Here is a 121,896-nt window from a genome sequence, read left to right as displayed (position 1 = left end):
ACAAATGATAATGTATCATAGGCAATGTGTGTTTATGTCAGCAATGCAAGGGCAGTTCAACATTAGAAACTCATTTAGTGTATTTATCACAAGCACAAATACAAGAAAAAACATTGTATGACTATCCCAGTGAAGGGAGAAATGAGTCTGATGAAATTCCATCTGCCTCCAAAACAATTCTCATCAACTGAGGAATATACAAATCCAATTAGAAGAAAAAATCAGGCAATCCAATGGCAAAATTGAGCAATGACTTCAAAAGTGATTTTACAAGAAGAACATCCAATGAACTCCAATTGTATAAGAATTGACCTCTTTAGAGGTAGAAACCAATCAATATCATAGTGGATACCATTACAGGTTCATCAGATTGCTAAAAATGGAAAGTACTAAGAGTTGGCAAGGATGTGGGGTAACAGTAACTCTCGTATTTACACTTTTGGGATTGTAAGTTCATGCAATTATTTTGGAAAATCATTTAGCTTTATCTACTGAAGTAGGACATATATATACACACGCTCACAGACCATCCCTGACTGTGATGGTTCAACTTAGAGTTTTTCATCTTTATGACACTGCAAAAGCCATACACATTTAGAACTCAGTATACTGAGTACACACTCAATATAATCCAATCATACATGGAAAATATTGTTAAGTAAAACATTACTTTTGACTTATGATATTTTCAATTTATGGCAGATTTATCCAGATGAAACTCCACCATGAGTGAAGGAGCATCTGTACACAGACATACACGCATACATACAGAAATTCCACTAAGATGCATACTCTAAAGACAGGGTTCTAGGAGATCCCAAGATTCTTTCAGGGGGCATCTTCCAGGTCAAAACGATTTGAGTAATAATACAAAGATGTTATTTGCGTTTTTCCCTGTGCTGACATGACGTGGCTGCTGCAAAAGCAATGGCACATAGAAAGGCTGTGGCCTGAGCAGGAAGCACGGTAATGGCATTAAATTGTGCTAGAAGTTGTATTCTTGATCACTTCACACTCACAGTTAAGAACAGTTCCAGCTTATTTAAGATTGCACTTGATGAAAAAGTAAAAGCTATTAATTGTGTTAAATCTCAACCACTGAATATACTTTTAAAAAACTTTTAAGTTTGGGGTACATGTGCAGGTTTGTTGTATAGGTAAGCCTGTGTCCTGGGGGTTTGTTGTACGATCACTTCATCACCCAGGTATTAAGCCTAGTGTTCATTAGTTGTTTTTCCTGATCCTCTCCCTCCTCCCACCCTCCACCCTCCAATAGGCTCCAGTGTGTGTTGTTCCCCTCTATGTGTTCTCATCATTTAGCTCCCACTTTTAAGGCAGGTGATTCAATGAAGTGTGGTATATTCACATAGTGGAATACTATTCAGCAATGAAAAAGGTGAAAATGAAATACAGCTACCTGAGTACATGGAATACTCTCATCAATGTGACATTATAAAAATTTGCAAAATCATGCCAGGTGCAGTGGCTCACGCCTGTAATCCCAGCACTTTGGGAGGCCAAGGCAGGTGGATCACGAGGTCAAGAGATCGAGACCATCCTGGTCAAGAGATCGAGACCATCCTGGTCAACATGGTGAAACGCTGTCTCTACTAAAAATACAAAAATTAGCTGGGCACGGTGGCACGTGCCTGTCATCCCAGCTACTCAGGAGGCTGAGGCAGGAGAATTGCCTGAACCCGGGAGGCAGAGGTTGCGGTGAGCCGAGATCGTGCCATTGCACTCCAGCCTGAGTAACGAGCGAAACTCCGTCTCAAAAAAAAAAAAAAAAAAACTGCAATATCAAATGAACACAGAATCTTGTTCCATACATGTAAATATGTAATCTTAAAAACAGATAAAGGAAAACTATATAAAGAATAGCAATAAAAAGAAAAGTGAGGGAAAAATTTTTAAAAAGTTAGAACGCTGCTGACTTTGGAGGGAGGCATGGATTGTTACTGGGGAAGCCACGTGCAGGGGATTCTGAAATGTTGTGTATGTTTCATTTTTTGACCTATATGACTACTTTAAGATGAATCTTAACATCTACTTCTGAAACTATTCAGAAACTCGCTTTCTTTCTTCCTGTTCAGATGAGTAATGTGCCCATGTTGTAACAAGGAATGAGGGAGGCACATCTTACACATGAGCCTGAAAACCCAGTTCTCACGCTTACCAACAAAAGGATCTAGAAAGTAGCTTCTCAAGCAGTAAACGAATATTCAGCATGTGGTATTGTTTTAATTACATTGCATCATCAACTTTGACCAAAGCTTCTCAAAGAGGAAGTAATCTTTTCTTTGTGTTAGTTTCTATTAGTGAGGAAGGAAGCTTAATAACTTGGCAATATCACTAACACAGGACCTTTTGCTGGCAAAGTGAACATCTATTTAGTACCAGAACTATGCAGTAAGGTGAGAGGAGAAAAAAGCAACAGCTAAAAGCACCAAGAAATCATTGTTCTCATACTCTAATGTAAAATGTTAAAATCTGACTCCTGCATGTTTTTAACTGTTTATGCTGAGCTAATTTTAGTGTTGCGAAAAGTTGTGAGAACAGTACAGAGAATTCTTGCAAACCCTTCCCTAAACTCTCCTAATGTTACTCTCTTATATAACCACGGAATAATGTTCAAAGCCAGGAAATTAATATTGGTGCCATACTGCTAATTTCACCATACATTTTAAAAATAGTGATATATTCAGAATTCTTTTGTATAATTCATGGTCATTTGGATTTTCTTTTTGTGAAGTTTACTGCTATGAATGTGTGTGTCTCTCTCTACTCCTGTGTTGAGATGGAATCACCAGTGTGATGATATTCTGAGATAAGGCCTTTGGGAGGTGATGAGGTAGTGAGAGTGGGGCCCTCATGAGTGGGATTGGTGCCCTAATGAAAAAGGCCCCAGAGTTCCCCTTCAGCATGTGAGGACACAGCCAAAAGCCCTCATTTCTACAAAGCAGGAAGTGGGCCCTGACCAGACACCTAATCTGCCAGTGCCTTGATCTTGGACTTCCCACCCTCCAGAATTGTGAGAAATGAATCTCTCGAAGTGGTATTTTGTTTATTTGTGCTACTTTCTTGCCTGAATTGACTAAGATATCAACTCAGATCATTGGTGAATTTTTCTACTGAGTTGTCTAATTTTCTCCTAATTACATTTATAGTTCCCTTATAGTCTTTATTCAATGAGAATTATTTTCAAAATATCATTTATTTTAAATAACAATGATAAAGCCATATATATCTATTTTGAGACAGTCTCACCCTGTCGCCTAGGGTGGAGGACAGTGGCAAGATCTTGGCTCATTGCAAGCCCCACCTCCTGGGCTCGAGTGATTTTCCTAGCTCAGCCTCCCTAGTAGCTGGGACATCAGGTGTGTGCCATCATACCTGGCTACTTTTTTTTTTTTTTTACTTTTTATGGAGATGGGGTTTCACCCTGTTGCCCAGGTCAGTCTTCAACTCCCGAGCTCAAGCAATTTGCCCACCTCAGCCTCCCAAAGTGCTGGAATTACAGGCATGAACCACCACACCTGGCCCCGTGCATGCTATATGTTAATTGTTAACACAATTAATATATTTCATGAAAAATACCTACATTTTCAAAAACAAAAATCAACATTAAGACTGACGTTATTTTACATTTTTTGCAAATCCCTTTCATGTCTGGCTTAAGGGAAATTGATTTTGCCTAACTGCTTCTTTGTTCAATTTGTGTGATTTTTTTTTTTTTTTTTTTTTTTTTTTTGAGACGGAGTCTTACTCTGTCACCAGGCTGGAGTGCAGTGTCGCAATCTCGGCTCACTGCAACCTCCACCTGGGTTCAAGCGATTCTTCCGCCTCAGCCTCCTGAGTAGCTGGGACCACAGGCGCGTGCCACCACGCCCAGCTAATTTTTGTATTTTTAGTAGAGACAGGGTTTCACCATGGCCAGGATGGTCTCGATCTCTTGACCTCATGATCCCGCCCGCCTCGGCCTCCCAAAGTGCTGGGATTACAGGCGTGAGCCACCAGACCCGGCCAATGTGTGTGATTTTTAAACCTTTGTCCTGTACTCAGTGGTATTGGCAAAGCAGAGCTACTCAGCCATTGTCAGATCTGGGCATTAACTTTATTTCCAGTTTTGCCTCCATGAATAACGCAACAAGCTCCTGGTAGATTTACCTTCAGTACTTCTGCTTTTGTTTCAGTGCGGATTCTAGGAGGGGGATTTTGAGGTAAAGGGAATGTGTGTGAGTAGAGCTAATGGATGATGCCAGGTTGCTTCTGCATGTAAGGGTGCCCCTTTCCTCGCACTCATGCCAGTGTGAAGGTGGTCACATTTCCTCACATCCATGCCAGCTTAAGGGTGTTTCAGTTTTTCCAGTTCATAGGTGTAAGGTGACATTTTATTTTGACTCAGATAAGAACTTTTCAAACTGCTGGTTAATTTGAGCAGCGGTTTCATGTTTAGCTTTTTGGATTTGCTTTTCTGTGAATTCTCAATCACATTATTTGCTCATTTTCTGTTGGAATGTTTGTCTTTTTGAAAAAGTTCCATTTGTAAGACTTCTTGCTGCAATACGGAACTTGACTTTTATCTGCCACAAGTATTGAAGAATTTACCATCCCTGACACCTCGGTGCACTGATTTGTTTTTGGTCTATTTTACCATACAGGAGGTTTTTATATCCATATAGTCGTTTATGACCACTGTTTTTCTCCACAGCTTTTGCGTTTCTTGTCTTGGCTGAGAAAGTTATCATCACAGCTACATTGTCTGTTTTCCTTTTCTCTCTCTTTCCTTCCTTCCTTCCTTCCTTCCTTCCTTCCTTCCTTCCTTCCTTCCTTCCTTCCTTCCTTCCTTCCTTCCTTCTTTCTTTTGTTCCCTCTCTCCCCCCTCCCTTCCTCCTTCCCTCCCTCCTTCCCTCTTTCTGTTTCTTTCTTTCTCCTTCCTTCCTTCCTTGCTTCCTCCCTCCCTCCCTCCCTCCCTTCCTTGCCTTAATTCTTTTTCCCAGTTAATTTTCAATTCCCCAGATATATAATCATGCTAATTGCAGATAATTAAGATATATCCTTTCCAGCGTTGATACCGTTTTTATGGTTCTTTTTTGTAATTGCACTTGGCTAGCACTCTCGGAGCATTGTTTGCAGTGCGCAGCTGAATTACATTTCTCTATTAGAGCTCCATCATTGTATGAGTCATCATAGGAGGTTCTCCTTCCCACCACGAAGGACCTAAAAGCTAGATACACACTTTCCCGGAAACCTAGTGGCTGGTATGCAGGTATCTGACTCAACTGTCACTGAGACTTTATAAAGACATAAAGAAGGGTTCAGTGCTCATTTTGATGCCACTGAACTAGGCTGTCCCTAGGGAAACTTGGACATGGTTCTTCTTTCATTGATTCCTTGGGTTCTGACCCACTTTCTAGACTCGGTACTTCGGTCTTTTCATCCAGTCTGTCAGCTGTCCAAGGTCCTATGAATGAATTCCTTTTTGTTGCTTAAGTTAACCCAAATTGGTTTCCTTTGCAACCAGGAACCGCACTGTTAGAATGTTAAATGATCATGGTGATAGTTGGGTGCCATTGTCTCCATCCTGACATTGTTGGAAGTGGTCTCTCATTTGCATTCGTGTGTTAGTTCACTCATGAAACATTGAAATCCATGAATTCACTCCTTTGCCTCCAGTTGCAATCCAGTACGACGTGGGTCTTTGTAGTTTTCTGCCTTTTCATATGTGTAAATCCCTTCTCTGATGGGAAACATCCCATTTCCCATTAATCATAATATATTTACTCATTTGTTCAATCAATGCCCTGAGTGTACAAGTCCCTCATCTCAGCCACTGCTCCTCTCCAGCATGACTGGCTCCTCATCCTGCTTGGTCCTGCTTCCCACTGCTGGATGCCCTCTGGCAAAGATCTCCACTCACCCTATTCAGGCTCTTACACCTACGAGGGCCCATCCCTGTGTGCAAAAGTGCCCTCCTTCTTCGGGTTCTGACACTCCCCTCTGACATCCCTGGGTAGACGCCCTCCTCACTGTGCTTGGAGCTCCCCATTTCACATCACCTCTGCACAGCTCTCTGTCTTCTCTGCCATACCTGTTGGCTTCAGGGCTCTACTGATCAGAAAAGGAAAAGAAATTGTGAGGAAGACAAAGGAAGAGGAGGACAAAGAAGAAGAGGAGGAGGAGGATGAATTGAAGAAAGAGGAGAAGGAGAAGAAGGACAAGAAGAAGAAAGGGGAGGAGGAGAGTGGAGGAGGAGAAGAAGGAAAGAAGAACGTGGCCGGACACGGTGGCTCGTGCCTGTAATCCCAGCACTTTGAGAGGTTACAGTGGGTGGATCATGAAGTCAGGAGTTCAAGACTAGCCTGGCCAACATGGTGAAACCCTGTCTCTACTAAAAATACAAAATTAGCTTGGCGTGGTGACGCATGCCTGTAGTCCCAGCTACTCAGGAGGCTGAGACAGGAGAATTGCTTGAACCCGGGAGGCAGAGGTTGCAGTGAGCCGAGATCGTGTCACTGCATTCCAGCCTGGGCAACAGAACAAGATTCCATTTCAAAAAAAAAAAAGAAGAAGAAAGAAAAAAGAGAAAAGAAAAGAAGAACGAGGAGGCAGAAGAGGAGAAGAAGAGGAGGAGGAAGAGAAGTAGTTTTGAATATATATATATATATATATTTGGATTATATATATATATATATTTGGATTATATATATAAATATACGTGTGTGTATATATATATTTTTTGAGATGGAGTCTCACCATGTTGTTTAGGCTGGTCTCAAACTGCTGGCCTCAAGTGATCCACCTACTTTGGCTTCCCCAAATGCTGGTATTACAGGCATAAGCCACTGTGCCCATCCTCTGGATATATTCTGAATGTAGAACTGAGAGGATTTCTGACTGGATGTGGGGTGTAAGAGAAAGAAGGGTGATAAGGAAGACTCCAAGATCCTTGGCCTGAGCAGCTAGAAAATGGAGTTAACATTTACAAGATGAGGAAGAACGTGGGAAGAGCAGGCTTGGAGTGGGCGTCTAGAATAAGGTTTGGCCATGATAACTTCGAGACACAGAGGACATACCCAAACAGGCAATTAAATGTAGGCATCTGGAGCTCCAAACTGAAGACTAGCATGAGGATGTGTATTTGGTACTTATCAGTATTTGGTAGTATTTAGAGCCTTTGGACTGGATGAGATTGCTTTGGGAATGAGGGAAGATGGCAAGGAGACGTGATCCTAGGACTGTGTCCTTGGGTCGGGGGCAATGTGATGTTTTACATAGAAGCATTTAACTTGCTTTTGGCTTTATTGATTAGGTAGTCAGGTAGGTACATACAATCCTAGATTAAGCAAATAATCCTATATAAGGGAATTTTTTTGGGGAAAAGTTATCTATATTTTACGAGATGGCCTTTCAGCATCTGATAAAATAATATCATAGTCTCTTTTAATTTATATACCATTTATTTTAATAGATGTTCTAGAATGGAATCATATCATTATTCATAGATAACATCCATTTGGACATAGCTTCTTTCTTTCTTTCTTTTTAAAGACATATGGGTTTTGTGTGTGAGTGTGTGTGTGTGTGTGTGTGTGTGTTTCAGCCTCCAAGACCTCAGAAGGACATGTGGTCCTGCTGTGTCACCCAAGCTGGAGTGCAGTGGCCCCAGCAGCCTAGCACTGCTGGACTCGAGCGATCCTCTCGCCTTAGCCTCCTGAGTAGGTGGAACTATAGGTTGTGCCCTCACACTCGGTTTCTATCTCTAAATTCCAAATATTTGGAATTTTCCTGTCAATACTCATCGGGAGATTTGTCTATATACTTCTCCTTCTCTGTATTACCTTGCTAGGTTTTTATGTTATGTGATCCTGGCTCTGTACAAATAATTGTGAAACTATTTTTCTCTTTCATGTACATTGTATCAGAATTGTGTGTTGATAGTTTGAAATAATTTAATATGATTCTGTCTGCGTATATCGAAGTCGCCAGCCGATTTAGTATGTCTCTCCTTGAGAATAGTTTTGTAATTTACATGTTCCTGAAAAATCATCAATTTATCCCAAGTGTCCAAGTTATTAGCAGGAAGTTACATGAAGAATTCTGCTGATAACCTGCCTCCTTCGGAGAACTTTCCTCTTCGTTACTGCATTCTTTGGTGCTTTCCCCTTTGTCCCGTGTGGTTTTCCTGAACCTGGACTCTGAACCACTGACTTTTGTTTTCTGTGTGCCAAGTATTATATTTCACCCCTCGAATTCGATTTTATTTTTTTATTCTCATCGTTTTCTCCTTAATTATTTCTGCTAGATTTTTCTCTCTGTTTTTATTCTGTCCGCTTGGCATTGCTGATTATAATTTTATGAGAAAGTTCAATTTTCTTATAAGTGGGGAGCTGCCAATCTACCACCTTTTTTGTTTCATACAATTAATTAAAATACCTTTGTCGATTATTGTTATGCTATGTTGTTTTTCAACTTTATTACTTGTCAAAAAACTGTTGGCAGAGAGAGGTGGAGCATCTCCATTGGGACTCTCAATCGCTCCACGAGTTACCGCTGAACAAGCGAACCTTGTCCAGCAGGGGGCACAATTGGACAACAATTGGCTCCCGGACTCCGCTGGGGCGGGATCCACCGTGAGAAATGAAGTTAAGAGAAAACGCGTGGTTGGAGGAATCGTTTTTTTCTTGAGACAGGGGGTCTCACTATATTGCCAAGGCTGGTCTTGAATTCCTAGGCTCAAACGATCCTGCTGCCTCAGCCTCCCAAAGTCCTGGGATTACAAGCTTGAGCCACAGCATGCAGTCTCAATATACATATATATTTTTTGAGACAGGGTCTCGCTCTGTGGCCCAGGCTGGAGTGCAGTGGCGCGATCTCGGCTCACTGCAACCTCGGCCTCCCAGGTTCAAGCGATTTCAGCGAGAGGAATTTTTCTTTAATGGCTCAGTCAGTGCATCTGTTTTCCCAGTAGTTACACAATCAAGTCTCCACAAGAGAAGGGCAGTTACAGTAAATCAGTAGGCCTGGGGTAAACAATGGGGGTGGGTTTACCCTGTAATGGTTTGGGGCTCACACCTGTTATTCTGTAATGGATTACAGGATTGATTAATCCTGGCTCACGCTGTAATGATTATGGTGGCTCACACCGGTAAATCCCAGGGCTTTAAGAGGCTGAGGGAGGAGGATCACTTGAGCCCAGGAGTTTGAGAGCCACCTGGGCAATACAGCAAGACCCCACTTCTACAGAAAAAAAAAATTTAGCTGGGCATGGTGGTACAGACCAGTGTTCCTTACTATTCAAGAGGCTGAGGGAGGAGGATCGCTTGAACCCAGGAGTGGGAGGCTACAGTGAGCTATGATCGTGCCATCGCACTCCAGCCTGGGGGGACAGAGCAAGACCTCATCTCAAATGACAAAAACAACAACAAATAGATAAACAATGGGGTAAGATGTTGGCAAAGCTTTGTCAGCAACCTTGTTTTGGCCTCAGCACAGGGGAGACCATCGCACTTGGTGGGGAATGCAGCATAGTTAGGAGGCGCAGCTCCTGCTTCCTCGGGCTGATTGCTGTCAGGTGGGCACGCAAGATAGTTATGACAAGAGAAGTCAGGCATTCAGATTACTGGGAGAGGGCTCCAAATTTTAAACTGTGACCCATGAATTAAAGGTATTTTTTAAATGGCTGAGCGCCATGGCAGCTTGCACCCATAATTCCACACTTTGGGAAGCTCAGGCGGGAGGATCGCTTGAGTTCAGGCTGCAGAGAGCTGTGATCATGCCACTGCACTGCAGCCTGGGCAACAGAGCGAGACTGTTTCTTAAAAAAAAAAAAAAGATTAAAACACCGTATATACATTTCATGAATACCGCTATGAACTAGCGTGTTATCGGTAAATGGCACTGGAGCTACTGTATTTCTGTTGCATGGACTTCCAGTTATGCTGAATAGTGGAAACTAGACACTTTTCCCCTAAGGTCCACGAAAACAAGGATGTCTATTATTACCGCTTTCACGCAGCATTGTAATAAAAGTCCTGGAAGGTGCAATGAAGCAGGAAGAATAAGGCACAGTGATGGGGAAGGAAGAAATAAAACATCATGGTTTCCAATGACAGGTAACATACCTGGAAAATCCAGCCTATCCTCTAATTTGATATTACTATGAGAATTTAGCAGAGCAGCTGCATCCAAAGTCAGCACACAGAAATCATTTCTGTATGTCTGGTAGCAACTATCAGAAAATTTAAGATACAGTATCTTTAATGGTTCCAAGACCTCTGCACTGAAAGCTGGAGAATGTTGTTGAGGGGAATTAAAGTCCCAAATAAAGGTGACCTATACCATCCTGATGAATTAGGACATTTGATAATCTTCTAAAATTTTTATTTTATTTTTTGAAATGGAGTCTCACTCTGTCGCCAGGCTGGAGTGCAGTGGCGTGATCTCGGCTGACTGCAACCTGCACCTCCCAGGTTCAAGCGGTCATCCTGCCTCAGCCTCCAGGTGTAGCTGGGACTCCAGGCATGTGCCACCACGCCTGGCTAATTTTTGTATTTTTAGTAGAGGCAGGGTTTCACCATGTTGGTCAGACTGGTCTCAAACTCCCAACCTCAAGTGATCCACCCGCCTCGGCCTCCAAAGTGCTGGAATTACAGGCATGAGCCACCGCGCCTAGCCAGAACATTTGATAATTTAAAGAAATCAATTCTTTCCCAGTTCAGGTGCTGAGGCCTGGGAGTGCTCAGGGCTTTTCCTTCCTAGACCCATCTTATTATTGCGGGTCCTGGTTACTCTAGAAAGGGGACTGTCTCCTGTTCCGAGTCATGAAGCCAATATTCGAAACTGACAGTGAGTATGAAGCAGTGCAGGCTGCATTCCACAGCTACAGGACTGGGGAATCGGGAGCTGGGCTTACAAACCGACTTCTCAGGTGCCGAGAACTGGGAAGTTACAGATACAGGGCATCTTTCATGAACGGGCTGGACGTTAAGAGCAAGGGGAAGAATATTCGTGTGTTGTCTTGGGAAGGGATGAAGATTTTCTCGGAATCAAGGAGCCACCTCTTTTTTGGTCTCTTTAGGTCGTTGTCATGGTGATGGTCAACTGTCATGGCACCAGTGGGCGTGCCATTTAGCGTAAAACTGGAACATAATGAAGCTAGAGTTTCTTCAGATCAGACCACGGACATCCTGTTTCCTAAAAATAAGCAGAGTTAAAGCTGAGTGAAGATTTGGCTATGGGCTAGGCATGGTGGCTCATACCTAAAATCCCAGCATTTTGGGAAGCCAAGGTGGGAAGATTGCTTGAGGCCAGGAGTTTGGATCAGCCTGGGCAACATGGCAAGACTCCGTCTCTACAAAAAATTTAAATAAATTAGCCGAGTGTGGTGGCATGCACCTGTGGTCCCAGCTGCTTGGGAGGCCGGGGTGGAAGAATCACTTTGGCCCAGGAGGTCGAGGCTATAGTGAGCTGTATTTGCACCATTGCACTCCAGCCTGGGCAAGTGAGTGAGACCCTGTCTCAAAACAAAAACAACAAAACAAAATAAAGAAATTCAGCTGTGTCACATAGGCATTGCCTTGGGCAACAAAAGCAAGATGGGGGTTCAGCTAAGTCACACAGGCACTGCAATGGTAACAATCTTGTTATGGCAGGGTATGAAGAGCTGTTTGCTGTCAGTCACACAGACCAGAAATTCTTCATTTCTGTTAGTGTCTTTGATTTCTAGCACTTGCTCTTTTTTTTTTCCAGACAGGGTCTTGCTCTGTCTCCCAGGCTGGAGTGCACTCGGCTAACTGCAACCTCCGCCTCCCAGGTTTAAGCAATTCTCCTGCGGTAGCCTCCCGAGTAGCTGGGATTACAGGTGCCTGCCACCACGCTCAGCTGATTTTTTTTTTTTTTTTGAGACGGAGTTTCACTCTTGTTACCCAGGCTGGAGTGCAATGGCGTGATCTCAGCTCACCGCAACCTCCGCCTCCTGGGTTCAGGCAATTCTCCTGCCTCAGCCTCCTGAGTAGCTGGGATTACAGGCACGCGCCACCATGCCCAGCTAATTTTTTGTATTTTTAATAGAGACGGGGTTTCACCTTGTTGACCAGGATGGTCTCGATCTCTTGACCTCGTGATCCACCCGCCTCGACCTCCCAAAGTGCTGGGATTACAGGCGTGAGCCACCGCGCCCGGCCGATTTTTATATTTGTAATAGAGATGGGGTTTCACCGTGTTGGCCCAGCTAGTGGTGAATTCGTGAGCTCACGCAATCTGCCCACCTTTGCCTCCCAAAGTGCTGGGATTACGTGAGCCACCGCTTCTGGTTGCCTTGCGATTATTTTATTGAAATCTAGGTGTGATGCATGGAGGAAAAGGAGAGGGGGACAGGCCTTTAGTGTAAGGGTTTGTGTGAATCTGCTGAGGAGTTGGCCTTCTGATTATTTTCTGGGGCTGTAGGCGCCTGACTTCAGATCCCTCAGAATCTTTGCTTTTGCCTCTGTTGACTTTGGACGTCCCTAAGAATTATTCCTCAGATAAAATCTGCATCGTGCATCCCTTTCCATCTGCAATCCACTGTTATTTTATTAGAACCTTGCTGGTGTGGGCAAAGGAGAGAATTCTATAATCTTATGTATTTGTTTCCTATGGCATCGATAAATTACTACATAGTTAGTGGCTTCAAACCACACAAACGTGGCCAGGTGTGGTGGCTCATGCCTGTAATAAAAAACACAAATGTGGCTGGGCATGGTGGCTCACTTTGGGAGGCCAAGGAGAGCGAATCATTTGAGGTCAGCAGTTCAAGACTGGCCTGGCCAACATGGTGAAACCCCGCTTCTACTAAAAATACAAAAATTAGCCAGGCGTGGTGGCACGCACCTGTAGTCCTAGTTACTTAAGAGGCTGAGGCAAGAGAATCACTTGAACCTGGGAGGTGGGGGTTGCAGTGAGCCAAGATGGTGCCACTGCACTCCAGCCTGGGCAACAGAGTGAGACTCAGTCTCAAGAAAACCAACCAAGCAAACAAAACCCCACAGATGTATTTCATTCTGGAGGTCAAAAGTGCCAAAGCAGTTCTGCTGGGCTAATATTGAGGGGTCAGCTGGGCTGCTTCCTTCTGGAACCTTCAGGGGAGAATCATTTTCTTGCCCTTTTCAGCTTCTAGAGGCCTCGTGTACTCCGGCTGTGGCCCCTTCCTCTATCACTCTGATCTTTGCTTCCATCATCAGTGAGTCTTCTCTTTTGTATCAAATCTCCCTCTGCCTGTCTTTTAGGGACCCCAGCAGTTACATTCAAGTACCACTGAGGTAATTCAGATTGATCTCCGCATCTTGAGATCCTTAATTACGACATCAAAGTCTCTTTTGCCACGGAAGGTCACATTCACAGGTTCTAGGAATTAGGGTCTGTATAGCTTTGCAATGCTGTGATTAAATATCAGTCTTTTAGGCGACCTGTGTCTCTCTGGGTTATAGCCTTCACAAGTGATTCTCAGCTTCTCTCCATTCATTTCAGGTGAGACAGGAAGTCTAGAATGTGCTGTGCCTTTTTTTTTTTTTTGAGAATGAGATGATTCCAGGGCAGGGTCTTAGGTAGGGTCTCCTCCAGCCTAGAGGTGCTTCTGGCCTCTCCGCCATTGACTGGGGCAGCAGCCAGAGGGTGGGAGGGAGAGTGGGGTTGGCTGCACTTGAATTTCATTCCCCTGGGCAGAGCCTGGGGGTGTGCAGAAAGAGAGTGTGACCACGAACCCTGTACCTTCCCCTCTACCTGGTGGGTAGTCTGACTGTGATCCTCAGGTCTAGGAAACCCCACATTCAAAATTCCCGAAAGGCATGTGTGACTTTGGTGCTCTGGTTCCCTCTCTTGGTTCCTGCCATCTCTTACGGTTTTGACTGAAAATTCTTCTCTCTCATCAGCACTTCCATGGTTTTAAGGAGATTTGCATTAATTATCTTCCCTGTATTTTTAGTTATTTTCAGTGGGAAAGTGAGTTTGATATCCAGATCATAGAAGCCCTGGAGATGGTCTCTGTCCCTTTTTCACTTAAACTCATGCCCTGGCCAGGCATGGTGGCTCACACCCATAATACCAACACTTTGGGAGGGATTAGCTCACATCCATAATCCCAACACTTTGTATTAAGACGCTGTCTTAAATACATATGTACATGCATACACACAAGTACATACATACATGCGTACACACACACATACGTACGTATGTGCATACATATGCACGTACACATACAAGTACATACATATGTACGTGCATACAACGTACACACATACATGCATACACACGTGCATACATACATACTCTCATGTCCTTTGTGATGTCACTCAGGCTCACAGCTGCAGACACTCTTTGAACATGAATGACTTCACTTTTCTCTCCAGCTAGACCTTTTTCCCGAATTCCAGACCCACAGATCTAACCCTTTCCTTTCCCCTCCACTTGTATGTCTAATAAGCTCATCTAACCCAGCATGCCCCAAGCCGAGCTCCCGATTCTTCTCTTCAAGTCTTTTCCTCTTCTGGCAACGGCAGCTTCAAGCCTGCAACTGCTCGCGTGGAAAACACTGGCATTATCTGTGGCCCTTTTCCCTCTCTTCCCACGTGTATCTGATCCGTTGACAAATACCGTTAATTCCCCCTCTTCCCCCCCTCCCCCGCCGACACCTCCGCTGTGTCCTTGCGGACCTGAGCATCCTCCTCTCACATCCCAAGCATTGCAACAGCTCAGCAGTCTCGTCTGAGGAAAGCCAGCAGAGTGATCAGGTAAAAACAAACAAAACCCTGCCCCTTCTCTGTTCAACCCCTGTCATCACAGTTTGCTCAGTGCGATGGTTAATTTTACAGTCTCCACTTGACAGGGCCATAGAGTGCCCTGGCATTTGCTCAAATACTATTCTGAGTGTTCCTGTGAGGGTGCTTTGGGATGAGATTAACATTTAAATCAGTAGACTTGGCTGGGTGTGGTGTCTCACACCTGTAATGCACTTTGGGAGGCTGAGGCGGGCGGATCATGAGGTCAAGAGATCGAGACCATCCTGGCTAACACAGTGAAACCTCATCTCTACTAAAAATACAAAACATTAGCTGGGCATGGTGACATGTGCCTGTAGTCCCAGCTACTCAGGAGGCTGAGGCAGGGGAGTTGCTTGAACCCGGGAGGCAGAAGTTGCGGTGAGCCGAGACTGCGCCATTGCACTCCAGCCTGGGCAACAAGAGTGAAACTCCATCTCAAAAAAATTTTTTTTAAATAAACAAATCAGTAGACTTTGAGTAAAGCAGATTGTCCTCCTCAGGATGGGTGAGCCTTGACCAGTCAGTCGAAGGCCTGGCTGGAGCAAAGAGGCTGGCCCTCCTTGAGGAAGGGGAACTCCTTTTGCCTCAATACCTGCAAGCCTGGACCTGAGTTTCCTCCTGCCTTTGGACTTGAGCTGAAACTTTGGCTCTTCCTGGATCTCCAGCCTGGAAGCTAGCGGACTGGAGCTACACTGTCAGTTCTCCCAGGCCTCCATCTTGCTGATTGAGGATCTGGGGACTTGTCTGCTTCCGTAATTGTGTGAGCCAATTTCTTATAATAAATACACCCAGGCCGGGCGTGGTGGCTCACGCCTGTAATCCCAGCACTTTGGGAGGCTGAGGTTGGCAGGCCACAAGGTCTGGAGATCGAGACCATCCTGGTCAACATGGTGAAACCCCGTCTCTACTAAAAATACAAAACATTAGCTGGGCATGGTGACATGTGCCTGTAGTCCCAGCTACTCAGGAGGCTGAGGCAGGGGAGTTGCTTGAACCCGGGAGGCAGAAGTTGCGGTGAGCCGAGACTGCGCCATTGCACTCCAGCCTGGGCAACAAGAGTGAAACTCCATCTCAAAAAAATTTTTTTTAAATAAACAAATCAGTAGACTTTGAGTAAAGCAGATTGTCCTCCTCAGGATGGGTGAGCCTTGACCAGTCAGTCGAAGGCCTGGCTGGAGCAAAGAGGCTGGCCCTCCTTGAGGAAGGGGAACTCCTTTTGCCTCAATACCTGCAAGCCTGGACCTGAGTTTCCTCCTGCCTTTGGACTTGAGCTGAAACTTTGGCTCTTCCTGGATCTCCAGCCTGGAAGCTAGCGGACTGGAGCTACACTGTCAGTTCTCCCAGGCCTCCATCTTGCTGATTGAGGATCTGGGGACTTGTCTGCTTCCGTAATTGTGTGAGCCAATTTCTTATAATAAATACACCCAGGCCGGGCGTGGTGGCTCACGCCTGTAATCCCAGCACTTTGGGAGGCTGAGGTTGGCAGGCCACAAGGTCTGGAGATCGAGACCATCCTGGTCAACATGGTGAAACCCCGTCTCTACTAAAAATACAAAAAATTAGCTGGGCATGGTGGCACGTGCCTATAATCCCAGCTACTCGAGAGGCTGAGGCAGGAGGATTGCCTGAACCCAGGAGGCGGAGGTTGCGGTGAGCCGAGATCGCACCATTGCACTCCAGCCTGGGTAACATGCGTGAAACTCCGTCTCAAAAAAATAAAAATAAAAATACAAATAAATAAATACACCCACACCCACTCATCCCCACAACAGCACACACACCGCACTGGTTCTGTTTCTCTGGAGAACCCTGGCAGATACACTCAGCAGAAGTCAAGTCTTTGTTTTCAGTTTGAAAGCAGGTACTGTCGATTAACTGACCAGATTAGAAAAATAATCATGGTAGACACCTTAGTTTATTCTTCTAAGAAGCCTGTTGATCCGGTCCTCCCTGTTGCCAGCATCTCCACCTTCTACAAAAAGGGTTGTCTCTTTCCTCGTTCTTCCTTGTGGAGAGGGTAACCTGATGCTCTTCAAAGCATCGTCCAGCAGTCCAGATGTCATGAGTCAGACCCCCCACGCAGATGATGCTGTATCGACGTCTTTTTCAGACATTCAAAGCCTTATCTGTCAAAGCAGTTTGCTTCTTACTGATTTTGTCACAACCACACTTGGAGATTAGTTCATGTGCTGACTTCAGGTTGGACCCCCACGTGTTAGGTTCTGACTCCTCAGAGCATGTTAAGGGATCCTTTGTTGAGCTTCACAGAGGTTCTGTTGGAGATTTGACGAAGGAGAAGAAGCCGAAACACCTTTTGGACCTCTGGGCTCACACCATCGACCCTGTGACCCTGATGGCAAAGGCCAGTTTGGGTTCTGCAGCTGCCAGAAGCTGCCAGCTTTCCTCGCCATCCTCACATTCGGGTCTCAGTTCTGTGCATCTTCCCGTGTTCCTGTGACAGTGCTTCGCTTTTTCCCAGATAAGCTTCCTCCTTGCCTTTCGAAGCATCTTTTGGGCAAACTTCCTTCTCAGGTGCACAATCTTCAGCTCCGTGAAATTCCTTAACTTTTTCTTAGGGTTTCTGGCCCAGCAGGAACCTCCTCCTCCTCCTCCTCCTCCTCCTTCCTCCTCCTCCTCCTCCTTCCTCCTCCTCCTCCTCCTTCCTCCTCCTTCCTCCTCCTTCCTCCTCCTCCTCCTCCTCCTTCTTCTTCTTCCTCCTCCTTCCTCCTCCTCCTCCTTCTCCTCCTCCTTCCTCCTTTCTCCTCCTCCTTCTTCTTCCTCCTCCTTCCTCCTCCTCCTTCTCCTCCTCCTTCCTCCTTTCTCCTCCTCCTTCTTCTTCCTCCTCCTTCCTCCTCCTCCTCCTTCTCCTCCTTCTCCTCCTTCTCCTCATCCTCCTCCTTCTCCTCGTCCTCCTCCTCCTCCTTCTCCTCCTCCTCCTTCTCCTCGTCGTCGTCCTCCTCCTCCTCCTTCTCCTCATCCTCCTCCTCCTCCTTCTCCTCGTCCTCCCCCTTCTCCTCCTCCTCCTCCTCCTCCTCTTCCTCCTTCCTCCTCCTTCTTCTCCTGCTCCTCCTCTTCCTCCTTCTCCTCCTCCTTCTCCTTCTCCTCCTCCTTCTTCTTCTTTTTCTTCTTCCACACCCTCCTGGGTCTAGCTCGACAAGAGAAAAGTGATGTTCTTTTGACAGCTCCCAAATCTCTTCATGATCAGACCTCCCAGACCTTCCCTCCTCCCGCCTTCCCCGCTGATCATTCCTCCATGCTGCCATATGGCTGTTTTCCAAGCATACCACGTGTTTCTACCTTGGGACTTTTAAACGTACCGTTCCCTTGGAATGGACCCGCTTTTGCCCAGATCCCAGTGGACTCGTCCCCACACACCCTCCGCATCCTTCCTCCAATGTCATCTCTTCCAAGTGCCCCACAAGCCATGTTGTAAAAAATTGTATCGGGTCCAATGATTCCTCTTCTGTGTTCCTGTTTTTGTTTTTTTCTTAGAATATATCATTCTTCAGCAGACTGTGTATTTTAATTTCATATTAAATGTCTGTCTCCCCACTAGGATTTTTATTCTTTTCTTTCCCTTTTTCTTACTGCTCTTTGCGGAGCAGGGGTACCCTGGGCAGCGTGCCCAGAGGAGTCCCCACTGGGATTTTTGACTCGTCTTCTCAATTGCAGCATGTATCATTTGCTGTATCTCCAGCTCCGTAAACAGGGGGCCTGGTGCACCACAGGGGCATGAAGCATCCACTGCCCGGGTGAATTTTCAGGACCAGGCACCGTCCTAAGCGCTTTACACAGGAGACCTCGCTGAATCCCTACACAGCACTTCTAGTATGGTCTGTATTTTTCAGCTGAGCAAACTGAGGCACAGAGAGGGTAGGTACCTTTTGTAAAGTCTGGCAGCTGGCAGGTGAGGGGTCTGGGTTCACACTTGGCATTCCGTGTCCTCAACTTCTAAATTTCAAACGCCTGGCCGACATGCCTCACCTGGCTGTCGCACCAGGGCTGGAGTCTGACGCTGCCTGGGACAAGGACAATGATGAGATCAGGGACCCAAATCCAAGGGGTGGCAGGAACCACATCTCTCTTGATGGCTAAGCACCCAGTCATGTCCACCTGACGTGTTTGTCCCTGAGCACTTGGCTTCCCTCTGGAAAGAGGAAAGTCTTCCCCACCTGAAACCCCTAGCCTGTGCTTCCCTTACCACAGCACCTACCATGTCATGAAGAATTTGTTCTCCCATCTCTCTGAGGGTCCAGAGGCCCTGACTCCCACGGAGCTGGCCAGGTGGTGTTCTCCTTTCTGCCTAGACAATGGTGCACAAGGAAAGTGCACCAGCTATGGGACCTGGGGACCTCAGGAGTCTGGACTTACAAGTCCGGACAAGCCCCTCTGGGGCCCTCAGTATTTTCACCTTCGGTATCCAGTGGGGGTGGGAGGAGGATGGTTTCCCAGCCTCTGCCTCACCCGACAGCACGTGGTGCCCAAGTTCCCCTTCCAGGAATGGCCACAGCTCTCGCTCACCCACCGGCTTCCTGTTGGGGCTTTCTCAGCCCCACCCCACATTTGGACATTTGGGGCATTTCCTTCCCTGACAGAGGGGCCTGGGACCCATCTGGGGCCCTGGCGGAGGCAGTCATGCTGCCCCTGCTGCTGCTGCCCCTGCTGTGGGGGGGTGAGTAAGCTGAGGGAGGAGGAACAGGCACGGGGGTGGGAAGGAGGGCTGGAGCCGAAGCTGAGCCTCTGTGTCCCCCCAGGGTCCCTGCAGGAGAAGGCAGGGTATGAGCTGCGAGTGCAGAAGTCGGTGACGGTGCAGGAGGGCCTGTGCGTCCTTGTGCCCTGCTCCTTCTCTTACCCACGGCACTCCTGGTATTACCCTGATGAACTCTACGTCTACTGGTTCCGGGACAGGGAGAACATATACCATGGTGTTCCTGTGGCCACAAACAACCCACACAGAACTATGAAGCAAGAGACCCAGGGCCGATTCCACCTCCTTGGGGACGTCCGGAAGAATGTCTGCTCCCTGAGGATAGAAGATGCCAGAATGGAGGACACGGGAAGCTATTTCTTCCGCATGGAGAGAGGAAGTGTAAAATATAGCTATGAAGATAATAAGCTGCACTTGGAGGTGACAGGTATGGAGGGGCCCTAGGAGAGGACCCTGGGATGTGGAGACCCTGAATGAGAACAGGGAGGGGACTTGGGCAGGGGTAGTTGGAGGAGGTGCAGGACTTGAGGCAGCTTGGGGCCTGAGGCCTGGCCACTGTCAGGGTCACGCCGTGCGTCCCCGCCCCCTGGGGCCCAGGCATCTCCCTGTCTCCTCCTCAGCCCTGACAGAGAAACCCGACGTCCACTTTCTGGAGCCTCTGGAGTCCGGCCGCCCCGCAAGGCTGAACTGCAGCCTTCCAGGATCCTGTGAAGTGAGACGACCTCTCACATTCTCCTGGGTGGGCGGTGCCCTCAGCCCCCTGCACCCCGAGACCACCCGCTCCCCGGTGCTCACCTTCACTCCGAGGCCCGAGGACCATGGCACCAACCTCACCTGTCAGGTGAAGCTCCAAGGAGCTGAGGTGACCACGGAGAGAACTGTCCAGCTCAATGTCTCCTGTGAGTGGTGGTGGGAACACAGCTGGGTCCCCAAGGGCAGTGGGAGTGAGGTGTGTGTGTGTGTGTGTGTGTGTGTGTGTGTAGAAAGAGAGAAAGAGAAGGATAACCTGGGAAAACTGGTGTGTGGGCAGGAAGGACAGCTGTCCCCACCTGGTGGGTTTCTGCGGCCCTTCCTTGGGTACCTCCCAGGCCCACGCCCATCCCACTAGTCACCTCTGAAGCTGGGGCTGTATCTTTCTACCCAGATGCTCCACAGAACCTCACCATCCGCATCTTTTTCAGAAATGGCACAGGCACAGGTAGGTAAGACCCTCTTTCCTATGGGGCTGTGATGGGAGCCTTCTGTAAGCTCAGGGTTCAGCACTGGGAGAGGAGACCCTCCCTCACCCCTCTGCCCCAAGCCCTCCAATCCCAATCACCAAGATCTTACATGAGCAGACCTAGTATTGCTTTTGGCTCTCCCTTTTCTCCGCTCCCCTTTTCAAATATATTTTTTTCACTGTGATAAAATACCCGTAGCAGAGAATTTGTCATCTTAGCCATTTTAAAGAGTACAATTCCTCAGTGTTAAGTCTGTTCACATTGTTGCAAACCAAACTGCAGAGCTCCCTTTATCTTGCAAAACTGAAACTCTGCACCCATTAAACAGCAACTTCCCACTTCCCCCTCCTGCCACCAGGCACCCACCATTCTACTTTCTGTCTCTTTGAGTTCGAGTGCTGAGGACACACTGTTCCCTTTTCTTGAATTACTGACTGCCCGAAAGTCCTCTGATGCACGCCCGCTTCATCTCTATCTGATCATCCTTTGTGGGAGCCTTCAACGTTCTCACCTCCCAAAGCTCTGCCCCAGAGCCCTATTCTCCCTCCATATTCCTGCGTGAGGCAATCTCTCCTCGACGCTGTCCTGATGCCTCCCACGACTTTACATCCAGCGCTTTCTCTGAGGCACAGATCTGCACATTTACCCTCCTCCCGCGGATGCCTCTCAGCTACTCCTTTCCTCTAGATCCCTGGGCTGTTCTGGACATTGCTCTAGACAGTGCCCTTTCTCACCAGCTGCTCTGTGAATCAGCAAGTCTTGAGACCTTCACTCCACCAATCATCACTTCCCTCCTCTTCTCCTTGGTTCCAGGCCCAGCTCGAGTCTCATGCTCAACTTGGCCCATTGCCCCAGCCTCCTCCCAGCCTCCCTGCTTCCCATCCCACTTCCCTCCAGTTGGGGACGTACTTGGCTCCAGCAGGATTTTTCTAGATCCAGTGTTCACTCAGTTTCTCCTACTCACAGCCCCCTACTGCTTTCCAGGGTAAAGCCCAAGGCCCTCAACCTGGCACCCGAGGCTCCAAAAGATCCAAGCCTGCCTCCTCTACCACCATTACCGCGTCTCGGGAGCTCTGGGTCCTCCCTGCCAGGTTGCAGATAGGAGCCTCCTCCTTGTCTGCCAGGCTGTCTCAGTTCTCAGCACGTCTGCACCTGAGCTGCCCATCTGCTTCTCCTTAACGTGAGAACTCCTCACCTCTCTTTTCTCCGTTCAGCCCCTTCTTTCTGACAGTGCGACCCTGATCACCACGTCCTCACCCCTTCGCTGATGACGAGGCCATTCGCGGCACTCACCACTTGGTCTTGTTTTTTTTTTTAAACGGAGTTTGGCTCTTGTTACCCAGGCTGGAGTGCAATGGCGTGATCTCGGCTCACCGCAACCTCCACCTTCTGGGTTCAAGCAATTCTCCTGCCTCAGCCTCCCGAGTAGCTGGGACTACAGGCGCGCACCACTGTGCCCAGCTAATTTTTTTATATTTTGAGTAGAGACGTGGTTTCACCTTGTTGACCAGGATGGTCTTGATCTCTTGACCTCGTGATCCACCCGCCTTGGCCTTCCGAAGTGCTGGGATTATAGGTGTGGGCCACTGCTCTTGTGTTTTTTTAGATGGAGTTTCACTCTTGTTGCCCAGGCTGGAGTGCAATGGCACAATCTCAGCTCACTGTAACCTCTGCCTCCCTGGTTCAAGTGATTCTCCTGCCTCAGCCTCCTGAGCAGCTGGGATTACAGGCATGCACCAGCACATCCAGCTGATTTTGTATTTTTAGTAGAGACGGGGTTTCTCCATGTTGGTCAGGCTGGTCTCGAACTCCCGACCTCAGGTGATCTGCCCGCCTCGGCCTCCCAAAGTGCTGGAATTACAGGTGAGAGCCACCACGCCTGGCCGGTCTTGTCTTTCTCCTTGGGTTCTTCAAGCTCCTGGGTGCTGGGTGCGGCTGAGCTGTCCTGCAGATCAGTGGGAGCAGTCAGGGAGAATTGGGCCTCTCGGCTCCACTCAGCGGGCCGTGAACCTCTTTCCCAGCCCGGCAGATCCTGAGCACTGGCATGTCACTGCCCATCCTGGAAGGCCAGTCCCTGTTCCTCATCTGCACAGTTGACAGCAACCCCCATGCCTCGCTGAGCTGGTTCCGGGAAGGAAAAGCCCTGAATCCCTCCCAGACCTCAGTGTCTGGGACCCTGGAGCTACCTGACATAGGGGCTAGAGATGGCGGGGAATTCACCTGTCAGGCTCAGCACCCGCTGGGCACCCAGCACCTGTCCTTCATCCTTTCTGTGCAGAGTGAGTTGTAGGGCAGGTGCTGAGGGTGGAGAGCCTGGGCAGGTATTCAGGTCGGTGGGAGGGACTGAGGCCTGGGAACAGCATCTTATCTTCTTCTCCTTTCTTCCAGGAAGCCCCTCTTCCTGCATGTGTGTAACTGAGAAACAGGACGGCTCCTGGCCCCTCGTCCTCACCCTGATCCGGGGGGCTCTCATGGGGGCTGGCTTCCTCCTCACCTATGGCCTCACCTGGATCTACTACACCAGGTAAGCAGGCCCGCTTCTCTCCAGGAAGCTCCTGGGTGCTGGGTGTGGCTGAGCTGTCCTGCCCCGCCTGGAATGAGAACTGGAGTGGCTGGCGCTGATCCGAGGCCTGTGTTGGCTCTGCAGGTGCGGAGGCCCCAAGGAGAGCAGGGCAGAGAGGCCTGACTGAGCCCCTCCTGCTCAAGACAGAAGCGAGGTGTGAGCATCCAGCCCTGCAGGACAGACGCAGGACATCTGTCAGCTTCCCTCTGGAAGCTTGCATCCCACTGACTATCCCTGTTTTCCTGCCTGACCCGTACCCTGTCTACTTATCCCCCTCTGCCTGTGAGTCCTGCCCCACCACACCTGCATCCCCACCTGCACCCCATCCCCTCCCCACCTACCCTTCTCTTGCCTCTCCATCCCCAGTTCTGCGAAGGGAACGAACTTTCAGTCTTATACACCCATTACCCAAAAGTTACTTTTTTTTTTTTTTGAGACAGACTGTGTTGCTCTGTTGCTCAGGCTGGAGTGCAGTGGTGCAATCTCCATTCACTGCAACCTCCACCACCTACGTGCAAGCAATTCTCCTGCCTCAGCCTCCCTAGTAGCTGGAATTACAGGTGCCCATCACCGCACCTGGCTAAGTTTTTTTTTTTTTTTTGTATTTTAGTAAAGATGGAGTTTCACCATATTGGCCTGGCTGGTCTTGAACTCCTGACCTCAAGCATTCCACCGCCTCGGCCTCCTGAAGTACTGGGATTATAGGCAGGAGCCACGGTGCCCAACCACCAAAAGTTACCTTCTTAACACTTGAGTTTCTGGTCTCCTCAACTTCCCTATCCATGTAGGCACGGAAACATGGCATTTGGTTTCCACTTGAAATCCTACCTCGTTGTGATTGTTACATAATACAGTTATTATAAGATAAGTAAAACTTTTGTGAAACAATATGACATAATTGATTTTACTCTTTTTTTTATTTTGAGACGGAGTTTCGCTCTTTACCCAGGCTGGAGTGCAATGGCGCCATCTCGGCTCACCGCAACCTCCGCTTCCTGGGTTCAGGCAATTCTCCTGCCTCAGCCTCCTGAGTAGCTGGGATTACAGGCACGCGCCACCATGCCCAGCTTATTTTTTTGTGTTTTTAGTAGAAACGGGGTTTCACCATGTTGACCAGGATGGTCTCGATCTCTTGACCTCGTGATCCACCCGCCTCAGCCTCCCAAAGTGCTGGGATTACAGGCGTGAGCCACCGTGCCCGGCCGCGATTTTACTCTTTAATGCTTCTGTTTGTAGAGAAAAAATGTCTTAATCTATTCTTTTTGTCAGATGTGTTTCATCAAAGGCTGTCGTGTTTATTCATTTTTTGAGGATACATAATTTAAATAGAAGAAAACATGCAAATCTAAACAGTACAACTAGGCCAGGTGTGGTAGCCCACATTGGTAATTCCAGCTACTTGGGAGGTGGAGGGGAGAGAATCGCCTGATCCCAGGAGGTCCAGGCTGCAGTGAGCTGTGGTTGTGCCACTGCACTCCAGCCTGGGCAACAGAGCGAGACCCTCTCTCTTAAAACACATAAGCCAAGAAAGCGTGCAACTAGATTAAGTTTTACATATGTACACCCTCTTGCTTCCACCACCCAGCCTCCCCGCAAATGGGTCTCTGTGCCCTTTCCCGTACAAAGCCTCCATCGTGGGTCCCACCACTCTCTCTTCTGTCCGTATAGATTTGTATTGTCAGGTCCTGTGCATCGTGTAAGTGGAATCAAACATACATATGCTTTAGGGCCTGGTTTCATTTCTTCAGCATGTTTTTCCTGGCTTATCCGTGCTGTTACATGTGGCAATAGCTCATTTTTAGTTTTGGTTTTGTTTTTGCTTTTAATATCATCCAGTCAGCTTTCTCTATCCACCGGTTCTGCAGCTGCAGATTCAACCAACTACAGATGGAAAGTACGCTATTTCTGGGATATGCAGGATCAGCGACGACAGAGGATCAGTTTTTTGTATCTGCAGCTTCTGCAAGGCCAGCTTCAAGACCTGAGCATCCTCACTTGAGGTCAGGAGTTCAAGACCAGCCTGGCCGATATGGTGAAACCCTGTCTCTACTAAAAACAAACAAACAAATAGCAGGGTGTGGTGGCGCAGGCCTGTAATCCCAGCTACCTGAGAGGCCGAGGCAGGAGAATCAGTTGAACCCAGGAGGTGGAGGTTGCAGTGAGGCAAGATCGCACCACTGCGCTCCAGCCTGGGCAACAAAGCAAGACCCCATCTCAGAAAACAACAACAACAAAAAACTGACCCGAATATCCAATTTCCCTCGGACACCAAGGGATGACTAAATTCTGTGTGTGAATTTATCTCCTGTTGCTTTTTCAATTTTAATTATTGCAATCTGTTTGACATCTTCTTATATTTTTGTATTTTAATTTGCATTTCCCTAATAAGTAATGATGTTGAGCACGTTTTCCTATGTTTACTGGGAATTTGAATATCTTTCGTGAAATGCTTGTTCTGATCCCTTGCTCATTTAAAAATAAAAAATGGGCTTTTTCTTAATATTATTTTTTTTGGTTCCTTGTTCTGGATATGAGTCCTTTAAATTGTGCTGCTTTTCCTACTTGTCACTCTTTTTTTTGATAAGCAAGAGTATTTAATTGTTAGGAAATCCCATTTGTCCATCTTTGCATGGATATATAGTGCTTTTGCCATGCGAATTGTGAAACCTTTGCATGCACCAATATCTTAAAGATCTAATCAAATATTTTTCCCATTAATTTTAAAATTATGTTGTAAAATTTATTTTTTTGTACATTTCAATGAGATTTAATGGATACATATATTTATTTAACCACCATCACCCCCACAACAATCAAAATACAAAGTGGGCCAAGTGTGACAGCTCGCGCCTGTAATCCCAGCGCTTTGGGAAGCCGAGGCAGGCAGATCACTTGAGCTCAGGAGTCTGAGACCAGCCTGGCCAACATGGTGACACCCCATCTCTACTAAAAATACAAAAAGTTAGCCAGGCGTGGTAGTGGGCACCTGTAATCCCAGCTAGTCAGGAGGCTGAGGCAGGAGCATTGCTTGAACCTGGGAAGCAGAGGTTGCAGTGAGCCAAGATCGTGCCACTGCACTCCAGCCTGGGCAATGGAGTAAAACTCTGTCTCAAAAAAAAAAAAGAGAAAAAAACAAAACGATTTCATCATCCCCAATATTTCCTCGTGCTGTTCATTGACAGTCACGCTGTCCAGCTGGTCTTCACTCTGGCAACGCCCGATCTGTCCTGTATAACTATAATTTTGTCTTTCTGAGAATGGAGTCATAGAGTGGAACCTTTTGAGACTTGCTTATTTTCACTCAGCGTAATGCTTTTGAGAGTGATTATAATCCATTCCTTTTTGCTGCTGAATAGTATTTTATTTATGTGCAAGTTCTCTATTTATCTGTCCAGCCACTGAAAAACATTTGGGATGTTTCCAGCTTTTGATGATCATGAATAATGCTGCCACAAACATTCACGTACCAGTTTTCATTTGTCTTGCATAGATTCCTAGAAGGAGATTGCCAGACCTTAGGGTAAGTTTATATTTAATTTCATAGGGAGCTCTCAAACTGTTTTGCAAAGAGGTCCTCCTGTTTTGCATCATCACCAGCAATGTATGAGAGGTCCAGTGGCTCTGTGGCATCACGTCCAGTTGATATTGTCACTATTTCAGCCATACTGATAAGCGTGTCATGTTATCACCCTGTGGTTTTAATTCACATTTTCGTAACGGTGGTCAGCATCTTTCTTTTGAGATGGAGTCTCATTCTGTCACCACGCTGGAGTGCAATGGTGGAAACTTGGCTCACTGCAACCTCTGCATCTTGGGCTCAAACGATCCCCCTTCCTCAGCCTCCCAAGTAGCTGGGACTACAGGTGTGCGCCACCACAGCCAGCGAGTTTTTTGTATTTTAGCAGTTTCACTGCGAAAACAATGGGGTTTCATCATGTTGGCCAAGATGGTCTTGATCTCTTGACCTTGTGATTCACCCACCTCAGCCTCCCAAAGTGCTGGGATTACAGGTGTAAGCCACTGCGCCTGGCCCATCAGCATCTTTCTATGTGCTACTCTGTCATCCACATATTCTCTTGATTGTCTATTCAAATCTTTTGCTCACTTTTTTTTCACAATTTACAAGGAAATTTATTACCTCTGTGGCACACAATAACTTAACGATTGTAGTTATTACTCATAACATATACTGAGGCATGTCAGAATTATAGGAATCTTGTACAATTTTATAACATATACCAATAACATATTTATATGAATATAAACATCATTTTACATTTGACAGTGTTTCCTGCATGATTTTTAACACATCAAATAAGCCAAATATGCCTTTTTGGACTTAGGGGACCTAATATCTAAAACATTAATTAGGTCAGAAAGGCATACTTTATACTTTTATTTTGGAAAGTTTGTCAAATATCAAAGGTTTAAAACACTGGATATTACAAAATAGAATCCCGGGTCATCGTTAAGTCATGCATTCATTTAGCCAAGATGATAACTCAATGATTTTAAAAGGGTAAAACCTTTACTTCGATAGAGGGGACTTAGTTTTCCAAGCAACAAGACCCAATGAAAAAAGCATGAGGCCAACCAAGACTGTTTCTCTCTCTCCTCACCTTCTTTTACCTGCCATTTACCCAAAGGGACGCACGAAAACCCTTCATTATCTTTTAGTATTACATAAAAATCTTTTTCAAAAGAAAAAACCAAATCTCATGTTTGCATTAGGGCATCTTTAATATAAAAGCTAGCTTTTTAAAGTAAAATTTTATAAATCTACCTAGTTTTAATTAGTTTGACCATAAGGTAAGGTTTTTATAATTTTTCTTTTTTTTTGAGACAGTTTCACTGTTGTTACCCAGACTGGAGTGCAATGGCACGAACTTGGCTCACCGCAACCTCTGTCTCCTGGGTTCAAGCAATTCTCCTGCCTCAGCCTCCTGAGTAGCTGGGACTACAGGCATGCACCACCATGCCCAGCTAATTTTTGTATTTTTAGTAGAGACGGGGTTTCACATTGTTGACCAGGATGGTCTCGATCTCTTGACCTCGTGATCCATCTGCCTCAGTCTTCCAAAGTGCTGGGATTATAGGCGTAAGCCACCACGCCCAGCGGTTTTTATAAACTTTTAAAAGAATGCTTTATAATTTTTCATTAAACAGCAGATGAATTCTCTAAGAAAATCCTGTTATTTGGACACAGGGGCCCAGATTCTGGTCCTGCATTATTTTGCTCACTTTTTAATCGTTTTTTGTTTGTTTTCTAATCATTGTGTTCTGAAAGTATTTATATGTTCTGGATGCAAGTTCCATATCGATATGATTTACATATATTTCCTCTCGGTCTGTAGCTTGTCTTTTCATTATTTTACAGTGCATTTCATGGAGGGTTTTTAAAATGTTTGTGAAGTCTAATTTATATTTCCTTTTGTAGATTGTGTTTTTACTGTTACGTCTAATAACACTTTGTCCAACTCCTGGTCACAAAGATTTTCTTCTAAAGTTTTACCTTTTTATGTTTTACATTTAGATCTATGATCCATTTTGAGTTAATTTTTATATGATCTATGAGGTTTAGGTTGAGGTTTATTTAGGCATAGGAATGTCCAATTATTTGTATATCATTTGTTAAAAAGATTATTTTTTTCTCCATTGAATTGCTTTTGCACCTTCATCTAACATCAATTGGCAATATCGATGAAGGTCTATTGCTGAACTCTGTGGTCTGTTCATTGATCTATGTGTCTAGTTCTTTGCAAATACCACATTGTTTTGATTACAGTAGCTTTACAGTAAGCTTAGAATTGGACAGTATGATCCCTCCAACTTTCTTTTTCTTTGCAAAATTGCTTTAACTATTCTAATTCTTTTCCCTGTGTAAATAAAATTTAGAATCCACTTGTGTATATTTACAAAAAGACATGCTGAGATACTGGTTGGAATGACATTAAATCTATAAATCAATTTGGGTAGAAGTATTATCTATAAAATGTTGAGTCTTCCAATACATGAATGTGTCTCTGCATTTAGTCAGGTCTTCTTGATTTCTGTCATCTCTGTTCAGTGTATTTTTTTTAGCGCGTAGATTCTCTATGGACTTTATGCATTCTCTAATACTTTGTACTCTACATACTTTGGTTATCTGTCTATCTAGTTATCCACACAAATTTGTATATATCTATAACTACCTATAGGTATAATTATCCGTTTGTAGGTATGCATGCATTTCATTTTATTTTTGATCTATTGTATATATTGTTTTAAAATTTAAATTTTAATCATATTTTACTAATATATAAAAATGATTGATTGATTTTTTTTTGTACGTTGGTCATGTATCCTGTCACCTTGCTCAACTCAGTTACTAGTTCTAGGAAAATTTCTTGCAGTTTTCTGGGTTGTCTCTATAGGGATGGTTTTATTTCTTCTCTAGCAATCTTTATTTTCCTTGCCTTATTGCACTGATTAGGACATCCAATATGATGTTGAGTAAGAGTAGTGAAAGTAGGCATTCTTGTCTTGTTACAGATCTTTGCAGGGGCGAGGGGAGAAATGAACACTCAGTCTTCCACCATTAAATAAGATATTAGCTGCACATTCTCTTTAGCTGCCCATCTGCAAATTGAAGAAGTTCCCCTCCATTCCTAGTCTTATAAGAGTGTTTCCTTTATCATGAATGGATATGGAATCTTGTCTAATGCTTTTCTATGTGAGTTGATCTGATCTTGTAATTTTCTTCTTTCAACTCTTAGTATGGTTAATGACATTAATAGATTCAAATCAGACTTGCAAACCCAGGATAAACCCCAACTGGGTGGCAGTGTATCCCTCTTTTTAGGTATTGCTGCATTCTATTGATTAATTTTTAGAATATTTTGGTGTTTGTGTTTAAAGAGAAATTGGTTGGTAGGTGGGGGGTTTTGGAGTATTTTTATCTAGTTTTGGCATCAGGATGATGCTGGTTTCATAAAATGAGTTGGAAAGTGTTCCCTCCACTTTGATTTTCCAGAAGAGATTATGTAGAATTGGTGTTATTTCTTCTATAAATGTTTGGTAGTTCTCCTGAGTGAAAGCATCTGGGCATGGAGGTTTATTTTTTCAGAAGGGTTTAAGCTATGAATTCAAATTATTTAATAGCTATAAAACTTGTCATATGGTTTACTTCAACTTAAATTTTGGTAGTTTGTGATTTTTTCTGGAATTGGTCCATTTCATCTAAGTTGTGTTAAATTTATGTGCATAGAGGCACTTATACTAGTCCCTTATTATCTTTTCAATACCTGTGGGGTATGTAGTGATACGATATTAATGATTTGTAATTTTTTACCTTTTTTTAACTTTGTAAATCTTATTATCAAGTTCACTGCTTTTTTTATTTTTTTTTGAGACGGAGTTTCGTTCTTGTAACCCAGGCTGGAGTGCAATGGTGCGATCTCGGCTCACCACAACCTCTGCCTTCTGGCTTCAGGCAATTCTCCTGCCTCAGCCTCCTGAGTAGCTGGATTACAGGCATGCACCACCATGCCCAGCTAATTTTTGTATTTTTAGTAGAGACGGGATTTCACCATGTTGACCAGGATGGTCTCGATCTCTTGACCTCGTGATCCACCCACCTCAGCCTCCCAAAGTGCTGGGATTACAGGCTTGAGCCACCACTCCCAGCCCTCACTGCTTTTTTAAAGTACCAATATTTGCATTGCATTCATTTATTTTTTTAATTAAATAACAGAAATTTACTTTCTTACATACAGTTCTTTTTGTTTGCTTGTGTTTGTTTTGTTTTTGAGACAAATATCTCAGTCTTTCACCCAGGCTGGAGTGCAGTGTTGCCGTTTCGGCTCACTGCAACCTCCACCTCCTGAGTTCAAGCAATTACTGAGCCTCGCCCTTCCAGAGGGTTGGGATTCCAGGTGTGAGCCGTCCCTGCAGGCCACAGTTTCTCACAGTTCTGAGGCTGAAAGTCCAACAAGACCAAGGTGTTGGCAGGGATGGTTTCTTCTGAGATCTCTCCCTGGCTTGAAGATAGCTGCTTCCTCCCTGTGTCTTCACATGGTCTTCCCGCTCTTTTCCATTCATTGCTTCAAAAGTTATTTTCTGTTTTTAATTTTATTGATTTCTACTTTTTTTTTTTTTTTTTGAGACGGAGTTTCGCTCTTGTTACCCAGGCTGGAGTGCAATGGTGCGATCTTGGCTCACCGCAACCTCCGCCTCCTGGGTTCAGGCAATTCTCCTGCCTCAGCCTCCTGAGTAGCTGGGATTACAGGCATGTGCCACCGTGCCCAGCTAATTTTTTGTATCCTTAGTAGAGACGGGGTTTCACCATGTTGACCAGGAGGGTCTCGATCTCTTGACCTCGTGATCCACCTGCCTCGGCCTCCCAAAGTGCTGGGATTGATTTCTACTTTAACTTTATTATGTTTTCCTTCTGTTTGCTCAGGGTTTGTTTTGTTTTTCATTTTCAATGATGTAGAATCTTAATTATTGAATTGAGACCTTTCTTTTTCTTAAGTCCTGATTTCCAAGCATTGAACGCTGCACATTGAATGACCCTTAACCCAGAACCAGTTCCCCCCTCTCCCACAGACAGCCTGTTTGCCAAGCTGATCAGACCTCAGGTCCGATGAGCAGCTTGCACGTTCCTCATTGCACACGAATATCTTCAGTTTGTTAGATGCTGTTGGGAACAATTTAAGTCTTTCAGTGTTACACACTTTACCAGCACTGGACATCTTCAGATATCTAAAAGTTTTCCAATTTGGAGAGTGTGTAATAGTATTTGGCTAATGGTTTGAACTTAAGTTTACCCACTTGCTAATGAGATTGAGTACTTCTTCCATTTTGTTGGAGCTGGATATTATTTTTATGAGGGATTGCTTTAAGTCTTTGGTTCCCTTCATGTCTCTACCAAATTTAGGATGTTCTGGACATTTTATTCAAATATTTTTGTCTGTTCCATTCTATGTTTCCTTTTCCTTCAGGCCTCCAATTACAAATAGTTAGACTTATTTATATTGTCTCACAGGTCCCTCGGTCTCTCTTCCCTATTATTTTAAATATTTTTTCTCTGTTTTTTTTTTCAGGTTGGACAATTTTCATTATTTATCTTCGCATTAACTGAATCTTTCTTCGGTTATCCATTTCCTGCTATTAAGCTCAACCTGTTAACTTTAAAATTTTAGATGCTGTATTGCAGTTTTCAGTTTCAAAATTTTTATTTGCCCTTTTAAAATAAATATGTTGTATATCATGGCTCAGATTTCCTATTTCTTTATTCATTGTGACTATGTTTTCCTTTATCTCCTGAGCCGATAGTTATAGTAGCTGCTTTAAAGTCCTGGTCTGTTGTTTCCATCACCCTGGTCATCTCAGCACTGGCCCCTGCGTATTTACCTTTCACTTTTCCCCTTTACCGTGTGTTGTTACCTTCAGGTAGGTCCTATTTGCCTGTGTTTTCAACCTGTTGAGTAGCTTTGGATTGGATTCCCAAATGTTCTTGAGGTTATGTTGTGGAGACTCTGCAAAGAGTTACATGATTTTAGAGTATTTTTTAGCTTCATCCTACTTTCTGTATCTATGAATTTGACTACTCTAGGCATCTCATATAAGTATGCTCATATGACATTTTATGGCATAAACCAGTAGTTCCCAAATATTGCATCCTGTTCAGATTTTAATATCCCCAGAAAGTAACTGGATCTTCCATGCTTAATAATCACAGAGAACCCAAAGCTGCCAACTTACTACAATATATGGGAAAGTTTCTGAGGGTGATGGGTGACCGACATATGCAAGCTGGTATCCCTTCCCCAAACATGAGAACAAAGACTTCTTTCCTGCCTTCCCCAGCACTTTGTACAAGTATATTTTGGGTAGCACTCTTCATTCAAGGTTTGGGAGATAAGAAGTAGGTTAAATCAGATGCTAGACATCATGTTGCAAAAATTCCCCATTCACCCCCCGCCCCCATAGAAACTCTTTCACTGGATTTTCTCTCTCATAACCATGTGGAGTCCAGGAGATCATCCCCCAAATCCTCATGTCATTGCCACTCAATCTATAACTTTTAAAAATGCTTTCCCTATCCTCCACAAGGGGGAGCCTTGGTATTCATGTTTCTTTTTTAAGCCAGCATCACGTTAGCTTTCTCTTCACCTCATTCTGCAAAACTTGATACATCCAAAATTACCGCTAGTAATTTTATATCGTTTGAATTTCACCTCAGTCAAAAATATTATCACTAGTTGTTTGTTTGTTTTTTTTTTTTAGAGATGGAGTTTCGCTGTTGTTACCCAGGCTGGAGTGCAATGGCACGATCTCGGCTCACCATAACCTCCACCTTCTGGATTCAAGTAATTCTCCTGCCTCAGCCTCCCGAGTAGCTGGGACTACAGGCGCGCAGCACCATGCCCAGCTAATTTTTGTAATTTTTTTTTTTAGTAGAGATGGGGTTTCACCTTGTTGACCAGGATGGTCTCGATCTCTTGACCTTGTGATCCACCCGCCTCGGCCTCCCAAAGTGCTGGGATTATAGGCGTGAGCCCGGCCTATTATCACTAGTTTGATTCGAAAACAAAGTAGTGATAAAACAAACTATATACACACTCCTCTCTCGAGGCAAACTCTGTAGCCCTTCTTGAATGTGAAAATGGTTGTTTCTTTCCCCAAATTCTTTTTTTTCCCCTTCTTTCCCCCAATTCTCTATTTTGTGTTACTTTACTTTTATTAGGATGGGCATTGTGTCCCTGAGGTGGCCCAGCCTGGCATCTTCCTTGCCCTTGGGGCCCAGCTTTCCCGCTAGAGGTTGTGGGGAAATTTCCTTTTCTGACCTTCTGTCTATATCTTGTGGCTTCTGTTTGCAATTTCCTCTCCCCTCACCCCATCTGTTTTTAGCTTTTAATAGCACAGAGGATGGGGGTTGGGAGAATGAAGGTGTCCCTGGGCAAGCTCTGGAACCTCCAGCTTCGGAGGTACCTCGAGTGTTGAGAGGGACAAATGCCAGAAAGGACCAGGCAGGGCTTGGGGCTGGCACTAAAGGTATCTCTGTGTCTCACCCAAGGGAACAAGTGACCTAATGTTCTGTACGTTCTCACCTGGGATCCTGGAATGTTAAAACTCACTGTAGCCAGGCACATGGTAACTATGCTCTAGCGATCATAAAGGAAAGGGTGAGAGTAAAAAATATAATTCCCGAGATCAATGTCACCTCCTCAGTTGCCCCCAGGACAGTAACTCTTCTCTGAGTACTGGGGGACTCCAGATGGAGTCAGTGGGAGATGTATCTTAGAGGATGTGGTATAACATATACCTTTTACCTAAAGAGTCACTGTGAGAGTGAGGGGTGCAAATTCTCCAAGAGTGAGCAACTTTGGAGACCGGGATGGGACCACACATGAAGTTAGGATGAAATCCCCTGTTATTCACTGCTTGGAAGGGAACTTGGAGCCAAATGGAGAGGAACCACCGATTACTCTCTCTCAAAAAGGGGCTGCCTTCTCCTCTCAGGGACCCATGACCGCTGCCTCACTCTTTGTCTCGGTGGTCACCTTTACTTCTGGGCTTCAGGTGCTCTGCAGGTGCCCTTCAGCTTTCCCCTTTTGAAGCCAGAGAAACATGGAGAGAACCAGCCTCCTTCGCATGGCTGGAGGGAGTGGGGTAGGATGTCAACGTCCTGGGGAGACAAGACCTTTGGACGTGCAGGTTCTGTGGAGGCAAGACCTTTGAGAGGTAGAGCTCAGGTTCTGGACCAGGGGCCAAGTTTTCAATCTTTCTCTTTGTAAATAATGTTATTTATGTTTTGCTCAGAAATCCCTTCCTACCTCAAGTTCATGGTGGTTTCCTGCTATATTATCTTCTAACAGCTCTGTTGTTTTTTCTGTCATATTTAGGTCTTCAAGCTACTTGTACTTGGTTTTGATGCATGAGCTGGTGGTGAAATTTCATTGCAAACTTACTGCAAACTTGATTGCATTAAGTTTTACCATATATATTTTTGAAAAGTTGGCCAGACACAGTGGCTTACACCTGTAATCCCAGCATTTTTGGGAGGCTGAGGTGAGAGGATTGCTTGAGCCCGGGGGTTTGAGACCAGCCTGGGCAACATAATGAGACCCTGTTTCTACAAAACATTTAAAAGTTAGCCAAGCATGATGGTGCATCCCTGTAGTCTCAGCTACTTGCGAGGCTGAGATGGGAGGATCATCACCTGAGCCCAGAGAAATAGAGGCTGTGGTGAGCCCTGATCAAACCATTGTACTCAATCCAGGGTGACAGAGACACTGTACCAAAAAATTTAAATAAATAAAAACCAAAAATAAATAAAAAGAAAAATTTATCATTTGCCACTTCCTCTATCACACATGATGTTTCCTGCAGTTGGCGTCTATTTCTAGGTCCTCGATTTTTTGTTTTACTTGGTCAATGCATAATGGTCATTTTTTTTTTTTTTGAGACAAGGTCTCACTCAGTCACCCTGGATGGATAGCAGAGGAGCAATCTTGGCTCGTTGCAACCTCCACCTCCTGGGTTCAAATGAATCTCCCACCTCAGTCTCCTAAGTAGCTGAGACTACAAGCTACTTAAAAGAACTTGTTCTAACCCAATGTAAAGAAACTAAGAACTTTGAAAAAAGGTTTGACGAAATGCTGAAAAGAATAGACAATATAGAGAGGAATATAAATGAACTAACGGAGTTGAAAAATACAACACGAGAACTTAGTGAAATATGCACAAGTTTAAAAATGGAATATTGTAAAATATGCCATTGACAATAGCTTCAAAAATTATATAATTGATCGATATCAAAAATTATGCTATAATTACGATAAAATGTTTGAATATATTAAATATGCCTAACGATTAGAGATGTAGCCACCATGCCCAGCTAATTCTTGTGCTTTTTGTACAGATAGGGTTTCACCCTGTTGCCCAGGCTGGTCTTGAATTTCTAGGCTCAAGTAATCCTCCTGCCTTGGTCTCCCAAAGTGCTGATATTCGGGTGTAAACCACTGAAATGGGCATATTTTTTCAACATTTAAAAAAATTTGAGACAGTCTCGCTCTGTCACCCTAGATGAAATGCAGTGACACAATCTTAGCTCACTGCAACCTCCACCTCCTGGGTTCAAGCAATTCTCGTGCCTTAGCCTCACAAGCTGTTGGGATTATAGGCACGTGCCACCACGCCCAGCTAATTTCTTTTTTTTTTTTAGCAGAGACAGGGTTTCACCATGTTGGTCAGGTTGGTCTTGAACTCCTCACCTTAAGTGATCTGCCTGCCTTGGCCTCCTAAAGTGCTGGGATTACAGACATGAAACACTGTGCCAGCCTGATATGGTCATATTTTCTATGATGTTTTGATACATCTTGATATCTTGCAGAGCTGTTCATTTTTCTTCGTGGTTGCCTTGACCATGCTTGAACATTTCTACTTCAGTATGAATTTTACAATGGAGTTATCAAGTTGCACAAAAATCACCCAGAGGATTGTAGGGCCTGTTTCCCTGACACTGTAGATAGCTGGGAAAAACTGACATTTATACAATATTGTTCTCAAACTCATCAACATGTCCTCTTTTTTGATTAATTTACATCTTTAATGTCCTTCAGTGCAGATTTATAATTTCCTCCATAGAGGTGACATATGTATTTTTGTTAGCTACATCTCTAATAGTTAGGCATATTTAATATATTCAAACATTTTATCGTAATTATAGCATAATTTTTGATATCGATCAATTATATAATTTTTGAAGCTATTGTCAATGGCGTATTTTACAAAATTCCATTTTTAAACTTGTGCATATTTCACTAAGTTCTCGTGTTGTATTTTTCAACTCCGTTAGTTCATTTATATTCCTCTCTATATTGTCTATTCTTTTCAGCATTTCGTCAAACCTTTTTTCAAAGTTCTTAGTTTCTTTACATTGGGTTAGAACAACTTCTTTTAATTCCCAGAAGTTTCTTATCATCCACCTTCTGAAGCCTACTTCAGATAATGGAACACAGTCCTTTTCCATCAGGGCGTGTTCCGTTGCTGATGAGTCCTTTTCCATCAGGGCTTGTTCCGTTGCTGATGAGGAACTGCAATCCCCTGTAGAGGGAGAGGGGTTCTGATTTTGGGTATGCTCAGCCTTCTTAGGCTGGCTTTTTCCCTTTATTATAAATTTATCCATCTGTAATCTTTACAATTACTGCCTTTCTAATTAGGTTTCTGAGTCGACGTCCAATTTATTGATTCCCAGTGCTGGGATCCGAGCAACCCACTGCACTGGCCAAAATAGCAGCGATAAGACTGATGGTACTTTTCTGCCCGGGAATCTCTGGTCTGGCTTCCTTCTTGAGTCCGCAACAAGCGGCTCTACCTTCCCGGAGCTCCAAACTCTGGTCAGTAAGGGAACCAGTCCCGTTTACTCTGCATGAAGAGCTGCTGCGCCAACGCGCTGGCAAAACTGCTGCGCTGGCCACAAGAGTCGTGCTGGCGACCTGTTGGGCTCCTCTGCTACAAATCTGCTGGTCCGTGAGCGATGAAAATTTGTCTGAAAGTGTGGCGTCCTCTCGTTCTCTGAGCTTTCACTGGGAGCTACAATCCTGAGCTGTTAGTGATCAGCCATCTTGGATCACTTTTTGAAGTTTAAATAGCAGAATGGATCAAGCAGAAGAAAGGATATCAGAGGTCTAAGACCAACTTAATGAAATAAAACGACAAGACAAGAATAGAGAAAAAAGAATGAAAAGGAATGAGCAAAGTCTCCAAGAAATATGGGACTATGTGAAAAGACCCAATCTACGTTTGATTGGTGTACCTGAATGTGATGGAGAGAATGAATCCAAGCTGGAAAATACCCTTCAGGATATTATCCAGGAAAATCTTCCCAATCTAGCAAAGCAGGTCACTATTCAACCCCAGGTAATACAGAAAACACCACAAAGATATTCCTCAAGAAGAGCAACCCCAAGGCACATAATCGTTAGATTCACCAGGATCGAAATGAAGGAGAAAATACGAAGGGCAGCCAGAGAGAAAGGCCAGGTTACCCATAAAGGGAAGCCTATTAGACTTAGAGCAGATCTCGCAGCGGAAACCCTACAAGCCAGAAGAGAGTGGGGGCCAATATTCAACATCCTCAAAGAACAGAACCTTCAGCCTAGAATTTCATATCCAGCCAAACTAAGCTTCACAATTGAAGGAAAAATAAAATCTGTTATGAACAAGCAAGTACTTAGAGATTTTATTACCACCAGGCCTGCTTTACAAGAACTTCTGAAAGAAGCATTATACATAGAAAGGAACAACCAGTATGAGCCTTTCTAAAAATATACCAGAGAGTAAAGAGCATCAACATAAAGAAGAATTTACATCAACGAATGGATAAAATAGTCAGTTAACATCAAATGGCAGTAATCCTAAATTTAAATCGACTAAATCCCCCAATCAAAAGATAAAGCCCAAACCTAACGGTATATCCAAAGATACACAAAGACTCAAAACAAAGGGTTGGAGAAAAATTTACCAACCAAATGGAGAGCAAAAATAAATAAATAAACAAAAAGCAGGAGTTGCAATTCTCACATTTGATAAAATAGAGTTCAAAGCAACAAAGATACAGTGGTAAAAGAATCAATGCAACAATAAGAGATCTTAATACCCAGATACATAAGACCCATAACGAGATTTAGACTCAACGAGACAGAAAATTAATAAGGATACCCAGGACTTCAACTCAGATCTGGAACAAGTAAACTCAATAAATATTTATAGAGTTCTCCATTTTAAATACACAAAATATTGATCGGCCATTATTAATACCCATTTTTAGAATGAAGCAATGTTCCTGTTCTCTCTCCCTCTTTTTCTTCCTCTTTCTTCCTCTCCTTCTCTCCTTTTTTTACTTTTCAGCATCCCAGTTCCTCACCTCTACTCAATACAGTCCTCTGAACACCTGATTCCTTGTGATTCTCCCGTCCCACTGAAACCTCCAAAAAAAAAAAGAAAAGAAAAAAAATTCCATTTTTGCTTATTGCTATGATGTGGAAATACAGCTGATTTTGTAATTTGATTAATCTATGGCAGTCTTACAAATATTTTATTAAGGCTTGAAATATATCTGTATATACATTTGGATTTGTCTACATATGCAATCATGTCATTGATAAAGACCTCTCTTAAAATTTCATTGTAATTTCTGTACCTTTTACTTATTTTTATTGCCTTATTATTTTAGGAGCTGAAGCTATTTCATTAGGTATATGATGTTTGCTGAAGATACCCTTTATCTTGTTAGGGAAATTCTCTAAAGAGAATTTCTAGTTGATTATGAATTATATCATAAAGAGATTTGAAATCAGCCGATGCTCATTTATTCATTTCTTGAGATCTAATCAGTTAAGGGCTGATGTAAAAACAGAAGCCATATATGTATTTTAGCAGAGGGAATTTAATATAAAGATAAAAAAATGTTATATTCCTACATAATCGAGTCTTTATCTTTAGATCCTGCTAGCCAGTATGAGGTACCACTTTCACAGTTCAAATGAGAAATGAAATTCAGAATTTACAATTAAAAAAAAGAAAAAAGAAAAACTTATTCTGACCTCTGTTAACATGGACTATTCAGGATGATTGAGACAGGTAAGACTAGTACAGGCTGGGCACAGTGGCTCACACCTGTAATCCCAGCACTCTGGGAGGCAAGACAGGCAGCTCACCTGAGGTCAGGAGGTTGAGACCAGCCTAGCCAACATGGTGAAACCCCCAACTGTGCTAAAAATACAAAAATAAGCCGGGCATGGTGGCATGTGCCTGTAGTCCCAGCTACTTGGGAGGCTGAGACAGGAGAATCGATTTTTGGGAAGGGAAGGTGGCAGTGAGTCAAAGACACTGCACTCCAGCCTGGGCAACAGAGCGAGACCCTGTCTCAAAAAAAAAGAATTTTGTTTTTATGTATTTTTTTTTTTGAGACAGAGTTTTGCTCTTGTTGCCCAGGCTCGAGTGCAATGGCACGATCTCGGCTCACCTCAACCTCTGCCTCCTGGGTTCAAGCAATTTTCCTGCCTCAGCCTCCCAAGTAGCTGGGATTGCAGGCATGCACAACCAAACCCAACTAATTTTTTTTTTTTTGTAGTTTTAATAGAGACGGGGTTTCTCCATGTGATCAGGCTCGCCTGAAACTCCTGACCTCAGGTGATCCGCCTGCTTCGGCCTCCCAAAGTGCTGGGATTACAGGTGTGAGCCACTGTGCCCTGCCTTAGAAATCAATTAAAAAAAAAAAGACTAGTGCAATAGTGGAGAGAGATCAGGTTCAACTCGGAATACAGCAGACAAGGGGGGTTTACAGCCAAGAAGCATGGTGCAGCAGGTGTGGGAGGCTGGGTGTGCCTGTCAGTGGATGGAAAACTACTAAGAGGAGACACCCAAGATACTGGGATTCTTTCTAACTGACTTAACAGGATTCTTGCTGAAAGCAGGCACGCATGATCAGATATCAAGGGTGAGGGCTAGGGAATTTGATTAGATAGTGAATGTGATCAGATATCAAGAATCTTGCAACTGGACGAGGCAGTCCCAAGGACAAGCCTAGCCGAAAAAGGGCGCAGAGGAGCTTTCAAACGTCTGATTAAGAGGAGAGTCCTTGTGACTCTTTTGAAAAAAATACAAAATTTGGCACACATAGGATGATTTTTAGACTGAGAAATACATTAAATCACAAAATCTAAAGTGCCAAAATATGATTCAATTCAGAAAAATGGCATACTATTTTTACCAATAGTGTAGTCTACCTGTGTGGTACACTTGCATACTTTTGCCCTATATTTTTGACTGATATTTGATTGCCTTCATAATGGAGATAGTTTTTTTTTTGAGACAGAGTCTCGCTCGGTTGCCCCAGCTGTAGTGGAGGGCTGTGATCTCAGCTCACTGCAACGTCCTCCTTCTGGGTTCAAGTGATTCTTCTGCCTCAGCCTCTAGAGTAGCTGGGACTACAGGTGCCCACCACCATGCCTGGCTAATTTTTATATTTTTGGTAGAGATGGTGGTTTCACCATGCTGGCCAGGCTGGTCTCGAATTCCTGATCTCAGGTGATCCCCCGCCTAAGCCTCCCAAAGTGCTTGGGATTATAGGTGTGAGCCACTGCACCCGGCCAATATTGGAGAATAATTTTATGATATAATTTTTATAGATAGAATAGAAAGGGAAGTCGGCATTTCTTCTGGCATGATAGGTTGAAATTTGTTTTGGTCATTGATAGTTTAAGAAACTGTCTTTACTCTCACAACATGTTGGAAACAGATATTCGGCGCCGTAAAGAAAAATTAGCACTGAGACGAAGGATCTTTCAGCAACGCAATTTTTACTTCCTGGACTGCAGGAAGGGGACTCTCACTAGCCATCTTGCCACGAGAGTACAATCAACAAAGGACAAATCTATCCCTTGTGCATTTGGGGTTGTCCTTACCGCTGTGTCTGATCTCCATTGATTGGAGCCAGATTTCACAATCTAAACTAAAACCCAACTGGATAATAACTTAAAACTTTTCTAAACAGGTAAAGGCAAAGGAGAGCTGGGACATGCCTGTGAGCACGTCCAGCACAGATATCTTGGTTAAAGTACAAGGACATAGAAGGTACTATGTGCCTGTAAGCATGGCAGGTCTAACAGCTACATAGGATAGGGCTTCACAAAGAGTAATTAGCACACTTAATTTATTCTTTGACAAGAAAGGAAACTTAAAAGTGGAACTTTTTTACTTCCCACAAACATTAATCGAAATGTCTAATATTTTTTAAGATCATTGTTCATTTTTGGGAACTATCATGAAATTTCTTTTATAAAAGAGCAGTAACAATGAAGGTTATTTCCACACATTGCTTGGGCCCCTCCTGGGGATCTGAAAGGTGGACCCTGCAAGGGAGGGCACCGAAGACTGAGCTTCATCAGCCTCGTGGCGACAAATTTGCTTCTGGAGCTCCTTGATAGGGCAAGGCTTTAGAAGGGGTTTGTGTTTCATTGCCCCCCCACAAGGTCCATCAAGACGCAAACGGGACTGTGCTGTGTCCCAGAACTCCACTTAACATGAGAGAGCTTCAGCTCTCATGTTCTGACTCCCCACTAAAATTGGGTCCAAAAAAATTTGTTTTTCCAGCACTTTTGCACTTTATTTTTTAAAGCCAGGGTTTCACTCTGTTGCCCAGACTGGAATGATCATGGCTCACAGCAACGTCACACTCCTGGGCTCAGGGAATCTTCCTATTTCGGTGCCCTGAGGAGCATATAGGTGTGCCACCACACTGGCTAATAGTTTTTATTTTTTGTAGTCATGGGGTCTTGCTATGTTGCCTGGGCTGGTCTCAGACTCCTGGGCTCAAACAATCCTCCCACCTCAGCCTCCCAAAGTGCTGGGATTACAGGCATGAGCTACCATGCCTCGTCACTTTGAACATTTTAAAGCAAAGTAAAATTAGATATATCCAGAATGTTTCATGGTTTCAGCTGGAGGGTGGTTCTGACCTCTCACCTTGTCTCCAGGACCAGCCCTCGTCTCTCTTCTTTCTGCATTCACTCCCTTGGAGATCTCACTCTCCACTGAAACATCATTTGAGCGGTGATTACCTCCAGATCCCCTGGACAAGCCTCCCATCTCCTGCGGACCTCAGTATCTCCACCTGCAGTATCCAGTGGGGGTGGGAGCAGGATGGATTCCCAGCCCCCACCTCACCCTAACAGCACCCCAAGTTCCCCTTCTGGGCACGGCCACAGCTCTCACTCATACACTGGCTTCCTGTCCGGGCTTCCTCAGCCCCATGCCATATTTGGTGCATTTCCTTCCCTGACAGAGGGGCCTGGGACCCAGCTGTGGCCCTGGCGGAGGCAGTCATGCTGCCCCTGCTGCTGCTGCCCCTGCTGTGGGGGGGTGAGTGAGCTGAGGGAGGAGGAACAGGCACGGGGGTGGGAAGGAGGGCTGGAGCCGAAGCTGAGCCTCTGTGTCCCCCCAGGGTCCCTGCAGGAGAAGGCAGGGTATGAGCTGCGAGTGCAGAAGTCGGTGACGGTGCAGGAGGGCCTGTGCGTCCTTGTGCCCTGCTCCTTCTCTTACCCACGGCACTCCTGGTATTACCCTGATGAACTCTACGTCTACTGGTTCCGGGACAGGGAGAACATATACCATGGTGTTCCTGTGGCCACAAACAACCCACGCAGAACTATGAAGCAAGAGACCCAGGGCCGATTCCACCTCCTTGGGGACGTCTGGAAGAATGTCTGCTCCCTGAGGATAGAAGATGCCAGAATGGAGGACACGGGAAGCTATTTCTTCCGCATGGAGAGAGGAAGTGTAAAATATAGCTACGAAGAGAATAAGCTGCACTTGGAGGTGACAGGTATGGAGGGGCCCTAGGAGAGGACCCTAGGACGTGGAGACCCTGAATGAGAACAGGGAGGGGACTTGGGCAGTTGGAGGAGGTGCAGGACTTGAGGCAGCTCGGGGACTGAGGCCTGGCCAATGTCAGGGTCACGCCGTGCGTCCCCACCCCCTGGGGCCCAGGCATCTCCCTGTCTCCTCCTCAGCCCTGACAGAGAAACCCGACGTCCACTTTCTGGAGCCTCTGGAGTCCGGCCGCCCCGCAAGGCTGAACTGCAGCCTTCCAGGATCCTGTGAAGTGAGACGACGTCTCACATTCTCCTGGGTGGGCGGTGCCCTCAGCCCCCTGCGCCCTGAGACCACCCGCTCCCCGGTGCTCACCTTCACTCCGAGGCCCGAGGACCATGGCACCAACCTCACCTGTCAGGTGACGCTCCAAGGAGCTGAGGTGACCACGGAGAGAACTGTCCAGCTCAATGTCTCCTGTGAGTGGTGGTGGGAACACAGCTGGGTCCCCAAGGGCAGTGGGAGTGAGGGGTGTGTGTGTGTGTGTCTGTGGGTGTATGTAAGGGAGAGAGAGACAAAACAATAACCTATAAAACCTTGTGTGTGGCTCTGAGCCTTGGGATCTGGGGGGTGGGCAGGGAGTGAGCCGGGACAACCTTCCCCACTTGCTGGGTTTCTGTGGCCCCTCTCTGAGGGCCTCCGGGGCCCATGCCCATCTCACTCCTCAAGTTTATATCTTTTTATTTCAGATGCTCCACAGAACATCACCATCTTCAGGAATGGCACAGGTAGGAAAGACCCTCTGAAGCTGGGACCTGCCTCTGGGTACGTCTCTGAGCAGAGGTAGAGAATCATAGCTTGAATGGAATCTGATTTGGGAAGAGCTAGAATGAGAATTATCACTCTCTGGCTTCCAACTTCTGTGAGCCCCATGTGCAGGCACACACGCACACATGCTCATACACCACACACGCACACACATGCACATACACCACACACATGCACATACACCACACATGCACACACATACACATACACCACACAAATGCACATACACCACACATGCACATACACCACACACATGCACATACACCACACACACATATGCATACACTGCATGCACACATGCACATACACCACATACATGCACATACACCACACACGCACACATGCTCATACACCATACATGCACACACATACACCACACACATGCACATACACCACACACGCACACATGCTCATACACCATACATGCACACACATACACCACACACATGCACATACACCAGACATGCACACACATGCACATACACCACACACATGCACACACACCACACACACACTCATACGCTGCACGCACACATGCACATACACCACACACACGCACATACACCACACACTCACATATGCTCATACACCACACACACATGCACATACACCACACACACATGCACATACACCACACACACATACTCATACACTGCACACACACATGCACATACACCACATACACATGCACATGCACCACACACGCACATATGCTCATACTCCACACACACATGCTCATACACCACACTCACACACATACACCACACACACACATGCACATACATCACACACGCACATATGCTCATATACCACACACACATATGCTCATACACCACACACACACACATACACATACACCACACACATATGCTCATACACCACACATGCACAATGCTCACACACCACACATATATGCTCATACACCACAAACACACACGCACATACACCACACACACATATGCTCATACACCACACACATGCTCATACACCACACACACATGCACATACACCACACACATACATGCACATACACGTGCACATACACACACACACACGCACACACAGGTGCAGACTCATGCACTCTGCTCAAAGCAGTGAACGGACTTTAGACCCCTCCCATCTCCCATCCCTCCTGTGGTCTGGTTATTCCCACAGTCACCAAGGGTCAATCTATGCCCCTCTCATCCCAGTCAGCCCAGCTCTGTGGTTCTTTTCGTCTCACCCTTCAGGAAACTCCAGCATCCTTATTCTTAATTCCTGCTACATTAGCAGAATGTATTTCCCAATGCCACGGGGTGGGGGAGGGCGGGCCTGCCCACAGGCATGTACCAGTGAGATGTTGAGCCTCCTCTGGAGACATGAGACTCAGACACTTTCGATTCATTTCCTGAGTGTGCAAAGACCCAGCCTTTGAATCAGGATGGAACCAGCATGGACCAGGGGAGGAGAGGGAAGTCCTGGATCCTGGGAAGGAGGGAAGGATAGGGACTGTTGGCCTCCCTGGCCCCATCTCTCTTTCTCCCTCTCTCTCTCCCCAAAGCCCTAGAGATCCTGCAAAACACCTCGTTCCTTCCGGTCCTGGAGGGTCAGGCTCTGCGGCTGCTCTGTGATGCTGACAGCAACCCCCCTGCACACCTGAGCTGGTTCCAGGGCTCCCCTGCCCCAAACGCCACCCCCATCTCCAATACCGGGATCTTGGAGCTTCCTTGTGTAGGGTCTGCAGAGCAAGGAGGCTTCACCTGCCGCGCTCAGCACCTGCTGGGCTCCTTGGAAATTTTTCTGAATCTCTCAGTTTGCTGTGAGTGTGGGGACAGCTGGAGCAGGAACTGCATGGTGGTAGAGAAGTAAGAGGCTCCCTGCTGAGTCTTGTCCTCCCTCCCCACAGATTCCCCACAGCTACTGGGTCCCTCCTGCTCCTGGGAGGCTGAGGGTCTACACTGCAGCTGTTCCTTCCGAGCCCAGCCGGCTGCTTTCCTGCACTGGTGGCTCGGGGAGGAGCCGCTGGAGGGGAACAGCAGCCAGGCCTCCTTCAACGTCAGCTCCAGCTCGGCCAGGCCCTGGGCCAACAGCTCCCTGATCCTCCACGGGGGGTTTGACTCCAGCCTCAAAGTCAGTTGCAAGGCCTGGAACTTCTGTGGGTCCCAGAGTGGCTTCGTCCTGCTGCTGCCAGGTCAGGGGGTGTATTGCAGAGGGCAGGGGCTGAGGGGAGAGGCATGGGTCCCAGAGTGATGGAAGTGGGAGAGAGACGCTGAACTGGTGCTGGGAGGACAGGGTTCTTCATCTCCTGGCTGAGTAGGGGCCTGCCCAGAAGGCGGGAGGACAAGAGTCTGAGTCCAAGGAGCGAGTTATTGCGTGACCCTCTTTTCTGCAGGGAGATCGAACCTTGGGGCACAGGTGGTTCCTGCAGCCCTTGGAGGTGCTGGTGTCATGGCCCTGTTCTCTCTCTGTCTGTGCCTCCTCTTCTTTTTAATGTAAGTCTGGATCCCAGGTAAGGTACAGGGTGGTGTTGGTAGGGAGTAGGAGAGACCGAATCTCAGAAACGCAGAGCTGAGACCATAGGTGGTGATGTGTGCTTATAGTCCCAGATGCTCTGGAGGCTGAGGCAGGAGGATCGCTCGATCCTAGAGGTTGAGGCTATAGTGAGCTAGAAATGTGCCGCTGCACTCCAGCCTGGGCCACAGAGCAAGAGACCCTGTCTTGAAAGAAAAACAAAACAAAACAGAAAGCAGAACTGAGTAGATCCAGAGAGGTTTGTTTTCTTTCTTTCCTTCCTTCCTTCCTTCCTTCCTTCCTTCCTTCCTTCCTTCCTTCCTTCCTTCCTTCCTTCCTTCTTTTCTTTCTTTCTTCCCTCCTTCCTTCCTTCCTTCATTTCTTTCTTCCCTTCTTCCCTTTTCTTTCTTTCCTTCCTTCTTTCTTTCTTTCTCCTTCCTTCCTTCCTTTTCTTTTCTTCCCTCCTTCCTTCATTTCTTTCTTCCCTTCTTCCCTTTTCTTTCTCTTTCTTTCTTTCTTTCTTTCTTTTTCTTTCTTTCTCCTTCCTTCCTTCCTTCCTTCCTTCCTTCCTTCCTTCCTTCCTTCCTTCCTTCCTTCCTTCCTTCCTTTTCTTTCTTTCTTCCCTCCTTCCTTCCTTCCTTCATTTCTTTCTTCCCTTCTTCCCTTTTCTTTCTTTCTTTTTCTCTTTCTTTCTTTCCAGTAGCTTTATTGAGACACACGTTTTGTACAATTCATACACTTAGTGTACGAGTCAATGGCTTTAGGTATACTGACAGAGTTGTGCATCTGTCACCAAAATCAATTTTAGAACTTTTTCATTAGCCTAAAGTGAAATGCAAAGATATAAAGAAACCTTGCACCCCTTAGCTGTCGTTCCCCCAGCCCTAACCTATTCTCGGTCTCTGTGGATTTGGCTGTCCTGAAGTTGCAGTTGTATTTCATGTGAATGGAATCATACGATAGGGGGTCTTTTGTGGCTGGCTTCTTTCACTCAGCGTGGTGTTTTCAAGGTTCACCCATGTTGTAGCATGTATTGCTACTTTATTCCTTTTTGTTTCCAAATAATATTCCATTGTATAAATGGAATACATTTGATTTGTCCATTCAGCCACTGATGGGCATTTGGGTTGCCTTTCTTCTCGGCTACAATCAGAACACTGCTATGGCCATTCCTGCATATGTTTTCGTGTGTAAGGGGGGGTATTTATGATGGAAATTCAGTCCATGGCCACCCTGACCAAATCCCTGGGCATCTAAGAGGATGGAACCCTCACTCCCACGTGAAGAATGTCTCCAAGTTCAGTTCCAAGACCTGGATGCCTCTGTTATCCTTCCTTCCTTCCTTCCTTCCTTCCTTCCTTCCTTCCTTCCTTCCTTCCTTCCTTCCTTCCTTCCTTCCTTTCTTTCTTTCTTTCTTTCTTTCTTTCTTTCTTTCTTTCTTTATTATGCTTTAAGTTCTGGGGTACATGTGCAGATAGTGCAGGATTGTTACATAGGTATACACATGCCATGGTGGTTTGCTGCGTCCCTACCCCCATCATCTACATTAGGTATTTCTCCTAATGTTATAAATGGGATGTAATTAAACTTAAGAGCTTCTGCAAAGCAAAAGAAACTATCATTAGAGTGAACTGGCAACCAATGGAATGGGGAAAAAGTTTTGTGATCTACTCATCTGACAAAGGGCTAATATCCAGAATCTGCAAAGAACTTACACAAATTTACAAGAAAAAAACAAACAACTCCATCAAAAAGTGGGTGAAGGATATGAACAGACACTTTTCCATTGTCATTTTCACCATCTTAATGGGGGATGGGGCAGCCTGCTAACCCGTGCCTCAGTGGTCCCAGCTGCACTGTGTTGGTTTCTTTCCTTAGAGTGAAAGCCCGCAGGAAGCACGCAGCTGGGAGATCAGAGAGAATAAGTGACGAAGACCCCATTATGGGTACTGTTGCCTGGGTGAGTGGTTTGGGGATCCTCTCATGTTCATGTCCACTCAGAAAGTCTGGGCTGAGCTGCTCAGCATCCCACCAGACCCACTCCTCCCTCATCACCTGGGAGTTCTCTTCTCTCTTGTTCTCCCCTTTCATATTCTGGGGCCAGGAAATCATTATGTCCCGTCAAAGCTTCTTTCATTTTTTTCGAAATGGTGTTTCACTCTTGTTACCCAGGCTGGAGTACAGTGGTACGATCTTGGCTCACTACAACCTCCACCTCCCAGGTTCAGGAGATTCTTCTGCCTCAGCCTCCCAAGTAGCTGGAATTACAGGTGTGCACCACCATGCCTGACTAATTTTGTATTTTTAGTAGAGATGGGGTTTTGCCATGTTAGTCAGGCAGGTCTTGAACTCCTGACCTCAGGTGATCCACCTGCCTCAGCCTCCCAAAGTGCTGGGATTACAGGCATGAATTACCATGCCTGACCACCAACTTTGTTGCTAAAAGTAAAACTAACTTGTCCTCTGCTCATCTTCCCACCCCACCTCTACTGACCTCAGAACCTGCCTCGCCTCCTCCCTGCCTCCGTCTCTCATTCTAAACTTCAGGCTGCCAGAACCATCTCCCCAAAACTATTACTTCTCAGCCAGCCTGGAGCCTCAATGTTGTTTGTTCCCATTGCTTAGAGAGTCAGGGCCATGTTCCTTGTCCCACGGGGGCCACTTCAGCCTGTTTCCTGATCTCTGATTCTGCCCTTCGGCCTGGCCACGCTGGCCTCCTGTCTCCGTACAGACTTGCTGTCTTACAACTTTGAGCCCTTGCAAGTACAGTTTCTTCCACTCTTCCCCATTTCCACCAGGCTGCCTCATCCAATCCTTCCAGCTGAAATCTCAGTATCTGCCACTCTGGGAAAACCTACTCATTTCCATTCCCATCGACATCTGCCCCTTCTCTTCCGTGTTTACAGCCCTACACGAATCCCTGTCCCCATCACACATCACCACTGCCTTTACCTGTCTCCACCCCCTCATCATATCTGTGGAATTCTTGAAGGACAGGGGCTGGGGCTTCTTCAGCCCCAGCAGTTTTTTCTCACGCTGTTTCTGTCCAGCATGTCTCCTCTCCTCTTTTATAAAGTTGGTCTACCGTTGTCCCAAATGGAATTATCCAAAATTCTTAGTTCACGACCAAGCTGTTATCATTAGAACAAGCATCATTTACTTGTACTTCTTCATTTTTGTTCATAACATGACAAATAAATGCGAACCCACCATCCAACCTAAGACCTAACACGTTGATGCCAACTTACATCCACCTGTGCTCCTCCCTGATCCATTCCCAGTAACTGCTGTTGTGACCCTTGTCTTCCTGGTGTTGTCACATATATGTAGACTTAACATATAGCACTATTTAGTTTTAATTGCTTATGAATCCACGGAGGGTATCGTGTTCCCTGCACACTTATTGGACTTACCTTGTAGACTCAGTGTTGTATTATGATTCAGCCAATCGAAGTTGCCGTTGTACTGACTTTTTCTGCTTATAATATATATATAATTTTTGAGATGGAGTCTGGCTCCATCGCCCAGGCTGGAGTGCAGTGGTGCAATCTCAGCTCATTGCAACCTCTGCCTCCTGGGTTCGAGCAATTCTGCCCCAATCTCCTGAGTAGCTGGGATTAAGGCTTGTACCACCGTGCAAGGCTCATTTGTGTATTTTTGGTAGAGATGGGGTTTCTCCACGTTGACCAGGCTGCTCTCAAACTCCTGACCTGAAATGATCCACCTGCCTTGTCCTCCTAAAGTGCTGGGATTACAGGTGTGACCACTTATAATATTTTATTTGATGAGTGTACCTATTACCTAAGCACACACTGATGATGCACATTTGAGTTGTTTCCATTTGAGCCGTTCTGAACATTCTTAATCCTGTCTCATTGTATCAACACGCAAGAGCTTTTCTTTAGCACTACCTAAAGATTGAGCTGCCGAGTCACAGGGCATGTGAATGGGAATCTTTACAAGGTCATAAAAAATGGCTTTCCAAAGCCATTGTGTCCATTTATTTATGCTCTCCTCTATGCCTGGGAGATCTTGTTGATCTGCAGTCTCTCCAGCACTTGCTCTTCTCAGTTTTCTCAGTTTTGGGGGTGAGTTAAATATCTCCCTATGGCATTGATTTGCATTTCCTTGGTTAGCAATGAAGATGAAATCTCTCTCTCTGTTTTCATTGGCATAAGTGCACATGCTCTGTCAAATGCCTGGTCACACCTGGATTCCTATTGGGTGTTTGACTTTTGCTTATTGAATTTGTTGGAGGGCTTTATACATTTTTACACTATTTTTATCATTATGTGTGTTATAAATATCTTCTCCCAATGTGGAGCTTGTCTTCACTTCTTTTTTTTTTTTTTAGACAAAGTCTCACTCTGTCATCCAGGCTGGAGTGCAGTGGGGCGATCTCAGGCCACTGCAACCTCCACCTCCCAGGTTCAAGTGATTCTCCTGCCTCAGTCTCCCAAGTCACTGGGATTACAGGCACCCACCACCACGCCCAGCTAATTTTTGTGTTTTTAGTAGAGACGGGGTTTCACCATGTTTGCCAGGCTGGCCTCAAACTCCTGATCTCAGGTGATTCTCCTACCTCGGCCTGCCAAAGTTCTGACATTATAGGTGTGAACCACCATGCCTGGCCTTGTCTTCACTTCTTAAAGTGATCTTCGATGAACACAAGTTCTTAGTTGTAATATAATCATATTCACAATTCCTTCTTTTCTATTGAGTACCTTTTGGGTCTCATTAAAAAAAAAATTTCTCCCATCCTAAGATTAGAAAGATATTCAAATATAGTTTCTATTAAAAGTTTTATGCTTTTCTTTTTAATTTTTAAAAATTTTTAATGTTGCAGGTACATATTAGGTGTATATACTTATGGGGTACATGAGCTGTCTTAATACAGGCATGCAGTGTGAAATAAACACATGATGAAGAATGGGGTACCCAGCCCCTCAAGCATTGATCCGTTGAGTTGCAAACAATCCAGAAGCAACCTCAGTGTCCATCAATAGATGAATGGATAAAGAAAATGTGGTGCCTATACACCATGGAGTACTATTCAGCCATAAAAAGGAATGAGATTGGCTGGGCGCGATGCCTCAAGCCTGTAATCCCAGCACTTTGGGAGGTCGAGGTGGGTGGATCACAATGTCAAGAGATCGAGACCATCCTGGTCAACATGGTGAAATCCTGTCTCTACTAAAAATACAAAAAGATTAGCTGGGCATGGTGGCGCGTGCCTGTAGTCCCAGCTACTCAGGAGGCTGAGGCAGGAGAATTACCTGAACCCAGGAGGTGGAGGTTGTGGTGAGCTGAGATCGCGCCATTGCACTCCAGCCTGGGTAACAAGAGCGAAACTCCATCTCAAAAAAAAAAAAAAAAAAAAAAAAAAAAAGGAATGAGATCCAGTCATTTGCAACAACATGGGTAGAAGTGGTGATCATTATGTTAAGTGAAATAAGCCAGGCACAGAAAGAAAAACATTGCAAGTTTTCACGCATCTGTGGGATCTAAAAGTTTAAAAAAAATGGAACTGATGGACATAGAGAGTGTGCTTTTCTTTTGATGTCTAAGTACTCAGTCTACCTAGGGTTGATTTTAGTGCGTGGTGTGTAGTGTTGATCCATATATGTTTCTCCTTCATTCTGAACGGTCCTTCTCTCTTCTCCACTGAGCTCCATGCCAATTCTGCCATGTATTAAAATTCTATACGTGTTTGTGGGTCTCTTTCTGTGGCCTCTATTCTGTTCCAATAGTCAATTTTACTGTCTCTGAGTCATCACTGTCTATAAATTCAAAAATCAGCTCTGATATTGAGTACAGCAAAACCCCTTCCTTAATCTCCTTCGATAGTATCTTGACTATTCTTGACCCTTTTTTTCCCACTTAAATGTTAGAATCAGGTTGTCAAATTCCAAAAAATACATTGACTCTATAGCTCAATCTGGAAAGAATTTATTTGTTTACAAATTCATGCCTTCTTATCCACGACAGTAACACAGTAACAGTAGATCTCTCCCTTTAAATCTTAAGTGTAGATCTCTCCCTTTAAATCTTGTTTTTTTTTTTTTTTTTAAACACGAAGTCTTCCTCTGTCGCCAGGCTGGAGTGCAGTGGTACCATCTTGGCTTACTGCAACCTCCACCTCCCGGGTTCATGCAAGTCTCCTGCCTCAGCCTCCTGAGTATCTAGGATTACAGGTGCACAGCACCATGCCCGGCTAATATTTGTATTTTTAGTAGAGGCTGGGTTTCACCATGTTGGCCAGGCTGGATCTGCACACCTCAGTCTCCCAAAGTGCTGAGATTACAGGCATGAGCCACTGCGCCTAGCCCTTTAAAAGATATGTAAAGTTTCTTCACATAGGTCTTACACATCTTTTCTTCCTAAATACCAGTTTTTGTGGCTATTGTAAATGCTGTCTTTTTTAAAGTGCATTTTCTGATTCCCTATCAGAATGCACTTCATTTCAAAATAGATGGGGTCGATTTTTTTGTAATTAAAAAAAGTCACAAGTTGGTTTTGCATGTGTCCTTTAGAATCTTCTTGCTTCAGTAGCTGGAGAATTCTTAGATATTATTTATAAGCCTGCTGATCTCTTCTTTTTCAGAAACATAGATACCATCTGAAAAATTAGTGATAGTCCTATTTTTTTTTTTTTTTGAGACGGAGTTTCGCTCTTGTTACCCAGGCTGGACTGCAATGGCGCGATCTCGGCTCACCGCAACCTCCACCTCCTGGGTTCAGGCAATTCTCCTGCCTCAGCCTCCCGAGTAGCTGGGATTACAGGCACGAGCCACCATGCCCAGCTAATTTTTTTGCATTTTTAGTAGAGATGGGGTTTCACCATGTTGACCAGGATGGTCTCGATCTCTTGACCTCGTGATCCACCTGCCTTGGCCTCCCAGAGTGCTGGGATTACAGATATGCCTATTTTTAAGTGTCGTGGCTTTTGCTGCATCAAAGCAGCTGGATTTGATGCAAATGTAATGCTATTTTATTCAAGAATCAACTCATCCTTTTGGGCTTCAGGTACTGAGCAGGAAATACCTGTCCTCCTGTATACTCTGCAGATGCATTTTTCTTCTAAGAGATTTCAGATTTCAACAAACGACCCACTGTCCTGAATAATCAGTTTCATGAGGAAGTGAGAACATGCAAACCTAACCTCATCTGGCAGCGGAAGTCCATGTAACACCTCAGGCTTGGGGCAGTCTACAGAGGGTTTGAATAATCACCAGTTGCTTTTCATTTCCCCACCATTAGGCAACACAGAACTTCCTTTTCTTTCCTTCATTGACGGGGTTGAATTTATCCGCTGGGTTCACGCTTCACTGTAACTGTGCATCTCTTCTTAGTGACACCTACCTCCTCTGGGGCATCAGCTGTCTGGGTTTAGAGAATTATCTTAATTCTCTTGGCAAATGCAGCAAATGAAGCTCAATTACATTTTTAATTGATTTCATATCCTTCCAACTTGCTAAGCTCCCTTATTAGTTCAAATAACTCAAATAACTTGTGTATAAAAAAATAGACCACAATTAATATCTTGAAGATATTTCAACTTGTTTAAAAAAAAAAGAAAGAAAGAAATTGAAGTATTTTAAATACATTTCTTTTTCAATTAAAAACAAATCACAAATTAGGCCATGTTTGGTGGTACATGTCCATAATCCCAGAACTTTGGGAGGCTGAGGCAGGAGGATCTCTTGAGGCCAGGAGTTCGAGGCCAGGGGGTAACATCATGAGACTCCCCCCCTCCCATCTCTACAAAAAGGAAAAAAAATCACAAATTGGTCTTGGGTATTATTTAGAATCTTTTGGGATTTCAAATTAGATAATTGTATCATCTGCAAAATAATAGCCTATTTCTCCCCTTTGCCCCTGAGCACTTCCTTCCTTTTTCTTGTTTCAATATGCTGGGTGAGATCATAGTGAAAGTTGAATAGATATGGTGACCCTGGGCATCTTTTGCTACTGCTGATTTTGAAGGAAATGCACCCAATATCCTGCCACTTAACTTGTTTTTTGTTAATTTTCATCAGGTTAAAGAAGTTCCCTTCTATCACTAAATTAGTTTTTATCATAAATTTCTATTGTATTTTTTGAATGCATCTGCTGATAGGATCTTTTTCTCCTTAATCTGTAACTATGGAGAATGACAATTAAAGATTTTCTAATATGAAACTACTCTTGCGTTCCTGGGAGAAACCCATACTGTTCAAGGCATGTTTTTGTAATACCTCAATAGGTTCAATTTGATGATCTTTCGCTTAGCACTCTTGCATGGGTCAAATATACCTGCCATGGGCCGGGCGCAGTGGCTCAAGCCTGCAATCCCAGCACTTTGGGAGGCCGAGGTGGGTGGATCACGAGGTCAAGAGATCGAGACCATCCTGGTCAACACGGTGAAACCCCGTCTCTACTAAAAATACAAAAAATTAGCTGGGCATGGTGGCGCGTGCCTGTAATCCCAGCTACTCAGGAGGCTGAGGCAGGAGAATTGCCTGAAGCCAGGAGGCCGAGGTTGCGGTGAGCCGAGATTGCGCCATTGCACTCCAGCCTGGGTAACGAGAGCGAAACTCCGTTTCAAAAAAAAAAATACCTGCCATGTTCCTTTTTCTTCCTGTTTCTTTTGTTTGGGTATCAAGATAATATCAAGAAATTGGAGATTAGTCTCTTTTTCTATTATCTGGAAGAGTGTGTATAAAATTGAAATGACTTGTTTCCTGAATGACTGATAGATGTCACTTACCAAACTCCCTGGGCCTGGGGGTGTTGCTATGCGCAAGTTTCCTCGTTTAATCATCTTATGTATTCTTCAGCGAGCTTATTCTAGAGACGTGTTCATTTCACCTACGTTTTATATATGTTTTTGACAAAAGGAGATGGGTGGCATTCTCGTCTTTATATTGTTTGTTTTTTCCGAGGTTACTTCCCGTTTTAAAAATATTCCTGACATCAGTTATTTGTGACTTCTTTCTTTTTTTCTTTTCTTTTTTTTTTTAAATTTTTTATTGGATTTTAGGTTTTGGGGTACATGAGCAGAGCATGCGAGACAGTTGCGTAGGTACACACATGGCAGTGTGCTTTGCTTTTCTTCTCCCCTTCACCCACATTTGGCATTTCTCCCCAGGCTATCCCTCCCCACCTCCCCCTCCCACTGGCCCTCCCCTTTTCCCCCCAATAGACCCCAGTGTTTAGTACTCCCCTTTCTGTGTCCATGTGTTCTCATTTTTCATCACCCACCTATGAGTGAGAATATGCGGTGTTTCATTTTCTGTTCTTGTGTCAGTTTGCTGAGGATGATGTTTTCCAGATTCATCCATGTCCCTACAAACGACACAAACTCATCATTTCTGATTGCTGCATAATATTCCATGGTGTATATGTGCCACATTTTTCCAATCCAGTCTATTATCAATGGGCATTTGGGTTGATTCCAGGTCTTTGCTATTGTAAACAGTGCTGCAATGAACATTCGTGTACATGTGTCCTTATAGTAGAACGATTTATAGTCTTTTGGGTATCTTGTTAACTGCTTTCCCTATTTTATTATCAGTTTCAAGGAACCAACTTTTGGGATTGTAGAATTTTCTCACTGTATCTGTTTTCTCTTTTATTGATGTTTACTCTCACTTTCTCAGCACTTTCCCTGTACTTGTTTTGCTTTATTCTGATGATTTTGATAAATATTTAAGCTGGATGCCTTATTTGTTAGTGTATATCTTTTCATTCTCTATAAAAAGTAGGGATAAATTTCTTCAAGAACGTAATTTTCATTCTATTCCAAAAATTTTGATATTTATTATTTAAATAGCATTCAGTTATGGATATTGTTAAAAACACCATAGTGATTTCTTCTTTGAATCTTTAATTATTTGAAATTAAAAATTCCACAGCTATGAAGATTTTAAACATCCTTCACAATTAAATTCTAGGTAGATTCTTTCTGGTCAGAATACCTGGTTTTATGATATCTATTTTTAAAATTTGTTGAGACTTGATCTGTGGCCTGTACATAATGAATTTTCCTAAAAAAATACACACCTACACATTTTGCTGAGGTATTTTGACACCTTTCTATCCCACACGTATCACAGATTTCCTGTTTTTTTTCTCTTTGTCTCTTTTTATTTGAATTCTTCCTCCCAGTGGGTTTTCAATTTGGGTTCCTCAAGGCTTCTGAAGATTTAAATCCCTGAAAATGTATTTTATGCCTTTACATTTGAATTTTATTTGGCAGGATATAAATTCTAGAATTAAAGTGATTTTTCCCTTTGGTGCTTTAAACTCCACCCCGCTGTTTCTTTCATCTAGTATTGCTGTTAAGACGTCTTACGTCATTCTTAATCTCACGTATTTGTAGGTAATCCACTAGTTTTCCCTGGAAACTTTAATAATTTTCTCTTTGATTCTGATATTCTTAAGATTCACTATCCTGTATCTAGGCATGGAACTCCCTGCATCTTTTTTCTTGAACTTGTAGGGTCCTTTTAGCTGAGGTGTTTCATCTTTCTTTAACTCTGCAAATTGCATTTCCACTATTTTTTCAAATATTTACTTTCTATTTCTTTTTTATCTTACTTGAGAATTATTATTATCTAAATGTTAAAGTGGGTTTTTTTTTTTTTTCTGGACAGTCTCACTCTATTGCTTAGGATAGAATGCAGGAGCACAATCTCAACTCACTGCAACCTCTGCCTCCTGAGTTCAAGTGATTCTCATGCCTCAGCCTCCCAAGTAGCTGGGATTGCAGGCATATATCATCACGCCTCGCTAATTTTTTTTATTTTTTTAGAGCCAGGGTTTTGCCATGTTGGCCAAGCTGGTTTCGAATTCCTGACCTCAAGTGATCCGCCCACCTTGGCCTCCCAAAGTGCTGGGATTACAGGTGTGAGCCACCATGCTCAGCCAAAGTTTTCTATTTCTATCTTCCAAAAACAAATAATATATAGACAAGACCTTGGAGAAGCTAATGAACCTCCTAAGTTTTTTTGTTTGTTTGTTTGATTATCTCTTATGGAAATAGGGCAATTAATATGCTAGTATCTGTCTCAGATTGTTACAAGGAGTGTTTAGTAAAGTGACAAGCTCACAGGGAGCTCACTTATATTACTTTTTCTTCTGTCTAACAAGGAACTGCATGAAGGGAAGGCATTTGGGTGGTTTCGGTTCACTTTTTGTCCTCAGTGACAAGAACAGCATCTATCCCCAGCACTCGGCAATGAGTTATTGAGTGACAGGCTGAACGTACTGCATTATCCTATTTATTAATCTGAGCTGTGCCCTGTCTTTCAATTGTCAACGTAACCCTTTTTATTTCAACACCGCAAACTTACTGATAGACACATGTCTTTATTTCTTCCTTTGGCTGCATAATGCTGGTGTGCATAGCCACTTTTTCATTTTATTTCATCTTTCTTGCACCTAATATAGGCAGCTCTCTCCAGAAAGTCTATTTTTTTCTGACACAACGATGCCATTTTTTCCCCTGACTCTGGAGTCCTTTTAAAAAACTTTATGGCTGGGTATGGTGGCTCACGCCTGTAATCCCCGCACATTGGAAGGGCAAGGTGGGCCAGTCAGTTAGCCCAGGAGTTTGAGACAAACCTGGATAACATGTCGAAACCCCGTCTCTACAAAAATTGAAAGAAAACAAAACGAAACAAAAATTAGCTGGGAGTGGTGGTGTGCCTGTGGTCTCAGCTACTCAGGAAGTTGAGGCGAGAGGATTGCTTGAACCGGGGACGGGAGGTTGTGGTGGGACAGGATCAAACCAGCCTGGATGACAGAGTGAGACTCTGTCTCAAAAAGAAAATTCCTGAGTTCCTATTTGAAGCCTCATTGCTTTCAAGATGCTTTTCCATAGCATGTGAATGAAGGTGGGAGAGGGAAGAAATTACTTACCTGTGTCTGGGCGCCATCTTTATTGGGGGACTTAGGATCTGCTCCATTTTGTTTCTGTTTTGTGGGACCTGGGTCCAGGATCAGAATTGCTGTCTCTCTTCTGGTTTGCACGTAAGATGCCTTGTAATGTATGCTGCTGGTAGACATTTCCTTCACCTATAATCCACTCCTCCTAGCAGGCCATAGGCTGCCTAGGGCAGGGTCTGTGTCTGATTTCTTACACTGTACGTGCCCAGGACCTGAAACAGGGGAGATAGGGCTGGGTTGGAATCCTGGCCTCACCATGTGTTAGATGAATAACCCTGGGTAAGCTACTTAACCTCTCTCCACCTCAGTTTCTTTTTGTGTAAGGTAGGGATAATTAGAGTATCTTTCATACTGTTATGGTTTTTTGTGCTGATTCAATGTGGTAAGTCCTCAATAAGATCTAATCAATCACAGTTTTACAAAATTTTGAAAGAATGAGTGAATAGTTGAGTTCACAGGAAATGCATATGGACAGGTGGAGCCAGGATTTGAACCCAGTCCTGTGTGCCCTGTGCCAGGTCCTTGGCATGTACAGTGTGAGAAATTAGACACAGACCCTGACCTAGGCAGCTTGTGGCCTGCTAGGAGGAGTGGATTATAAAAGGGTGAATTGATAAATGTCACGTTAGCCCAACTTCCCCGTGGGAACCATTTGCTGTATTTTCCTCTAATTTGGTCTAATTGAGGTCTCTCTCTGGGAGTGATCATAAACTCTAGCCCTGGCTTGAATAGAAACCCCAGGGATTTGGCCATGATGTTCACAGTGTGACTTTCACAGAATACTCCTTTATCCCAGCACACGGCCTGCTGCCTAAGTGCCCAGCCTGTGACCAGGTGTCCCTTGCACAGGAATCTTGTTTATCCTGGCAGATGCCTGTAGGTAACCCCCCATCTGGGCACCGAGGAAAGAGAGCTAAGCAGATCCCCAGTTCTCCCTCCTTGGTGCCCAGATGGGGGGTTATGCACAGATGCCCTTGCAGCACTCATATGACCTGTGTCCATATTCCTACCAAGACGGTTATTCTCTAGGAGAGCCTTGACCAGAAGAGAAGTTAGGTTTAGGTATGTCAGTCAAGTGGGACACAGAAGCGACAACACAACAACACACATAAAATAACAGAAGAAGTTTATTACTCACAGGTCCCAGAGAGAAGATGGCATAGCAAGCCTTGAGGGGCAAATGGAAAGGAGGGAACTGACAAGGACACAAGTGCTCATCCAGTGGGTAGGGAGAGAGAGAGAGACAGAGAGAGACAGAGAAGTCAAAGCCTTAATTAGAGTCCAAGGGATTACCCAAGCAGGCTTCCCGCAGGTAGTTCTAACTGGGGGTTTAGAGCTGGCAGGCAGGAGTTCTGCAGAGCCACACTGTGACTGACAGGTGGTCACCACCAGATATATGTGCAGCCCATGAGGGACACAGGAGTCAGGACACCGGTGAGTCGAGTAGGTTGCATCTATATGCCCCACAGGGAGATGGTCATAGGAGGTGGTTGTATAAGGCAGACATATGGATTAACCACCTTGGGCAACTGGGAGGAGGAGGTAGAGACTGGAAATTGTGTCCATGTGACTAAGCCCTGCTTCTGGTATGAGAAAGTCCAGCTTATGGTCAAAATAAATCCCAAGGTAACATAAAAATACAAGCATGCATTATACTATGCCCGCCTCTTTATTCCTATGGTGACACTTTTCCTTCCCCTTTGCTCAGGGTTCCAGGAAGAAGCCTTGGCCAGACAGCACCAGAGACCAAGCGTCTCCTGCTGAGGATGCCCCTCGTTTGGGGGAACAACAGGAGCTCCATTATGCCTCCCTCAGCTTTTCCGAGATGAAGCTGAGGGAGCCTACGGACCAGGAAGCTCCCAGCACCACAGAGTACTCAGAGATCAAGACAAGCAAGTGAGGACTCACCCAGGGCTCAGTCCTGGCCGGGGGAACCAGAGCCTGTCTGGGAGAAAGGACAAGTCAGGGACCACTTGCTGAAGCACCAAGAGCCCTGGTGACAATGCTAACATGAACTGATGTGTACGTGCTCCAAGCAGAGCAGAAAGAAGACAGATGATGGAATTAGAGAGGTGGGCTCAAACCTGGGCCCTGGCACTGTCACCAAGCAATTCCCTGCATCCCTCCGTGCCTCAGTTTCCCACTCTGTAAATCAGAGATCATGCATCTTACCTCAAAGGTTGTTGTGACCATTAAAGAAATCAACACTGGAAATCAGTCAACACGGGTCCTGGCACTGGGTGGGGGGGCGGTCCTCAGTGCTTGCTGGTCTCTCTCTTCCTTAAACAGGAAGTTCTCTCAAGGCTGGGGATGACCAGGCACAGAAAACAGGGCAGCAATATGTTAGTGTCGATCCCCTTCCCAGAACTCTTCAAAGACTCCTTAGGAAAGGACACACACAGAAAATAAAATATAACATGGGATATTTATGTTAAATATAATCAGATAAATGCTTCAGTTAAAAGCAGAGTCCACTTGGATGGATTCCAAGTATATAATCTTTACAATACATGCATGCAAAGTACAAGAATAGAGAAGGTTAAAAGTGAAAGTATATTATGCCAATATTAATAAAAGGAAAGCTGCTGCAGTCCTATTTGGCCATATAAAATACACATTACTATATTGTTCCATTTGTATGAATGCTTAAAGCAATTATTCTTGCTTAAGAATATACACACAGGTATTGTGCTTATGGGCAAAGACAGGGAAAAAAGTAATCCCAAAGATCAGTAAGGTGGTAACTCATAAAGAAGGTCGGGGAGGGTGGGAAACAGAGGGGTTCCAAGGTTCCCGGGGTGCCCACATGTTCTGTTTCTCAGTATAAGAGATGATTACATAATGTGAATAGTAAGTGTATTTTTGGTAACACAAATATAGAAAAATATTGCAGGCTAGGAAATGTGTGATGTTCTGATAGTCATCTTCTCTTAAAGTTTTTGAAGAAAAAATAATTTTCTTTAGAAGATTATGACAAAAAGTTAAACTCATCCTTACCAAAAATCTTGATTGATTTGACAACATCAAAACTGAAACTATCACCAGGCTCGGTGGTTCATGCCTGTAATCCCAACACTTTGGGAAGTGACGCAGAAGGATCACCTGAGCCCAGGTGATTGAGACAAGCCTGGCAACATAGTGAGACCCTGTCTCTACAAAAAGAAAAAAAAGTTAGTGGGCATGGAGGCACATGCGTGTGGTCCTAGCTGATTGGAAGGCTGAGGTGGGAGGATCGCTTGAGCCCAGGAGTTAAGAACAGCCTGGGCAACATAGTAAGATCCCACCTCTATGAAAAATAAACAAAAATTAGTTGGGTATGGTGGCAGGTGCCTGTGCTCCCAGCTCTCAGGAGATCGGAGGATCCCTTGTGCCCTGGAGGTTGAGACTGCAGTGAGTGAGATCACAACACTGCACTACAGCATGGGCGATCAGCGTAATCTGGAACCTCAGAAAAATACCCTGTTCTTGTTTGTCCCTTAGCCAGGCCAGCACCATGATTCAAAGGAATGATCCTTAGGTCAACAAGAGGAGTGAGAGGAAAAGCACAGCAGTAAGTCTTTTTCCCTGACCTCTTTTTCCCAAAAAGGACCCAGCCTTTTCGAAGCCTCTCTGACTTAGGTACCCCACTGGCCTACAGCTCAGAACCTTGTGCCAGTGAACTTGTGTCTACGGCAGAGTTGGGAGTTTCCTGAACTCAGCACAGTTATATTGCAGAACCATGGACAGAGCCAAGCCCGGGCTAGTTGTTCCCCAAATCGTCCATGTGGATGGAGCGCCCCCTGGGGGTAGAACGCTGGCCTGTCTGAAATGCAGAGGTAAAGAGGTTGGAGAGTAGGGTTGGCGACATTCTGCTCTGCAGGACAGGGGTGCTGGTCAGAGGGCATCCAAGCTCCTCTGCAGTCTTCCTATGAAGACCCCCCCATTTTAGGGAAGAGAAGACTTAGCTTTAGAGAGAGAGTGCATTTCTCACAGGCCGCTGGGATCCTTGCCTCTCTGGACTGACTCTGCGCTCACTCCTTCCAGGAAACCTTCTCTGTGGCAGGCTCCATCTCTTCCTCCCTTCCTTTTCCAGCGGGTTGATAATTTGCTCTTGCTTTGAATCCCTTATTTGTGCTGCCATGGTATTCTGAACAACAGAACCTGATACGTGATCCTTTTTCATACCTGACTGTGCAAATCCTGAATCAGCTCGAAGTAATGAAGTACCTACCAGAAGCCTGGTTGTGAAGTTATATTTGGAGCTGAGGGGTCGCAGAAACGAATTCTAAGTTTTCCTTCATTCTACATGAATGGTCAGTATTTATACTGGGGAAAGGTTCCTGGGACCTCAGTAGACCACAGGATGGAGAAGGTGGTCATGAAGGGCAGAACAGACAAAGCAATGTCAGAGTTAAATGGATGTGTGTTAAGAAGGAAGAGATCTGATAAATACTGTGGCCATGGGAGGCCTATGGGGCTGAAGGGACTGTTGAAAAGTCAAAACTCACTCTGAAGGTGTGAGTTAAGGGCTTATCAGAAACCTGAGAATAAGCGGGGAGAGATACAAAAATTCAGTGACTTTCTAAACTCAAATCGACACCAGAAAACCACAGACATCACATCCAGGTCTGACGATGGAGCCAGGGCCTCAGTTCTGAGTCACAGTCTCTGACCTTGCAGGTGAGTTTCCGTTCAGCCATCCCTCCTTATGACTTCGTGTGTGATCAGGACTGGGGGGCGGAGGGGCAGAAGAAGATTCAGTTTCAGGGCTCCTGGACTCTTCTGCTCTGAGAGAGGTCTCCAAGAGTTCTAAGTGAACAGAGAAGAGTGGGGGCATGTCCCATTCATTTTCTGAGGAGGGGTAGGAATGGACGCCTTGAGGAGGCAACATCTGAGTGAGGAATGAGATGGCAGGGTCCACTGAACAGGTTGTCAGTAGGCCTGGGGTGAAAGGAGGTCAGCCTTCACTTCCCTGGTAGTTGTTTGAGAGAAGAGGACTCCTAACAGAGAGAGGAACTTGGAGCAACTCAATCCAGGAAAAGTCTCTAGCTGTCCTCCTTCTGTAGCTGCCTCGAGCTCCAGATAGAACAGACTTATCAGGATTCGTCCCAGACTCACCCCCCTCCAATCCCAAGATGCTGCTGTTGCCCCTGCTGTGCATGTGCAGGGGTAAGAGGACTGCAGGAAATGTGACTTCACAGAAGGTCCTTGGTCTTCTTTTTGTGGTACAGCTTGGAGAAATATGCAGGTTAGAATCTGTGGGTCTGAGATCTGAAGATGTGGTACAGGACAAAGCACCTCTGTATCCTCATGCTTTGACTTTCACATTGAAATGTTTGTGCTTACTCTAGAATAGCCTGTCTTTTGGTTTGTGGAAGGGGTCAAAATTTCCATGATCCTCCTATTTCCACAAACAGATTAGGTCAAAAGCTGCAGAAAATGCATTACAAACTATACGCTGATTCCATCTCCTTGGGGACCTCCAGACCAACTAACTCTTCACTAAGCAATAGAGATGCCAAGAATGAGGGGAGGAAGACATTTTTCCCTCATGAGGAGAAATGTGGCTTCTTGTGAGATAGTGCCACAAATAGAAAACATAACCTCTGAATGTGAAGGGTAGAGTAGGACCCTCATCCAAAGGGTTGGGTTGGGAAAGCATGAAGGACCCTGAGCAGAGGAGCCAGCTCAGGGGCTGATGCAGAGGCCACTGCTGGTACCATACCTTCCTCTGTGCTCCAGGTCCTTCCTCTTCCCCAGCCCAGTGCTGACCCAGATACCTGACATTCACATCCTAGGTATCCTAGAATCTGGGTGCAAGGAGGATCTGACTTCCCTGTGCCAGAGACTGCTGAGGATATAGGACACCCAACAACTGTTACTGGCAATGGGTCACCCTGAGACACACCTCCCACCACCCACCCGCCCACATTTATTGTGGTTGTGATGATCAGAAGAGCTTGCACCTTGCACCTTCCTCACTCCAGGATCCCCAGACAGAATCAGATTCAGTTCATGGCTGTTGGTTATGGAAAGGGGCCATCCTCACCTGGATGCTCCAGTACCAAACATAACAGAGTCTAAATTTTAAAGAAGAAGGCAATGGAAAATCTACCTTCTCAGAGACCTCCAAACTCACAACTGGCCCCTAAGCATGAGAAGTGCCCAGAGCAGGGACACAGGAACACCTAAGCTCTCTGTAAGTACAACAGGTATGGAGCTGGCTCTAGAAAAGGATATGGTGGATGGAGTTTGTGGGGCCCAGAGTAACAAGGGCATGGGGACTCCTGACTCACCTGTTGGGTAATATTCCCAGTGTTGCCGAGAACACAGAGAAAGCAATCTAGGGGCGTATCTCATGAGTTGGGGGCAGTTTTGCTGATCCAGGCAAAATAAGGCCCATGGGGGAGCTCCTCAGTGGATGTCATCCTAGAACTATAGAGGCAGTGGCACTAGAGGAAGAAGGCTCGGCAAATTCTCAGGTGGGATTAGTTTAGGTGACATGATTCTGATGGTGACTGGCCAGGTCATTTCAAATAAACTTTCCTTATGGAATTTTTTTTGAAGATCTAAAAAAGTTGGTAAAATTTGCAAAATGTTTTGTATCAATGGAGAAAAGATAAAAGGTTTGAAAGAAGCAGGAAGCCAAGACAGACGAGCCAATTACTTGGCGACACCATTTTCCCTGAAATAGGTTACTGATTCCAAGCAGACACTGAGAAGCTAAGCAGAACGTTTGAGTCTCATGGGGATAGAATGATAAATGTGATGGCTGAGGGCCTGCCAAGGAAAACGGGCCCTGGTAAACACGCAGTGCTGTGGTCGGGACCTTGTAGAGTAAGGATTAAAGCCAGACCAAATGTCCTCAGTATCCGATCAAACTGAAGTCGTGTGCTTACCACAAGCCAGAGTACATATGCCCTGAAAAAGATAACGTGACTCGGGGTTTAAAATGATCTCTGTAGGTTTTCACCACTGCAGCAGACAAGAGTGTGGCCAGGGAAACAGCCACCAAGAGTTTTATGAGAATAAGGGGCTCACTAGAGGACCTAGAACTTAACGCAAATGTGGTAGACCTGGAAAGTGACGCTTTGGAGAAGGCAGGATGGTCAGGAGAGCATCACTGAGCAGTTCATTTGAAGACAAGGTGTGGGTGGGCTTGCGGGGATGTACGAAAAGCCAAGCATGTGCACTGTTACCATGGGACCCCAAAGGGGGATGTCACAGAAAGTTCTGTGGAAAACTGTTGCCTCTGTAAGCACAAAGCCAAGCAGGTGGTGGTAGACTTGAAGCTGATGTTGGTCATCCCCAGGGCTGACAATTGGGAAGATGACCTGCATGTGGAGCAAAGCAGGGAAAACTGCCTAATACATGATGCTATTTTGTAGTTGTTTACAGGAGAAGGGTAAGTCTTTATTACTATTCACCACAGTCACGGTTTTAATGGTTCTTTTAAAAATGTAATCATCCGTCTTCACGCTACTAAGACATGCCTCAAAGAGATAATCTTAAAAAAGTAATCAAATACAATGGTGAAGTTCTCCATTTTAGCATCTATTTTCATATGATGACAAAGTCCATACCTAAAATTCATATCCAGGACACCTGCAATCACATCTGTGCTTTCGACGCCAGCCTCTTGGTATTCAACCATTTTGTCCTATCTCCTGGCATGCTTGTAAACTTTTTAATTTTTAATTGAGTTTCCAGGATTTTGTTTGAAAAACTGTAGAGATTTTCTGGAGCTCTGACTGAAACTTTCTTCCTCTGGATTCTAGTACAGTCTAGAATAGCACCGCACAGTGGAATTTTCTGATGATGAAAACATTCTTTCTGCATTGTTCAATATGGTGGTGTGGAGCACTTGAAAGGTATTTAAGGTGACTGAGGATTTAATCCTTAATTTTAATTAATTTAAAGGTAAATCAGCTCATGTGGCTAGGGCTACGCTATTTTTGCTTTCTGGCAAGTAGAATAGAGACAGATCCCTTAATCCAACCCCAGATTGAGTGAGTTTGAAAATGGGATTTGCTTTTGCTTTTTTTTTTTTTTTTGAGACGGAGTTTCGCTCTTGTTACCCAGGCTGGAGTGCAATGGCGCGATCTCGGCTCACCGCAACCTCCGCCTCCTGGGTTCAGGCAATTCTCCTGCCTCAGCCGCCTGAGTAGCTGGGATTACAGGCATGCGCCACCATGCCCAGCTAATTTTTTTTGTGTGTTTTTAGTAGAGACGGGGTCTCACCATGTTGACCAGGATGGTCTCGATCTCTTGACCTCGTGATCCACCCGCCTCGTCCTCCCAAAGGGCTGGGATCACAGGCGTGAGCCACCGCGCCCAGCCTATTATCATTTTTTTAGCGACAAGGTCTCGGTATGTTGCTCAGGCTGGCCTCAAACTCGTGGGCTCAAGTGATCCTCCCATGTTGGCCTCCCAAAGCGCTGGGATTATCCTGGTCACCATGACTTCTGTCTCTAGCTCCAGCCGTGACACTGTGAAAGCTCAGCTCAGGTTCTCATCGTCCTAGCTTCTGCTTTCTGCTTGCTTCCTTAGCCTTTTGAACCCTCAGGGAGAATGAGCTTCCCTTTTCTCTCGGATCCTGGCCAACTTGGTAGCCCTCCAAGGTCATCACATTGTTTTTGTCTCGGCTGGATCCCCTGGCGTCCCCAGCGTCGCCTCCTCGTCCAGCCTCCGGCGGCCCTTGCCGATGGCCAGGCGGGGCCGGCCGCGGTTCAGGCCGTCCAGGAGCGCGCAGGCCTGGCAGAGCGCGCGGCTGGCCAGAGCCCCGCAGCGGGAGCAGGAGCCGGGGCGCGGGGGGCGAGCGGACGCGGCCAGCGCCAGGCGCTCGGCGGAGTGCACGAGGTCCAGCACCGCCGACGGCCGCGCCGCCTCCAGGCGCTTGAGCAGGTCCCGGGCGTGGCCGCGGAAGGCCTCGGGCGCGTAGACGCACTCCTCGGAGAAGTAGTCCAGGCGGCGGAAGTGCGCGTACAGCACCACCTCCTTCTGCGAGGCGAACTGCAGCGGGCGGCAGCGCGGCAGGGCGCCCCCCTCGCCCGGAGAGCCCAGGCCCCCGCCCCGGGCCAGCCGCCCGGCGTCGCCCCGCAGGAAGTTCATGAGCACAGTCTCCGCCATGTCGTCTGCGTTGTGACCTGGTGGGGAGAGACGGGAGCGGGTGAGCTGGGGCGCAGAGGGCGCTGCTGGTCAGGGAGCCCCCCGGGGAACCAAGGGTCCACCAGGACCCAGAGGGAGACTGGGAGGGAGACCCATGGAGACCCAGGGCACAGTGGGACCGCCAGGACCCAGAGAGAGACCGGGAGAGGAGTGCGGACCGCGGAAACCCAGGGCACAGTGGGGCTCCAGGACCCAAGAGAGAGAGGGGGGCAGGGGGAGGGGAAGAGGTACGATGGGGGGAACCGTGCCATGGAGACTCCCGGGTACCATAGAGCAGCCAGATGGAGACTGGAGGTGGAAAGGAGACTTGAAGGGAACACAGATAAGCTCCTTTGAGCGCCCGCTCATTTGCCCTCCACCCACTGTATACCAGGCCCTTCACTAGCTGTCCTTCCACATAGGGAGCCAAAGTGCTTTCGCTGCAAACACCATTTCAGCCTCAGTGAAAACTGTATTTCAGACTACACAAGAGAAAAAAGGGGCCATTTAATGAGGATTCTCAAGAGAGCTGTTGACACAAGTGCCACTGGGAATGCAGAGCACTGGATTGAAGAAAGACCAGGAAGAAAGTTAGTGAATACATAACACACCCGTCACCATAAAATTTAAATGGAAACCATCCTAATTCTGCATCTTATCTTATACTTGAGTCTGTAATTATGTAATTACGACCTGACAAGTGCTACTAAGGAAAATTACACAGAATGTGTGAATTTCTATCAGGGGGTCCTAGTGACGGGGAAAAGGTGGGGAGTAAGGAAACCTTTACTGAGTGAACGGAGACCCAAAGGCTCAGTGAATAACCAGGTGAAGAATGAATTGGAGTCTGTATTTCAGACTGTCTTGGTCTCTTGTGCGTCATCATAACAGCAGCATTTACATAATGTTTACTGTTTTCAGCCTCTAGTTTAAGTGCTGTATATATAAAACTCATCTAATTCCCAACTTGAGGACCCAGATGTCATTAACATTCCCATTTTACAAAGGATGAAACGGAGCTTAGGTAATTTGCTCTAGGCTACACTGCTTGTATCTGGTAGTCAATGGACGATAATTACTTATTGAAGTAATCACTGGGAGAAAATAAGAGTTAATCAGAGAGAAACCTATAAAGAGGAGTTAAGAGAGACCGTAGCGTTTCAGACTGCATGGCTTATGATGGGAGACGCCTCTTCACATCTCTTCTCTTTGTGACGGGAGATAGAAAGAAAGTCATTTCCCTCTACTAAAAATACAAAAATTAGCCAGGCATGGTGGCAGGCACCTGTAATCCCAGCTACTCAGGAGAGGAGAGAATCGCTTGAACCTGGGGGACAGAGGCTGCAGTGAGTCGATTGCGCTACTGCACTCCAGCCTGGGCGGCAGAGACTCCGTCTCAAAATAATAATAATAATAGCAGATAATAAACCAGCTTTAATTCCTACAGGGCAGCCCCTCTATTTGCCAATGTGTGTACTAAGATGATGGCAGAGACCCAGAGGCCAAAAGTCTGCCGTGCTCCATCCTAGGGAGGAACACGTACTACCCACAGGAGCCTTCAGTGGGCTCCGGCCCCAAATGGGAGGATGCGCATTTATTTTCCCAGTTGCTTTCTGGGATCCTTCCGCTAAGCCACGTCCAGGGTCTCCTCTCCCGCTTCTGGAGCATGCTCCCCAGTCCCCTTTCGGGGCCCGCCCCTCGTCCGCGTTTGCTCCCCACTCCCTCCACCGCACCTATCTGCGGCCGCGCTTGTTCTCAGAGGTCTCGATGTTAGTGGCTCCCGCGCGCGGCGCGCCCCTTACTCCAGAGCCCTGCGCCGCAGCTCCCCACAGAAGGTGCGGCCGGAGCCTGCTGTGCTGCGTACCATGGCGTCCGTCAGGACCCTGAAGAGATCCTCGTAGACCAAGATGGTGAACGGCAGCTCCCAGCGCGCCGCCTGGTAGCCGCCGATGCCCTCGTCGACTGCCACAAGCCGCAGTGAGACGCCCAGGCGCAGCACCAGCTCGCGCAACACGTGCGCCAGCACCGTGGAGTCCTTGCCGCCCGAGGCGCCCACGGCCACCACCGCGCCGGGCGGCAGCAGGCAGCCCGCGAGCACTGTGTGCAGCACCTCGGCCTTGAAGGCGGCGCAGACGCAGGCACCGTACAGCGCTTGGCCCGAGCGCGGAAGGCGGCGCCTGCAGCGTGGCAGGAGGCACACTACGAGGTGGGCATGGCGGGAGGGGTCAGAGGAGGTGGGTTACATGTGGATGCCGGATTGCAGCGTCACTGCCTTTGAGGAGTTCCCTGGATAGCACCCCTGCGTGGAATAGACCAGGGGCAGCTGTGTACATCTGCTCCTAGCGCTGGGGACACTGCCTCCAGGAAGAAGTGCACTAGGCTGGTCCAGCCCGCTTCCCGTCTGCACCTGCGCAGGCACCAGCGCGGCGTGGGAGTTCTTTGCCTGTGGTGGTTCGCTGCTCTCAGTGTAAAGATGGGATGGACTTTTTCTATTTTTAATTTTTTCAGATTTTCTTTTGTTGTGGGAATATGGCAAGAGTTTAAGGGGGCGGAGAAAGGGATTAAGAGTGTGAAAAGGGAAGATCTGCGCTAAGCACATTCCTAGGATTGGGCCGAGTCTCAGGGATGCAGAGTGGGCTTTTGCACGTGCCCTGCAGCCGTGGGAGGAGATGCATGTCCAGGCGGAGGTCAGGACCATGCAGGGTGGGGTCTCTGTGCATGCTGAAAGGTAGCGGTTTCAGATAAACACGCGTGCCCAATTATCGGGACGTGGACACGGTGAACAGTTAGGCACGATCGTGCATAACCAAGGGATGGAGCAGTCTCCCCATTTGCTCCCCATATCCAAGCCCTCAACCTCCTGCCAATGCCCCACTTCCCAAAACTGCTCCTTCCTCTATAGTCTGAAATCTCGTCTCCACTCCTGTGAGGCCCTTGATAAGGAAGATTGAGAGTGAAGGGTGATGGTAGACACACCTCGAGCGTCTTGTGACCACCTCAAGCGTTGAACTTTGGTAAATAAGTTCATCCTTTACCTATGTGCCAGGCCCTTTGACTGGCTGGCCAGATGCACCGGGACACGGGTGTACCCAGCCTGGTCCAGAGATAAGGATGATAAATCTTAATGTGAAGGTATCAGATGTTAAGGCTGCGGGAGCCCAGAGGTTACAAGTGCTGCAAGCCAGGACATGTGAAAACAACAGCGATTAAGCCATTAGCTTGTGCCAGACGCTGTGCCCTGCACTTTCCACCCATCATCTCAGGTTCTTCATCTGTAAAATGGAGATAATAATAGTATCTGCCTCAAAGTCTGAAGATTAGTGGAAAGTGTTTAGAACAGTTATCTACTAAAGAATGACCACTTCTTATTTTCATCTCATTTAACCCTCATAATCAAGGGTGGCTTCCTTTACTGAGCCAGGCCTAATTTTTACGTTGAAAGCAAGCAAGGGTAAGAGCTTCAAAACCTCAGACATCCTAAAGGTAATGTTAGTCAGTGGTTCCCAGCGGGGGAGGGTAGGAGTGATGTGGTCTCCCAGGGAAGACAAATCACATCTGCAAAGATCCTATTTCCGAACATAAGGCCACATTTTAAAGTAGACAAGAATTTTGGGGGGACAGTATTCAACCCAGGACCACTGAGTTGTGGGGTAGGCAGGTCTCTGACCACTCGAGGCCTCTGCCCCTTCAGATGGCCTCTTGAAAGTGATCATCCCAGAGAACCTGACAGTGGAGAAGGTGGTAGAGAAGAACCCACTGGTGAAGCTGGGAGGCCAATACCAGCCACCTGACTGCTGGGCACAGCACCGCACAGCGGTAGTGGTGCCCTACTAGGGGCAAGCCCAGCACCTGAAGTACCTGTTCTTCCACCTGCACACCTTCCTGCAGAGCCAGCAACTGTACTACACCATCTACGTGGTGAACCAGGTGAGGCAGGACTGGGAGGGGCAGAGGTAAGAGGACAGAAGGGTCCCAGCATGGCAGGGCTGAAGTTGGCACTCTTTTTTTTTTTTTTTTGAGACAGAGTCTTGCTCAGTCACCCAGGCTGGGATGCAGTGGCAAGATCTCGGCTTATTGCAACCTCTGCCTCCTGGGTTCAAGTGATTCTTCTGCCTCAGACTCCCAAGTAGCTGGGGCTACAGGTGCATGCCACCACACCCAACTAATTTTTGTATTTTTAGTAGAGAGGGGGTTTCTACTGTTGGCCAAGCTGGTCTCGAATTCCTGACCTCATGATCCACCTGCCTTGGCCTCCCAAAGTGCTGGGATTACAGGCGTGAGCCACTGTGCCCGGCCTGAAGTTGGGACTCTTTAAGGTGATAGTGGTCTGGGTTAGATATTGTCTAGGGGGCTTAGTTTGTGAGTCAAGAAGAACTTGAATTAGAGGATGTTGGAGCCAAGGGCTGTAGGTTTGGTCTAGACTCGCCAACTCTGAGATTGGCTTAAAAGGCTGTCTGAGGCAAAGGCTCAGTCCTGCTGAGTGTGGGGCTCCTTGAGACCAGGGCTGCCCAGATTTCACTGTAAACCTAAGGGGCAAATTAAAGCACTGGATTTGGGGTCAGTTACAGGATTGTTTAAATCCTGGCCTTGCCTGTTACCAGCTGTGTTGTCTGAGTGTGGAATCATTCATTCCGTCATTCCGCACGCTGTTATTCAGTATGACTGTGTAAACTTGGAGAACTTCCGTTCTGTGCCAGTTTTCATTCACCATAGAGATGATAACACCACCTCCGTTGTTACATTATGGGAAGGAGTCATACCAAATGGAATGCCTTATGTTAACCAATGTAAGACAGGCCAATGCCGAGCACGTAGTAGGTGCCCAGTAAGTGATGGCAATGATGGTGATTATGAATGGTGATGATTCTGAGAATGATGGTGGTGGTGCTGCTGCTGACATGGTGACGGTAGTGATGTTGATGGGGATACTCAAGGTGGTAGTGGTGGTGGTGACATTAGTAATGATATCGTGATGTTAATGAAGGCGGTGGTGATAATGATTAGAGTGATGGTGATGATGGTGGTAACAGTAGTGGAGGTGAGGTGATTATGTTGACAGTGTGGAAGGTGATGAAGGCAGTGATGTGGTAATGCTGGCAATGTTGATTATAATGATGGCTAGTGATGATGGTGATGATGATGAAAAAAATAATGATAGACGAAGGGGAGGAGGAGATGCAAACCCCATGGGGATTCCTGGGCTTCTGAGCCAGTCTTTATCTAGTAGGAGCCGAAACAGAGACAGAGGTGGTCCCTTATCATCCCTAACCTCCGTCTGTCTTCGATGGCCCCTCAAAGGTGATGATCCTCGAGAACACTGCAGATGGCCAGAGAAGGGAAGCTGAGGTGCTGAAGTTACTGACTTTGACTTGGATGGGGGTGGGAAATACAAGAGAAGCTTCTCAGGGGAGTAACCTTTGCATTGCATCATCCTTGATAAGTCTGGGTTTTCCAACTACACAGTGGGAAAGAGAAGGCATTCGAGGTGGGGGAAAGGCACTTGAGAAGACAAAGGAAGATTGGCCTAGTAGGTGGGGGAACACTGCTGCCTGATGGTGAAGACAGCTCTGAGCATCTGTGTCCACCCCAGGTAAACAACACCACCTTTGACCAGGACAGGCTATGCAATGTGGGGTTCTGGGGGCTATGCAGGAGGAGGACTGGGACTGTGTCTTCTTCCATGACGTAAACCTACTCCTAGAAGACGACCACAACCTCTACACCTGTGACATCTTCCCTGCCCATGTGTCTGTGACTATTGACAAGTTCAACTACAAGTAGGTGGAGGGAGGGGACCTCCTGTGGGGGACTGTTGGCCAGGTCTTGCCTTTCCTTGCATCCCACCCTACCTGTCTCTGCAGTGAGGTTAAAGTCAAGCGTCCATCCCTTAGTCCCTAGGGCTAAGGTAGGAAGGGAGTGGGTGATGGGACATGGAGTAACCCTTATAGATGGTGAAGAAACTTCCTTTGAGACATGGGTATCAAGTGGGGATGGGGGTGGTTATTGACAGAAGAGTCAGAAGGTGTACTTAATAAAGTGGTGAACTGAGAGGTTGTTTTGGAGTTCAGAGGAGAGGAACATGGGCAAGGTCTGACTGGGGGTCAGGAAGGAGCTATTCTAGGGTTCTGGGGAGAAGGGGCCATCAACACAGTCACAAGATGGCCCTGCCAGATGACTTAGAAGAGGGGATGTCCTAAGAGTCAGGTGAGGGCCATCCCAAGGGTCAAAGGAAGGGTTACCCTGGGGTCAGAAAAGGGGACATCCCAGGGTAAAGATGGGATTATCACAGGGGTCAGGGGAGAGGTCATCACAGGGTGTGGAAAAGGGCCACCTAGAAACGGACCTTGTAGAACCTGGCTAGGAAAGGGCCGGGACCCTTCCCTACAAGGAAAGCTGTGCTTCCGACTTTCTGCCTCTGTAGTCTTCCCCATCCAGGCCACCTTGGAGGGGTGTTTGTCCTGCGCCCCATTCACTACCTGAAGATGAATGGATTTTCCAACAGGTACTGGGGCTGGGATGATGATGACGACAACATTGCTGCTAGGTGGGAGGCCCTGCTCCACGGAGCCCAGCAGAAGGGGCTGCAGGTCCTGACACGATGAGGCAGGTGTGGGCCACCCTGGACTGCAGAGAACATGGGCTACCCTGGACTGGAGGGCTGGCCTGTGGCATGGGGACCCTGTCAGAGACAGATGTTTGGCCTCCATGCCCTCCCATGTCCCTGGAAGGGTATAACTAAGCAGGATGCTCCTCTCCCGGCCCCACCTTCTCTTCTGATACTACCATATGCCAGAGGAGCTCCCAGAGTGGGGTCCCCAGGTGATGCTTAGGAATAGGGGAAGCCCAGAACTGAGAAGGGAGGCACCTCCCAAGGAGTCTTTGGAACCTCTAACCAGTGTATCTACACTGTAGGCTCAAGTTTTTACAACACCTGTCCTGGGGCCCTGCCACTTTCCTCCCTGAAACTGAATAGGGTGCCACTCCCAGGACCCAGGTGTACACTGTTTCCCCCACACCAAGTAATACCCCTCACCATCATGGAGAGGCCTCTGAGGCCTTTCCACCCTATACCAGTCACATCTATGGCCGGCCAGCCCTTGTGCCTGGACTCCCCAGGTGAGACTCTTCCACTTTTCTCAGGAGGTGGGACGTGGTGACTGATACTACACCCTTGGACAGGGAGAGGCCAGTTAGACACAGAATAGATTTGCTCTCCAGAGCCCAGCACAGGCTCAGGCCTGTGCCTGTTCCTGACTAGCTGTGCAGGCCCCTGTCAACACTGAAGGGATATGGAGACTAAAGCTGTGGGTGCCCATCTCTAACACTCTCCCACCTCTGGAGAGGAATCTCTCCAGCTGACTGGAATCTCCCACCGCAGTCCCACGCCCATCCCACGCCCAGCACAGGGGAACCCAGACAGTCTCAGGGATACAAGGTCTCACTAAGATTCATCAGCGCTTGGTCTGCCCGTGCAGTTCCAAGGGCTTAACACATATCCACTTCTCACATCAAATGCATGGGGGTTGGGTACTATCATAATCTCCCTTTTTGTAGATGGGACCCAGTACCTTGCTGAGCAGATGCAGAGGGTAGAGAGGAGCCAGGAATAAACGCAGAAGCCTGGCTCCTGAGGATGTGCCCTTAAAAGATTATGCTGGTCTGCTTCTCAGAAATATTTGTAACAGTCCCCTCCCCCCCCCCTTTTTTTTTTTAGGAAAAAAAGTATGTGTGTGTGGGTAAATAAGTAATCAAAACTGGGAATGGCTAAATAAATTACGGCAGGTCAACCTCATGGAATATGTGTGTGTGCAATCCATCATAGATTACAGAATGAAAAAACCATGCACACACATGTAAGAGATCTGAGTTTTAGAAATCAAGGAAAGAGTCCTTCCACAGGTATATAATTATGAGCACAGTAATATATGTGTGTGTGTGTGTGTTTGTATCAAGTGTTGGCAAACATTTTCTGTAAAGAGCCGGAGAGTAAATCTTGGGGGTCATCTGATCTCTACCAAAACTACTCAGTTCTGCCAGTGGAGCATGAAATCAGCCCAGAGAATACACGGCCAAATGAACATAGCTATATTCCAGTAAAATTTTATTAAAAAAAAAAAAAGTTGGTAGGCCATATTTGGCTAATGGCCCCGGTTTGTTGACTCCTGGTGTGTATGTTTAGGGGCCTGTGTAAAAATATGAACCAGACTAATGGCTGGCACTGATTATGCAGAGACTTGAAACAGACTAAAGGTTGGCAGTGGTTATTTAAGGAGAGGCTCACTATAGATGATGGAGATGGAGAGGGAGGGTCAGGCTGAGCTGATCCTAAAAGAAGAGAAAAGCTATAATACAAAGATCAGCAAACGTTATAGAATGTCGTTTATGCATTTACCAAAAAATGGACTTTCATGTGTATGCATCATAAAGGAGATAAGCATTATTGATACAATCTCATGATATAAATATTCAATAAGGAATAATTGTTTATAAAACAATTAGATTAGATTCTTTGAAAAAATAACTGTAATCTACCTACACGTGCTATGCAGTGCATTCTGCAGCAAACCCCACTGCACTGAGGGCACACATATATACATATGCATATACACATATGCTGACCTGACCATGTGCATATATATACACACAGACACATACGTATATGTACATATAGGTCGGGTTTCCCTAATCTGAAAACCCAAAATCTGAAACTTTTTGAGCTCTCACATGACACTCAAAGGAAGTGCTAATGGGAGCATTTCATCTTGGATTTTCGGATCGGGGATGCTCAACCAATAAATATAATGCAGATATTCCTAAATCTGTAAGTATCTGACACCCAGAATGCTTCTGATCCCAGGCATTTTGGAGAAGGGATACTAAACCTGTATATGATATATATGCTTATATACATAAGGCACATACACACATAATATTGTCCTGTTATTACTCTGTTGGCACTTTAGAAATATTGATATCCACAATAAACAGGGTTATCATTAATTTAATTTCCCACAAACTTTACTATAAAGTAATCTGGTAACAACTTGCTTGTACCATTCTTTACAGAAAGGCTTTTCTCAATGCATTAGTCTGGGTTTCTTCTCAGGATGAAAATTTATAACCCTTAATAAGGCCAGTACTAAGAAGGACATTTCTGCTCATTCTTTTTTCAGAAATTTCTCTCACATAAAGTAAAGTGTGACTTTGTCATGTGTTCACACATGCAGTGGATTCCTAGAGTTTTTCCAAAGCACGAATTCAATAACATACAATTAGACCTGATTCTGAGATTTTCTCTTCTTCAAGAAACTCGGGGAGTACATTCATGAATATGCTGATGAACTAGGAATTCATTTCTTGGTCAAGCCTTTCACAGAATAACTGCATTTGTAAGATTTGTCTCTGGTATGAGTTGTTTGGTGTTTATTGAAATTTGACCTGTTATTGAAGGCCTTTCCACATTCAGAACACACGTAAGGTCTTTCTCCTGTGTGAGTTCGCTGATGCACCTTGAGTTGTGGTTTCTTACTGAACAATTTCCCACAGTCAAGACATTCATACGGTTTCTCTCCAATGTGAGTTCTTTGATGGGCAATCAACTCTGATTTCTGGAGAACAACCTTCCCACACTTGTAGCAGACAAAAGGTCTCTCTCTAGTGTGAGTTATTTGATGTTTATGGAAATTTGACCTGCCATTGAAGGCCTTCCCACAATCAGTGCACACATAGGGTTTCTCTCCTGTGTGGATTCGCTGATGCTCTTTGAATTGTGACTTAGAAGTGAAGGCTTTCCCACATTCGCTGCATTTGTAAGGCTTCTCTCCGGTGTGAATTCTCTGATGCATGCTGAGTATTGACTTCTGGTTGAAGGCTTTCCCACATTCACCACATACATGGTGTCTTTCTCCAGTATGAATTTTCTGGTGTATATTCAGGTGTGACTTTTGGGTGAAGGTTTTTCCACAGTCACTGCATTCATAAGGTTTCTCTCCTGTATGAATTCGATGATGTATATCAAGCTGTGACTTGGAAATGAAGGATTTCCCGCAGCTGTGGCACTGATAAGGTTTTTCTCCTGTGTGGCTTCTTTGATGGACAGTCAGGTGTGCCTTCTGGATGAAGGCCTGCCCGCAATCAATACACACGTAGGACTTCTGCCCAGAGTGGATTCTCTGGTGCAAGCTGAGTGTTGACTTCTGGGTAAAGGCTTTCCCACAGTCACTGCATGCATACTGTCTCTCACCACTATGAATTTTCTGATGTATAGTGAGGGTTGAGTTTTGGGAGAAGCCTTTGCCACATTCACTGCATTCATAGAGTTTTTCTCTACTGTGAGTTCTCTGATGTCTGAAGAGAGATAACATCTGGAAAAAGGCTTTTCCACAGTCATGGCATTTATAGGGCTTCTTTCTGGTGTGAGTTTTCTGGTGCATAACCAGTTCTGATCTTTGCATAAAGACCTTCCCACATTCTTTGCATATATAGGGTATATCACCTGTATGATCTGTCAGATATACACTGAGTTTTACTTGTGGCGTGAAGGCTTTTCCACATTTGCCACATTCATGGAAGTTTCCTACACTATGAATTCTCTGCTGGGCAAAGGGGTGTGACTTCTGGGTAAAGTTCTTCCCACATTCAGAACATCCATCTGGTTTCTTCTGAGTATGAATTTGATGTTGCATGAGTGACTGTTTATAGCCACAGACTTTTCTACACTGATTACCTTTGCAAAATGTCTCTCCTGTATTGCAAGCATCAGAAGAGCTGTGGCTGAATAGCTGACCAGATCCAAAAACGTCATCAAGTTGTTTTGTGTCATTGTTTTCATTCTGACCATTCACTTCTAGGTTCAGCTTCAAACTTTTTGTAAATAAGCAACATTTCTGAGCTTGTTTTTGTGAAGAAACAAGGTGGGGCTTTGTGTGAACCATTTTCCCTTGGTCCTCATATTCACAAATGCTTTCTCTGTTTAATGTTTTGTTGAAGAAAGCACTGTGACTCGTGGGTTGAATCTGATTTTGCTCATCTCTCTTTCTATGGTCAGCACCCAGCCTCAGTTCTTCTAAAATGGAATACCACGAACCATTTGTTGTGGACTCACCTACCATATCCTTTTGAAATGATGCTTTCTTAGAAATCTCCTGTTGTGGGATTGCAAGCCCAAACTCCCCTTCTGAAAGGAGAAAGAGAAGATGAAATAGACACAATGAACAGGAAAGAGGAGACATTGTATAAGCTGATTGACAATGAACACAAGGAAATTGCTGAGCTGTGTAATAATGGTGCTAATGATGTTGACAATGAGCAGAAACATAGAGCCCTTATTATACGCTGAGCACTTATCTCCATAGCACTTAGCATGTGCCAGGCAGTGGCTACATGGCATACACATACTCATTTCATCTGCGTAATGACCTCAGGAGGTAGCAATGATGTGTGTTCCTGTTTACAAAGAAAAGGAAGCACATAATGGTTATGTAACTGGTCCAGATCACTTTGCTAATCTGTGGGGATTAGATTTGAACAACCTGGGGCCACTTACACAAGCAGTCTAGACACCCAGATCTAGTAGAATAAGTAGGGGATAAAACAGACAAGAACGTTAGAGAGCACCATCTCTGGACAGCCAAGGCTTGAAGGACGGGCCCAGCGTGTAGGTGTTCACGAACTTGCTGAGATAAATCCTCACCAATCTCCCTACTTTATCTTACTTGTAAGAAATGATGCCAAGCCCATCAGCCCTGTATATCCTCCTGGAAACGATTAAAGCTTCACCTGTCTTGACATGGTCAACCAGTGAAAGAATGACTATGCCCCAACTCTCCATGAAGTTACATTTTTTTTCCCATGAACTTAAGAATACACCCATATCCCCAGAAAGATATTCTGAAAAACTGGACAAGCAAGCTGTTCCTTGGAATTTGTTTCACTCTTCTTCCATAGAAATTAATTGTTCTTTGTTAGAACTTTTGGCTTTATGCTATCAAATATGCCTCTTTTAGTTTTTTTTCCCCCAGGAGTCCCTGATCATCTTGTGCATTTTATTAGTATAGTGTACAAAACACACTAGGTTCTCAACAAAAATAGTTAATAAATTTTACTATTACTTTTTCTACCAGATTTTAATACTAAGTATGACATCACATGTAGTTCCTTTTTTCTTTCAGTCACTTAAGCTGTATCCCAGACTCTTATCCCATCAGAAAACTCAATCATCTTTCATTCTTTAAAAAAAAAATTAGGACAATTTTAATCTTTACTGTTAACTTCTTATTGTGACAAAAACTGTGTACTATTAAATGGACCATCTCGCCCATTTTGTATTGTACAGTTCAGTGCTACCTGTATTCACCCTATTGTGCAACGGAACTCCAGAACTTTTACATCTTGCAAAACTGAAATGCTGTACCCATTAAACAATTCCCCCTTTCCCCCTGTCCCTCATCCCTGGGCAGCCACAATCTTATTCTGTCTCTGTGAATTGACTGCTCAAGTTACCTCATATAAATAGAATGACACATTTGGATTTTTTGTGTCTAGCTTATCTCACTTAGCATGATGGTAAGATTCGTCCACACTGCAGCATGTTTCATAGTTCCCTTCCTTTTTAAGGCTGAATAATATTTCACTGTATGTGTAGGCCTTGTTTTGTTTGCCAGTTCGTTGGTCAATTGACAGTGCTACTTTCTGGATATTGTGAATAGTGCTGCTATGAACAACAGTGTACAAACAGCTGTTTGGGTCCTTGCTTTCAGTTCTTTTGTGTATCTAACCAGAAGTGGAGTTCCCGGATCATATAGTAATTTTATGTTTAATTTCTGAGGAATCACCATACTATTTTCCATAGGATTACACCATTTTACATTCCCACTAGCAATGCACAAGGATTCCAGTATCTCTGTATCCTTGCCAACACTTGTGACTCTGTTTTTTTAATAGTCGTTCTAATGCCTGTAAAAGGATATCACACGGTGACTTTGATTTGCATCTCCCACATAATTAGTGATGCTGAGCCTTTTTTCCTATTATTGGCCCCTTGTATATCATCTTTGAAGAAATGTCTATTCACATCCTTTTCCCACTTATTAAAACAGGTTATTTGTTTTCTATTTCATTTTTCACTCTTGAATAGCAATTTTACCCACATAAGGGTAGTCATTTATTCTGGCAGTCTTCCACTGTGTCCCCAAGCAGAGATTTGAAAATTTTTTAACTTCTCACTTCATTCAGGTCATAAAAATCTTGCTGAACCTGATAACACTTAAATTACTGCCCAAAACGTTCAACGTAAACTATCAGAACTGTACTGAAAAGCTTTTCCATAACTCTTCAACACAGTCTAACAATGCTGACTGCAAACAAAAAAAGGTCCAGTTTATTCTCAAATCCAAGCACTCTCATGTCTTCTATTCCCATTAAACTTGCTTAATCTGCTTCTTCGTTTCAATTCAAAATGGCTTTGTGGATCAGTTAGAGGTACTGTGTCCTTAAAATTCCCAACGTCACTCCCCCTCTAGTTGACATCATTTTTTCTGAACTTCACAGGCATTTGCTGCCCATGCTTCCCATTCTGATACACTGACTTTTTGAGCAGCCTTCCATGAAACAGACACGACTGATGCACAAAGGCTCATGCTTTACATTTAATGCCACTGTCCTCTCCAAATATAATCTCTGTGCTTTTGAACTTGTCTCAGCAGATATTTAAAGCATCCTTTACAAATAGTGTGAAATATTCTCTTCTGCTTATTTTCAGAAAATCAGTAATTTCTGTATCCTAAACATAAAATATAAATATAAAAATCCTAATGCTCTATCTTAAATGTATAAAATGTATATTTTATAAGATATAAATATAAAAAATCCTAATGCTGTATCTTAAACCAGATAACAGATACGAAGAGCGGCTCCCCACCACTCAGTTATCAGAAAAGTAACACTTAAGCAATGAAACAGCCCTTTCACCCGTCAGTAGGGCTATAAATTCACCAATTTTGTTAACGCCAAGTGTTAGCAAGATGTGCAAATGCAAATCCTTGTGCATAGCACATGGGACTGTACACTGGTGCAGCCCATCAGGAGATGGTTGACTTAGTCAGGTACACTTATCTCCATGACCAGGCAATCCCATTCCTGAGTATTCACCTCTGGGAAGTTCTTAAGGCACCTGCTATAGGACATTTACAATTTATAGAACATTTACAGTGTTTGATGTAGAAACTGGGAGTAGGAGGCAACCTATGGGACACCACTTGTGGAATGGAGGGAATGGAAAAGTACGGTAGATTGGGAATGGTTTCCTGTAAAGATATGTACATTTGCCTGGGTACAAGTTACTCACCTTGACACCTCTGATGTGAGAGTTCAGCCTCCTCCGTACAAGGCTCCTTTTCTTTTAGCCTTCTGAAGATGACATCTGGGTTGGGAATCTGATACCCTGTTAATTAGAAAGGATGCTGGATTTAGGTGTGGTTTCTTCAGTTTTAGAGGCCATTCAATGAAGCTTTGCATTGGCTCATTAGAAAAGTCAACATATTCCACGGGGCACAAAATAATACTAAAAGGTGCCCAAAAGAAACAAACAATCCAGGACAAGCCAAGGCAAAAGTCATGACATACTTTGATATCTCACTGCGTTCTGCCACTAGGAGGAGGGAAATCTCAACAGGATCCAGCCAAGATTCCCGGGTCAGTTGTGCTCACCCACTGAGAAGAGGTGGCTGTAGAGCTCCAGCATCACGTCCTGGTACAGGCGTTTCTGCGCAGGGTCCAACTGCTGCCACTCCTCTCTGCTGAAGGCCATGGTCACGTCCTCAAACGACACTGATGCCTGTAACAGTGTACCCAGCTCACTGTGAATTAGGTCATCATTCGTGAGTGGGGATGGTACATATAGGGTGAACATGCTTTCAATGGTTTTCACCATGATGCATCACAGAGGCTTCCCACCAAACACCTATTTCACATTTTTAGGGATTTAAAAAAATTAGAGAAATATCCTCCATCCACTGTATACCTATATTTATTCATCATATTTTTTTTCAAAAATGAGGCCAGAAATAGGTTCTCTCTAAATCCTCTCGCTAATTTAGGAATAACCATCATGATATTGATTAAGCAACTACATGTGAGGCTGTACTTGAGCTGGGTCCTTGAGCTCAACGTAGAATCACATAAGCTTTTACTCCTGCAGCAACTCAGAGATTTGGAAGACATGTAAATACACAAGCTCAACTATGGGGTTAAAAAGGGGACATGGTAGAAATATATGCAGAGGACACTGTTGGGGAGGGGCATGTTAGGGAAAAGAAGTTCTACCTAGGGATAGAAGAATGCTACTTAGAGCTGGCGAAGCTTATGCTGGAAGTGAGAAGTTTGATGCAGGATGTTTGAAGAAAAGAGTCAGGAAAACAGTGTAAATTCAGGGAGAAGCAGACAGCTCTGTGTAAGATGAGAGGTAACTATTTTATGTTTGGAAGGTGGTTACCATCCAAGCTCCAAGGAAGTAGGCTGGTGTCTGAATATATAATGGGCATGGATTATTATTATTATTTTTTGAGATGGAGTCTCGCCTGACGCCACGCTGGAGGGCAGTGGCATGATCTCGGTTCGCTGCAACCTCTGCTCCCAGGTTCAAGTGGTTCTTCTACCTCAGCCTCCCGAGTAGCTGGTACTACAGGCATGCGCCACCACGCCCGTCTAATTTTTTTTAATATTTTTAGTAGAGACGGTGTTTCACCATGTTGGCCAGGATGGTCTTGATCTTTCGACCTCGTGATCTTCCTGCCTTAGCCTCCCAAAGTGCTGGGATTACAGATATGAGCCATTGTGACCAGCCGTATTATTTATTTTAACAAATATATTGCCATTTCAGAATTTTAAGTGCAGGGAAGAGATATGACCATATAATATTTCAACAAGACGATCTTTCCTATAAGAACCAATATTAGGTTAATGAAAGGGCTGATGATGGAAAGATCTTCATTTCAGAAGTACTGCAGAGGATAAAGGCAGCCTGAAGGACGGAACAAAAATACTGCTTTTACTGATCACCAGTGACTGCTAAAAGCATATGATAGACTGATGGGGCCTTTATAATAGAGGAGTAGGCTGACAACATCTGAACCCAATAACCAGTTTTATCATCATAAGGAGAGAGATAACCAGATATTAAAGTGCACCCAATATGATGTAACAGCACATATGTGGTGTGCAAATTATTATTTCCCAAAACAAAAAATCCAAGTGGAGTGATCAAGCCTCTAGAGTAGAGCCATCCAGTCGGAATAAAGCATGAGCCATGAGTGTGAGTCATGCATAGCACTTAAAATTGCCAAGTAGCCATGTTAAAAAGATACAGATAAAATCAATTTAATGATATTTTTACTTAATCCATTATATTCAAAACATTATCATATCTGTATGTAATCAATATTATAAAAATCATCAAGATGAGATGCTTTACATTCTGTTTTTATACTAAGTTTTCAGAAGTCAGCATATATATATATATATATATATATATATATATATTTTTTTTTTTTTTTTGAGACGGAGTTTCGCTCTTGTTACCCAGGCTGGAGTGCAATGATACGATCTCTGCTCACCGCAACCTCTGCCTCCTGGGTTCAAGCAGTTCTCCTGCCTCACCTTCCTGAGTAGCTGGGACTACAGGCACGCACCACCATGCCCAGCTAATTTTTTTGTATTTTTAGTAGAGACAGGGTTTCACCATGTTGACCAGGATGGTCTCGATCTCTTGACCTTGTGATCCACCCGCCTCAGCCTCCCAAAGTGCTGGAATTATAGGCGTGAGCCACCGCGCCCGGCCGTCATCATATATTTTATACATGAAGCACATCTCAGTGTGAACCAGCCACGTTCAAGGGCTCAGTAGCTACATGTGGTGAGTGGCCACCATACTGGACAGCACAGATTTAGATTTAAATACTAGTTCAGAACAGCTGTTGAGCATATACCCAGGGGTGGAATTCTGGGTCACAGCAAAAACATGTTCATCTTTAGTAGAAGATTGGAAGTCATTTTCCAAATTGGCTGTACCTATGTACATGCTCACAAGCAGCACATGGAATCCTTCTGGTTGCTCTGTAGCCTCACCTACATTTGGTATTATCAGTGTTGGTAACTGTATGCATTTTGGTGGGGGCATGGTAGTTAACTGGCATTTCCCAGATGACTGATGAAGCTGAGCATCTTTCCATCTTTACCAGCCTACTCAAGCAACTCTCTTCCTCACTTTTCTATTGGGCTAAAAAACACTTTTACTCAATTTTTTTTTTGAGACAGACTCTCATTCTGTTGCCCAAGCTGGATTGCAGTGGCATGAGCACGGCTCACTGCAACCTCTGCCTCTCCGACTCAAGCGATCCTCCTCCCTCAGCCTCCCAGGGAGTTGGGACCACAGGTGTAACACTACGATATCCAGCTAATTTTTGTGGTTTTTTTTTTTGGATGGAGACTTGCTCTGCTGGCCAGGCTGGAGTGCTGAAGTGCAGTGGCATGATCTTGGCTCACTGCAGCCTCTGCCTCCTGGGTTCAAGTCATTCTCCTGCCTTAGCCTCCCAAGTAGCTGGGATTACAGGTGTGCAGCACCACGCACACCTGGGGGTGAAAGTATGAGGAAGTGGGTAAAAGCAAACCTTTTAATGACATGTTTCTTAACTTAATTAACATGTTAATTAACAATCCAAAAAGGAGCAATATAAGCATGTCACTAAAAGATAAAGAGTAATTGTTGAAAGAATTAGCTAAAAATGTAAAAAGTGAATGCCTGGGAGGAGCTGGAACTTGTATAAAAATAGAGCAAGTGACGGCTCTTTCAAAAGATGACAGGTTTCACAAAACCACCTGATCCTCTTTTCTATTTCAAATAAAACTAAAACCTTTCAAAGGAAACAGTTACAAAAGTATTTACAAACATATGCAACAAGGACCTTAAGTTATTACTATATGAGAACTCTTTAAAAATCCAGAGGCTAAGCCAAACCAAAATATAAATCCAAAGATAAGAAAAAGTAACTCACTAAAGACAAGTAATTGACCAATAAAATGGTGAAAATAAATCCTGTTTGTTAACAAAGTAATACAAATTAAAACACTATACTATCTTTTTTTTCCCATCAAATTAGAAAAAAATAACAAAAATAGACAGTATTGTCCAGAGCAGCAGGAAATATGCACCACAAAGATAAGGCAATGTGGGGACTGGGATAGATTCTGACATGAATTCAGACACTGATGGAAAATCTGAATTAGCGACAGCAGTATTGACTCAAATGACAAACTGGCAGGCCAAGCAGAAAAAAAAATTCATTATTAAGGAAAAGGCCTTATATTGAACAACACATGTCCTAAAACAGTAAACTTGATGTTCTGAACATGTAAGTTGACCAGCATCAATGCAAATAAATGCACATTTGCACTGCTGTCACAAAGACTTCGAGAATTTCATGTTTTAAACTTGTTTTATTTTGAGACAGGTTCTCACTCTGTTGCCCAGGCTGGAGTGTAGTGTCACCATCACAGCTCACTGCAGCCTCGACCTCCCCAGGCTCAGGTGATCCTCCCATGTCAGCCTTCTGAGTAGCTGGGACTACAGGTGCATGCCACCACACCTGGCCAGTTTTTGTATTTTTGTAGAGACAAGAGTCTCGCCATGTTGCCCAGGCTGATCTCAAATTCCTGGGCTCAAGTGATCTGCCTGCCTCGGTCTCCCAAAGTGCTGGGATTATAGGCATGAGCCACTGTACCCTGCCTAAACTTGTATGTTTCAAATTTTCTTTTAAGAATGACTTTTAAATGTTAAATATTTGGGGTATTTGCAGTTTTGAAAATGATTTATATGTGCAATGTATTGTGTTAATGTTCCCTTCTTTTCACACTTTCTAGTCTCATATGTTTCTAGCAGGTTGAGATGATTTTCACAGGTTACTGAAACATATCATCTTCTGATTTCGTGTTACCAAATCCTGTCTATTTCTATCTGTGGGCAATCTGGAAACACTGTTTTCCAGCATTTTTTATTCACCTTTTTAAACAGGAAAAAAGCCACATGGTTCTGAAAAGCCTGTTCTCACTCTGCCTCCCTGTGACTATTTATAAAGGAAGGAGATTTTTCTGCATCTTATGAGAACAGAGGAGAAATGAGCCAGAGACTCAGCAAGGAATCTGGTGGGGACCAGTTGAAATTCTTCAAAGACCCAATGGCGGATGACGGATCGGAGCCAGTGCTTAGCAGGAAAGAGTCAGCTCTTCCGTCCTGTGACTGGGGTTTCTGATCAGACCAGGGATCACAGTTTATTCTTTTTTGACCCAAGGCCAACACTGTACTATCCTCTTTTATCAGCCAGTTCATGGTTTCCTCTAGAACACAGATAGCCTATGAGTGTGGAAACATCAGCCTCTGTGGTCCTTGCTTGGCAGGAAAATCAAGACTGACTCAGAAACAGGGAGGCCAGAGCCTGCTGCATCCTGTGTCTGCCCTCATGTTCTGGAGAACTGTCCCCAGGGCTGCTCCTACTTACCTCACAAGATCCATCCTGCTCCTCTGGACCCAAGACCTGAGGCTTTTGGGAAAAATTAACATCAGCAGACATCTCCGCTCTGGGCTTCTACTCTTGGTCTCTCTTGCTGACAACTCCACTTTTCCTAGGAGCCAGAAGCTGGATAGGCATTTGGATTCTCCAACCGGGGACAGTCCGGAGAGGTGTGCTGGGCTGTGAAGGGAGATCCTGCAGCCTCAATGACGTGGCCTTACCCGGAGGTTCTACAGCCTCGAGGAAGCCTTGGAAAAGCAATGACTACATGGTCACTCATTCAACATTCACTCCACAGATATTTCTTGAGGGCAGTGAGGTGAAGTCACTGTGTCAGACAGTGTAGTAGACAAAGTTTAGAAACATCCAACTTGGGCCAGGCGCGGTGGCTCAAGCCTATAATCCCAGCACTTTGGGAGGCCGAGGCGGGTGGATCACAAGGTCAAGAGATCGAGACCATCCTGGTCAACATGGTGAAACCCCGTCTCTACTAAAAATACAAAAAATTAGCTGGGCATGGTGGCGCGTGCCTGTAATCCCAGCTACTCAGGAGGCAGAGGTTGCGGTGAGCCGAGATCGCGCCATTGCACTGCAGCCTGGGTAACAAGAGCAAAACTCCATCTTAAAAAAAAAAAAAGAAACATCCAACTCTATTAGGGTTAGAAATGAAGACTGAGTCTGGACTAAATGATGAGTTCGTTGCAGCTTTGCTACCTTAGTTTTAGTTTCCAAAATGAGAATGCGGATATTTATCACAGGTGTTGGGAAATGTATGCAAGATGAAGCTCGTCAGGTCCTCAGTGCCTGCCTGGCAAGTGGTACATATGAATAAAAATAAGCAAGTTGTCAATTTCATTTCACTCAACCCTGTCAGCTAAATATAATGGGCATTATGATACCCATTTTGGGGATGAGGATAATGAGGCTGTGTGCTGTTACATAATGTGCCTGAAGGGTACTCAGTCTGCAAATGGAAAAACAGGCAATCAGCCCTACATCTGCCTTGTTCTAAACTGTACACTGTCCCCACTATCTCATGGTGGCCAGCTCCCAGAAACACCATTTCCTCCTCCTGTTGCCTTCATAGAGCCCAGGCTGGGAGGTGGCTGTGTCAGCTGTACCTGTTCTGAGCTTCTGGACTTTCCAGTCCCCATCCATAGCACACCACACAGCCCACTATCTTCTGACAAAGTTAAAACGTACAATCACTGTGTGTGTGTGTTGTTGTTGTTGTTTTTTTAACATTGTGTTAATCCCCACCTTGACCCAGACAATTTGCAGACATGCATCAGGGCCTCCAGTCACCATTTCTTGCCTGTCCACAACGAGTTGCCTCCACCACACCTGAATATCATCCCTGACAGCACTGACTTTCAGAAATCCCCAATGAGTGGACCACAGGACTTCCAAAAAGTTACAAAATGCCTTCCAGTCACTGACATGGCCCAGGCTTCTGAAATCATTATTGCCCTGACAGCCAAGAAATGTTTCCCAGGGAGTACAATTTTCTGGTTTCCACAAAACGACAAATCCCAAACGCAAGGGTCCAAATGAAATGCCCCGATAGGAAACCATCATCCATCTGCTCAACTGTCAATTACTGATCCTTATCATGTCCAACGGACCCAAGAAGCAGCCAACACTGACCCACCCATCAATCCCTGACCCACTCACCTATCCCCGAAGGACCCTAATACTGCTAGAAAGCAATGCAGTCACCCTCACAAATCCCCATCATTGACCCCCTAGGCCTCCAGTCAACTGGTTGTCATAGGCTACCCCTGGCAACCCCACTCTACTGATTCCTATACGTCACCCATCACTGGTCCCGAGTGTTACAGTGTGATCCTCAAAGTCCTCCAATCCCAACCTTATCACTGACTCCCCTAGTCCCACGGGCAGTGAATCCCTTCCCTGAACGTCCTCCAGCGCCATCTGCAAAGGGGCTCTTAAAGACGCACTTCACTGTCCTCAAGTCAGCCAGTTTCGTGGACTAATATAAAATCCGATATTAAAGTACACTTAGAATTTAAGTTACACAAACACAAGCAGAAAATAAGCAAGAAAAGAGTGATAATTAACAGGCTAATGATCCAACTAAAATTAGCAAACTACTTACTCCACGGCATCCATCACCCACTCCAGAAATCTGTCGCTCAGTCAAAACACGCCAGTCACTCACCTCACAGCCCCGTCTTCACCCGAGAAATCCCTTCTCCACGCACCCCCCCGAACAAGGCTCTCATCACTCACCCCAAGCCGGCCTCTCCTCCCTGACCCTACAGAACCCCTAATGCTAATGTTCCCGATCACTTCAGCGTCCCTCAGGCGACGGAGGGTTAGATCCACTTAGCAGAAGCGGAAATGGCCGCTCTAGGCCGCTTCCGGTTTAGGTTAGAGTACCCTTAGGATTGTGGCCGCTGTTGAACCTCGCGCATGCCCAGTAACACTTTTGAAGCTACAATAGGCCAACAGTTATGACGTAAATGGCGTACTTTTATGCCGTGATTCGTTCTCCTTCAGAAACTTCGTCGGGAGGACGGCATGGCCGCACCCAAACGGATTAGGATATTGGAGGCCGCCATCTTCAAAGGACTTTTATTCCGTACAGCCAAGAAAGGCAAATGGAATGTTACAGATAAAAGTCTTGGGTCCCACAGTGGCAGGGGACGCAGGTGACCTATTCAATATTTGTGTGTATACATTTCTAGAAGAAACTGACATTATGTATCCGAAAAATACTTTTTCTCTATATTTTTCCCTCTAATGACTTTTTTTGAATTACTAAACAACTCACTGTCTTTAGTAGCACTTTCGAAAATGTTATCTTTCTGAAAAATGTTGCCTTTGTTATCCTTACACGGTTGCTCTCTATACCTGGATGAACCTATTGATGAAGTTACCCATCAAGAGACCACCTGAAGAGAGAATTTAGGGCTCTTGAGACACTTTATTTATTTATTTATTTTGAGACGGAGTTTCGCTCTTGTTACCCAGGCTGGAGTGCAATGGCGCGATCTCAGCTCACCGCAACCTCCGCCTCCTGGGTTCAGGCAATTCTCCTGCCTCAGCCTCCTGAGTAGCTGGGATTACAGGCACGCGCCACCATGCCCAGCTAATTTTTTGTATTTTTAGTAGAGACGGGGTTTCACCATATTGACCAGGATGGTCTCGATCTCTTGACCTCGTGATCCACCCGCCTCAGCCTCCAAAGTGCTGGGATTATAGGCTTGAGCCACCGCGCCCGGTCCAGAGACTATTCTTTACTGTATTATAGGTTTTACCCTAGGGCTTTGGTACATTTTATTTTTAAAAAAGGAAAATGCAGAGAGTGAAAATTGAGATAGAGGTAAAAGACTTTAAGTACAATAGCTGAGCATGTGTATGTTCAGGCAAGTAAAAAAGTCCCTCCACTGGGACATCTGTGTTATGTGTAGGATGAGGGGTAACTGCCCCCTCATATTCTTAGTGGTGCAGGCATACCCTAAGGTGACCTCTACTGAGTCACACCTTTTATAAATCTCTCCCTTCGAGTGCAAATGGAACCTAAGATTTGCTTCTAGCCGACAGAATATAGCAAGAGTTATGGGGCTCATCTCTATTATTAGATTATGATATTAAAATCGATGGGAACTTGAATATCATCTACAAATACTGGAAACATTTCTCAGTTTCTACTTTTTACGTTTCTGGCTTATCTTTCTGGTTTTACCTTATTGACTATAAACTCCCTAATAATGTCAGGTAGTAGTGGTGACAGTGTGCATCCTTGTCTTGTTCCTGATTCAAAGGAGGATGCTCCTTGATTTTTCTTCTTTAGCATGAGAGTTGGGGAAGGTTTTAATAGATATCTTTTATCATATGCGTGGTCGTTCTAGTTGCTTCACTGCCTGAACAATACTTAGTATTGTAAGTCTTTTTAATTTCATATGTTTCAGTGAGTATCTCATAGTAATTTTAATGTGCATTTCCCAGATCAAGCATTTTTTCAAGTGCTGAATGACCACTCATTTATCCTCTTAGCTGAAGCATCTCTTCAAATTTTCCACTCATTTTTCATTGGGTTTTTAAATTATTGTATTGTGAGAAATTTTTATGTATTCTAAAAATAAGTCTTTGAGAGATATACATATTAGAAACATTCTTTCCAGTCTGTGGTTACTTTTTTATTTCATCTATTCTCTTCTAATTTTTGGAAGTTTTAAAATTTGATTATGACATTCTGGAAGAGTTTTTTAAGATTGGAGTTGACTGTTTCTCAAGAAGACAGACAAAACTTTCTGACTCTGAATCTTCATATATCTTGTATAGATAAAAGTCAAAAAAGAAAAAAGAAAAAAAATTCTGGCTCTTGAAACTTGAATACAAGTGCTTCAGAATTAAAGTGCTTCAAAAAATAAAGACAAAAAAGTCTTATGTAGATGAAAGTCAAAAAAGAAAAAGAAAAACAATTCTGGTTCTTGAAACTTAAATAAAGTGCTTCAAAAATTAAACTGCTTCAAAAAACAAAGACAGCTGATTGCAGCTTATGAGGACTTCAGCATTTCAAATACTCCACTTTAAAATCATGCCAACCGTGCCAAGAACTCTCATCCTGGCCAACTTCAAACCAGTCTACTGCCTGCACGACTCAATGCCTTGTTAAATAATTTCAACAAAATGCCTGCACTCAAAATCTCTGATATCAATTGTGCCAGGTTGTTTTTTTTTCCTGGAAATCAAAGAAAGTAAACAACCAACAGCATTAAAAGAAACTTTACCCCAAAAATGTGGTACTTAACAGACCATTCTATATTCAGAAATGAAACTTTATAACTTTTATTTATTTATTTATTTATTTTGAGACGGAGTTTCGCTCTTGTTACCCAGGCTGGAGTGCAATGGTGCGATCTCGACTCACCGCAACCTCCGCCTCCTGGGTTCAGGCGATTCTCCTGCCTCAGCCTCCTGAGTAGCTGGGATTACAGGCACGCGCCACCATGCCCAGCTAATTTTTTGTATCCTTAGTAGAGACGGGGTTTCACCGTGTTGACCAGGATGGTCTCGATCTCTTAACCTCGTGATCCACCCGCCTTGGCCTCCCAAAGTGCTGGGTGGCTTGAGCCACCGCGCCCAGCCTAACCTTAATTTATAGCTAAGGAATATATGCTTGCTCACTGACTGAAATGAACCTTTTCTTTCATATGTCTTATTTTAAGCAAACCTATTCTAAGACATTTGGGAAAAAGAAGTTTCATCATTCTGAGATAGAAAATTAGAAAACAAAATACAAATTAACAGTTGTGATGTGCGTCACAAGAAATTGGATGCTAAGGAAATGTATTGAAGTTTGCCCAAAGTTCAATTATTGATCTGTTCAAGTGGATCCAATATTAAGATTCTAAGAACATCATTCTCATTCCTTCGTATTCTGTTACTGCACTTTCCTAAGAAGCAGAGGAAGAGGAGCCCTTGGAAACTGCGTGTGGGCTGAAGACAAACTTTGGGCAAGTCTAAAAAAGTGAGATTCTTAGTGTGCGTAGGGTTTATGTGGGAAAATGGCTGAGGGCTTTGGCTGGAGGAATGAAGGTCACTGACAGGTTTTAATCAGGGCTGTGATCTCCCTTATTCTTGTGTCCAAAATGACTATCCAAACTGCCAATTAGCAAAACTGGAAACATTAGTCATTCCTGAAGTTAGAGAGGCAATGGTTAGTCTCATTCAAGATGGGGGAAATGGACACTGTTTCAGCCATTTTCTCAAACTCCTGGCCTCAAGCAATCCTCCCATCTTGTCCTCCCAAAGTGCTAGGATTACAGGTGTGAGCCACTGCACGTGGCCTGTTACAGCCATTTTTGAAAGCAGTTTGTAAATATGCATCATAGTCTTGCAAACATATTACTTTCCCTTGAAAAGGTGATCCAGTTTCTGCTAAAAATATCTGCTAAGGAAATAATCGGAAATTATATTTTTACACAAGTCGCATTTGTTACTTGAAGTCAGTCACGGTAGCAGTGTTTGCACTGCAGAAATTGGCAAATACTGTCCATCAAGCCTCGATTGATCATTGTACTGATTGTCTACACTTGATATAGTGATGGAGAAAATGCTAATAATGCAGCTTAAAAGATGTTAATATCTGCAGTCATTACATTGTAAATAGCACAAAAATTTAGAAAATGCTCTACTAGCATAGATATGCCAAACCTCTTATCTGATTCAGCAGTTTACTCCTGTCACTGACAAAAGAATAAAATCCCACCATACATTTAATCTTTCTCCTTAATGTAAATTAAAATATCAACATTTATAACTACACAGCGTACTGTTCATCAATTGCCATTATAAGTTAGCTAAAGTTGCAAGAGTTCAGAAAAGTCAGTGAAAGCATTCTGTGAGAACCACTTGACTGCGAAATTTACAATAAAAAGTATAGTACATTTTCTTATTATTGAAAAGTTATGTGCTACACATGCTTTATGTAAAAATTATAATTGATAATTATAATTATAAATTATAATATATATACAATTTATAAATTATAATTATATATTTATACAATTTATAAATATATTATAAATTATAATTAAAATTATAATTCCTCCTATAATATAATAAATATATTATAAATTATAATTAAAATTATAATTCCTCCTATAATAAATTCCTATAATATAATAAATTATTATCAATTTACAATAATTTATTAAATTATTCATTATTTATTAAATTTATTTATTCAATATATTTAATAAATATATAAATAATATATTAATTAATTAATATATAAATAATATATTAATTAATTAATATATAAATTAATATATAAATAAATTTATTCATATTATTTATTAAATTTATTATAACATAATTTATAAATTATATAAATTTTACTAAATTATATAAATTATATATAATGAATATGTATTTTTGGAAATCCAGTTGCTAAATATTTCTCAGCACACTTCTTCAATTTCATGTCTTTCTTGAATAAAGAATGGCCTTCATATGTGGAAGGGGAAGGAGTGGGGAGGGGAAAGGCTATTCTACTGGGATCTTTCTCACTCACCCCCCACACCAGGTGTTACCCACCAGCATAGGTGAGGGGTGCTCTTGGGAAAATAAACTTCGTGGTACTGCTAGTCTGCCCCTACCCAGTTGAGTGTGGAATGCCAAGTTGCATATGTTCACAGTGAAGAGTTCACATACGGGAATAGTGCATGCCAATTATATTACAAGTGGGTAATTAATATTTTCTACAGTTTTTTAACATCCTGAGCCCCAAATAAAAAAGAGCCCCAGTAGTGCCAGTCAGACTCCTCAGGGGTTGAGGGAGGAATTTGCATCTTCACCTATTAGGGCCAGCTCCTTTACTGGATCCTGTTATAGTGGCCGGCAAACTCCTTCATCTACTCTCATCCTGGAAACCATAGCTCTGCTGTCACTAGCAGGACTGGTTCTCTGTCATCCCATGTCTTCTTCAATAGAGTGTGTGTTCTTGATGTGGTCATTTTTCTTTACTATTAATGCCATTTCTGGGACAGGTCAATGTGATGCCATTTCTGGGACAGGTCTAAAGTGCTCAATACCTGTTGAATGAATGGGTAGTTGATGTCCAGACTCAGGTAGGAGAGGGCAGATGAGGGTGTTAAGTTGAAACTCATTTAGGATCAAGCTAAACACACATTATCTGGCCCAGGAGGATCCTATGCTCATAACTGAAAGTGAACTCTGTGGCTTCATATAACCACAAGCCAGAGAGTTTTTAGGAAGGCAGCCCATAAGCCAGATGTCTACTGGGAGGAGGCAGGATGAGGGAGCAAGATGTGTGGTCTTAGTGGATGTGGGACAGATGAAAAACTGGGTAAAGCATGAAAGAGGGATGTCAGGAGCTGCTGCAAGAGCAGCAAGTGGAGAAATTCGAGCCCTCATACGCTGCTGCTGGGTGGGTAAACAAATTCTATAGCTGCAGAAAACCACTTGGCAGTTTCTTGATAAGTTAAACTAAACATTGACTTATTGTATCAACTAGCAATGAATGACATTCCTTGGAATATATCCCAGAAAATTTAAAACGAATGATCAAACAAAAACTTGTGCATACATTTGTGATTTGGACAATGTTCTTGCTTATTTCTGTGTTGAGACATGTCTGTGGAGTGTTGTTGTTGTCTTCACCATCATGGTATCAGAGTGTCCTTCTCTGGGGCTGATGTCCTCTGAAACAATGAACAACTGGAGTTACAACAAAGCCTGACTGTGGGTGCCAGGCCAGCTGTGGCACATCAGGGCTGTCTTATTCTTTCTAAAGGGAACACTTGAAAAACACTGGAGTAAGAACAGATGGGGCTGGAGAAGCCAACAGGCATCAGATCACTGACAGCCTTGGGCATTGACAAAAAGAACTGAATGTTTATTTTGGAAAACTAATAATCCACAGTGTTCAATCACACTCACACACCAATGAGTAATTGTTATATCCGGTAATAAAGTGCTGCACTTGCAAACTTTTTCCTCACTAAAAATTGGGGTGATTCCAAGTTTCTCCTCTGGTAATATGTAGTCTCCTGCTTGCCTTGTAACGTGCCGATGTTGAGGGTGCCTGGGTGGAAATCATTTGAGAATAATGCTGTACTATTGAAGGGCTTTATATTTTGGGGAGAGTGAGTTTGGGGTGAGGAAAGTGGGGTGACCATGGTGACTTCATTTTTGCTTTAATGTGATTCCTCTGGAAGAGATTTGGTTCTATCGAGGTGCAGTTAAAAGTAGCCTTTTGGAAAGTACTGTCTGCAAATGTGTCCAGAGCCTGGGCTTCCCCTGGGCGCTTCTCTTCTGCAGCACCATGGACAGCGCAAACTCCTGTGCCTAGGGCAGGGCGGTGGCGCCTGCGCTGAGGGTGGAGCGCTGCCTTGGGGCCCCGTCCTGAACTGCTACACAGCTGGGGTGGGAGGAACCCGGGATCAGATCTGGAACCCAAAGGACACAGTGATGCTGGTCATGGAAGATCCAGATCCCCCTTCTCCTTGACAAAATCTCCTGGGGTCCCTCGGCGTCTCAGTTGCAGCCACTCCTGGGCTCTCCAGTCTCGCCGGGACCCTGGCCCTCGCCCCTCCCTCCTCAGGACTCGGTCCTCAGGTCACACCTGCACCCCCCAGGGTGGGATCCTGTCAGGACCCCTGTCAGACCCTCCGCTTCTCCCTCCCGCACCTCTCACCGTCCCCGCCCTTCCTCCCAGCGCCCACCTGTGCCCTCGTGCAGTTCCGGGGTCTGGAGCCTGGGTGGGGCTTCCCAAACCCGTCCTTGTGGCATTAAGGACAAAGAGCAGGCGTGCACCCCCTGCTGAATGAAGGAAAGGCGGCGGGGGGCCTGGGGATCTGGTTTTGGAGGGAAGAACCTCAGGGAAAACCAGAACCTTCTCAGGCGAGAAGACAAGCGTGAGGCTCACCAGAAACGAGTCCCGGGGCCCCAGGCAGCCTCTCCAGTCATGCCTGACCAAGGCTGGGAGGGCAGCTGGGGCAGGAAAAGCTGGGAGCCGGTGGAGCCATAGGAGCTCTGGCCTTACTGGAGAAGGGGACGTGGTGGGGAGACCACAGAAACCACAGGAACTCAGAAAAGTGAAGAAGGGGTGATAAGAGGGAGTAGCGTGGTTTGTAGAATCAGGAAGGCGTTTCTGAGGAGACGGCCTCTGAGCTGAAACAGGGAGAAGGGGCTGCCTTGGGGAGAGCATTCCTGCAGGAGAAACTGGCAAGGGCCATGCACCTGGTGAAGGGACAGCCTGGGATGTCCGAGAAACTCGGTGCGCACCCGCTCAGGGAGTGCAGACCCACAGTGAGGGGTGAGGTGCCTCTGGAGAGGTCAGCGGGGGCTCTGTCCTGTGCAGACTGGTGGGATGGGGAGTGCTAGGATTTTCTTCCACATAAGATGAGCAGCCATGGAAATGTTTTAGCAAGAGAGGGATTGGTCTGATTTGTGTTTTAACGAAGTCCCTGGGTGCTGCTTGGGAGGGCACTGTGGTGGGGAGGGGAGGGTCAGCCCGGGCCCTGGCATCTTGTAGATGAGGAAGGGCAGTGGTTGGACCTGCATGGGCATTCTCAGTCGGAGACGTGTTTAATTCTTACGGTGGGGACAGGAGGGAGCTCCCGGCATCTGGTGAGGAGAAGCCAGGGAAGATGCTTAACATCTGCAATGCATTCTGTGCACCTGAAGGCTCCACATCACATAGAAGCCACCAAGTCCTATGGCTTGCACGCTCTGAAGCAACAGCCCAAGCTGTACCTGGGCTTCTTTGAGCCACAGCTGAAAATCCATATTCGTTAAACAACAGCTGCTCCCTTTCCCTCCCAGCCTCCTCTCCCTCCTGCAGCCCTGGAAACTACCAATTTTACTTTCTTTCCCTATGAATTTGACTACTCTAGATACGTCATATCAGTGAAATCATACCGTATCTCTCAGCTTGTGATTAGGTGATTGACTTAACATATATCCTCAAGGTTCACACATGTTGTAAGGTGTCACAGGATAGCCTTCTTTTTAAAGGGTAATTAATACTCCATTGTCTGTATATTCACCACATGTTCTTTTTTTTTAAAAAAAATATTGTACTTTAGGTTCTGGAATACATGTGCAAAACATGCAGGATTGTTGCATAGGTACATACATGGCAATGTGGTTTGCTGCCTCCATCCCCCCATCACCTATATCTGGCATTTCTCCCCATATTATCTCTTCCCAACCTCCCTGCACCCCCGCTGTCCCTCCCCTATTCCCCACAACAGACCCCAGGGTGTGATGCTGCCCTCCTTGTGTTCATGTATTCTCATTGTTCAACATCCATCTATGAGTGAGAACATGCAGTGTTTGATTTTCTGTTCTTGTGTCAGTTTGCTGAGAATGATGGTTTCCAGATTCATCCATGTCTTCCAAAGGACATGATCGCATCATTTTTTATGGCTGTGTAGTATTCCATGGTGTATATGTGCCACATTTTCCTTGTCCAGTCTATCACCGATGGACATTTGGCTTGGTTACAGGTCTTTGCTATTGTAAACAGTGCCACAATGAACATACATGTGCATGTGTCTTTATAATCCTTTGGATTATAAATCATTGTATTATAAACCAGTAATGGGATTGCTGGTTCAAATGGAATTTCTATTTCTAGGTCCTTGAGGAATCGCCACACTGTCTTCCACAATGGTTGAACTAATTTACACTCCCACTAACAGTGTAAATGTGTTCCTATTTCTCCACATCCTCTCCAGAATCTGTTGTCTCCAGATTTTTTAACGATTGCCATTCTAACTGGTGTGATATGGTATCTTAATGTGGTTTTGATTTGCATTTCTCTAATGACCAGTGATGATGAGCATTTTTTCATATGTTTGTTGGCCTCATAAATGTGTTCTTTTGAAAGGTGTCTGTTCATGTCCTTCACCCACTTTTGAATGGGTTTGTTTTTTTCCTGTAAATCTGTTTTAGTTCTTTGTAGATTTTGGATATAAGCCATTTGTCAGATGGGTAGATTGCACAAATTTTTTCCCATTCTGTTGGTTGCCAGTTCACTCTAATGATTGTTTCTTTTGCTGTGCAGAAGCTCTGGAGTTTAATTATATTCCATTTGTCTATTTTGACTTTCGTTGCCAATGCTTTTGGTGTTTTAGTCATGAAGTCCTTCCTTGCCTATGTCCTGAAAGGTTTTGCCTAGGTTTTCTTCTAGGGGTTTTATGGTGTTAGGCCTTATGTTTACACTTAATTTTAGTGTAAGGTGTCAGAAAGGGGTCCAGTTTCTGCTTTCTGCACATGACCAGCCAGTTTTCCAACACCATTTATTAAACAGCTAATCCTTTCCCCATTGCTTGTTTTTGTCAGGATTGTCAAAGGTCAGATGGTTGTAGATGTGTGGCATTGCCTCTGAGGCCTCTGTTCTGTTCCATTGGTCTACATCTCTGTTTTGGTGCCAGTACCATGCTGTTTCAATTACTGTAGCCTTGTAGTATAGTTTGAAGTCAGGTAGCGTGATGCCTCCAACTTTGTTCTTTTTGCTTGGAATTTTGTCGGCTATGTGGGCTCTTTTTTGGTTCCATATGAAGTTTAAGGTATTTTTTTCCAGTTTTATGAAGAGGGTCATAGGTAGCTTGATGGGGACAGCATTGAATCTATATTACTTTGGGCAGTATGGCCATTTTTTATCTTCCTAACCATGAGCATGGAAAGCTTCTCCATCTGTTTGTGTCCTCTCTTATTTCCTTGAGCAGTGGTTTGTAGTTGTCTTGGAAGAGGTCCTTTACGTTCCTTGTTAGTTGTATTCCTAGGTCTTTTATTCTCTTTGTAGCAATCGTGAGTGGCAGTTCATTCTTGATTTGACTCTCTTTAAGTCTGTTATTGGTGTATAGGAATGCTTGTGATTTCTGCACATTGATTTTGTATCCTGAGACTTTGCTGAAGTTGTTTATCAGTGAGCCACTGCACTCCAGCCTGGTTACAGAGCAAGACTCTTTCTCAAAAAAAAAAAGAGAGAGAAAGATAGGGGGCGGGGGGAAGGAGAAGTTTAGATAGAATAGGTTGCATTTTGTATGCCTTTGGGCAAGAATGTGTGGGTTTGAAGAATACTATTGGATCAAGGACTACAGTCAGGAGAGGGGAGTGGGTTGGGTGTAAATTCGGAAGTCGTCAGCCTGTTGATGGCATGAAGTCATAAAACGAAAGTAAAGAAGGAAAGCTCAGGGCTGCTCTGATATTTAAGGTCAGGGAGATATGGCGCATCTGACGAAAGGCTGCCAAGAGGGTGAATGGACCCAGAAGAAACAACGCCCTGTAGTCGAGTCAAGAAGTGCTTCTGTGTAGGGAGGGTGAACGGTTAGGTCTTCTGCTGCTGCAAAGTCCAGGAAGGAGAAGACTGCAAGGTGGACATCTGGACTCAGCCAAGTGGAGGTTGTGGTGACCTTGATAATAGCAGTGCTGAGATGTGGTGTGTGTGTGTTACAGTTCCATGGAGCATCTGCAGTGCAGGGCAGCAGCAGGGAAGGGCAGAGATGAAGGAGGAGCCTCCCAGGCAGCCTCTGTCGCTCTCCGCTGTGTGAGTCTGTATTAGTTTCCTGTGGTTGCTGTGACAAATGACCACGCATTTCCTGACTTCAAACAACATACATAGATTAACTTAGAGTTTTGACAGTCAAAAGCCCAAAATGGGTGTCACTGGGCTAAAATCGAGGCATTGGGCATCAGGGTCAGTTCCTTCTGGAAGATCCAGGGGGTGGTGCACTTTCTCACCTTTTTCAACTTCTTGAGGTGCCTGCATTCCTTGGCTCAAGTCCCTCCCTCTGTCTGCAAAGCAAGCAGCCTGGCATCTTCCAATCTTTCTATCTATCTGTCTTCCCTCTTCCTTTCACTTGTAAGGATCCCTGTGATTCCACTGGACCCACTGAAGTAATCCAGGAAAGTCTCCCCATCTCAATATCCTTAATCTAATTCCACCTGTAAAGTCCCTTTAGACATGTCAGGTAACAGATCCACAGGTTCCAGGGGTTTGGGGCATGGACATTTTGGAGGGGTCGTTATTCTCCCTGTGACAGGGATATAATTTCTTTGGCTGACTTGTCTTCCCCACATCACCAAACCGAGAGCTTCCCAAGGGCAAGTGCCATGTCTGAATCAAGGCCCTGTAGTTCTCTCTCACTTCCCTCTTTCCGCTCATCTTATCATAATTCACACATAGATATTCATTTGTTTGACAGTCATTTATTGCCACCTCCTTCAATTAAAGAGTGAGCTGCAGGAGGCCAGGGCCCACGTCTTCCGTGTCCACTACGATCCATCTAAACCCGCCTCAGGGCCTCACACACAGGGGGCCTCAGCAGGAGGCCAGGCTTTGGGGTCAGAAGGAAGCAACTGCATTGGGTCCTGGTGTAAGAGGGAGTTTGTGCAGAGTACTTACCATTTCTACCTCCGTTTTCAAATTTGTAAAATGGAGACAGTAATAATATCTTACTATGGGCTGGGCGTGGAGGTTCACGCCTGTAATCCCAGCACTTTGAGAGGCCGAGATAGGCAAATTGACCCCATGAGGTCAGGAGATCGAGACCATCCTGGCTAACATGGTGAAACCCAGTCTCTACTAAAAACACAAAAAAATTAGCCGAGTATGGTGGCACGTGACTGTAGTCTCTCCTACTCAGGAGGCTGAGGCAGGAGAATTGCTTGAACCCGGGAGACGGTGAGCTGAGATGGCACCACTGCACTCCAGCCTGGGCAAGAGAGCGAGACTCCACCTCAAAAAAAAAAAAATCTTATTATGGAGTTGTTGTCGGAAGTTAATCGGATTAGTAAACATCAAATAAGGTGATAATTGAGTAGTAAATATTAGAGGAAGGTATGAAAGAGATGTCAGCAAACTGCACATGGGTTGAATGGAGGAAGGAACTCCTGGGTCTCTTCCCTGGACTCTCTTTGGCCCCTGCTGGCACCACTGCTCTACTCTGACTCCCTTCTCTCTCCATTCAGGGACCCCTGATTGAATCCCAGGCAGATGACAGCCCCCCACACCAGGCTCCCTAAGCCCTGGCCGCCCCCTCCTCAGAGGTAGGAGAGATCCCCTATGCATCCCTCAGTTTCCATAATGTGAGGCCCTCAGTACCCACAGAGACAGGAGGCCGCTGGCAATGAGTACTTGGAGATCAAGACCCAAAATCGAGAAACTGCAGAAACTCGGGCCAGTTTGAGGATTCACAACCCCTCCAGCAAAGGAGCCCCGGGCTGATTCCTGTAGAATTAACAGCCCTCCATGCTGTGCAACAGGACATCAGAGCTTCTTCCTCCTGTCTGATTGAAAATGCTTGCCTGATGGCCAACGTCTCCCTTTCCCCATCCAATCAATCACTCCCCGCCCCGGCCTCTGGTGCCCACCATTCTCTTCTCTACTTCTCTGAGGTCGACTATTTTAGGTTCCAAATATAGTGAGATTGTAGGGTATTTGTGTCTCTCTGTTCCTGGCTTATTCCACTCAACATAACAACCTCTAGGTTCATCCGTGTTGTTCCAAATAACAGAATAATGTATTTGGATTAACTGAATATTTCAAAATAGCTAAAAGAGAGGAGTTTACATGTTGTCACCAAAGAAAAGTGAGTATTTGAGCTGACAGATTGCTCATCACGCCGACGTAATGATTCCACGGTGCCTCCAGATGCAGAAACCTCACTGGGGCTGCGTTCAGGTAACTCAGCTACTCAGGGCAGAGCTGGAATTTAATCCCTGCCTGATTCTGAGGTCTCTTCTCTCATCCGACACTGAATGAAGCAACCACTGAGTGGCGATCCGTTGGCCTTAAGTTTGGAGCATTGCTGTTGATTCCATGGGTGAATATCTGAAAAGCTGGAAGCTCAGGAGCTGAGGGAGAAGTGCGTGGAATTAGAGCCCAGCTTTGCGCATGGCCCGCCCCGGCCTGCACCCCATTGGCCAGCTCTGATTGGCAGATGGAGTGCCCAATGGTCACACTGTTCATGACGTCATCCTCAAGTCCCAGGTAGGGTCTGCAGACCTCCCACCAGAGCCTCCACCTCCAGACCTTGGTGTGACTTGGCTGAGTCCCTCTCTTGTCAGTCACCTCCAAAGAGACCCTGGGCCCTTTCCAGCCTTGCCAACCCTACAGGGACCCCCAGCCCTTCTCCATCACCCTCTCGTCACCTGTTTGCCTGCTGGTCTTGTCCTCAGGCCTGAGGGGGACACTCAAGTGGCCCGATTTGTCCTATGGGAAGAAATCAGGGAAGAAGTCACATCTCAGATCTCTAAGAAACACGGGAGAATCCTGGGTAAAGAGAGGCGAAGGGGCCCAGCTTCCCACCAAGCCCAAGCCCAAACCCAATCCCTCCCTACGTGGGACCCTATGGAGGAGATGGTTTGGGGTCTTCACCTCTGCACTGAGAGTTCTCAACATCCCATACTTTTAAAGATTTCCAAGGACACTGGAGGAAGGTGCCATTGTTTGGGGAAAAGAGGCCGGGTGAAGCTGAGGAAGGAGATGGCACTGCTGGTCTAATTACCAGGGGTAACAATAACGATGAAGGTAGTAATAGTAATTTATTTCACACTGATTATACGCCAGGCACTTGTAGCTTATGACAGGGTTACCTTTAGCCCTTCCAACAGCCAAGCAAGACAGATACATTGACCCCATTTGTAGATGAAGACATGAGGATCCAGAGAGGTAAGGTTACTTGCCCCAGGTCACACAGCCAGAACAGAACAGAGGCCAATATTCCCAACCTGGCTTCTCTGACTCCCAGACCCCTGCTCTCATATCAGATTGGAGGTCTCAGACCGTAGATACCATGGCACCCTTGAGAGGAATGGTACAGTGACATGGTGTAGGTTTTTTGGCTGTGAGGAGGTTGTTCACGATCGGTTTGGAATTGCACATTGAATAACATGATGGCATTAATAATAATATCTGAGATTTTATGAAGTGGTTACTGTGTTCTAAGGCATTTAGCAGAAGAGGTTACTTTATCCCCATAGGAGATATCCCTGTGAGGTTGAAACCAGTATTAATCCCATTTTGCACATGGGAAGTAAAGCACGCACAGTCTTGAATGCCTGCTGTCTCACTGTATGGTCAACATTATAGGCTCTTCCGTGAAGGGACCATGTAATAATGATAAATAGGCTCAATATCTAAACACTAAGATAATTTAACATGTATCTTCTAAAGTCTTTAGATAACATGTTAGTGAAAACCCATACATGGAGGCTGTGTGTCTCCTCTGCTCCACCTTGCCCCACCATTTATTCTAGGAAACGCCACTTCTGTGTCTTTTGGGTGGTATCCAGATCCAGTCGTGGTTAAAATCTGAGTAATTGCAGGGTGGTCTTTGGGGGAGGAAGAAGGGGAGCGGGTGTGACTGCTGAAGGGAGGGGGCTAGATCGTGGTAGCTTAACATTACTGGGAGCACGGAGAGCAGCTTGTTCATCAGAGGCCCAAGAATAAAGCCCGGAGCTTGGTGAAATGTGGGGCGACCGAGAAACCAAATGAGGAACAAATGAATGAGCCACTGAGGCTGACTTAATGGAGACATCCAAAGTGAAACTTGGAGGTCTCCATCAATGGCTTTGAACACCAGGATAGAAACCCCTGGAAACTTTTCGTCTGAAGAAATTGGAGTGGAAGCAGGATCATTATGCACAGAGGCACTAAAGCCCACTATGCTTTTAGGACTCACAAAACTTTTTCAATTTCTTCTAAAATCAGAAGAAAAGGCTAAATAAAACCCACCCTGTAATTTACACATGTTTATATCAACAGAGAGGTAAAATAAAGTTTTTAATATTTTTATAGGGGAGGGGCCCACAAAAGCAAGTGGAGTCCATTTACAGGAACAAGGAGGGAGCCTGGAGCCCTGTCCACACGAGTTCCCCGCCCCACTCCAAACTCTGGCACCTTCCGTAGCCCTCCTGAAGAATCAGCTGAATTCTCTGAGACCTTGTGTCTTGAGATCTCCCTTGAAGACTGGCCAACAGCCCTGCATTTCCAAGACCTCGCTGACCTCCCAGGCTCCTGTTTCTGCCATTGACCTGAACCTCCCCCAGGTCATGGCCACTCTCTCAGTCTGCTTTTGCAATCCCCTTTTCTCTGCTGTTCCCTGAATATGAGAATTCTGTTTCCGCTTTGAACTCTGTTCTCTTCCCATGCAATGGCGTCCCTGGGGTTGCCTCCCATGTGATCTTTGTAGTGTCGAGAGACATTTTTGGTTTTCTGAACTGGGGTGTTGGTGGTAGTCACTGCTACCATCTAACCGGTAAGGGCCGGGATGCTGCTAAATGTCCGGTGAGGCACAGAACAGCCTTACCGCCTCCCCTTCCTCATCAAACAATGATGGTCCCCATGTTAATAGTGCTGAAGTTGAGAAACTCTGGTCTACTCTATGCTGAGAACGCTGCAAGTCCCTTTTTCCTCCAAGATGTGTCTCTAACCCCCACATCACTCTTCAGGCAGGAGTTGCTCCTTGCATTCTTCAGGTGGGCTGAGGATGAGCTATGAGGAGAAGTGACCTACTCAAGGTAACCTAGCCTACAGGTAGCATAGCTAGGGTTTGAACCCAGACCCTAACCATCCCACCACTCAATCTCTTCTCCCTGCATAGTTGACTGCTGATACCTATTTCCCCAACTTCACTTCGTAGCAAGGGACAACTATGTCCCGGGAATTGACACTTGCACTTCTCATTTTTTTACCTGTCCCTCTAGGTAAACCTTAATATCCATTTGTAAACACAGAGAAACTTCTTTTTTTTTTTTTTGCCAATCAGTTTGAGCTTATGAGGTTGCTCAGTTTAGCCTTGAACTGATGACCTCGCCTTCACAAGCGCCATGACCTCCGGCGGGAGCCACTTTGGACCCTGAACACAGAGAAACTTCTAAAGAGAAGGGAAGTTGCCGGATGAAACCCCACAGCTATTTAGAAGCATGACTGGCTCTATACCTTCCCTTGCTCCCATCAGCTTCAGGTCCTGGAAGCTGAGCTATCTGCCCCAGATGATCCCTGACAACCCAGTTCCTGGCTTATCCCTTCCCCTCTGGCTCTGCCTCCTCCTCTGGAGGGAGGGCTGGCCTCTGAGGCCCAGCACCCAACCAACACCCCACCCTTGTCCCAGAGCAATGAGGGCACCTGTTTGAGTAGCGCTTGATCAGAGCATGGATCAGGACTCCGCAGAGGTAGACGCCAGCCGCCACTATCCACACGATGAGGAGCACCACTGTGGGTTCCAAGATGGAGAACTCTCTGTGGACAACAGGGAAGGTCTCTGGAGGAAGAGGACACCGGGGGTCAGGACCACGACTCACGCATTCACGTGTTCACTCATCTCTTCACTCAACCACCTATCTGTTCTTCAAAGATTTGTCAACATCTGTTACCAGCAAAGCACTCTTCCCGGTACTAGGGATTCAGCAGCCAAGAAAACAAACTCCCTGCACCCATGGGGCTGACATTCGAGCTGGGAACTGGACAGAGGACAAAGAAGCAAAGAGATGTCTCAACTGCAGGCAGCCATACGTGAATAGAGAAGAATCAACCCTCATAAGGAGAGAGACAGTGACTGGAAGGGGGTGACACAGGGTCATTAACTCATTGCACAAATGTTTGCTGAGCACCAACTATGTGCTAGGCACTGTGCCAAGCACTGAGGACAAATGGCAAACAAATAGCTCACCCTCCAGCTTCTGCCCTCCTGGAGTTCGGAGTCCAGGGGAAGGGAAAAACGTGAACAGATGACTCAGAGGGCTGCATGCACACATCGTGTCTGGTGCATAGCAGGTGCTTAGGAAGTGGTGTGATGTGGCTGAAGTCTGCAGACCACATCCTGTAACATCTCCTGGACCTTCTTGCACAGTTTATTTTCCTCTCATGGCACCCTTTTCATGCAGGGATTCTTATCCTTTCATTAGAGTTGAGGAAACGGAGTGTCAGAATGATGGAGCTGCTTGTCCCAGGTTCCTGGAGATGGGCAGCAGCAGAGTGGGGATCTGGACCCACAGACTTGTGCTGCGGAGCCTGGCATTCACCTGCCCCACTCCTCTGCTCTTTCCCTGAGCACGTCAATCTTTCTCCCTGATTCAGGGGATTTGCTGAGAAGATGCTTTCCCCATTTACAAACTCACTCCCAAGCCAAGTTTCTGACACCACGGCTATGCCAAATCTCTACTCCCCTCCACCCATCCCGTCTCTGCGTCTTTTTAATTCCTCATCTTGGAGCAGCTGAGGGGAGCAGTTGAGGGCATAGGCTATGGGTTCAGCCTGCCTGAACTTGAATGCCACTCTTCCATGGGTCATGGAGCGATGAAACCTTGAATAAAACACTCAGACTCCATGCGGCTCAGTTTTCTCCCCTGTAAAATGGAGGTGATGCTAATCACATGCACTTAGTCCATGGAGAGATGGTGAAGGTCACAGGTTAGAACAAAGGCAGCACATAGTAAGTGCTCAGCTGACGTCTGCTACTCTTATTCCCCTGGGAGCCACCCTGGCTCTGATCTGAGGACTGCAGAGGATTCACAGAGCAGGCAGCTTTGAACCCGGACCTCAGAGGACGGGGAGATTTCACCCAGAAGTTGTGAGCATGGCATGGCAGGGTGGAGGTGACACTCCTGGGGGTGGGCACTGCCTGGCAGGGCATGGAGGCAGGGAGATGTGCAGAGCATGAGCCGGGAGGGGGAGCTGCGGCACTCACGTCTAGCCTGGATCCTGATGTCCGCATAGAAGGTCAGCTGTGTCACAGGGTTCTCCACGATGCATCGGTAACTGCCCATCTGCTCCCAGGCCAGACTTGAGAGATTCATTGTTGCATCTGAGACGTTCAGGAGGGAGCCGTTGTGGATCCAATGGTACTTGAGAGCCGGCAAAGAATAGGCGACACACTCCATTTCCACCTGGGAGCCGATCTCAGCTTTCATGATGCCATTAAAAGCATATGGATTACTCCTCAGCAGCACAGAGTCGGGCCCATCTGTAGAGACAGGGCAGGAGGCCCAGGGCTGTGGTTCTGACCCTTTGGGGGTCCCGTCTCATGAAGAACTTCCCCAGCCAGGAGGTTCCCCACAGCACACCTCAAGCTGACCCCTAGACCCACGCCAGGCAAGGCAGTTGTGTCCACAATAATAACCAGAAGAGCGTCTTCCATAATGAAGGGACTACTGGAGGCCACCCCACGGTTCCCTTCACATTGTAAGAAAACTGGTGGAGTAAGGCCGGGCGCAGTGGCTCACTCCTGTAATCCCAGCACTTTGGGAGGCCGAGATGGGTGGATCACCTGAGGTCAAGAGTTCAAGACCAGCCTGACCAACTTGGAGAAACCCCATCTCTAATAAAAATACAAAATTAGCTGGCAGTAGTGGTGCATGCCTGTAATCCCAGCTACTCGGGAGGCTGAGGCAGGAGAATCACTTGAACCAGGGAGGCAGAGGTTGCAGTGAGCCGAGATCGCGCCATTGCACTCCAACCTGGGCAACAAGAGTGAAACTCTTGTCTCAAAACAACAACAAAAACTGGTGGAGCAAAAGCAATCACATGGGACTACCGTGTGCCAGGCACTGTTCTAAGCCCTGTGCCCATCCCCACATTTGTTGAATTCCCAGAACAACCCATGTGACTGGTTCCACTATGGACCCATTTTATTGGTGGGAAACAATGAGGCTCAGAGGAAGAGGCATAGGACTTTATGACTCCAACTAACACAGAAAGATCCAGCCAGTCTCAGCGCCCAGGCGCAGCCACCCTGAGCAGCTGCAGCCTCTGGATCCTGGGCCTTGGTTCTAAGCCTGACCTGTAAACAGCTGTGTGGAGGTCAGCAATTGTTCACCCCTCAACCCAAGCTTCCACGGGATGGGCGCCGTAGCCTGTGCTTTCGGGAATCCGACAGACCACTGGAGAGCTCCAGATGTAAAGTGATTTTAAATGTTTGATTATGTTTTTCAGTTGAAAGATTAGAAGAGTTTGTTAAACTCTGAGCAGTCCTGGGACACTGGAAAGAATCTAAGTGTTGATGTATTTTTTTTTTTTTTAAGACGGAGTTTCACTCTTGTTACCCAGGCTGGAGTGCAATGGCAGGATCTCGGCTCACCGCAACCTCCGCCTCCTGGGTTCAGGCAATTCTCTTGCCTCAGCCTCCTGAGTAGCTGGGATTACAGGCACACGCCACCGTGCCCAGCTAATTTTTTGTATTTTTAGTAGAGACGGGTTTCACCATGTTGACCAGGATGGTCTCGATCTCTTGACCTCGTGATCCACCCGCCTCGGCCTCCCAAAGTGCTGGGATTATAGGCGTGAGCCAGCCACCGTGCCCGGCCCATGTTGATGTATTTATAAGCTCAGTGTATGAGATTTACAAGAGCTGTCTGAGAATTTGTGGGGGTCTTGCTGGGTTGTGAACTTGCCCGGTAGGCAGCTGAAGGGCTGTAAAGAAAAAAGAATGTATGGAATGCATAATTGAAAAAGAATGTATGGAATGCATAATTGAAAAAAGAATGTATGGAATGCATAATTGAAAAAAGAATATATGGAATGCATAATTGAAAAAAGAATGTATGGAATGCATAATTGAAAAAAGAATATATGGAATGCATAATTGAAAAAAGAATATATGGAATGCATAATGGAAAAAAGAATATATGGAATGCATAATGGAAAAAAGAATATATGGAATGCATAATGGAAAAAAGAATGTATGGAATGCATAATGGAAAAAAGAATGTATGGAATGCATAATGGAAAAAAGAATGTATGGAATGCATAATGGAAAAAAGAATGTATGGAATGCATAATGGAAAAAAGAATGTATGGAATGAAAAAAGAATGTATGGAATGCATAATTGAAAAAAGAATATATGGAATGCATACATTTAAATCAAACTCTCTGTTTAAGGGAGCATAGTCTGTTCAATTTCAGTGAAAGAGAGTGACAGTGACTATACTAAATTTAGGAGAAAAGAAGAAAATTAATGAGCAGAATTTGAAGCCTCGAGGGCTTGAAAACTTAATAAATTGAACATCAATTTAAGAAACAATCATTGTAATAGTCCCCTCTTTACACAAAAGCAGACCTCCACAAAGGCACATTGACTAGTTCTAATCTTAGAAATGAAGATTGGAGTCCCCATTTCAAACTCCAGTGTACCACAGTACTGAGTAGCGAGGACAGCTCCCGAGTCCACAGGGCTCAAGAGCTCGACCTGATTCCAACCCAGATCAAGCTGACTGCAGGCTGGCCCAGGATGTCCCCTCTCTTCAGTTCGACGTGTGCTAACCCATTCCTATCCCCAGAAGACCCTGAGCCCACCCCTGGCTTCAGTCCCAGGAGCTCAGACCACTCACAGGACACAGTCAGAGAGATGACTTCACTCCTCTGGAAGATGTCTGGGAAACTCTCTATCGCACACTGAAGAGTTCTCTCAGCACGCCTAATCCTGAGGATGACGAGGGTCTTGCCGTCTGGGGAAATTCTCATCCGTTCACTGCCAGATATGGGTCCATAATTCACGTACCACGTGATGTTGGTGGCATTGGTGTGGCAGTTGGCAGCCACGGAATCCATGTTCTCTACCAGGGAGGTGGCGTTGACTGAGAGGCTCGGATCGCTTCCTAACTCTGGGAGAAGCAGGAAGAAGACAGTTAGAAGTGGGATCTGCTTCCCCAAACTCTACTCCTCTCCAGGGGACTTCTGGGCATGATGGAGAGAAGCCAAGAGCTGTAAGATAAGATCTGGCATCCTGGCAAGGGAGCTGAGAAGGGCAGAGAAGTAGGCACAGGGCAATGAGGCTGCTGAGGTGTGGGCCTTTGCTATGGTGTCTGCTGCCGTCATGGAGCGGCCCTGGAGCTCTCAGCATGAACATGTGGACTAATCATTGTTTCTGAACCCCCAAACCAGGACCTCATCCAGGAGCCATTAGAGGCTCTGAGTGAGAGGTGGCATTTGGCTACACAATACTGCTCCATTATTGGAGTCCCATTCACTTCACGAATACTCCCTCCAGTGCTGCAACAGACCACAGTGGTAGATTCCTCCCCACTCTACAGGTGAGGAAACTGAGGAACACAGAGGGAACACAAATGAGGTTTCTAATTGCAGCCACTGTCAAATACAGGACGGCTTGTCTTCCAACTCTATCCTCCCCTCCCCTCCCCTTCAGAGCCCCCAGGAGCTGTCCGTGGTACACAGGATTCCAGGGCCGCTCCATGATTTCCACTCCTGGTGTCATGCCCTGTGTCCTCTCCTTCTCTCAAGTGTGAGGGGGACCCAGGAGCTGCTTCTAACCTGTGGAATACGACAAAGGCCAATGAATGTCACTCCCATGATTACCTGATGGCATGTAAGCCTCTGTCCTAGCAGACACTCCAGCTGGCCTTGAAGACACAAACAGCCATGGTGTGAAAAGCCAGTGGGCACAGCCACGTGGCAGGGATTTCAACAGCTTCTAGGACCCAAGGGTCTCTGTCCAACAACCAGTAAGCAGCCCGCTGGGCCCTGAGTCCCACAGCCACAAGGAAATAAATTGAGCCAACATCCTGAGTGAGCCTGGAGGCAGACTCTTCCCTAGTTAAGCCTCCAGATGAGACCACAGCCCTGGCCAAAGCCCTGTGAGACTCAGAGCAGAAGCCTCAGCTCAGCTACACCTGGCCTTTTGATTCAGCCATATAGCTGGGCTGTGGGCCCTCTGGAAATGATGCAATAATGAAAGCGTGCTGTTTTAAGCTGTTGGTGTGTGGCTCTTTGCTATGGAGCAGTAGAAAGCTGATAAATACACTGACAATCAATTGGAATACTTTGAAGGTAGCGAATGTCCCCCACCTGCTGAGGCTCCTATTGTCATGCAGAGGTGGGTGAGAGAGGGGAACAGGGTGATCTCTGAGCATTCACACTCCCAGGGCTGCCGTGTCTAGCTCTCCTTGGGAGTCAGGAAGTGGGGCACCTGCTCACCCACCTACAACCTCCAGCCAGCCGGTTGCTCTGTGGGTCTCATTGCTGGCAACCACCCGAACAGTGTAGTTTCCTGTATCATTTAATGCAGTCGGCCTGATCACCAGGTCGCCTTCTCTGTTCACCCTTTCCCTGCCAGTGTACATGGGCCCAGGCTGCCGGGTACTGGGCAGTTTGTAGCTGATAATCATGTTTCCCGCGCTGTCATTTGCACCCCGGTACCAGCTGTATTCCTGGACATCCTCGGGGACGTTGTCCACAGCAAGGATAGTCAAATATCCCTTTATCCCCAGTATCTGGGTGATGAAGATTTGGCCAGAGGCCTGGCAGATCCCACAGGCCAGCAGACTGCCTGAGGAAGACAAGGAGAAAAGACACAGAGAGATCGACACCATCCGGGTAATGATTCCCAGAAACACTAGTGAACCGGGCAAGACTTTCTGGTTCCTGGTAGAGTCCCCAGCTTGTCCCCTCCTGTGCCTCCCCTCAGCCCCTGCCCTGGTCTGTTTCATCCTTATCTTCTCCCAAGCCCTCCTCCCTGGCCATGCAGTCTCCAATCCATTCTCATGTGACAGTTATTTAAATCAATTAGCCCAAGTTGTGACTCTGCTCTCCTCTGCTCAAGCACCTTCTATGGCTCCCCAGTGCTCTTAGGACAAAGTCCAAACTCCTAGGCGGGCATACGAGACACTCTCAGCCAGAGTTGGTATTTGTGACTCATCTAGCCTCCTTGTGGAGCTCACCTACCCCATCCTGTTCAGTTATTCACTCATTTATCTATGTAGTTATGTATCAGGAGATATGACTGCCACGCTGTATGCCCCAGGCCTAAACATAGCTCTCTTGGTGCACCACACCGCCTCCTAACTCCAGGCTTCGCACACACTGTTCCCCATTCCTGGCACACTGACTCCTGCTCCCTCCTCTGCATCTGCATCCTCTTTGCTGACTCACTTCTACTCATCACTCAGGTCTCAGCTTGGATGTCTCCTCCACCCCAGCCTGGGTCAGGTGTCCCCTCTGAGCTCCCCCAGCTCCTCCTGGGCTCTCCCGATCCCAGCCTTGACTTCTGGGGGTCCTCAGAGTCTGGTCACATATCTATATCTTGCCCTGGACTATAGGCTCCAGGAGGGCAGGGCTGCCCTGTTTCAGTCACCACTGAGTCCCCAGAACTCCTAAGCACAGGCTGGACACTGGGGGAGCTCAGTGATGATTGGGTGAGAAATACTACCCTGAGATTGTCCATGTGTCTTTGACTTTGCATCTAAATTCACTGGAGTGGGTGTGAATGGAGGTGGGAGCCTGTTACCACATATGACACGGCAGGTGTCCACTGCCCTATGAACCCCAAGTCTGAGCCATGTGGAGGAGGCAGAGATGCCTGAGCCTCCGGTTCCAGGCCTCATGTGCGGACACTGGACCTGTTCAAGGACAGTACACATGGTGAAGCAGGATGGTCGTGCTCTTTGGGGGCACAGAGCATCCTGGGCAAAGGTGAGGGGCTGGGAAGGGATCTGGTGTGAGAGGTGGGGAAGGGGATGGGGCAGACTGGGGCACCCAGTGGGAGGTGAGTGCAGGGAGCTGAAGGTGAAGGTTCCTGGGCATGGATAGAAATGCAGGGTGTGTGTGTGTGTGTGTATAACACCACATCTGTGGGTCTGTACGGGGCTGTGTCTAGGGGCAAGCTATGCCCAGGTGTGTGAGCTCATGAAAGTCCTGCTGAGGCTCCTGCCCCCTCCCCTCTCCCCCATCCCTGCTCTGGGAGTTTCTGGCTGTGCCCTTGGATGGGGATGGTCCTAGCCCACTCCTCCCCACTTTGCTCCTAACTGCCCTTCCCTCAGTCCCGGGAAGCTCATCCAGCATCCAGCGTCTCTTACCCACAAGGAAGAACTCCCTCCACAGGCTCCCTCTGGGTCTGGAAAGGTCCATGAGTTGCCTGGGGTTCTCCAGGATGAGGGGTCCCTCCAGAGACACAGCCGCCTCCTCTGCTCCCTCACAGACCTGTGTTTCCTGGCACAGAGGCTGCCAATCTGGTCTCCCGGCCCTCGGACCCGCCTTTCCTCCCCAGGGTGGACTCTGACCAGCAGGGGTGGGGCCTGGGGAGGACCTTATCTTTATGGCCTATGGTGCCTTGAGTTCATTATTTATTTACTTATTTTTATATTTATTTACATTTTTTTCTCTGGCCATGAAAAGACAAATCAACAACAAAAAACAGAGGCTCACTGATGGGAAAACCATAAAATATAGCCACACACCTCAAAGACAGGACATCAGACTCCTCATGTACGTCTCGTTTCTATTTGGCTTGGTTTCCCTATGCAGGACCCAGCTCTTCAACTCCTGGCGCTGTTTTACCACCGGCCGCTTTTCTCCTCAACAGTGGACTATTTATCTGTGTCACTAGATATTCCTCCTATGGCCATTGTCAATGGCTGTGGTGCACGCTCTTCTAAAACTGAACCAGTGTGTGTATAACCAGGTCCCTTCATGAAAGTTCTCACAATCCAAAACAGCCCTGAGATACAGTGGGGAAGGCTATGAAGTGAGGGTTCTCTGAGAACGAAAACTTTCCCAGAAGACTCTGCAAAAACCATAGGCTTGTACAAAAGCCAACCACAATCACAAAAAAATACTTCTGTGACAAGTTTTGGACGGCAACTTCCCGTCTAAACTTGGGCTGACGTCACCCTTGTAAGGGATCCTTGTAGCCTAGGACAATTATCTCAAAATGTTTATGAGATCCTCCTCAGTTTTCTTTTAAAAAAACCTTTGTGTTCTTCAGCCGGGCATGGTGGCTCATGCCTGTAATCCCAGCACTTTGGGAGGCCGAGGAGGACAGATCATGAGGTCAGGAGTTTGAGACCAGCCTGGCCAACATAGTGAAACCCCATCTCTACTAAAAATACAAAAATTAGCTGGGCATGGTGGCGCGCGCCTGTAGTCCCAGCTACCTGGGAGGCTGAGGCAGGGGAATTGCTTGAACCCAGGAGGCAGAGGTTGTAGTGAGCTGAGATCACACCATTACACTCCAGCCTGGGCAACAAGAGTGAAACTCTGTCTCCAAAAAAATTAAAAAGATGCAGGCACAGGGAGATACAGAGAGAAGACACGGAGAGAGAGAGAACAACTCAGAAATGTCTAATTGACAAAGTCTTTCTAACCATACTTGGGAATGTGTTTGTCTTTTGTTTTGATAACACACTCCACTTTTTAAATTATAAAAAGAGTGAATTTGAATTTGTTATAGAAATTTTTGATTTACATATTAAATATTATTTAACATTTACACATTTATACATACATTTCATATGTATAACTGTATATGTATGTAAAACAAATGTAAATTATTTATTATAATTTAATGAATACCATTTCTTAAAATCACCCAAAGAGACAACCAGATGTTTTCTAGGTGTCTTTTCAGTTTGGGTATGTCGTAGCTGGCATACGCATGCACATACAAATCGCTTTTATTGTAGCAGAATTATATCATTAAATTTTTGTTTTTCTTAGGGCTTTTCAAATGTTAAACCCAAGTTCAGTCAGAGTAAGGTGAATACGCACCTCTGGGTGTCTACTGGTTTATAAACTCTCTCTGAAGTTTTCTTCTGTACCCTGAAAACCCATATGAATATTTGCAGTCTACAGCAAAACATACATGTTAGTTTTAAAGGAAAATAATGCACTCGTTACCACTGATGTTAGTTAATTGGCCTGCCTCAGTATTCAAGTATAAACGGTGCCTCTGAAATATATACAAAGTGGGTCTTCTGGCTTTAGCTCCTCTGAAGCATTCCCCACATCCTGCCTCAGGTCCTGGACTCCCGTGGGAGAAGCACAGCTTTGCACCATCACTGTTGATTATTCATGGCTGTATAGTATTCCACTGGATTGGATATGGGTTGAGTTATTCAACCAATCCTCTATTTGCAATCATTTATGTTCTTTCAATTTGTTTTGAGACAGAGTCTGTCTCTGTCCTCCAGACTGGAGGGCATTGGTGTGATCTAGGCTCACTGTAACCTCTGCCCCCTGAGTTCAAGTGATTCTCATGCCTCAGCCTCCAGAGTAGCAGGGATTACAAGTGTGTGACACCACATTGGGCTAGTTTTTTTTATTTTTATTTTTGGTAGAGACGGGATTTTGCCATGTTGACCAGGCTGGTCTTCAACTACTGGGCTCAAGCGATCCATTTGCTTTGGCCTCCCAGAGTGTTGGGATTACAGGCATGAGCCACTGGGCCAGGCCAGGTTCTTTCAATTAAAAACACAATTATTAGCCGAGTGCGGTGGATCAAGCCTGTAATCCCAGCACTTTGGGAGGCCGAGGCGGGCAGAACATGAGGTCAATAGATCGAGACCACCCTGGCCAGCATAGTGAAACCCTGTCTCTACTAAAAATACAAAAATCAGCTGAGTGTAGTGGTGTGTGCCTGTAGTCCCAGCTACTTGGGAGGCTGAAGCAGGAGAATCTCTTGAACCTGGGAGGTGGAGGTTGCAGTGAGCCGAGATCACGCCACTGCACTCCAGCCTGGTGACAGAGTGAGGCTCTGTCTAAAAAAAAAAAAACAACAACAAAATAATATTTTAGAGCAGTTTTAGGCTTACACCAAAATTGAGCAGAAGGTACAGAGGTTTTTCATAAATCACCTGCCCTCCCACATGCACAGCCAGCTCCATTATCAACATCCCCACTACCAGAGTGGTACATTCATTGCATTTGATGAGCCCACACTGAGACAATATTAGCACCCGAAGCCCAGAGTGTATCTTAGTGTTCACTCTTTAGAAACACAACAGCATGGACAGCTTTTGCCTGGTCCCATCTGTAGATCCATAATGAATCCCAGAGGTGAACCTGCATAGAGGTCTGGCCTTGCTCTCAGCTACTGGGAGGGAACTCTAAGGCCCTGAATGTCTCACCTGATAGGAGTGCCCTTATTTACCTGAGAACCTTGGACCTCATCAAATAGTCTAATAATATGGCTAATGGTAGGGGCTTTGAGTCATTGTTATCAGCTCTATCTCTAGAGCAGCCGAAGCTAACGTCAGCCATATGAACAGTCATCCCTGTCTACATGGCGAAGTCACAATAAAAACCCTGGACATAAAGGCTTAGGTGAGTGTCCCTGGCTGGCGATGCTCTATGCATGTTGTCACATGTCATGTCAGGAGGAGTTCCTGCTGTCTGTGATTCTACTGGGAGGGGCTAATTGGAAACTCCCCGTTTGGAATTCCCTGGACCCTGCCCCATGCTCTTCTCTTGGCTGACTTTAATTGGCTTCCTTTTGCTCTAATGAGACATAACATGAGGATAACAGCTTTCAGTGAGTTCTGTGAGTCCTACTAGTGAACTGTCAAAACACGCAGCTGAAGCTAGAAGTGAGGGGGATCTTGTGCACAGCTCCGTGTTACGGAGGACTGCTGAGCCAAAGGCTGTGCAGGCTGTTTGCAGAGAGAGTATGGTTAAGAGGGGAGGTTCCTGGTCACACTGCCTGGTTTGAATCTTATGCTGTCACTTACCTGCCATGTAAGATCAGCTAAGTTGCCTCCCTCCCCTAAGCTTCACCTTCTACGCCTGAAAAATGGGGGTGTTACCTCAGACAATTCACACAGAAACAGAAACCCAGTACCACATGTTCTCACTTATAAGTGACGGTTAAATGATGAGAACACATGGACACATACAGGGGAACACCAGACACTGAGGCCTGCTTGAGAGTGGAGAGTGAGAGGAGGGAGAGGAGCAGAAAAGAAACTATTGGGTACTAGGCTTGGTACCTGGGTGATAACTATTGGGTACTAGGCTTGGTACCTGGGTGATAACTATTGGGTACTAGGGTACAGCCAGGGACACTCACCTAAGCCTTTATGTCCAGGGTTTTTATTGTGACTTCGCCATGTAGACAGGGATGACTGTTCATATGGCTGACGTTAGCTTCGGCTGCTCTAGAGATAGAGCTGATAACAATGACTCAAAGCCCCTACCATTAGCCATATTATTAGACTATTTGATGAGATCCAAGGTTCTCAGGTAAATAAGGACACTCCTATCAGGTGAGACATTCAGGACCTTAGAGTTCCCTCCCAGTAGCTGAGAGCAATAGTTCGTACCTGGGTGATAACTATTGGGTACTAGGCTTGGTACCTGGGTGATAACTATTGGGTACTAGGCTTGGTACCTGGGTGATAACTGTTGGGTACTAGGCTTGGTACCTGGGTGATAACTGTTGGGTACTAGGCTTGGTACCTGGGTGATAACTGTTGGGTACTAGGCTTGGTACCTGGGTGATAACTACTGGGTACTAGGCTTGCTAACTGGGTGACAAACAAATCCATACAACGAACCTCCATAACATGAGTTTACCTATGTAACAAATGAACGAACGCACGAACTAATGAATGAATGAAGGAATGGATGAATGGCTACCACCCACACTGCCCCTGGGGTTCTTCTTCCTTTCACTGTCCCAGATACTCCCACAGACCCTCCGGGATCCTACGTCCTGCAAGACTGACTTCCTCATGATTCTAGATGAGGCCGTGACTCTCTGGGGCCAAACCAGGAGTGACCAGTTCCCAGGTGTAAACAGTGGTACACAAAGAAGCACCTCAGGGTGGGAGGACCTTAGCCCTTCATGGGTATCCCATGCCTCAGATGTCCCCAGAGGTCCTCGTCCAGGCTCTGGTGTTCGGGGGAGGCTGTGAGAGGAGAGGAAGTACATGGTCTCTGCTCCTTATATGCTTCCCTCCGGGCAGGTCTCTGAGGTCTCCCTCTGCTCTGTGCAGAGGGGGATGAGCTCTGACCACGTGTAGGTCTGAGGTTTTTCTTGTGTGAACTGCCAAGTTCTCCTGCTTCTCCTCAGCCTCCAGTAGACCCTCAAACCTTCCCCTCCACTCCCTTCCTCTTCTCTCACTATACAGGGAGCCCAGGATCCCTCTGTCTATGAGCTGCTGCCGCCTCCGCTGTGGGTAGGTGAATGGGCCATGGGGAGAAGGACTCCGGAGCTGGACTGAACTGACCCTTGTTCTCCACTAGAGCCCTGGCTCGGGATGTAGTTTTCCAGCCGATAGTGCAGGAGCATGGGACTGTGCAGGAGTGTCTGTGCACCCTCAGGCCTTGCTAATTCTCCTACCTCCGCCCTCCTACACCAATAACTCTGTTCATGACTACTGGTTCCAGGAAGGAGCCAGAGAAATCTGGGATGCTCCAGGGGCCACAAACAACCCAAATTGAAAAGTGGAGGAGTGCCTGGGCCTCTTTTGGCTCTTCAGGAATCCCCAGAGGAACAAGTGCTCTCAGAGAATCACGGACGCCCGGGGAGGTGGACAGATGGAGAGAGGAAGTACCAAATACAGTTTAAAATCTCCCCAGTTGTAATCCCAGCCCTTTGGGAGGCCGAGGCGGGTGCATCACAAGGTCAAGAGATCGAGACCATCCTGGTCAACACGGTGAAACTCCGTCTCTGCTAAAAATACAAAAAATTAGCTGGGCATTGTGGCGCGTGCCTGTAATCCCAGCTACTCAGGAGGCTGAGGCAGGAGAGTTGCCTGAACCCAAGAGGCGGAGGCTGCGATGAGCCGAGATCACGCCATTGCACTCCAGCCTGGGTAACAAGAGCGAAACTCAGTCTCAAAAAAAAAAAAAAAAGAAAAAAGAAATTGCAAAGTATTCTTGGCTGGGCATGGTGGCTTATGCCTGTATTCCCAGCACTTTGGGAGGCTGAAGTGGGTGGATTACCTGAGGTCAGGAGTTCAAGACCAGCCTGACCAACACGGTGAAACCTTGTCTCTACTAAAAATACAAACATTGGCCGGTGTGGTGATGAACGCCTGTAACCCCAGCTATTCTGGAGGCTAAGGCACGAGAATAGCCTGAACCTGGGAGGTGGAGGTTGCAGTGAGCAGAGACTGTGCCACTGCACTCCAGCCTGGGCGCAGAGCAAGAGTCTGTCAAGAAGGAAAGAAAGAGAGAGAGAGAGAAAGAGAGAGAGAGAGAGAGAAGGAAGGAAGGAAAGAAAGAAAAAGAGAGAGAAGGAGCGAGGGAGGGAGGGTTATAGATTTATAAAACATTACACTGCTAATTTGGCTGGATCAACAACAATAAATCAGTACTAAGACCTTGACACACTCAAGATTTTAAAAAGAAAATTCAAACAGGAGAGCAACAAAGGACCACTCGGGAATGACTGTTCTTTGGATCAAGATATTCTCCAATATGCAATGAATTCATAGTAACCCAAATTGTGTAGATTTATAGATTTGCAAATCTGTAAAACACCGCTTGCTGCAAGCACTTGGTTTGTGTAGGTACCATGTGCTCCGTTGGTCCCAAATGAGCTGTTCATTCCCTTCAGAATCCAAATAGATAAGTGAAAGCCAGTTACCAAGTTCCAGCCTGATGAGAGGAGCCTCACAGGAGAGGTCTTCCTTTTCTGGGTATTGTTGGCAGTAGCGGCCAGGCGCGGTGGCTCACGCCTGTAATCCAAGCACTTTGGAGGCCAAGGCGGGCGGATCACCTGAGGTCAGGAGTTCAAGACCAGCCTGACCAACATGGTGAAACCCTACCTTAAAAAATAAAAAAATATAGAAAACTGAATCGGTAGCTGAGGAAGGGATTCATCAGGGGAGTGAGGGGGACTCCCCAAGACAGACTTCATCCTTTCCCATTGCAGCCTCTGCTCCCTCGAGGGCTTCTCATTTTTCCGTCTCTCCATCTCTGTCTTGTCTGCTGCATATTGAGTGGATTCAAGGGCCAAATAACCACGATGAAAGTGAAAAACAGACAACCCTCCAGGCACAGGAAGGACAGTAGGATGACAATTATTGGAGGTAGAAATTTACTGCATTCAGTCTGCTGTCCTCAGACACAGCAGACAAGCTGAAGTCCACAGAGATTCCGAGCATGGGCTTGGGATGGAGCTGGCTGCATCGTAATAAAAAGCACAGAAAATGGGATTCTTTTCTCCTAGACGACTGCTCACCCGTGGGCCGTGGTGACCCGTTTTGCAAGTGCGGCAGTGGTGAGCACGCTCTCGCTTTGCAGCCAGTGGGCTAGTTCCGGTTATTGGCTTTGCCTCAAAAAAGAATTTGAGAGGGAGTCGGAAGTAAAAGTAAGCAAGAGAGTTAATTGCAAAGTGAAGTGCACTCTGACAGCTGATCAGAGCGGCTGCGCAGACATGAGACAACACTGACCGACGCTGGGGAAACCCCCTTTAGGGGAGTCTTCCATCACTACTCATGCAGGGGTGGGAAGGTGTGGCTCTTAAGTATGTTCTCGGTGGTCTCTTGGGCCCGCATGCACAATGGCTGTACATGCAAGTGCATACGTCGCATGTCTCCTTAGCACCTTTAGTCCCCACCCAGGGGACACTATTGTACTGACCTGTGCTCAGCCCACTGGGTGGAGACTACTGTAATGAGCGTAAGTCAACCCAAGGTCACTAAGCATGGGTTTCTGCACCTGCGTGAATGTGGGGACTTTACTTTCTGCCCTTCTACCTCCTCGCTCCAGGATGTTCTGACCACAAGCCCAGGATGTTCTGACCACAATCCCAGGATGTGGTTTGTTCGCTGTCCGGAGGTTTGTTCTCTCCCTCTATTTGGCAAGTTTGTTTCCCTTTAAGGGAAGCCGTGACCCGCCTGTCCAACCTGCTTCCGCTTGATACAGCAGCACTTGGGGTAGGTGTCCATCACTTCCTGGGGCTGCAGCTGCACACTCTCCGTGTATTCTTTTGTAGCCTTTCCTTTGGGTACCACCCTGGGGTCAGTGAGCGTGCTTCTCAGCTGGGACAACCGGCAAACACCACCAAGAGGTTAAGATGTCCTCATTGACCACAGAGCACCAGAAGTCTTTGGAAGGCAGCAGCA

The 121,896-nt window shown here is 45.7% G+C and overlaps 5 protein-coding genes and 1 non-coding gene across 20 annotated transcripts; 2 read left to right on the top strand and 4 right to left on the bottom strand.

Annotated features, from left to right (window-relative positions):
- Window positions 1–2,087: 2,087 nt before the first annotated feature.
- On the bottom strand, window positions 2,088–2,188 carry LOC118150385 (small nucleolar RNA U13). The gene has a single exon (XR_004738492.1). It is a non-coding gene; the product is annotated as a small nucleolar RNA U13 (small nucleolar RNA).
- A 17,183-nt stretch (window positions 2,189–19,371) lies between these two features.
- LOC103790034 (sialic acid-binding Ig-like lectin 14) lies at window positions 19,372–39,515 on the top strand. 7 transcript variants are annotated; one of them, XM_054250619.2, is made up of 7 exons: window positions 19,372–19,470; window positions 19,553–19,933; window positions 20,127–20,405; window positions 20,651–20,704; window positions 22,748–23,005; window positions 23,115–23,250; window positions 33,559–39,515. In XM_054250619.2, exons 1-7 carry the CDS (start codon window positions 19,434–19,436, stop codon window positions 33,752–33,754), a joined length of 1,341 nt encoding a protein of 446 aa, XP_054106594.2. In that variant the 5' UTR covers window positions 19,372–19,433; the 3' UTR covers window positions 33,755–39,515. The 7 variants fall into 7 exon arrangements, with proteins under 7 accessions (XP_054106594.2, XP_078217216.1, XP_035139683.3 ...); XM_078361090.1 differs by lacking the exon at window positions 33,559–39,515 and adding an exon at window positions 25,155–25,789 and having other exon boundaries at window positions 19,707–19,933; XM_035283792.3 differs by lacking the exon at window positions 33,559–39,515 and adding an exon at window positions 25,155–25,789.
- A 3,606-nt stretch (window positions 39,516–43,121) lies between these two features.
- LOC100409719 (sialic acid-binding Ig-like lectin 5) lies at window positions 43,122–61,114 on the top strand. The gene is made up of 9 exons (XM_035283791.3): window positions 43,122–43,200; window positions 43,283–43,663; window positions 43,851–44,129; window positions 44,400–44,438; window positions 46,019–46,276; window positions 46,364–46,648; window positions 46,850–46,949; window positions 48,847–48,928; window positions 60,608–61,114. The coding sequence occupies exons 1-9, from the start codon at window positions 43,164–43,166 to the stop codon at window positions 60,797–60,799; spliced, it is 1,653 nt and encodes a 550-aa protein (XP_035139682.2). The 5' UTR covers window positions 43,122–43,163; the 3' UTR covers window positions 60,800–61,114.
- A 6,248-nt stretch (window positions 61,115–67,362) lies between these two features.
- On the bottom strand, window positions 67,363–70,239 carry LOC100409358 (cytoplasmic tRNA 2-thiolation protein 1). The gene is given in 4 exon segments (XM_078359611.1): window positions 67,363–68,052; window positions 68,205–68,334; window positions 69,759–70,194; window positions 70,197–70,239. Coding segments are annotated over 4 exon segments (1,158 nt in total). The 3' UTR covers window positions 67,363–67,503.
- Window positions 70,240–76,109: 5,870 nt separating this feature from the next.
- On the bottom strand, window positions 76,110–89,954 carry ZNF175 (zinc finger protein 175). Of its 8 annotated transcripts, XM_035283789.3 has the most exons (6): window positions 89,838–89,954; window positions 88,299–88,392; window positions 87,573–88,205; window positions 82,732–82,858; window positions 82,370–82,465; window positions 76,110–79,201 (listed from the first exon to the last, which is right to left on the bottom strand). In XM_035283789.3, exons 3-6 carry the CDS (start codon window positions 87,642–87,644, stop codon window positions 77,376–77,378), a joined length of 2,121 nt encoding a protein of 706 aa, XP_035139680.3. In that variant the 5' UTR covers window positions 87,645–88,205; window positions 88,299–88,392; window positions 89,838–89,954; the 3' UTR covers window positions 76,110–77,375. The 8 variants fall into 8 exon arrangements, with proteins under 8 accessions (XP_035139680.3, XP_078217214.1, XP_002762474.4 ...); XM_078361088.1 differs by having other exon boundaries at window positions 87,573–88,392; XM_002762428.6 differs by lacking the exon at window positions 88,299–88,392.
- Window positions 89,955–102,589: 12,635 nt separating this feature from the next.
- On the bottom strand, window positions 102,590–114,056 carry CEACAM18 (CEA cell adhesion molecule 18). Of its 2 annotated transcripts, none has more exons than XM_008988503.5 (7): window positions 113,902–114,056; window positions 112,029–112,376; window positions 110,422–110,694; window positions 107,783–108,058; window positions 106,222–106,357; window positions 103,245–103,305; window positions 102,590–102,947 (listed from the first exon to the last, which is right to left on the bottom strand). In XM_008988503.5, the coding sequence occupies exons 1-6, from the start codon at window positions 113,951–113,953 to the stop codon at window positions 103,287–103,289; spliced, it is 1,104 nt and encodes a 367-aa protein (XP_008986751.2). In that variant the 5' UTR covers window positions 113,954–114,056; the 3' UTR covers window positions 102,590–102,947; window positions 103,245–103,286. The 2 variants fall into 2 exon arrangements, with proteins under 2 accessions (XP_008986751.2, XP_078217070.1); XM_078360944.1 differs by having other exon boundaries at window positions 102,687–102,947; window positions 107,779–108,058.
- Window positions 114,057–121,896: the final 7,840 nt, after the last annotated feature.

The sequence above is a fragment of the Callithrix jacchus genome, chromosome 22 (genome assembly GCF_049354715.1).
Source record: "Callithrix jacchus isolate 240 chromosome 22, calJac240_pri, whole genome shotgun sequence".
NCBI classification, from domain to species: Eukaryota; Metazoa; Chordata; class Mammalia; order Primates; family Cebidae; genus Callithrix; species Callithrix jacchus.
Note: the sequence above shows the minus strand (reverse complement) of the source record. Positions and strands in the feature narration are given on the sequence as shown.

Bases quoted from the DNA above. Each gene is read 5' to 3' on its own strand.
- ZNF175 (XM_078361087.1), bottom strand. From the start codon at position 87,634: ATGTTAATTTTTCCCAAAAGCCTCAGGTCTTGGGTCCAGAGGAGCAGG. The intron at 82,466-82,731 runs GTGAGCACAACT...TCTAATTAACAG, and splicing joins CAGCCACCTCTTCTCAGTGG to GGTATCAGATTCCCAACCCA. The intron at 79,202-82,369 runs GTGAGTAACTTG...TTCTCCTTTCAG, and splicing joins CTCACATCAGAGGTGTCAAG to AAGGGGAGTTTGGGCTTGCA.
- LOC103790034 (XM_035283792.3), top strand. From the start codon at position 19,434: ATGCTGCCCCTGCTGCTGCTGCCCCTGCTGTGGGGGG. The intron at 19,934-20,126 runs GTATGGAGGGGC...TCTCCTCCTCAG, and splicing joins GCTGCACTTGGAGGTGACAG to CCCTGACAGAGAAACCCGAC. The intron at 20,406-20,650 runs GTGAGTGGTGGT...CTTTCTACCCAG, and splicing joins TGTCCAGCTCAATGTCTCCT to ATGCTCCACAGAACCTCACC.
- CEACAM18 (XM_078360944.1), bottom strand. From the start codon at position 113,953: ATGGACCTTTCCAGACCCAGAGGGAGCCTGTGGAGGGAGTTCTTCCTT. The intron at 110,695-112,028 runs GTGGGTGAGCAG...TGCTTCTCCCAG, and splicing joins CGGCTGGCTGGAGGTTGTAG to AGTTAGGAAGCGATCCGAGC. The intron at 103,306-106,221 runs GTGCCCTCATTG...TTCTTCCCATAG, and splicing joins ATCAAGCGCTACTCAAACAG to GACAAATCGGGCCACTTGAG.
- LOC100409719 (XM_035283791.3), top strand. From the start codon at position 43,164: ATGCTGCCCCTGCTGCTGCTGCCCCTGCTGTGGGGGG. The intron at 44,439-46,018 runs GTAGGAAAGACC...CTCTCCCCAAAG, and splicing joins CATCTTCAGGAATGGCACAG to CCCTAGAGATCCTGCAAAAC. The intron at 48,929-60,607 runs GTGAGTGGTTTG...CCCTTTGCTCAG, and splicing joins TTATGGGTACTGTTGCCTGG to GGTTCCAGGAAGAAGCCTTG.